We start from the raw sequence: 144,179 nt of genomic DNA, 5'->3' as shown, positions 1-144,179 counted from the left end.
CAGAGATCCACCCACCTCTGTCTCCTGAGTGCTGAGATTAACCATGTGCACTACCACTGCCTGGCAAACCCATATTATCTTCTTCCGGTATTCAGCATTGTATTCTGCAGAAATCAGCTGCTCAGTCACATACACCAAGGAGCCAGGTTTTAGCAACTCAAAAAATACATGAGGTATGCCCAGCACTGGAGGATTCATGGTGACTGGGTGGATAAACTTAGTAGAGGTGATAACTCTAACCTTTTGCTGTCTCAACATTCCGAATGGGGTGAATGTGTATAAAATATCCAAGAACAGTTTTCAAGAGTAAAAAGTCAGTTCATATGCAGTTTAGTTCACTACCACTTTTTGAATGAGGGTAGCTGAACAAGGCCAGCTGCCAGCCCTCCAAAATGGAACCAACCGTGATGAGCAGCGATTCCTTTTTACCAATTCTTTGTCAGCTTCACATCACGCATGCCAGTCCTGCTTATTTCCTTGTCTCCTAATAAGTGCTCTTTGCCCCTGAAACCTTCCCCCAAAAGAAACACACACACACACATACACACACACACACACACACACACACACACGCATGCATGCACAAAACAAAGTATAAAACGATAGACTTAAGCACAAGTCATATAGAATGATGGTTTCTATAGTTTGCTGTTAATGGGTCCCTGTATCAGCTGACTGATACAAGCCTGCCCCCTGCTGGAGCCAAGTAGAACTAACACTAGTTTCTTGGGAACGCAGTGAGCCTTGAGCTCTCCTTAAACACTCTGCTTAAACTTTAGATGTATAAGCACCCAGTAACTAACTGCTCACAACGAGTCCCGTTTTTAATAAGTGAAAGCTGATAAAAATTAACACAGAGGGCGACTTTAGAAAAATACGTTACAGCCGGGCAGTGGTGGCACACGCCTTTAACCCCAGCACTTGGGAGGCAAAGGCAGGAGGATTTCTGAGTTCAAGGCCAGCCTGGTTTACAGAGTGAGTTCCAGGACAGCCAGGGCTACACAGAGAAACCCTGCCTCGAAAAACAAAACAAAGAAAAAGAAGAAAGAGAGAGAGAGAGAGAGAGAGAGAGAGAGAGAGAGAGAGAGAGAGAGAGAGAGAAAGAAAGAAAGAAAGAAAGAAAGAAAGAAAGAAAGAAAGAAAGAAAGAAAGAAAGAAAGAAAGAAAGAAAGAAAATAAGTTACAAAGGATTTGCAGTTAGTAGAGCCAAGGAGACTTCAGCACAAGTCATAACCGGGCCACTCACTGTCCATGTCACTTGGAATGACTTGCTGAAGCTCTCCAACCCTTAGATTCCCTGTTTGTGGTGTGGGCCTGAGTATACAGACAATGCCTGAAGAACCAGGATACATGGAGGCATTTTTGTGGATAGGCTTGTCCACTGGTGGTGGTGCACGCCTTTAATCCCAGCACTCAGGAGGCAGAGGAATATCTTGAGTTAGAGGCCAGCCTGGTCTATAGTACAAAACGAGTTCCAGGGCTACACAGAGAAGCCTTATCTCAAAAAAACCTAAAACCAACCATCCAACCAAAACCGTGCAAAGTATATACTGTGGTGCCCAACATGAAATCACATATCAAGTGTGGCAATCTAGTGGTTTTTTTTGTAAAGCTATTAGGGAGAAAATGAAATAAGATTTCACAGTCCCCCTTCTCAGATTTATACACGCTAGGACCGGTCCAGTTTCCTCTCACCAGAGATCTGAGGTAGAATAAATAAATAAATAAATAACACGCCTGTCATCAGCACAGAAGAGACTGTGTGTACACATCTGGCAGCAGAGGACGGACCAGCTGCCCCCAGATATGCACACAGTGTGGCGCTCCAGGACTTTTAGAAACAGTTCTGAAGCTGTTTTCTTTAATCGGATCCTGATTGTCTGCAAGACCCTAATCTAAGGGCAGCTGCGGCAGCAGTAGCATTGTGTAGCTAGGTACCTTTCAGGGACTGCTGCATTTCCTCTTTCTGACGGCAGCCACGCGGGTCAGCCGCCACGCGGGTCAGCCGCCACGCGGGTCAGCCGCCACGCGGGTCAGCCGCCACGCGGGTCAGCCGCCACGCGGGTCAGCCGCCACGCGGGTCAGCCGCCACGCGGGTCAGCCGCCACGCGGGTCAGCCGCCACGCGGGTCAGCCGCCACGCGGGTCAGCCATCACTACCACTGTGCTGTGGATAAGGAGAGTGAGGCTCGGCATATGAATACAGCAGAAACCTGGAGACTGTGTGCCCGATACTCTCCTTTCTTGTTGACCAAACTCAACATCTAATCACCTGTCCATCCTCTCACAAGGGGTGATGACTTACATGCAGATTTGGGAAACCCCCAGAGGAGTTCAGTTCTCCTTGGCTTGGGTGGAGGAGAGTGGCCTTGTGTCTGATTGTTCTTAAGGGTAGTTTCCGGGTGCGGGGTGGGAGGGCAGGATGAATTCTCTGGGAACAGATCACCAGCTCCTGAAAGGAGAGGCAAGGGAAGAATTTTCCTCCCTCTCATCAGACCTCCTATCTGGAGGTGACTCGGAGCTGAGAAGCTAATGATGACACCAAGACATTGAAGAAGACAGAGAAGAGAAAGATGGTCAGGACCTGGGATCCTGAGGTTCAGGAACTATTGGGTTGTCGGCCCTGGAGAACCCCTGCCTTAGGCATTGAAGTAAATGAGGGTTACTCTTCTCGAGGCTGTGGTTTATGCTGCTTGTGTTCAAAGGCTTCTTAGCGGATATTCAGTAAAGGCCACACACCTAGGAAATGGTAAACTCAGACGTTAGTCTCCGAGTCTCCCCTCCTCGCTTCCACCCCCCAGGCCTGAAAATACAGATCGGGACACCTAAGCGGTTCATCCGGACCCTCAGTTGCTCAGGAGGGTCACCATGTGAAACAGGGAAGGGGTCAGAGGTCAGAGGTCAGGCAGGCTACCTCCAGGCAGCCCTGTTTCCTCTGCTGAGGCTCTTCAGGATGAAAAACCACATCTGTGTGGATTTCCTTCCCAGTCTTTCTGCACCTCCTCCTTCCAATACCACCAACCATTTTCCCCTCTGAGTTCCCAAGGGTTTGGAGTCTTACACGGCTTTGTTTTAGAGCTTTGCAGCATGGCTACACATGCATTTTCTTTATGCCAGTGTTGAGTGTTAGCAGTTCATCGCCGTGACAAAATACCTGATGGAGACAACATGGGGGGGGGGGCACTGGCTTTGTTCACAGTGTCAGGGGTTTCTGTTTCTCATAAAGGGCCGGCCCTGGTGGAACAGTTTAAATTATCACAGCTAGAAGACCCCAAGGGCGTGTCTCCAGTGACCTACTTCTTCCAACCTGACCTCACCTTCCATTGTCCCACCACCTCCCAGAAGTTTATTCAAAGTCTGGATACACAAAGGGGTTAAACCATTCATTAAGTCAGAGCCCTCGTGCTCTATGTCTCTGAACACACCATCAGACACATCCAAAGAGATCCTCTTCATCAGCCTAAGCATGCCTCGCCCGATCAACTTCACAATCAGGGTTAAATAGCATGAGCATGGGGGCCTTCCCAGCCAAAATAATGAAGGATTATATACGCTTTAAAACTGTAACAGAAAGTGTGTGTGTGTGTGTGTGTGTGTGTGTGTGTGTGTAGTGTGCATGAACTAAAAATCTAACCCAGAGCATTGCACACTGTAGATGTTAGGTTCAAAAGAAACTCAGAACAAATGGCTAACTGTAGTGCAAGCAGGACGCCAGGCTCACTCAGTTCCTGTAGATCCTCTCAGCTTTTCTCATCCTGCTCCCTACCCTAAATCTCCGCAGCCAGTCCATGGGGGCTTTGCCTTCCTTCCCCCAAGTTCTGATTCCTATATTACCTTGCCATTTCAACTGTGAGCCCTCTTGTCCTCTTGGTCCTCTCTCTCTCTCTCTCTCTCTCTCTCTCTCTCTCTCTCTCTCTCTCTTCTGTCCCTCTCTCCCTTACCGCTACTTTCCCTCCCTCGCTCTCTCTCTTTCTATCTCCTGTGAATACAATGTGAACCAACCAGAATTTGTTTAAGTTTTCAAGGCTAATTTTTTATTTACTTATTATTTATTTGTTTATTTATTTATTATTCTATATATTTACATTTCAAGTGTTATCCCCTTTCCCGGTTTCCCCTCTGCAAACCCCCATCCCATCCCCCCCTTACCGTATCTGTTCCTTACATTGAACCATTTTACTGCTCCCAAAACCTTCTATGTTGTCCCCGCTGGTGGGCACTGCCGATATGAGGCCACCCAGGCAGCCACTGCCCCAGAGTCGCCGCCCTCAGTGCCGCATTGACCACAGTATTCCAGCCCCCTGGGCAAGGAGAAGCGATGATGGACGGTGCTAACAACCAGGGTGCAGGAGAGCAAGGTAGACCAATAAGACAGATTATGTATGGGGTTACAGATCATGGTTCCACAGGGGCCCTCCTCTCCAAAGACAAGCTAGAGAGGATGGCAATGAAGAGGACAAAGATCAAGGAGATGAGACCCAGGGACAGCAGCCACTTCAATGTTGGTATCAATGCAAACGCCCAGATGACAGACCACAAAATGGCAAAGAAACAAAACCAGCTGATCCACTAGCTGAGAATTCATCCCGAGGCTGAGTTCACTCTGAAAGATGAGTAACCGGCCTCTTCTCACCTCCCCTTTTAAACTGAGGCTCCCCTATCCCAGATGTTGGCTGAGTCAACCTTATAAAGGCATTTAGGAAAAGTTAGATTTCCTGCTCCTGCCCCCCCCCACACCCCCAGAAAAAGTTCAAGGCTACGGTTTGCCTTAGCTGAGGCAGACTGCAGGTACCAGAACAGAACAAGATTGGAGGGTTAAAAAACAATTTACTTTGTACTCAGAATGGAACACTACAGGGTCTTTTTCAAAGGGATATAGCCCTTTGTGAATTGATCAATAAGGTGCTCAGTCTAAGCTGTACTGATATTGGGGGGGATCTGAGCACATTGATTAGAACATAGGTCAAAGACAGAACAGAGCAATGTTTTTGTAGGAACACACACACACACACACACAGGCTTTTGGCATTAGCACACAACAGCATACTCTGAAAGGCACATGGTCTGGTATTCTAGAGTCTTCCATATCAGTTTCCCAAAAGACCTGCAGAGTAGGCTCAAGCCCTACACTGGGGACAGGCTACCTCCTTCTGTGCCTTCTTACCTGAATCTCTAGCAGCAAGATGCCAAGTCTACCAGTGCCAACTCTCACTCCCAGAGTCGAAGTCACAGGTGTGTGACCTGCAGTTTCATTGATTCAGAAAGAGATCCACAGGGGCCAGCCTCCAACAACTGCTGCAAGGGATCTAGGGCAGGCAGATATGGCCACAGCGCCCTCTGTAGGAGGGGCCCATGTTAACTTCCAGCCAGTGTGACAGATAGTGATATCAGTCCCCAAATGGGAGAGCTTGGGTGTGTTATACATTCCCCAAACCGTGTACTAGAGAAATGGGTGGATAATTTTCTGAAAGGTGGTTTCGTTTGGGATATCCGCCCATGCCTACTGGAAGACGGGCCAGTGTTTGAGTGACTTCTCATGAGACTTCTCACACCCACTTCCACCTCAGGCAGGAAGAGGAGGCGGAAGGAAAGAGAAGGTTTGGGGGAACTCTTTAAGATAAAGAAAGAAGATTCAGATCTTTCACAGCTATAAGATTCTGTAATTTTTTCTTTTTTACCCATTGCGTTTCGGGAATCTAGTGTTTGATTCCAGTGAGGCCAGCCATACACCAAGGATATAATCAAAAGCATCCACTCTCTAAGCCACCTGAGCCAAGGAGTGCTGAATGTATATGGCCCGACCCCAGATGTTTCCACAGCTGTCTTCCTGTTTAGCTGGAAGCTGCCATTGCTAGATTCTTTCTGTTTTGTCAAAATAATTGTAGCTTGTTGTGATCTGAAAGGCAAACTTACAAATGACCCAGGACGATACTATCGATGAGTCTTGTCATATCGGGTGTAAATGGCTCACTCTTTTCTGGACAATCATCTTACCCTTTTTGTAGACTCCCTCAATCCTTTCTTCACTGGGTTAGTCCGTCACACTTGTGCAATCAGCGAAACACTCCACACTGAGGTATGGGCGCTGCTCCTTCAGTATCAGAGGAAGGCCCAGGTGACATTACCCAAAAACGTAAGGACTTAACTTTTCTGGACTTAAACTTGACTAGTGGGAAACAGAAGATAAGAAAGAACAGAACACCTGTATCCCTTCTTTCTTCCACCCAGGATATTTCTCCTCAAAACACTCCAGAGAAGTCACGTGTGTCAAAAGCAGATGTACAGCACCACTTCTTTCCCCGGGGATGCTGAGGTCAGAAATGTCTCCCACGGGCTCATGTGTTTGAGCCCTTCGCCCCAACTTAGTGACATTGTTTTGGGAAACTGTGGACCCTTTAGGACTGGCTGGCAAAGATGGTTACAGGTTACATCCCAGCCCCACCAACTTCTGGTTCTCTGTTTTCTAGTCAACTGAGATGTGAAAATATGCTACAAACACCAAGCCACCCCAGCCTGAGCACTGTAGCAGAATTTTCCTCAAATTAATTTAAATATTAATACAGCAAGAAGCCTGTGATTGGACAGGGGAAAGGGAGGCAGAGCTAAGTGCTATAGAGACAGAGACAGAGGAGACAGAGACAGAGACAGAGGAGACAGAGACAGAGACAGGAAGAGGAGGGAAGGAAGATGGAGGAGGAAGACGGTCCAGATTCTGCGTGGCTTTAAATAGCCACAGGTAGCTATGAACATCTTATAATGGATGGATAATTACAGGACAATTTGTCTTATCTAGATGGGCAATTTATATCAATATCAATTGGCTCTGAGTTCATTGTGTGGACGTTTTGTGGAGTGAGAATTTACTGATATAAATCTGACTTATAAATTACAAGCCTCTAGAGTTTTGATTTTACCGGGTTACTGGGATCTGGGACCGCTGACCGCAGGCGGGTGGATGGCTGGGAATGGGAGCAGAACCCGGAAGCAAGAGAACGCGGTCGGTCACTTCTGGGGCTAGGCGAGAGGCAGAGAGTAGCTGTGTACAGCACGGGATAGTGTCAATTCTTTTTTAATTTTTCCCATAACAGCGCGCTTTCTGTCCTCTGAAACTGCAAGCATAATGAACTGTGCCTCCATTAAGTTGCTCTTCCGCTAGGCATTTGTCACAGTAACAGAGGAAAAGGAAAGACAGGGGGTTAGAGCCGGCATGGCACATCATACACTTGCTACACAGGTTACGTTGTCCCGAATCCACCTGTACTTCTGTCACCCGCACCGTGCTATACGTGCCTCAAAAACTGTGTTCATAGTTTACTCTTTCCTCTTCCAGAAGAGTAATGCTGCAGTTGTCCCTCTGACAGCCTTTCAGATGCCCCAATAAACCACACCCTTCTTTCTGTGCAGGATCCTAGGCTCATAAAAGTTGGAGAAAAGAGAGACACTACGTACATATATGGCTAATAGCAACCTTTTCAAAAGCAAAGTTCCAAGAAATTGCCCATGATAAGAATTATACACACACACATACACACATACACATACACACATATACATATATGGTTATTACAGCCAAGGTTTACACCTCTGTCCTAGTAGGCTTTGCCACATGGTAGGTACCTGCTCAGATAAGACTAATACCAGTAGAAGGAGGGAGAATTCATGTTCTCCTACTAGCAGTGCAAAGCCAGTTGACACAAATATACACAAATATTCTTCCCAAGTTTCAAGTAAGTCATCCTACCCAAGAGAAGCCCAGGGTTATGGTAGTAATCTCCTCCCAGATGTAAGACAGAGGTAGAAAAGAATTCCCATTGTCTAGCAGATTTGCTCTTAGGAAACTTGATGTCATCACAAAAGTCTATGCTTTTCAGTGAATGAGAACTGTCAAGTGCAAAATAAGCTGTCCTTGTACCCAGTGAAGGAACCCTGTGTCATCTACAAGGAGACAACAGGGTCGTGAAGCCTTCAGAATGGTTCCTGAGGTGTCTCTGTCACATGGATGAAGGCTGAACACTTAGAACTGGCTACTGATGGACATTTGGATGGAACACAGCTTCCAGAAGCCAGGTGAATTGTACCACACCTGCAGTAAAGCTCCTTCCCTCAAGAGCATCCAGAGCAGAGGTTCGCAACCTTCCTAAGGCTGCAGCTCCTAACCCAGTACCTCATGTTGTGGTGGACCCCAAACAAAATCATTTTTGTGGCTACTTCATACTTTACCTTTGCTACTATTATAAATCATAATGTAAAATATCTGTGTTTTTCAAAGGTCTTTGGCCACCTCTGTAAAAGGGACATTTGATTCCCCCCAAAGAAGGTTATGACCCAGAGGTTGAAGAAACACTCATGTAGAGCATTCCCATGCACAAAATGATCCATACAGACCTCAGCAGAACCTTACAAAGCCCAGCTGACCACCACAGAGAATATTCATTGCAGCGGCCTGAAGAATTCATGGGATGTGGACTCGTAAGCCAAGACCGCGTACCAAAGGCAGACCTTTGTAAAATTGGGGACACGGAGAGAGGCGGTGGCTGGGCCACACTGGCAGCCAAACTAGGTGGGAAGGGGGCTGCAGAGAGGGTGGTGTGGGCAAGTCTGCACAGAGTAAGAAAGCAAAGATGGCTGTGGATGTAAGGAAACTGGAAGACGCTTCTGCCAAACAGATGTGACTACCAAGTTGCCGAGAACGGAAAAGAAACCATTAAAACTATGTTTTCTTTCATAAAGATCTAATAATTTGGGACAGCTTATTTGAATAAAGACCAATCTAAGATACAATAAGGGGTTGGGGGAGAAAGAAAAAAACCTATTTCTTGGGTTTTGAACATGGATATTCACAACTCCTGAAATCTCTTGGGATTCTCTTCTGTCAAACATAAACTCTTTTTCCTCAACGGTGCCTGCTGGCTCAGGTCTGCAATTTCAGTAATGAACAGAATCTCCCTCTAGGGGGAGCCACGCCTTTGTCGGTTTATTTAGAGTTAATCCGCTGGGCAGGTCAGGGACTGTCCCAAAGGACCATTCCTAGGAAAGCGGGTTGACCTTAAGTACAGAATTCTCGATCCTCTAGAGCAGTCCCCTGCCCCACCCCACCCCCGGCTGCCCTGAGGTTAGCCGGGGAAGGCTTGCAAAATTTTCTGAGTTCTGAAATGATTCTCTTTGTCTTTTCTTTGGTCGTTTTCTTCAGTCGTTTTCTCTCAAGGGCTGGCCACAGCTACATATACTTTCAAACTCCTTAAGGTTTGGGTCTTTCTCATTCTTTTTTTTTAATTATCAAATTCATTTTTTTTAATTTATTGATATATTAAAGCCCTACTCCATCCCATCACTTAGTTGACCTCCAAGCCAGCTTGTCGCTAAACACCAGCTGTGAGATTTACAGCTTGCCTGCCCCAGGGTTTTCCTGTTAAACTTACAAATTGTCCTTGAGCTTCCGTTTAAGTTTGTTTTTAATATAACTGTTCGAACGAAGGAAATGTAACCACCATCCTATGGTGGTGGAAGATGGGGCACTCGAAAAGGAGACTCCTTGGCCCCTTACGCCTTGAAGCCATTCAAGGAAGGTTGTCATTATCTAAATACAGAATCTTGGTCTTGGGTTTTCAGCCTCCAGAACTCTGAGAAACAAATTCCTGCTCTTTATAAATTACCCTTACTGAGTATTTTTGTTGCAAGTGCTCCTCCTGAGGACCCAAGTTCAATTCCCAGCACCTACATGGTAGCTTATAACCATCTGTAAATACAGTCCTGGGGAACCTGAGGCCTTCTTCTGGCCTCCGCGAATACTGTGTGCACATGATACACAGACATGCATGTTGGCAAAACACTTGCACACGTAAAATAAAAATAAATCTTTCAAGTAGGTACTACAGGGACACTGCAGCTCTCCGAAGATTCCTAGCTGTGGCTTGGGAGCCTGCATTGGCAGTGAAGCCTTGGACCCAGAAAACCCGGAAAGGCCAGGCCTTTTTATGACCTCAGCCTGTAAACGACTTTTCTCTGGCCTTCTGAAGATGGAAACCAACATTGTAGAACCCCTGGATGCTGACCCAGATGGGCCCCTGTGCCTCACATCTATAGCCTAAAGGCTCTCCCAACTCCAGGTTCAAGCCCTTGCAACTGGCTGGCATAGCTTCTCCCATGCTCTGTCTGCTGTCTCCTGCTTATCTAGTGACTGCTGACTAGAACAGGATCAGACAAACTAGCAAACTTCTCTGTTGTTCAGTGTGATAAGCTTTCTCCATGGAGTACTTGCCTTTAGCACCAGGAAAATCACTGAGATTTTCTATACAGCTTATCGATTCTTATATATACTCTTTTACATTTAACTTCTCTATTAAATCTATCATTTAATTTCTATCTCTTCTATGCTGACATACTAGTTTGATGGGGAAAATATTATTTTTTATTAAAATGCTACTTAGACCATTAATTCTCTATTAATTCCCTCATTTATCTGATAAATGTTTATTCAATAATTATTTTAGAATAGATTAAAGTAAATAAATGTGATTCTTATATTTTAACAATTGGTATTCTTGCCAGGTAGTGGTGGCACCCGCCTTTAATCCCAGCACTTGGAAGGCAGAGGCAGGTGGATTTCTGAGTTCGAGGCCAGCCTAGTCTACAGAGTGAGTTCCAGGACAGCCAGGGCTACACAGAGAAACCCTGTCTCGAAAAAAACAACAACAACAAAAAAAAACCAAAATAAAACAAACAAACAAAAAAACAATTGGTATTCTTTTTCCTTTCTTTATAATGTTTTCTTTGTACCTGTTTTTTTTTGCTAGAATTGATACTGTTCTAATTATAATAAATTGCCTTTAAATATTAAAAATGCTAACTTTCAGCATATTTGTGGGAATATAATTCCAAGAACAAAGTTAATGTTGTGGTTTTTGTGTTGCTTTGAGATAATACATTGTTCAAGAGGCACTGACCATGTCAGTTGAGTACTGGAATTTGTAAAACGAGAATTTGCCATAGCCAGCTGTTTCTGACAAGGAAAGGAGGAGTCTCTGTCACTGGTGCTTTGTGCCAAAAGGTTTGGGTGCTGCTTTGGGGAATGACGGGTGAACTATATCTGAAAGAACACATAAATAACCAGTTACTAAGCATGTTGAGCATTTAACGTCAGGTGGATGCCCAACAAGCAGTCAGCATATACCTTTAATCAATAGTAAATGACTGATGAGATCTAATGCACAATCCTAATGCAGCATTGGGTTTTTTTTTTTCCCAAGAGGAAGCACAACTTGTGGTTTCTAGGTGTCTCTTAAACCATAAGGTTAATATACAGGAGTGTGTCTCATTCAAGTGGAATAACATGACATTTCTTCAGGCTGATTTTACCATGTAGGCTCTCTCCTGCCAAAAGAGAACACATCGTAATGTCCCTGGCATCCCAAAAATACCGTTACTAGCTTGATACTGAAAATCACATCTCAGCTTATCAACCAAACAGAATACTTCCAGTATATCCTTTATACCTCAAATATTAGATTATAATTTATGTTATAAGGATATTATAGTCAATGAAGTATCCTCATAGGCTACAGAATGTCATTTGGTTTTCTTGCTTGCCTAGCTAGGTAAAGGAACGTCTGAATCTGTCATTGGAAGAAGCAGAGATTCATTCAGATTTAGCTATTGAAAATCACTTGTTTCTCTAAGCCTGATTGTGCTGACATTTTCATTCTGTATATTGAGATCTCATTTCCCCCCCCCCCCCCCCGTGCTGGTTGGTTCTGCATGTCAGTTTGACACAGCTTGAGTCATTATCGAGAAAGAATCCTCAATGTCTCCATGAAAGCCAGCTGTAAGACATTTTCTCACTTTGCAATCAATGGCAGAGGCCAGAGGTCATTGGGAGTAGGCCATCCCTGGGCTGTTGGCTCTATCAGAAAATAGACCGAACAAGCCATGTGAAACAAGTCAGCAAGCAATACCCTCTGCATCAGCTCCTACCCAAGTGTTCCAGGTCTGCTTGAGTTCCTGTCCCGACTTCCAGTCATCGACGGGCTGTGATCTGGGTGAAGTGTAAGCTGAACAAACCTTTTCCTCCCCAACTTGGTTTTTGGTCATGGTGTTTTCATCACAGCAATAGAAACCCTAACTAAGACACCCCTCAGTTTCTCAATTTGAATCCCATGGTGGAATTTCCTTCCCCGAGGAAAAGAAGAAAACTTGCCAGAATATGAATTCCTGAGCGCTGAGTGGCTGCACCTGCCTGACAGGTTCCATCAAGCTAACTTGTCTAATGTCACCACCAGATGTAGACATCAAACCTTTCATAAACAAATAGGATTTAGTGAGCTAAAGCAGTAATTAGTGGGGCTGCCATCTTGCACAGTCAATCAAACCAGCTTCTCTGCAAAATGTAGACCAATCTGTACTGTGGTTCAGCTGACTTTTTTTTCTGTGCTTTCAACTCCCTGGGAATCTGCTAGCTGTGTTTCCAGGAAAAAGAAAATAGAGTTTTAAAAAAAAACCTGTCATTAAAAAAGAACTTGTGAAAATAAATAGAGTTCTCTCAGCATGGTGAAACTGTATCCCCAGCAGCACCACCTGTGAAAGCAATCTTCTTTGTCACTGTGTAAAGGAAACTCTGAGTCCCCTGACATTATTAAATTGTTGCTGCCACACTGGTACAGTGGGAGAATCTCTTCAAACAGCTAAATAATAACCGTGTTTCTCATCCTACAAATGAAATTGTTTTTTTTTAATGGTTATTGCTTCAATTATCCACTCTCCTCTGGATCTGCTTGTAAAATGAAGGTGAGTGAGATGTCTCTTGGCATAACTTAGAGTTCTGTGAATGTTAGGGACTTTTTCAAGATGAGTACAGGAATTCAGCAGTTAAGAGACTCCTGAGAGGAAAAGGGAGCCTGGGGCAGAGCTAGCGGGAGAAGGGATAGGTAGATAATACTGAGAAATATAAGACTAGCTTCAAGTCAGCTAAGGTTTATGGTTCATACAGAACCTCACTGATCCAACTAAGGGCCAGGTGTGGGTCCAGCAACATTTCATTAATCCTTTATTTCCCTGCCTTAGTCTTTCTGCAGACAGAAGTCCTTTGGAGACTTTTCTACATAAGACATGTTAGTTAAAGATCCAGATACCTAACCTGTTCAGGCTTTGCCAGCATTGGGCCCAACTAAGATAGGTTCCATAGTTCCATAAATAGAGGGAGATGAGAGCTCTGAGTAAGTTTAGGAGCCAATAAACACATCTAGATCGAGCATTTACCACATGCAGAGCAGTAGGGAGACTTGAAGACTTGAGGTCAGCTTTATGAGGCTGAACTCACTTATTTGCATCACACTATGCTGCATTCACTGCCCCCAAATCACTGAAACTACAAATGAGGAAAGCCTGAGGCTTTGTAGAAAATACTGTCTGGGACTGCCTGGTTTTCACAGCCCCACTATTACAATTAAACACCTGTGAAACAGGTCCATTAGATTGGTTGTCTGGCTGTGTCTGGCAGTAGAGTCTCCTCCCAGTAGTCAGGGAAACAAGATGAGGCTACAATGAATCAAGAGGGGATTGGGTGTTTCCAGAAGACAGCAACTTACTTGCTTTTCCGAAGGTATGAGAGGAAGTAGAGATGGGTGGGTTGGAAGAGTTTTGGTTTTTATCTTGGTGCTTTTAAGGCTGAAAGATGTGAGCACAAGTTCAAGCTAAATGGAAGTTTCTCCAGGTAGAAATGTAATAGAATAAGTGGTAGAAATCACAGTAGTAAATGCATGTCTTAAATTACTATCAAAAACATTTCTCTGAGAACTTGACATAGTTGATCAGTTTACTTCACTCAAGAGTTTTATGCACTGGGCACGGTGGTACTTATCATCCCAGCACTTGGGAGGTAGAAGCAGGACAATCACAAAGTTGAGGCCAGTTTGCTCTACACAGGAGACCGTGTTGGGCAATAGCCTCATGTTCTGTCAGGAGGAATTGAGTCAGGCTATACTGAGCAATAGCCCCTAGCCATGGAGAATTGCTTGGCCCCAATGACCAATCCACTCAGCCTGCAGAAACAATACCCAGGGATTACAAACAACTCACCCTGCATCCAGTAAACCACAAAAGAATAACAGCAACTTCCTAGTAGCTATCTCCACGTGTGTATGTATATATACATGCTCCCAGCCCCACTAAGTGGATTCAGTTTTTGTCCCACAGAAAAGGTGAGGCCCCTCATTGCTTGGTAAAGCAATTTTAGCTTGTTGGGATTAAATCTGCCTGCCTCTCTGCCTTTGTTTCTTTATAGACTCCCTCCCATTCAAAATAATACAAAAAACTTCATGAGACAGCCCTAATACTATTCTGATTTTTCAGATGAGGAAAGTAAGGAAGAGATCATACAATGTCAAGTCCCAACATTGAAAACAGGACCCAGATTCTCAACAGCAATGCAACTGGCCTCTCTGGGGAAAGCTTTTGGGTAGAATGAGGTACACAAATAATGCAAGAGCGTTCTGAGGAACAGAAGACCAACATTTCTCTTTAGCAGAAGGCACTGAAGAGGGAAATAACAGAAAAGTACAGAGGAACAAGGGAGAGGAGCTGAGGTCATGCACCTTGGATAGTGAGGCTTGTATGAACTGTTGATGTGACCATTCCATGTCACAGTTAGGAGGAAGCGTTTTATTGTAGATAAAAAAGAGAGAATCACCAGAGGCAATTGAAAGAGTCCAGAGCAGAGAGAGAGAGAGAGAGAGAGAGAGAGAGAGAGATGACTGAACATGGCCGGCAGACTGGATCTGGCCATGACAGAAGAGGGGCAGAACAGATAAGTGAGGTAGGAAGAGAGAGGGTGGATGCAGACGCACTGAGGAGTGGAAGGGAGGAGACAGAGAAACAGAGAGAGGGGAAATGGAGACACCAAGCGAGGAAGGCAAAAATGGTGAGCTTACAGGGCTCTGAGGAGAATGGGTAGGTGGAATGCCCAGGAGTGAAGAAGTTTAGGGTAAGGGAGGAGGTGAGAAGACCTAGGAGGACCTTGGACTCTGAAATGTGTAACAGATGCTTGTGATGGTGACAGAGCCTTAGTAGAGATGAACCAGCTTCGCAAGTTCATAAGGAATGCTGGCCTTTGTTTAACTGCCAGAATTTAGGAAAACTGAGTTTTTGTTAGACCTGACAAGACTGTCTTAAGGTCCCTTAAGATCTAGAAAGTAATATAATAAGGACACATGCTCCATTATGTTCATAGCAGCCTTATTTATAATAGCCAGAAGCTGGAAAGAACTCAGATCTCCTTCAACAGAGGAATGGATGGAATACTACTCAACTATTAAAAACAATGAATTCATGAAATTCGTAGGCAAATGAATGGAACTAGAAAATATCATCCTGAGTGAGGTAACCCAATCACAAAAGAATACACACAGTATGCACTCACTGATAAGTAGATATTAGCCCAAAATCTCAGAATACCCAAGATACAATTCACAGACCACATGAAGCTCAAGAAAAAGAAAGACCAAAGTGTTGATACTTTGGATCATCTTAGAAGGGGAATTAAAATACCTATGGCTCACAGCCAACCAATGGACTGAGCACAGGGTCCCCAATGGAGGAGCTAGAGAAAGGACCCAAGGAGCTGAAAAGGTTTGTAGCCCCATAGGAGGAACAATAATATGTACCAACCAGTAACCACAGAGCTCCCAGGGACTAAACCACCAACCAAAGAGTACACATGGAGAGACCCATGGCTCCAGCTACATATGTAGCAAAAGATGGCCTTTTCAGACATCAGTGAGAGGAGAGACCATTGGTCCTGTGAAGGAAAAATGCCCCAGTGTAGGGGAATGCCAGGACAGGGAAGTGGGAGTGGGTGGGTTGGTAAGCAGGGGGAGAGGGGAAGGGATAGGGGGTTTTTGCAGGGGTAACAAGGGGATAACATTTGAAATGTAAATAAAGCAAATATTGAATGTAAAAAAGAAAGATCTGGGAGGTAAACTGTTGTCAGTACAGACACTCTCTGCTTGCTAGAGCAGCTGGTGTCTTCCAATTAATGTACCAGCTACAATTATGTAGGCAGATGTGTGAAGGGCTGAGAACAATTTACCAGTAAGTGTGAGTATTTAGTTCCTCTACTTGCAGATTCTGGCAAGCCTGTTCTGGTGTGAACTTTTGAAGAAATGGTCCCAGCTTTCTTTTGATATATCTCTGAGGCTGAATGGTGTGAACATATGTTGAAGCTAAGGAGAAGTGGGATCTATCCTGAGACTGAGCAGCTTGGAATCTGAAGCTTAGGGAGGTTGGCGGGGGCGGGGGTGGGGCGGTAGTCCAGAGTCAGTGAAGCAATGAACCCCAAAGGTCCATAGCGAAATGTGAAAGAGCAAATCACTGACTGGCCTAGACTGGGTGTGTTAGTCAGAGTTCACCAGAAGAATAGAACTTAAAGAATGACTCTACATATCTATATTTATATCAATATAGACAGTGCCTTAGGGTTTTACTGATGTGAAAAGGAAAGTCAGCATGACCAAGGCAACTCCTATAAAGACAGCATTGAATTGGGACAGGTTCAGAGGTTCCGTCCATTATCATCAAGGTAGGAGCATGGCAGCATCCAGGCAGGCATGGTGCAGAAGGAGCTGAGAGTTCTACATCTTCATCTGAAGGTTGCTAAGAGAAGACTGACTCTCACATGGTAAGGAGGAAGGTCTCACTACCCACTCCCACAGTGACACACTTCCTTCAACAAGGCTAGATCTCCTAAGAGTACTACTCCCTAGGCCACACATATTCAAACCACCATAGACATATTTAGATATAGACATATATAGATATGGATATGGATCTAGTTGACAGATATATAGATAATAAAGGGGATTTATTAGAATGGCTTACAGGCTCTGGACCAGCTAGTCCAACAATGGCTGTCTATTAACTGAAGGTCCAAGAATCCAGCCTTGTTTGGTTCACAAGGCTAGATGTCTCGGTTGGTCTTCAGTATGTGCTGGAATCACAAAGAAGCAGGCTGTAATGCCAGTGAGGAAATGGACTTGTGAGAGTGAGAGCAAGCTTCCTTCTTCCACATCCTTTATGCTGGAAGCAGGAGTAGCCCAGATTAAAGGCATGTCTTCCCTCCTCAAAGATCCTGTCTAGAAGTGGGTCTTCACACTTAAAATTATGTAATTAAATTAAAAAAAAAAACCCTCACAGCTGTAGTTAATTTCAGATGTGGTCAGGTTGGCAACCTAGCATATAGATATAGTCAAGATAACTGGGTTCAGCAAATGCTCACACTTCCTGCAGTCTCCAGTTTGGAGCCCCACCACATGTACTGCTCCTTAACAGACCATAAGTAATGGAAGATCTCGGAGAGTTGTGTTAGAGTTTCTATCATCATAACAAGTATTGAAGAAAATATTTTTTTTTCTTTTTGCTCTTTGAGACAAGATTTCTTTGTGTAGCCCTGACTGTCCTGGAACTCACTTTGTAGACCAGGCTGGCCTTGAACTCAGAGATCCACCTGCCTCTGCCTTCAGAGTGCTGGGATTAAAGGTGTACATGACCACTGCTTGGCTGAAGAAAACTCTTAAAAAGAAAAGGCTTTATTGGTTCGTGGTTCGTTGGTTCATCAGGTTCCGATTACTGATTAGTCAGTGCTGTTGTTTTTATGTAACTGAAGGATGAGTGAATCGAAAGAGGCAAAATATTTACCTCATGGGAAGAAGGAGGCAAATCCCCTTCAAGGGCACACTCCTGTGACCTAAAAGCCTCCAACTGAGCTCCTTCTCTCAAATCCACCACCTTCCCACTCACCCTGAGGACAACTCATTAACACGTGGACCTTTGGGAAGGCTTCAGAACAGTAGCTGGGGCTGTGGTGATTGACATCTATTTTGAGTTCTTTAAGGCACCAAATTATTTTGTGCATATATGTAAAATGTGAGGTGAGTGACCTGGTAAGTTCTGGGCCAGCATGGACAAAACAGTAGGACTCCCCTGTGGGGGTGGGGCACTGGAACCATGTTCCTGCACAGCCCTATGAACTCAGTGTTCATTAAGTTGACCGGAGGTGATGCGTGCTCATTAAATGTTTTAGAAGCACTGCTTTGTAGCCCGTCATGATCAACTTGGGGCTTTCTAATACCAAGAATATGCCATTTTAAGTTGTTCGTGAGTTGGCAGGAAATGACACTTAACCAACAACACCTTCGATGTTTCTCTGTCCCCCTTTGTGGCAGGTACAGTCTGTAACCACAAGACAGAGCACTCCACAAAGAATCTAACTCTACAAAGGAAGGCTTTTGCCTCATTAGCAACTACTCTAATCTGCAAATGTTCTTCCATTAACCTTGGCAACCTCAGAATTCACTTCCCTAACACTTCAAGAATATTTGGAGAGTCAAATTCAATTACATTCTTCTCATAGATAGATAGATAGATAGATAGATAGATAGATAGATAGGGCAAAGAAAAAATATTGTTCTTGATAGTTCAGAGTTGCCAAGAAGAGACCAAGCTTAGAGTAGAAGTAGAGAACATTTGGTTCAAGTTGGAACATTTTCAAAAGACTTTTGGGGTTGTTGAACAAATCTACCACCCACATAGGTATCTAATATGCTGTGGGTTGGCTTTTTATTGTATTTGTTTTCTGTGTTCTTGCAACTCTCTTGGCTTGAAGAGGGAGTGGCTACAGTCCAGATATAACTAAATACAGATCCCCAAGGCTTCCATAGCCATTCAGTGATGAAGCAAAGGCACTTCAGGGAAGAAGATAAAAACCAACAACATGTATTTGAGATATGAAAATAAAGCCCACAATTTTTCTGAGAAGTGGGTACTGTGGGAACAAGAATATCCCCCAGCCAGTATGAACCTAATTATATCCAGCCTCCGTTCTATATTTCATCCAGGCATCGTAAGCTGCCCCTCACCCCCTGAAAAAAAAGGTCACACATTGAAGAGTTAGTCACCAGCTTGGTGTGCTCCTGGAAGGTAGTGAAATAGTGGAGTCCTTAGGATAGGGGCCCGATGCATGTCCTTAAGGGGACACTGGGATTCTGGCTTCTTCCTTTCTTCTTGTTTCCTGATATCCATGAGATGAGCTGTGTTTGTTCTGTCACACTCTTCCCTGAATCACCACAGGCCCCAAACCAAGCCACCAAGTAAGTGTGGACTGAAACCTATAAAACTATGAGACAAAATAAACTTGTCCTCTTTACTCTTACTGCCTACAGACATTTTTTTCAGTTTCAGAAAGCTGACTAATACAGTCAATATTCATTAGAAATAAAACTGAAATTATATTTCATGAACCACTATAATAAATTTTAAAGTGCTAGGTAGCCATTACCTTTTGTTCACATAAAGTTTAAAGTTAAAAATTTTAGCCAAAACAATATGTACCTGTTACCATAAAATTAAATTTCAATTTATTCTTATCTGTTATCTGTACCTTATAAAGTTATATCTATTAATTAAGGAAAAACATACTGATATGTTATAAAACATATGATATTAAGGATATCATACAGAAATGTTTGCATTAATAGGTCCAAAATCTTTTCATTCATTCTCAGAATTTATGGACTTTGAGGCATTTACAGATGAGAACATTATCTGTTCATTTAAGTTGCAGCTGAATTTGTTAGAAGAGAAGGATCTTTCTGGGTAGTTTTATGAATAATTAACCTTCTAACTGAGCTCACTTGAGTCTACTTTTAATTAACTCAACAAAGATAGATGATCAGCATATCCTTCTAAAGCCAGTAACAAATCCATAGGGTTTTAAAATCAAATAAATAGATTCACAAAGTTTCTTCACAACAATGTAAACTCTGTTTTTATTGATAGCACTTTATAGGCTTTCTAACAGCCTCATGGAATGACTATTTTTATTTCTCACTTATAACTAAAGTACAGCTCACAGTTGCATGACCCCCCAATCTCAGACAACCTTTACAATCACCCAGCACAGTTCATATGTCCTCCACTTGAGCACATTGCTTAGAAACTCTGGTTTCTTCAGAGTAAAATATAGGACTTCCTAAAACCTGTGTCAGTTTGCCTGTGGTAGTCAACCAGTCAGAATACAGTTCAAACACACCAGAACATCTGAACCCCTCAATGTTCATCCCTTTATTCCCACTGGAAGATGGCAAGGACATCAGGAAGTGGATTATTCCAATGGCCGAGTGGCCAATGTCACTTTGTCAATGAACAAGACCTCAACTTTAGCGTGAAAAGTCCTTCAGAAATTTTCATCCTTCACTGAATCGCCTCTGGTTTCCTCTCCGTGCTATGCTATAGAGACACAGAATAGACAGACGATAAAGCTTAGGTGGAGTTTACGCTGTAGTGGAGAAGCCATATTTGGGTTTTTGTTTGTTGTATTTTTGTAGAGTCTGAGGTAGTCTAGACTGATCTTGAATTCACTATATATCCAAGAATGAACCTGAACTCCTGATCCTCCTGCCGTGATCTCCTGAGTGATGAGATTACATGCAGAGTCATCTGCTTATCCTCAGAAGCAGGGCCTAAAACAAGGACACGGGTTAGACACAGTTACAGCAATAAAACATGTAGCTACACCTAAACCTGCAACAACAGGCTTGTCTTAATGCACATGGAATTGACCAGCTCAAGCAAGGTCAAACTGGTGTGAAAAGCCATAGACTAGGAGAGTGGAAACTATTGTAAAGCTAGCTTGCCAACTATAAGCATATCCTATAAATTATAAACATCTGTCTAGAACCATTTTTTTCACTTAAAAAACCTATTCATTTCAATTATTTCTACTTTTAACGAACTTGCTTTGAAAGTTAGGTTGGCATTATGAGTTAAGCTACAGAAGATTATTATATTGTTTATTTTTTCTGGTCTATTAAAGTGTAAGTTTTATACATTCACCCTTTGAAGTGCTGGGTCCTGTGAACTTGATAAGAGAATACAAGGCATGTTCCTCTCGCCACAGTCACAATGACTATTGATTATTTCTAGTACCACAAGCCCTCAAAATGCCCCTTGTAGCTCATCCCTCTCTCTGGAAGACACTCACAAAATGTGTGTGTGTGTGTGTGTGTGTGTGTGTGTGAAGAGTGTTTTAAAGAAGTGAAGTGAGAATTTCTGATTTTTTTTGAAGATTCAGTTGTGTGTTCTGTGATGTTTTTCTGGAAACTGTTTTACGAGAGGATGTTTTGTTGAGAACAGACATGGGGTTTTTTTTTTTCCCGGAAGTTGCCTGGTAAAAGGGCAAATGATGTTTTGCTGGAGCAGACACTTGAGAGGACACATGATATTTGGAAAGAGTATAAAGACAAATCAATAGACAGTGGATGACACTCTTGTGTTGGTTCGTCTTGCTTTCTTCACTCTCTTGCATTGGTTCACCTTGCTTTCACCACTGATCATGGCTTATCGTGACTGAATAGCAAACGACCAGAGAATATTTTTTCCTGGCTGCTCCCTACCACTTCCAAGGACTTGTGCCAATTGGTGGAACCTCACAGTTCTTCTGGATGGAGCTGCTGCTACTGATTCATGTTTGGTGCTTGCTAGTGGAGTGGACTGCTGACAATGAAACTCAGAATAGCTACAAAGAACTATTTCTAAATAGATCCACAATCCTCCCCCATTTCCTTTTTTTTTTAAATTTTCTATATTCTTTGTTTACATTCTAAAAGCTTTCCCCTTCCCCAGTCCCCCCCCCCATATGTCCCATAAGTCCTCTTCTCTCCATCCATTCTCCTATCTTTGCCCCTCCCTTTTCTCTGTCCTGGTACTCCCCTACAATGCTGGATCAAGCCTTTCCAGGATCAGGGCCCTCTTCTTCCTTATTCATGGGAATCATTTGATATGCTAATTGTATTTTCAGTATTCAGAGCTTCAGGGCTAATTCATATCCACTTATCAATGATTGTATTCCGTGTGTATTCTTTTGTGATTGTGTTACCTCGCTTAGGATGATATTTTCCAGTTCCATCCATTTGCCTAAAAAAAAATCATGAATTCATTGTTTTTAATTGCTGAATAGTACTCCATTCTGTATATATACCACATTTTCTGTATCCATTCCTCCATTGAGGGATATCTGGGTTCTTTCCAGCTTCTGGCTATTATAAATAAGGCTGCTACAAACATAGTGGAGCATGTGTCCTTATTGCATGCTGGGGAATCCTCTGGGTATATGCCCAGGAGAGGTACAGCAGGGTCCTCTGGAAGTGTCATGTCCAGTTTTCTTAGGAACCACCAGACTGATTTCCAGAGTGGTTGTACCATCTTATAATCCCACCAGCAGGGAAGGAGTGTTCCTCTTTCTCCACATCCTCGCCAACACCTGCTGTCTCCTGAGTTTTTAATCTTAGCCATTCTGACTGGTGTGAGGTGAAATCTCAGGGTTGTTTTGATTTGCATTTCCCTAATGGCTAATGATGTTGAGCATTTCTTAAAGTGCTTCTCAGCCATCCGAATTTCTTCAGGCGAAAATTCTTTGTTTAGGCCTGTACCCCATTTTTTAATAGGGTTATTTGGTTCCCTGGGGTCTAACTTCTTGAGTTCTTTGTATATATTGGATATTAGCCCTCTATCGGATGTAGGGTTGGTGAAGATCTTTTCCCAATCTGTTGGTTGCTGTTTTGTCCTTTTGATGGTGTCCTTTGCCTTACAGAAACTTTGTAATTTAATGAGATACCATTTGTCAATTCTTGATCTTAGAGCATAAGCTATTGGTGCTCTGTTCAGAAACTTTTCCCCTGTGCCCATGTCCTCAAGGGTTTTCCCCAGTTTCTTTTCTATTAGTTTCAGTGTGTCTGGTTTTATGTGGAGGTCCTTGATCCACTTGGAGTTGAGCTTAGTACAACCTCCCCCATTTCTTATTAGCCTTTCTTTTCCCCTACCTCTACTAGGTGGTGGGCTATAAGGGAAGTTGAAGCATTAAAGAACCATAATTAAAGTAGGCTTGGAAAAATCTAAGCCTACAAAGAAGAGATCTCAATATGTGGTATTTTCTGTCTGGTTTTTTTAACTCATTATCATGTACTAAAATCCATCTATTACAGAAGGTCCTCGGGATCAATGAAATAAGACTCAGAAAAACAAACACCACCTTTCTTCCTTTTATCTGCAGGGTGTGTATACATGTATGTATGCATGTATGTGTGTGGGCATGTATGCATGTGTGCATGGGTGTACAAGAGAAAGAATAGGAGTGAATATGATCAAAGTACATGATATGCATGAATTAAAGTGTCATTACAAAATATACTATATGTTATATTACAAAATATACTATATGTTATAATAAAGATATACTTAAAAAAGTACAAAGCAAAATATACAAAAACTTTAAATGCCCTTCAGAACATATGCTGTTTGCCTACCATTAAGCATTAAGTTGCTTTGCTGTCCACTGGTTTTATTTCTCCTGTTCGGTTGTGAGTATATGCTTGCCAGAGGAGGGGCTAGCCTACAAGGAGTACCAGAGAGCTTTAAAAGTGATGGAAATATTCTGTATCTTGATTATAGTAGGATATTACACTCTCTGTCAGAATGAACTAGAAAATACTTTAAAAAAAAATTCTATCCTCTTTAGAAACCTAGAAAAGTGACTGAATGATAACTGTGAAGTCTCACAAGAAATTAGCTCCCATGCAACAGATTAAAATGCAGAGCTCCAAAAACTCATGAAGTTTGCGTAAGCCACACCTACATAACACACTTAAGCGCACGTGCCTTTCAGTCTGGCTGCCTGCCTCTCTTCAGAATGAGCCCCCACAAAGAAGAGGACCACCATGCATATTGCTTTGGTTTGGGTCATGATAAATGCTTTCACAGAAATCTATTAACTGGGGAGATTTTATTTTGAGAGTCCTTCTCTGCGTTAATTTCTTGAAGCTGCTGTAGAAAGTTATCACAAACTCAGTGGCTTCCAACAACCAATCAAAACTATTTCACAGTCTGGAAACCCAAAGTTGAAAATCAAGGTGTTGACAGGGCCCAGCCTCCTCCTCTAGGTTTTAGGAGACCATGGGTTCCTAAGTTCTTCCCTACAAGTGACACGTGGCTGGAGGTTGTGTTGTCCCATGTCCTTCCCCCTCTTCCCTCTGCATGTCCTCTGAATGATGCAAACCACTGAAACACATTTCAAATAGAGCTCCTTTACATCATCATAGCCGAAAAGACTTTGCCGACAAGGTCCTGTTCGTGGGTTCTGGGGATTAGAACATGTATATCTTTTCATGTGCCATCCTACAAGCCCACACTGGCTTCATGTGGCAGGCTGGCAACTCTCCGAGGGGCAACTAGCTAGAGGATCAGAAGGCTGACTTCAGCTGTTCTCCTCCCAGGACCACTGTCCCACATCACTAGCTCATCTGTCAACGTGCTATACTTCTCCTGTGTGTGCATCTATGTGTATGTTTGCTTGTGGGGGTGTATGTATGTATGCACACGTAGGGACCAGAGTTGTCACGAGAGCCTTTCTCGATCGCTCACCACTTTATATATTGAGGCACAGTCTCTCCGTCCAGACCAGAGCTCACTGACAATCTAGCCATCCAGCTTGTTTCTGAAATGCTGTCTCCACCTCCCCAGCACTGAGATTATAGTCAAACTGCTGCATCCTGGACTCTACAAAATGCTAAAGCAAGAACTTGATCCACTGACTTCTCTCTCCAGCCTCTGCTTGCATTTTTAAATCTAACAATGCAGAGTATTTTGAAGGAAGGAGCCCATGTGGGGAAGGATAGTGATGAATAACATTGTTGGGCAAATAACAGTACTGCTGAGTCATAGTAACAGTAATGCTGAGTCATAGTTCTGTGAAGTGAATGATAACTCTGAGAGTTAGCTTGGTTGAGTGGCTGTGATATTACCAGTGAGTAAGTAATAGCATTGTCACAGGGATGTGAGGCCCTTCCATTTTTTTAATGAAAAAATAAATGACAGGCACATAGAAAATATGAGTCAAAAGATAAGAAAGAACTGCCTACAAAAGAACACAGAAAATAGATTAGATCATTCTATATCAAAACAAACATAAGGCTAAGAGTATAATAGTTCAGTGGTAGACTACTTTTCTAGTCTATAAAATTTGGGTTTAATCTCTGTACCACAAAAAAAGTATTAATATAGCCATACGCAGAGGAAAAAAATAGTTCCTGCATTTATTTCCAAAATCAAATCTCTGTTAGTTAAAAAGAAAAGGGGGTTGTTATTACCAGTGACATACAAAAGCCAAGTGAATCGCTCACCATCCAGGCACTTGGAAGACTGATATGAGAATCCTGGCTTACTGCCAGTCAACCTGGGCACCTGAACAAGGCCCTGGTGTCGGGGAGAGACTCTCTCTAGGAAAACGAGGAAGGTACTCCTGAAAAGAGATTCCTGATGTTGACTTCTGACCTATACACACTCAAGTGCGCACACACACACACACATACACACACACACACACACACGCATGTGCACACACAGATATAAAGCCCGAATGACAAATGAAATATCTTCGTTTTATAAAAACACAAATGAACTGTACAGATGTTTTCCCCCTAGCAATAGATAGTGCTGTCGTTTGCAAATGAGAGCATGATCCCCCCCCCCCTCAGGTTTTCCACCCTAGAGGATGAATTTACTTGGCTGCTTCTCAAAGCATCTGGTGACTTGGCAGGTTTCATGCAAATGCGGTAACGCAGAGCCTTGTGACTGCAGGCTGTTTTGATTTAGTAGGCATAGATAGATATTTGAACCTTGACCTACAACCTTTCACCGCCCACCCCCAAAGTCACTGCAGGGAGCCAGAGACAAATGCAGCAGCAGTGCATCACTGCTCAGCGGGGCACGTGGCTGCAGCCTCCTGCTACAATATTTACATCCTGTTCCATTGAGATGGCCCGTCTCTGCTCACGTGACCCAAATGCAGTTCTCACTCCGCCACGAACAAACAGCCGGTGTGCAGTCTGCGCTGGCAGCTTTGCACATGCTCTGTCTGGCCCAGCGAATCTCACTCACTCATTGAGATTTCTATTGGTTTAAAGCGACCTTCCAGCCGCCGCTGCCGCCGAAGCTCTGGGATCTGCAGCATTTTCCTGGCCCAGATCCAAGGCAGGCACCCCGTGAAGGCTGCCTTATTTTAGGGGTTGGGATGTTTTGTCTGTCTGTTTGGGGGATGGGCACATAATACTCAACATGAGTATAGATGATGAATGGGGTTCTGGGAGTTACTCTTCCTCCCCTGCAGTTTTTATAGGAAGAGTGTTTTTATGGCTTTTCAAAGGTGGCCTTGAAGGGGTCCAGCAGATCTAACGCACACTTAATTCTACAATGGGAGCATCGGCCAATTATGCTGAAGCTGACTGACCACGTTGGCTGTAGTGTGTGAAATGGTGTTTTCTCCACGCTAGAGCCCCGAAGTGTTTTTTTATTTTTTTTATTTTTTTTTATTTTTTTTGCCGTTCTGGTGGTAAACGATGAGACAGGCTACAATGGATTTCAGCACTTCACCTGTGTTTGATCAGAACAAAGGTAATGTGATGTTATACTACGTCCGCTGGCAAAGGGATTTCCAGTTTGTAAGGAAAGGTGTGTGTGTGTGTGTGTGTGTGTGTGTGTGTGTGTGTGTGTGTAAAAATAAACCTGGTAAGAACTTGATATGCTTTTAGGAAGAGGAAAAAAAAAACAAGCTTACGGGCTTTCTGTCTTGCACTATATGTATTTCTAGTCCCATTCTTTAGCTTAGCTTGACGGCGTATCAGCTACTTTAGATAATATCATCTTTATGTTATATCATAAAGTATGCTGGAGAAAGTGATACCAGAATACATCCCAGGCCTCTTTCATCTGATAAACCTCATATTTCGTCACTTCAGCCATCACAAGCCACTGCGGATTCCCCTCCAAGAGAGAGATGACCTCAGAAAGGTCGTGCTGACGCCACACCTCATTCAGGACTGTGCAGTGACTTAATACTGTAATACTTAATTGCAGTGGCAGAGTGGGTTTTTTTTTTCCTTATCCTTCATTTGCATAAAGGAAGTCATCCTTCCACAGGCCAAGTAGACTGTGAAATTCATTCATCCCTGGCATCATCAGACATCCATCCCCGGCAGTGTGTGTGTGTGACTTTGCGTGTGCTGTGTGCCTCCACACATGTATTTGTCATCTATGTAATTATATCATTTTTCTATGTATGGTGGAGGGAAATTCCCATGCTTTAAATATAGCAGGCATTTCTAGAGCCTTTTTATGAAACATAAGGCATCTCACCCGCTCGCCACACTGCGATTCTTCAGCATCTCAAGAGCTTTGGATAGTTTCTTTCTTTTAGCCACAGCATGAAATGGTGGCTTGTGGAAGCCTCATTAGAAAAATCCATTTCTTCTTTCTTTTTCCCAATTGTCACTGCTTCGAGCCAAGGTTGCCTCCCCTGGATCTATATCTGGCTTCAAGGGCAAATGATGTTTGCTCAATAGATTTCTCAAATAATAACATAGATTTAGATTTCTGAGGCAGTTGCTAAATAGAGTCTTTTCCAAGGAGAGAAAGAGAGAGAAAGAGACAGAGAGAGAGAGAGACAGAGAGACAGAGAAAGAGAGAGAGAGAGAGAGAGAGAGAGAGAGAGAGAGAGAGAGAGAGAGAGCCTTGAGACTTGATTCACACTGAGTCTCTAGACCCGCACCACAGAAAGGGGGTTGCTGTAGTTCCCCCCTACCACCCCCCACCCCCATATGTTTTATTCCACTGATGGCAATCAGTGGAAGAGCTCTGTTTAGAATTCAGCTGCTAGTGCTGCTTGGGAAACAGTGTTTCCAAGCTGTGGAATCATAGATGACACGGTAATTATTTGGGGGATTAATCTGAGGAAGCAGGGACTAACTACAGAAGAAGAAGCCCTTTTAAACAAATGCATCCGTTCCAGCCTGCCACTGTCTATCTGGAGTGAACTCAGAATATAACTAAAGTGCTGGTTTAGAATATTTTTCTTGCAGCATCTTTTGTGGGAGCAATTCTTCCCATAATGTTAACTCTCTCCTAGCTATCTCTGCATTTCTCACTCCTTTCTCTCTGATGGAAACAGAGGCTACCACATTCGTAGCTCTGAACAGCAAATCAGCTCAGCTTTTTGACCTCGGCGTTGTATCTGATCTCGCTAGACCTTCATTTCCTTTGCAGTAAAATGTGGGAAAAGCTGTTCATTGCAAAGATACAACATGATACTTAAGCAGTTGCCACGTTGTTGAGGCTGGGTGTTTCTAAATCATGGCTGCTGCTGTTACTGGTGATCTTAGTACCACTTGATCTTCCCCTTGACCTCTAACTTAAACATAACCGTCTCACTGAGGAGGTTCAGTTGCTGTTGGGTGGATTAGATTGCATGCCTTCAGGCAGAACCCCAGGGGGCCACTCGGAGTAAATTCTGAGAGATAATTAACAGAAATGATACCTACATAGTTCTATTACCACTCCCCCAAGCCTTCCCCAACTTTAAAAGCATGGGAGAGCCTACTGAGTTTTAAGGTATGGGTGGATTTCAATATCATATCGTTTATCAAACTGTGCTTAAATGACGAGAAAAAAGTTGAGAAATTGAGCATGATCGCTTCCCAGCCTTTGACTTAAGATGACGGGAGAGTGTCTGTTCTTACCAGTTTAATATCTGATTTGACAGGGAGGTAAAATGAGAACTTGTGTCAGTTACTCCATACATCGACCTGGTATTGCAGTATCTCCAGGAACAGCACAGTCCAGGGGATCCGAGAGAGAGAGAGAGAGAGAGAGAGAGAGAGAGAGAGAGGGAGAGAGAGAGAGAGAGAGGGAGAGAGAGAGAGAGAGAGAGAGAGAGAGAGAGAGAGAGAGAGAGAGAGAGAGAGGGCTGAATGTGGAACCTAAACAAAAAAGGGGTCTACTATGAATGGAAGCCGACAGCACCAGATTCACATGCATATGTAGACAAGACACAATGTCTGGAAGCAGCTTCAATATATTTTGGAAACTTTCTCTAGGGAGAAGTAGACAAATGTGTACCAAGGACTGGGAGAATCAATGACCTTACTAGATGTGCTTACTGAGCAGAGACAAGAAGTTACTCACAGGATCATGAGTGACCCCCAAGCTGCCACACTACCCCAAAAACTCTCACCCCAATAGAGATGATAACTTTTCTATTACTGTATAGATGGAGTCCCCCTCTCAGAGAAACATCCACAGGCTGTATATCCTAGCACCCCCCACCAACACCCCAAGGTCACATGCAGTTAAGGTAGGATTGCGTACAAATGGCTGGAAGGTGTGGGAAGGAGTGGACAGGATCTAAGGGAGATTCCAGTGATCCTCCCCATCCCTCCTCTGAGGAGCGAATGAATCAACATGCATTGTCAACAGGCTCCATTTTGAGAGTCTCCTGCAAGTAACCACGGCTGCTCTGATGAAAACCGCAGCTGTGGGGCTCAGAGGATGTTGTTCTACAGCAGGCATTACCCAGTCCACTGGGTCTTGAACTTGGATGCGTAAGAAGTAGGCTGGGGGAGGGGGTTCCCGGGCATTGGAAATAGTGACGCTTGGCTTCTCCCTGTGGGGCATCGGATAAAGTGGGTATGGATATGGCTTGATCCCCAGGTCCAGGACGGTTCACTCTGAAGCAAGGGTTGCGAACACCTCAGCTCACCCCCTAACATTTCAGGGAGGATGACTGAGCAGCTCAAGGCAGCTCTTGTAATAATCACAATCTGCTCGTTACTGATAGAGAGGACCCAGACCTGGGTATTCTCTGTGCAGACAACAAAGAAAGCAATTGTAATTTCAATTCAATAAGCTTCTAAGCATTGGCCAGGACTCAGCTAGCTCATGGCTGAGAAAATGGGGGAAGGGGCATATGCAGGGCTCTAATGAGGTAAATCTCTATGACTGTAATTTTCTACAAAGTCTTGTCAAGCCTCCAGAGCTGCCTGACCCAATGGCTCTCTTTTGTCTTTGGTTTCTTTTCCCATGTGCTATACATGGTTTTGCATATCCACAAGGTCCCTGTGGGCTTCAAGACCAGGTTATCTGCCTGGCCCAGATTCTAGCATGCCTTGTAAACTCCAGAAAGAGAAATCTGGAGTCTGCAAGGCTCCCCATTTCTGTGTCTTGTGCTTTCTGCTCTCACCATAGCAACAACTCTGATCCCACGTGCTCCTCCTGGCTGTCTTCCCTCTCTAAGCCCACATGCAAGAAAGTGCTGTAGTAAAATTTACTACAGAACACAGAAGTTCCTGCTCAAAGCCGACGTGCTCTGTAACTGAGGAGATCTACCATTTTAAGCTCTGCCACAGCTTAAGCAAAGCAAAGCTCTGCTCAGAGAGAAAAACCAGAGGCAGGGCTGGTTTCCACGGCCTCCTTTGTCCCAGTCACTCCCTGTGTGGGTCAGAGTGAGGAGGGTCAGGTCTGCAGGAGTGCTGCTGGGAAGAGGAGCTGGGAAGGTTGAGTGCAGCCTGCGCAGCCACCTGGGGACTGCAGGCTCCTCACAGCCTGTGTTTCTTGCAGAAACCTTGCTGTGAGGATGGAAGGAAGGGCTGGTCTTCTGCTTGGGTTAGTACAGTTGACTAGTATCCATCTCAAACTCCTTCTGCTCCAGACAATGCAGGAGAAACACCTTATAATCTATGACTTAACCCTAATTTTTCAGATCTAAGGCAATTGTGTGTGTGTGTGTGTGTGTGTGTGTGTGTGTGTCTGTGTGCCTGTGTGTCATATAAAGCAATCACCATAGGTTGCAGGAGTTGGGACAAACACATATCTCTAGGGTTAAATGATAGAACTCTCAGGAATCAAATATGCTGGGTTTTGTTGTTGTTGTTGTTGTTGTTTTGGTTTGGTTTGGTTTTTTTTGTTTTTTGTTTTTGTTTTTGTTTTTTTTGTCAGTCTGACACAAGCTGGGGTCATCAGGTAGGAGGGAGCCTCAACGGAGAAAATGAACTCTCGCAGGTTGGCTTCTAGCTGATCTGTGGAGGAATTTTCTTACTTAACGATTGATGTGGAGAGTCACACATGTGGGCCTACTGTGAGCAGGGCCAGCCCTGGGCATGTGGTCCTGTATACGAAAACAGTACGCGCTTTTAATCCCAGCACTCAGGAGGCAGAGACAGGAGGATCTCTATGAGTTCAAGGCTAACCTTGTCTACAGAATGAATTCCAGGACAGCCAGGGCTACACAGAAGAGTCCTTTCTCAAAAAGAGGAGGGAGAAAAAGCAGTCTGAGAGAGGCCCAGAGAACAAAGCTCTAAGCAAGCTCCCCATGGCCTCTGGTTCAGTTCCCGCCTCAAGGTTCCTACCTGAAGCTCCTGCTCTGACTTCCCTTCATGGTGGGAATGAGCTGTCAGAGGATACGAACCTTCCAGCCTCAAGTTGCTTCCAATTATGGTATTCAGTAGAACACTGAAAAATCCTACTAGGACCTAAGGCAAAATTATAGCTTTTTTTTTTTTTTTTTTTTTTTTTTTTTTTTTTTAAGATACATCCTTACTCGAATTATATGGAAAGTTGGTGTGTAAGAGATAAGAGAGAGCATCTCTTTGGTGCCAGCTCTGAACAGGCACCGTGTGTAGATAACTCAGTGGGAGAACTGATGTCCCCTGAGCACTGCAGAGTCAGGCTCCTGTGCTAAAGGCTACACAGAGCAACTCACAGAGCTCTAGGATCAGCCTCTTTCTGTTTATTCCTTTCTATCAGCGCAATTCAGAAAGCTCATGACCTACCCCAGCATTACCACAAAGTGGGAGAGCAAAGCTAGAATCCCAAGTCTGTTTTTCTTCAAAGCCCATGTTCTTTTTGCCACAGTGTATTGTTTTATGGGGCAGCTATAAAATTTAACAAGAAAATTAAGACATCAGGGAAAAAGATAAAATCGGCAAGCTACTTTTTACAATCAAGTTACCCCGTGATATTTTAGATCAACACACAAATGGGCTGATTTTAACACTCAGCTTCTCGTCTAAAACGGGAATGCCGAACAGAGACTTACTTGCATTTTGCTGAAAAAGCAAAAGTTAAAATTTCTGGGCCATATCCAGATACCTGCAAAGGAAGAATAAGGAAATTTGAAAGGATCCATGGAAGACAGCAAGGGGAAGCAGGCAGAGGAAGGGCTGAAGAGGGTGCCTGACCCGGGTTTACCTGGTGGTTTCAGGCTGAAAGCCTGAATTTGAGGTTGGCTTTCTGATTGACCGTACAGGCGAAAGGAGAACACACCAAGCCGACAATCCACGGGTTAGAACCGATTCCCTAAGTTGATGCAAGGCCTTGTTCCTCTCTGGGCTAAGAAAGGAGATGGAGGAAAAGAAAGATGGAAGAAGAGTCTTTTTTGCCAAAGTTTTGGGGCATTTCAGACCAATCCTGGCTCCTCTCCTTTCTCTGTTCTGTGCCTCCCCCCCTTTCTTCCCATCAAACAGCTTGGGGGTCAGGTTACGAGAAACCGGTCCATTCCAGAGGATCAGTACCTCAGAAGACTGACTCCACCTCCAGTAACCCGAGCATTCTCCCTTCCCAGCACCTTTTATGGAGATGATCAGAAAGGAGCACCTGACTAGTATTAACCAAACAATTACCAGTCACACCTTAAGGAGGCTGGGCACAAGGGGAGTTTTGTAATTCTCCACTAATTCTCCACTAGGGGGCAGCTCTGTTTTTAGGGGCAGAGTGTGAGGATGGTATCCAGGGATTGAGGAAGCCCTCCCTGATTGGGTAGCCAAGTGGGTTGCGTCCCACAGTGTCGCCAGATCCATTTCAGGAGTCTAACCTTCTACTCAAGCAGGATGGAACTGGACCTCCACACAGTTCTCCATCTTCTCTGTTCACGAACTTCACTGCCTTGTGGGACCAACCGCATCTCTGTAAATTACCTCCTTCCCTGCAGTTTTCCCCTTTTGGGGCCACCATTTTGGCACCTAAAAAAGAGAAAACAATTAAACTTCTAGCTGTTGTTGTGATGAAACCAACATCTTACCCACCCACAGATATGGGCTAAGATGAGAAGACAAAGATCTGAGCACACTGAGGCTCAGGGTCCGTGCGGCATGTGACTGGGTTAGACGCCATCTTGCAGAAAGTTGTCAGGTGCTGAGTGTGCTCAGAATGCTCAGAAAGGCCGTGGGGCGGTTAGTGTCTGCTTACTCTGTTAGGTCCCCAATGATCTGCATCTCAGATTTTCTGATCTACCTTCTGAAGTCATGAGAGTTTCACCCACAGTTAACTCTCTGCTAATAGGTGTGTGTGCTTTCTAAGTGTCCTTCATTTGTTTGTTTGTGAAAACCAAGCCTAGTGCTTGGATATTAAAGAGCTTGTTCTGGGTCGTTGGTTATACTGGGGAAGGAGAAGGTATGTGTGCTCTGGGCAGGAAACATTTCTATTTCTAAATGTGCCTGAAACATAAAATATAGGCACATAATAAACAAGTGCTCTAATCATTTTTTAGCTTATTTGAAAATAACTGTGTGTGTGTGTGTGTGTGTGTGAAAGAGAGAGGGGGGGGAGACAGCCTGAGAGTGAGAGTGACCAGTGAGAGGGAGGCCAGAGACCATTTTAACCGGACTGACTGGCCATCGATGCGAAGCAATCCTCCTGTATCTGCCCCACATGGTAGATACACACAGTTCCCTACTTGACATTTTACACAGTTGCTGGGGCTCAAACTCTGGTCCTCAACACTCACACAGCAAGAATTCCTGCCCATGCTACTGTCTCCCCAACTCCCGAAGAGAAAATTTAATTTACAGAAATATAAGACTGAAAGATTCGAAGTTTCCACCCAGGTTACATTCATATAATGTAACATTTTAGCCCATTTTATTATTTGTTCTCTTCCTTCCATCCATGCTGCCTTCCCCCCACCATGTGTATGTGTGTGTGTGTGTGTGTGTGTGTGTGTATTCAGTCTATACTATGTACCCCAGTGTTATCTACTGACCCAATAAAGTATTTTATACTATTACCCACAATTCCAGTAAAGAATCCAGGCTAAGTTAAAGACATTCTGTTTAATTCTCCTGTCGCTTTTTTCCCTTTTCCCCTTTTTCTTTCTTTCTTTCTTTTTCTTTCTTTCTTTTTGTTGTTGTTGTTGTTGTTGTTGTCTTAGTCAGGGTTTTTATTCCTGCACAAACATCATGACCAAGAAGCAAATTGGGGAGGAACTTATTCTGCTTACACTTCCCCATACTGCTGTTCATCACTAAAGGAAGTCAGGACTGGAACTCAAGCAGATCAGGAAGCAGGAGCTGATGCAGAGGCCATGGAGGGATGCTTCTTACTAGCTTGCTTCCCCTGGCTTGCTCACCCTGCTCTCTTATAGAACCCAAGACTACCAGCCCAGGGATGGCACCACCCACAAGGGGCCCTCCCCCCTTGATCACTAATTGTGAAAATGCCCCACAGCTGGGTCTCATGGAGGCACTTCCCCAACTGAAACTCCTTTTCTCTGTGATAACTCCAGCCTGTGTCAAGTTGACATACAAAACCAGCCAGGGCATTTGTACAGATCTGTAGACTCTTTTGGTCTCTTATGACATTGAGATGTTTGAAATTAGAGGCTTCTTCATTTGTTAAAATTTGAGTTGCTCTTTTGTAGTTGTCTGAATCTTCCTCTTATAGCTCAAGTGAGAGTCTGTATTGTTCTCAAGTGGTGGGTGTCTCTCTCCTTATTACAGTATTGTTCAAATTCTTTATGGTGATCACCTGGGGGGAGGGGGTCACAGTAGTCCATGTCAATTGATACTCATGGGGCTAATTTTTTTTCCTATTTATGAAATTGATGACTAACTACTTTATTCAAAAATGAACAAACAAAGCCCAAAGAAATGCAAGAATAAGCAAAAGACAAAAGATGTAGCACCCCCTTACCTACTGAAAAGAAACATGTGTATGTTCTTCATAACCTCACCATAGCCCGTTCCCAGAGCTCCTCAGTTCCAAGATGGCTCCACCGCACTCATGGGTATCAGCTTCCAAAGACAAACAACCCAGCCAAGACTGTTAACCCAGATTAACTGTTACAAGAAGAGGTAGCACCTCAGTTCACATAGCAGGCACGGGGACAAGCTCTGCATTTCAATCCTCTCATGTCATCCTTGCCACAGTCTCTAAGATAGACTCTAGTTTTGGTCCACCCACGGTTGCAGGATTGCCGAAGGCAACAAGAGCGAGGCAGCCTCGTTGACTCAGTCGACTTGCTCCGGGTCTCTGCTCATACTACCCTTTGCCCCCAGATACAGCTTCTCTGCTCAGCAGTCCATCCCACCAGCCCTTTCTTGACATGCCATGCTCACTGGTGGTGAGACCACTGGATTTCTTGACAGAGCATGATCCTCCCTGTTGTCTGCTGCCCCTGGGCTGGGCTTCTCTCCGCAGGGAGATGGGTCAAGAACCCTGAGCTCATATTGGCAGCCCAAGCTCCTCCAGGGTGGGGTGGAACTGTCTCCATAGAAGCCTGGGCAGGAAAGAAAGGCCTCAGCCTCTTAACAAGAGAAAGAAGGAGGGGCCCAGAGAGTGCCCTGGAATGTGACCTGTGGAAGCCCCGTGGATAGCCGGAGGCTTTGCACCAACAGGTCTTGGCTTCCATCAAGAGGCTTCTGAGCCTTCCTCTCAGTCCCTTTGTTCTGTGTAGCAACAAGTTGACACTTCTGCAGAAGCAGGTTTGGAGGGCTGGGGCAGCTGTGAACAAAGGTCTATGAAATAACTTTTCAGCCTGGGTCCCTGGCAGGTTGGTTGTGGTGCCCTCACTTTCATTGCTGAGACCATGTCTTCCATCTTAGGCTTCACTACAGTGAATCCTAAGGGACAGCTATTTTTTTTTTTAACATCTTGGCTTTTTGAATCAGTGAGGGGGCATCTCAATCCACCTGAGTTGACACTTGTATTCTTTGCTTACTTATTATTATGTGGAAACATATTCCTAGTCTTTGGGCCATAAGCAGGTTGACCTGGTAGGGAACCACTGGGCATGAGATAGGTGCATAGAGATTGACTTTCTGATGGTCATAGAAGAAGGATGCTGTTTGAACACTTGGGCACCATCCAAGTCTCTCAGGTTTATACTGCTCTGGCAATCACTCCAGTTTTGTGGTGGATCCTTGTTATTCTAGTAACTATAGTTTTATAATGTTTGGGTATTTCATAGAAGAAATTTCCTTCAGTATCGATCTGTTTTCATTAAATTAGATATCCTTACCCACTCAGTTTCTTCTTTGTGTTTGTTTCTGTTTGGGGGGGAATGGTAGCACAGTCATGCCCTTTCTTCAAATAATAATGACACTTTTAGAGTTGAGAGTTAACTTCCACTCTAAACATATAACACCGCACCCTCCCTCTTTACATGTGAGTTTGAAGGACAGAGAGATTCTCAGTGATGGAAGTGCTGGGGACTCGGTGGTCATCAAAGCCACAGCAAATGCTCATGTTCAGAGGGTACCAAATCCTGTTTAATGTCTTGGCTCCCAGTTCTTCCCATTTTGTAAGCCATGCTTGCTGAGACTACAAAGGTGTGATACAAGAGTTGACTTAATTAACACACACAAAGTACCTGGAACTGTGCCTGGCCAACAGTAATTGCCTAGGAAGTGCTACTGTGGGCTATAGGAGGCTTACAAAGATAGTTACATCAATTCCCTTAAGATTTTTTTTTTTATCAAGATTTAATGAAGTAATACATGCAAAGCCCTTGAAACCATCCCAGCCTATAGCGTTGACTTGGAAAGTGCTGGTTGACTTAGAAAGACTATTACAAATGACTCATCTAAGCTCCTTTGTAAGCTGTCTCCATGAGTTCAAGTTGTCCTCTTCTTTGTAGTGGATTCATGACAGATCAACCCTTTTCAATTGAGGCAGGGCTACAAAACCACAGTAGAAGAAAAACCAATCTCCCTGCTGCTACATAGGATTCTTTTCTCAACCCAGTCCCTTTAGCCTATAATGGTGGGGAGAGGATGTTACTAACACATAGCCACAAATCAAAGTGTCTTCATGTCCTGTGCTGTATTCTTTTAGTAGCAATAGAATTTATTCTTGATTTTATCCAGTAGAATTTACAATGATGTGTTTACAAATTTAAATGGTCCATAAGTGCCTTCCCCTCCCTCTTCCTCCTCTCTCAGTGTTAAGAGTAAGCTTAGAAAATTCAATTTTTAAAGAGCATCACCCCTTTTCTATATGAATCTTCCATCTCTTGATTATTTGGCATCTCTCTTCACCTTTTAAGGAAATCCTCTCACACACTTGTAGAGCTTTGTGCCCCTGCTGCCTGCTTTACCACCTTCCCTTGTCGTGTGATCAATATCACTGCTGTGCTTCCAACTTTGGGTCGGCTGTGAAACGTATTTTTGCTGCTGGGAGTATACACTCTAACAGGATGATGTTTCTGAGCCACAAAGCTCGTACAATGGTAGAGTGTCAGGGATAGGCTGCCAAGGTTCAGAATGGAATGTGGGGATGTGGGGATGTGGAGATGTGTGACCTTTCTTTTGGTCCATCCTGAACCAAAGAAAGGTCAAAGTTCAATGGATCATATGGGGTCTTTGCATGCTGGTGAAAGGGCAATTGCAGACACAGTGACAGGGCGGTTATAGGTCATGAGGTCTATGGGTCAGAGGACAGAGCTGGTCCTAAGAACCTTCAGCATTAATTGGGTTTTTCCATTTACTACCCATGCAACTCTGGGCAAGCCACTTACTCTGAACCTGGGTTCCTTCACCCACAAAATTAAAGAAATTGCAGTCCCCACATCCCAAGGTGAGAATTAAATAATCGTATGAATAGAGTGCTTAGCACAGTGCCTGACCGATTACATAAAGGTTTCTCATAATTGCAAATATTACTGAGACAGCAGCAGCATGGCCCTCAAAGGTCCTGTGAGCCCAATAGTAGTGGTGGGCACCTTTGCTGTGACTCGGAGGTGTTCCATGGAAGTACTTGTGACGTAGTTTTCACTAACCCTAGCTTTGTGTTCTGATTTCTCCAAAAGTTCCCCCAAAAGTTTTAGAATTTGAAACTATGCAAGAAACAACAAAACTCCAAGAGCCTTTACTGTGGACCTTCCAGGAGAGTCTGTGGAATGTGAGTGTGGCAGACACCAGCTGCATCTCCAAACTCGTGCATGAATCACTGCAGAGACAACAGTTCTGGGAGGTCCCTGCTTTCCATGTCATGGTTCCATAGCCAGGGATATACACAGCTCCTCCTTGAAAATGCTGATGACTTAGTATCTAACCAGGCAGCCATACTGCAGGGAATGGAATTACCCAATAATTGACTAGTTGGGTAAAGTAGATTGCACAAAAGTAAATTTAAAAAAATCATGTTACTCAAATTTAAATGTTTACAAATAAGCCAGTAATAAAGTCCAACAAGAAGACCTGTCTAACCTCAAATGCAATGTTATACATTTTAATATAGTATGCATAGGGTTTTGACTATCTAAATGGTGAAAACCCTGTTCTTAAAATGAAGCAAAAACTGACAGAGCCAAGTGAGAACAGAAGTGGCAGAGGGGAGAGGAGAGCTGGAGCCTCGCTAAGGGGTGAAGGGTTAGCGTCCTTATGCACAGGAAGCTCCTCTAGACCTGGCCAGCTGATGCCTTGAAGTAGTGCGATGTGACATCACCCTGTTAGAGTTTATACTTACAATAACGAAAATACATAGCTATTTCATGAATGCCCACAAAGATGAAAAAGCTTTTAGGAACAATAAAAGAAGTTAACATTGAAAATTATAGAGTCCTTTTGCAGTAGTAGTAGCAGTTATGGGGGAGTTATTAATATACAGTTCCCTTGAGGCTGAGGCAAAACGAGTATTTAAATGTCTAATAATAAGTAAATGATCAAATTAGCTGTGCTAAGTTCAGCCAGTCACATTTTAGGCATACTTTAAAAGTAATATTTTGAAACCTCTTGCCATGGTAACTTGTTTATAATCAGATATTATATGGAAAAGGGCAAAACTCCAAACTATTTATATTAACATGGTTATACCTTTATAAATAACATATTATTTCCACATTATGATCAAAGCTGTTAGCTATTGTTTATTTCAATATTAAAATAATTCCAGGGTCAATATGATGGCTTAGTGGGTAAAACCCTTGCTGAAAAAGTCTGACAACCTGAGTCTGATCCAAGGGACCACAATGAAGGGACAGTCTGATCACCACACCGACACTCCCTTACTCACATATGCATATCACACACACACACACACACACACAAACGAGCTCAGAGAATTTTATTCTGCTTCTCAAATCCTGTCACAGTCTCTCAACACACAGAAGTAACACCATTTGAGAGAAATTTGAGATCTCTGGTACCAACTTAGCCAATGGCCCTGGCCCAATGACCAACAGGAGTCCAGACTTCAGCCACAAACATCGGGTCCCTATTCTAACCTCTGAAAGCCACACCAGCTTCAGAAAGTAGCACCTTCCGGAACTTACTTTCTCCTATTCCTTGCCCTGTTTGCTTCACAGCCTTTAGGACCTGTTAACCCCTTACTCTCTGGGAATGTTCCTTATCTTTTGTGTTGCCACTCAGAATACCTGGAAATAGGACTCCTGTCTCTTTTTTTTGGAGTTTAAGATGGAGAAAAAAACAGAGTTCATGGTCTCAATGGCAAGGGAAAATAGATTTAACAGATGCTTGTAACAGTCTGATACAGCTGGATCTCCACATCCAAGCTCATCTCCCACAAACACTCCTTCACCCTCCAAGACTTCATGCAGTGGGTAGAGATAAGGCATCCTAGGAAGGGCTGGGAATGAATGCAACCCCTCCAGGCCTATAAGTAAAATAAGTATCTTTAAGACACCAACTTTTGAAAAATTGTTTATTTGCTTTTACATGTATGAATATTTTAAATGCATATGTATCTGTGTACATACATATGTGTACATACATATGTGTAGGGGGCTCCTGGAGGCTAGAAAGGGCATCAGCTCTCCAAGACAGAGCAACAGATGGTTGTGAGCTGCCATGTAGACACTGGAAATCTATCTTGGGTCCTCTAAGAGGAGTCAGTACTCATAACCACTGCATCATCATATGCTGATATTTTCTTCTCATCCGGATTTTGCTATTTTTAAATGAAAAAGCAAAATACTGTAAAATGACAGTTCAAATCAAAATGTCCCAAGAATAGGACTCAGACATCAGGGTTTGTTTTGTTTTTTGTTTCTTTCTTTGTTGTTTTGTTTTTGTTGCAAATTCCCAGAACAATCCTAATGTGCAGCCAGGGTTGAAATCTAGGATGTCTTAACCCTGGTTTTACCAAATAGACTTAATGAGACACAATGACGCATCATAAATAATGCGGTGGATTTTCAGAAAGAGATTCGGATTAAGAAATGGTTTCCGACATCACCTTTTCAGGATCTTGTAATTGGATGCTGAGAGTTCTGGTGTGAAGTTTGAGCCAGCTTTGTTTAAACTATTTGTCCACCATGAGGGCTGAAGGCAGCTTCAACTCTTAAGATGCTAGGGGCACACCTTCCAAAGTTTCTTATAGGAGGAGCAACCTTCTTCCACCACTTTAGCTAGCTCTAGCCCAACGGTTATGAGCTGTAAGCCTTCACTTTTTATATCGACCCTGTAGTTAGTTGGCCTTTCCGACTTTATGGGTTCTTCTTTTCCCACCCTTTATCTCCACCCTCTTTTTTTTTTTTTCTGAATCTAGTTTCTTCTTGTTTTTTTCTTTGAGCATAACTACTTGAACAACCAACAGCCAGACCTATTGGGGCTCTATCATTTATTATATTCCCTCTGAAAAGTTCCCAGAATTTCAAATGTCACATAGTCACAAAAACTATCTGCAGCAGACAAAACCTCTGCTGGAGCGCAAGGCAAATCCAAGTCAGATGCCACTGGGTTTAAAACAAAACATATTTTTATAGTATTTCTGTGTTTTTTAAAGAAACCAAAATTACAGAAGTGTCACTACTTTTGCCTCTTCAGTTTTAAGCCATTAATTATGCTGGGGTTAGTCAGTAATTATAAACAGAGAAATTTTCAATGAACTAAGTGCTTTTTGGGTCAGTAGCCAGGTTTGCAGGAGACCTCTCCTGCTCAGATATAATTGTTGTAAGCTTTGATGGTAGCCACAGCTTTTCCTTTCCGGTGGAAATATAAACAAATCTGTATCCCTATTGTGAAACTTTCACTGACTTCCATTCTTATGTTAACACATCTTCTAGTATATAGGCTGATTTAATTCCACAGTATTTTCTATAACCCAGTGTCTCTCAGCTTCTATTTCAATCCCATTTATTTGCAACTTTAATTTTGGCCTCAGATCATTAACAGCTGTTTTCCAGAACACATATTTTCCAGGACTTCCAAACCCTCCTGTTATTTCTACTGGAGTGCCTTTTTCCTACATTCTTCAATGTAGGAAAACAGTAGCAGCTGAGCAATTCTATCACCTGTGTTAAATTGCACCTCTCTTTTTGTATTAGGCCATTATTTTCATTTCTCCTATGAGGTCTTCGTCTATAATTCTTGGATGCACAATGAATCCCTGGGAAGTCAATTCATTCCTTCCTAAGACTATCTCTACTGTCCCTGAGGGCGAAGGACCATAAACTCCAGTAGTTACGTATAACACTGAGTTTGGGGGGATAGAGTAAGATGTTTGTGGCCAAGTCTAGAGTGAAGCTGCCTGCTGTAGCATGCATCAGTCTCAATGCTGAGTGGAGGTTTTTTGGTCTGCTTGTCACTCAGGCTAGAATGGCTCCTATATTTTTGCTGTGGGGCCTGGAGCTAGGCCCCCAAGGCTGGTTCTCACTGGTAAGAAGTTACCTTGAATATCTCTTCTGGACCTACACTCACTGGTCCAATAGCAACTCTTGCCATATTGCCTGCACACCCCTGGAAGCCTAGCTTTGTTTCTAGTTTATATTTAGAAAACCATTGCCCATAGAGATGCCTTATTCATAATTTTGTTGCAAATATTTCCCATGATTAAAGTACCAGTTATTTTTAGATCTGAGATCTTTAGCAGTTTGGTCACAGTCTCTTTGCAGATGATTGTTATATTGAAACATATAGAAATATGTTGAGATATTTCATAGATTGAAAATATATTTTCAGATATTGTTGATATCTGAAAACTCTTACTATAGCTTGATGAGTATGATCCACGTTAGAACCAATACCAGTTGTATCTCTTATCCACTCGTCTACCTTTATCCACTGCTCTCACCTTTAAAGGTCTAATAACATTTTTATATTTGGTATTCAAAATTTCATATGCCAAGGTCTCTACCAACATCTGTCTTGCACCAGGGTCTGGTACAGCATTGTTCATTGCTGAGGTCAATCTTTGTAAAAACTCAGTGACAGCTCCTCCAGAGCCTTGTATAATCTCTGTAAACAAGGTGGACTTTTTCCCCGGGCTCCTCAGCTTTGTTCCAAGCTCTTAAAGCCACTAAAAACATTGTTCTATAGTAACATCAGCAAGTTGAATCTGTGCTTTTACATCAGAGTACTGCCCTTCACCCAACAACTGATCTTTTTCTTTATTCATTTACTTCACTCTATATCAATGTTCAATATTCATGGCTTCCCCCTCCCCCCACCATGTTAACCATTAAAACTGTGGACCAGCCTCTGGTATAGCTGTTACAAATACCTTCCAAGCTTGAGAAATGATTCTATTTTAAGTCACCCAGTTATTTAGAATTTGTCTCACAGAAGGTGAATGCATCCCATATGAAATCATGGCCTCTCTATCATTTCAATAGGATGTTATCCTGTCTCGTTGAAACGTCATTCCACACCTTTAGCAGGCATATGGGAAAGTTGATGGTGATGACCTTGTAACCCCTAGCTGCCCCTCCTCTCAAGCTGGTGGTTCTGTTCCTTCTAGATTAACCCCTTCTCTCAAAATGGGCTGTGTCATCAGCATGTCCTCTCACTTTTTCAGCTTCTCTCTGACCTGACCAACCTCCTGGCATAGTTTCTTTAACTCTTTCCTTCTACAGGAAAGCCCACTCTCCTCCCTCTCTTGCCAGGACTGAGCCTTTTTGTTCTCCTCTTCTCCAGTACTCCTCGATCCCCAGGTGCTTCCTCCTCCACCCACAACCTCTCTAGTTGCACAGACAGCTCTCAACCCTTTCAGAAACGAAAGAGCAGAGTGACCCCTTCTGTTTTCCCATTTCAGCCATTTTTTGTTTCCTAGGCCCCTCAATTCCTACCTGCAATATTTCCAACTGCTTCACCAGTCTTTCGGAACTTTTTTTGAAACAAAATATATGAAGAAAAGAAAAAAAAAAAACGTAAAAGAAAATCCCCTCTGGGAGCAATGTGCGGGATATCGAGTAGCGGCTGCAATAAACTTTTTGCTTGCTGCTTGAAAAAAAAAAATCCATTCCTTTATCCCCTGCAATTTCCTTTATGGCCTTTGAAATCAAATTTTCTACATTATTCTTTAACTTCAAACCCCGTGTTGATGTGCTGCTTGTAGCTGGCCTTTGCAACTTCATGGGTTCTTCTTTTTCTCACCCTTTATTCCCCCAGTTTCACCTCCTATATCACTAGATAGAAGAGAAAGAATAGAGGGGAGAGAGTCTATAAATCTGATTTCTCTCTTTTTGTTTCTTCTTTGAGCACAAGTACTAATAAGCCACAACTCCCCTGAATGACCACCAACCAACAATCTCCCCACTTCTCTACAGGCCCTAGCATTTATAGTCCCTCTGAAAAGTTACTAGAGTTCCAAATATCATACAATCACAGAAACTATCTGCTCCTGGCAAAAGCATGCCTCTGCTAGGGCAGGAGGCAAACACAGTCAGCTGCTGCGAGGCAGCCCCATATCCCCACACCGGTGATTAAAACAAAAACTGTTCTTATAATATTTCTGTGGGTTCTTTTTATAAAAGAAACGGAAACCTAAAATTTTCACTATACTACCCCTCTTCACTTTGCCAATTTGGAGAGAATATGCTAATAAAATCAGCAAACACCTAATCAATATATTAAACACTGCTCTTACTCATTGTCTTAGTCAGGGTTTCTATTCCTGCACAAACATCATGACCAAGAAGCAAGTTGGGGAGGAAAGGGTTTATTGAGCTTACACTTCCACACAGCTGTTCATCACCAAAGGAAGTCAGGACTGGAACTCAAGCAGGTCAGGAAGCAGGAGCTGATGCAGAGGACGTGGAGGGATGTTTCTTACTGGCTTGCTTCCCCAGGCTTGCTCAGCCTGCTCTCTTATAGAACCCAAGACTACCAGCCCAAGGATGGCACCACCCACAATGGGCCCTCCACCCTTGATCACTAATTGAGAAAATGCCCCACAGTTGGATTTCATGGAGGCACTTCCCCAACTGAAGCTCCTTTCTCTGTGATAACTCCAGCCTGTGTCAAGTTGACACACAAAACTAGCCAGTACACTCATAGTCTCTAAACTTTAGAGTTGTTTTTCTTCAATAAAAGAAAAGCCATTTAGCCCAAACAACTGTACATTGTTGCAAAGGACCTTCTAACAAGGTCCTACAGGGAACAATTATAGAACAGGTTAGGTTCTGTTCATTGCTTTTATGAAGCAAGTAAGTAGCCTAAGACAAGTAGCATAATAATTATCCCAAAGATGAAAAGCTATTGTATTTCAATTCCTTGTAGGCAGCTTTGATAGCTAATGGTCATTGTCAATTTGATGTGGTTCCAAATTATCTAAGAGACACAATTCTGCTTATCATATGATGATAAACTCAATCATATGATGAGGTGACTCAATATTTGGCTCCCCACAGATGTTAGGTAGGCATGTTGAGTATCAATCAGAAAAGGAAACATAGAGGTCAGCAGTCTACTCAACACCCATGTCTCCTCAAAAGGCATCACCAGGATATGCTTGATCAGAACCTCCTGAGATACAGGCTATGGTTAGAAAGCACTGGTTCACAGTGTAACTCCATCTCTGTCTGTGGTTCTTTAAAAATCTCTTTTCTGGTTTGCATCCACTAGAATTCATTGTGGACCTGCAGGAAACAACTATAAACTCTTTACCAGTATTTGAAAGCAGCTGTATGTTTACCAGCGTCTGCTCCTTTTTAGCTGAACTAAATCTATTTCTCCACATGCTTCTTATCCCTCCCAGAGCTCCCACAGAATGGTAAAAGCCTGACTCTATCACCTGCCACCCTGAGAAAATAAATAAGGCAAAGATAGTCATATAGTTGTTTCAGAATAACAAAAGGGGAGTTGACATAATGCTTACCTATATTTAGTTTTCAGAGCTAGCCAGGCTAACTCAATTCTTTATAAAATTAATATAAAATTTATACTTGCATAATTAACAAAGGATTAATGCATCAAGTGCTCAACAAGAATTCAGTGGGTAACCATTTGCATTCGAAATATACCCTAAATTGATCAATAAATTCAATTACCCCATCTTAAAGGTTCTATATGTAAAGCAAGCAAACAACAACAAAACCCCATATCTTTTAAAGAATCACTGGCCAAGCACACTGTGAATGCTTCCTGAGAGCATGCATTCTCAGCACAAGGGAGACTGAGGCAGGAAGCTCACTAATAATTCAAAGCCAGGGAGTTCCTGGAAAGCCTGGACTATTTACCAAGATCTTGTGTCAAACAGAAACAAAACCATCAAAACCTTAGGCATGGTGCAGCATGCCTGTAATCCAGGCACTCAGAAAAGAGGCAGGAGGATTGCTGTACATTTGACTCTTGTCTTCATAGTGAGTTCCAGGCCAGCCAGCGTTACGTAATAAGCAAGCCTCTTTTAAAAATTAAGTATTCATTTAATTAATCAACAAATAAATACCTCCCAAAATATTTTTTGAAAACAAAAGAAAAACGTATTTTCTAGAGAGGCATCTTTACTTGTTTCTGTGAGTTAAGAAAGCTCCAAACTGGCTCTCAATTATACTCAAGAACATTGGCATTTCCTGGCTCAGAACCCAGACACCATAAAGACTTTTCATCACCAGTGGGTGGCAATGTTGTCACAGGGAGCCATTATGGTGCTGTGAAGGCTGGTACCTCCTAAAAGGTGCAAAGGCCTTATTGTCTTACAAATAGGGCTTTCTAGGTTGCCTCAAGATGTAATTTCTCTACTGTCCCACAATACCCAACACTGAGTAAAGAGAGATACTTTTTACAGGAGAATGCCCTGTAAAAAGTATCTCTTTAAGTGATTTCACTGTCTAGTCATAATAGCCCAAGGCACTGGACTGTGTTCTTTTAAAGGACAGAGACTCTATACCTTTATGGCCTGGAGTTTGCCATGCATAGCAGATGCAGAGTCTATAGATGACTCGGTATATTTAAATTCTTCAGAGGCAATCAGTTCTATTCAAAAGAATAATCTAAGATCTACAGATCCCTCTGTAAATGCTCACAGTTAATTCAAATGCCATGAGTGGCCTCAGGAGTAATCTATCAGATGGCTTTACCTGTTGCCAACCTTTTTAGTCTATATATAAATCACGAAATATTTTCTTTGCATTAATTTTCCCACAGCATACATTTAATATTTAAAGATCAGAATTTTTAAAATGCAGTTCTTTAGTTCTTAGAATTTCAAAATGTCAACTTTGAATTGTTTCTTTACTTGTATTATTGAAGTATTTGTATAGCTCTGACCAAGTAGTCAAAAAGCAACTTAAAAGAAGGAAGGTTTACTTTGGCTCATGTAACAAAGGGTTTCGTCCATCCTGGTGGCAAGGTATGGCAGAGTGATTCACCTCATAGCAGTAAGGAAGAATCATAAAGAATCCGGAGGGGGCTGGGAGCAAGAGACCCCCGAGGATCCACTCTTCCACCACTTCCCTAGCTAGAACCTACCTCGTAATGAACCTCCCAAAGCAGCACCTCTTACTGGATACCAATCCCCCAGTACATGAACCTTTTAGGGAAGCACATTATATCTAAACCATAACGGTGGTCATCATACAAGGCTCTACTTTTTGAGTAATGAACTACTAATGTAAAGTTACTAAGCCACATCGCTCTCAACATTTAAGAGAAGATAAGCTTGGCTAACTTCAAAGAACATAAGCAGTGTCAATTCCTTAGAGAGCCTGAAAACCACAGTCGGGTCAGAACATGACCAAGGCATTCCATTTCCTTAGCCTGCTCTTCTGGTTCTTTCTCTATTCCATGCATGGAGACGCATAAAATGTTTTAGAATATTCAGCCAGTATTTCTTCCCATGGTTCTTCCCTTCATGTCCCCTCCCCCCCTCCCTGTGTGTGTGTGTGTGTGTGTGTGTGTGTGTGTGTTTTAGCATCTCTCTGCATGCAGTTGTGCATAGGTCTATCTGTTTAGATTTCATACACAGAGGCAAGAAGCATTTAAAACCTGCTCCCTGGGAAGAACAACAGAGATATGATGAACTCATGTTACTAAATAGTGATAGAAGATAGACAGATATATACATCCACGGAAAGCTACATGGAAGGAAAGAAGGGCATGTGCTGTCCAAGTATATAGAGCTATTGGATGATGTTAAGTGGATTTGTGACCTTCTGTTGAAAGAAACTTTCCTGCCCTCCTTTTAGATCCCAAAGGACCATCGGCCAGTCTTTTCTCTGTACCTGTGATATCTGCAACATCGTCTCTCATTTCTGCAGAAATTCTTTGTGGCAACTCCAAGGTTAGGACTAGGGACCCACACTCACCATGGTTTAGACTAAGCATTTCTAAGGAGCCTCTAGGAAAGAGTCTTCTAGTTCCTAATTGCTGGATTCCTAGCAGATTCTAAGCTGAATGAACCTAGAAATTCATTTTGATCAGCCATGTAGGATGCCCCTTCTCCCTTCTTCATGTTCACTTTGACTTCCTTCTTAGCATACTTCCTGAATGGTCTTCTAGCCAAGACTACACATCTTTAACAGGATGCTTGTTACCTCATGGTGTGACCTGGAACATGTCTGTCAAGCTCTAGTAACTCAAATGTCTTTCTCTGTCACTTCGTCACTGTTACTTCTGACTGCGTAGGAGTCCAGAACAATTTCATTGTAGCACTGTTTGCATAAAGGCCCATTGAAAGCAAGACTGTTCACAATAGAAAAAAAAGGAATAAAGTACTTAGAGATAAACGCAACCTAGAAGGCAAAAGACTTGCACACCCAAAGCTACAATGAGGTGCTGAAGCAAATTAAAAATGATGCTGACAAGCAAGCAGACATCTGGGGTTTCCTGAGCTACAAAGGTGTATTAAGATGTCACCGGTTCATAAAGAAGTAGAATCTCTGACAAAAACTCAATGGCATTTCTATAGAAACAGGAAATTTCATTCTAAAAAATTTTTATGGAATCTCAATGGACTTCCAGACATTTCAGACAGTTTTACAAATGGAAAAACAAAATTAGAGAAATGCCTCACCTCTCCTTGTTTTACAAATTATAAAGCTGAATAATCAAAAAGTGTGCTACTGGTATGAAGGCATTAGTCTTACAGATGAATGGAGTAGAACTGGAAATTCAAAGATGATTCCATATATCTATGACTAGGTAGGTTTTAAGAAAGGTGACAGCCATGTATGGTGGTACACACCTTTAATCTCAGCACTCAGGAGGCAGAAGCAGGCAGATTTCTATGAATTTGATGCCAGCCTGGTCTACAAAGGAAGTTCCAGACCAGTAAGCGCTGCATAGAGAAACCCTGTGTTGAAAAAATAAATACAAATAAAATTAAATTAAGAAGAATGCTAAAGGCCAAGTGGTGGTGGCACACACCTTTAATCCCAGCACTTGGGAGGCAGAGGCAGGCGGATTTCTGATTTCGAGGCCAGCCTGGCCTACAGAGTGAGTTGCAGGACAGCCAGGGCTATACAGAGAAACCCTGTCTCGAAACAAAACAAAACAAAACAAAACCCAAAAAAAACAAAAAAGAAGAACACTAAAATCACTCAATGATGGGCTTCAAAATACAGTGCTTAAGACACAAGATAATAGCAGGAAAGATTTTAAACTCTCACCTTACAGCATTATCAAAGACCCAATCATAATGTGTAGAACCATAAAACTTTTAAAGGGGCCCAAAGAAAGAACATCTAGCAATGGATCTGGCAAGATTTCCTGGACATGATGCCAATAGTACAGGCAACAAAAGAGAAATATAGACAATTTTTTTGTGAGACACTATTAACTGCAAACAGGAAAGCCATACAGTAGTAGCAGTTTGTACATCCAACACTGGATACAGGTGTTAATATCAGTAACAAAGTTCTTCATATGTCCGCAAAGGTCAAGACCACAAAACAAAGACCTTATTCCAAAGTGAAGAAAAGAATTTTAATAACCATTCTTCCAAAGATAAAGGGACAGCCAATGGCACATGAGAAATATGTTCAACATTGGCAATCATTAGGGATCTATAGTTTAAAACCATGACTAAATACTCAGCCACTTTATGCTCAAAGGGATGTCTGTTATAAAAGATAACATACTTTCACACACAATAAGTAAGTGCGATGATGATGTGGGGAATTAGAACCTGTGTGCAGATGTAGTATAGAATGGTATACCTGCCCTGAAAAACAGTTTCTTAGTAGGGGTTTCTATTGTTGTGATAGAAAATACCATGACCAAAACCAACTTGAAGAAAGGGTTATTTTATTGTACAATTTTTGTTACAACCCATCACTGACAGAACTCAGGGCAAGAATCTAGAGGCAAGAACTGAAAGGAAGACCATAGGGGAATAGTTCTTATTTCATGTTCTCCATGGCTTACTCCACCTACTTTCTTATACCACATAAGACCACTTGCACAGGGATGGCACCACCCACAGTGGGCTGGGCCCTCCAACATCAATCATAAATTAAGAAAATGCCCTATAGACTTGCCTATAAGCAGATTTTATGGAGGCATTTTCTCAATTGAGATTCCAACTTTTCCAAATGACTCTATTTTGGGTCAAGTTGACCAAAAAAAAAAAAAAAAAAAAAAAAAAGAATCAACACACGGAGTATAGTTGATCATGAAAACTGAACGTAAAAACAATACAATCGCATTATTCAGCAATTTTACTTTTAAGGCTCTACCCAAAAGAGTTGAGAGCAGGCGACCAAAGCAATTTGTGCCCTCATATTCACTGAGGCTTTACGCATAATAGCCAAAAGGAAGAGAAGAAAAAGAACAACCAAGTGGCCATCCAGAGATGAATAGAGAAACAAAGATGGGTAGTTCATATATAGAAAAGAATATCTCTCAACATTCACAAGGAAAATTGGATCCATGATCCTCCATGTATGAGGCAACATTATGCTGCGTGAAATAATCTAGTCACAAAGAGAGAAATAGTGCTGATTCCACACACATAAAAAAATCTAGAGTCCGATTCACAGACACAAAAAGTACAGTCCTGCTTTCCAGGGGCTGAGCGGAGAAAATAGGGGTTACAATGAAATTGTTACAGTTTTAGAAGATGGAAAGGGCTTGGAGATGGGTGGTGGTGGTGGTGGAGGTGGTGGTGGTGGTGGTGGTGGTGGTGGTGGTGGTGGTGGTAGTGGAGGTGGTTGTGTAATACTATGAATGCCTTAAGGCCAGAGAACTGTAAGTTAAAAATGGTTAAAGCAGTAAGTTATAAGTTGTGTATGCAAACTCGACTAACTAGACCACTATCCTGACTTCATGGAATTAGCTCCAGAACCAACCAGCCTGCTCTCTTAAACCACTCAGGATACACAAATGAAGTTCACGACACCTCATTGTAGCCTCTCTCCTCTTTCTCTTCCCAGCCTCCTCCAGTCACATTCAACACACAGGTTTGGCATCTCAGTGTGACCCTGACCTATGCAGAACGGAAGGGCCCCATCACTCCCTCCACATGGTACTAATCGGTTATCAGCTAGAGTTTCCTCCTAGAGGATTAGTTCACTAATTCCTATGGAGCCAATATCCATTTAATACCTTACGTTCCTTGCAAATGCGCCACTGCTAAAACTGCCCTTGCTTAGAACTCTCCCACAGACTAAAAAGGAAAACTAGAACGTATCTACAAGGTAATACAAAGTGAGAAGCCATAAAATAAACACATGAATGAATAAGAAGGCTTGTGCAAATATTCCAGAGATACGGCTGGCCTGAGGTGTGACGATTGGGGGTTTAAATGGTGTCTGTCAGAAGTTCTCGGTTCTTTCCTTCCCTGGCTCTGCTCTGCTCCATTTTCATTCTTCTGAAGGAGCTTTCTATTCAGAAGCTGACAGCAAGCTTCCCAGTTCATGGGCAGTGGGACAGAGTGGGGGAGGGGCAGGGGAAGGGGAGAAGGAGGTCAGGGGCAGAGGGCAGAGGGAGGGGGAGACGGAGGGAGAGCAGTGCTCTTCAGTCCCAGCTGGAGTGTATTTGCTTTCTAATCGGTCCACAGCCCTGAATATGTCACCTCAGCCACAATGATGCAAATTCTTAATAGCTCTGTTCCAGGTCACATATTCCGCCTCTGGGTCAGAATAAATTAGTCGAATAAACCAAAGCTGCTGTTTGCTTGAAAGGGGAGCACTGATGACACCCCAGAGTGTTCAGAGCAGAGCTAGCATCAGGGCGAGGGGACCCTGAGCACCAGAAAGGACAGCTTCAGCCATCTTTCAGTGGGCCCCACGGGTATTTGCACATAAATGTGATATGCAAATCCTTCTGGCAAAATAATTTTGGGATCCTAATTCTAGGAGGCAGTGCAGCTCTACATTGTGGTGAAGGTGCTGTGTGTATCAGTCATGAACGGAACGTGAACATGTTATTATGTAGCATGCAGTCTATAAAACTGCATGTTGAATCTGGTGTGATAGCATACACTGCGGTCTTAGCACAGGGGGAAGAGAGGTAGGCAGATCACCTACGAATTTGAGACCAGTCTGATCTACATTGTGAGTTCCAGGTCAGCAAGGGCTACACAGTGATACCCTATCTCAAATAAAAAACAAACAAACAAACAAAACAAGCAAATAAGCAAGCAAACAAAAACCCAAAACAGCTCCATAGTTCTCTTGTCACCATTAGCAGTTTCCTGACCCGATCAGGCTCCATCCAAGGGGCCACTACCAGCATCTTCGAATGTACACATATAATTAGAAAGTAGGTCCATCTTTTAACTTGGGACCCTAATTTCCACACTCAGAGACACTGGGAGTCATCTTAACAAAATGTCCTGACTATGTGAAGATTTGTAACAAAATTTAAGCGATATATGGCTTCATTAGTAGCCTTCATCCACAAGAGCCCCATTTAAAATATATACCTGGGACATGTAATAAGTTAAAATTTTTAAGTGGAGCAGTATAAGTAGCAAGCCCTAAAACATGCTTACTAAATGCCTAGCTGCTATTAAGCACACAGGATTAATATAAACTCAGTGGCACTCGACCCAAGGGAGAGAGAGCTTCTAAAGGAGACAGTTGTCAGTGTTGCCAAGATCTCCTCCACTTTACAGATGGGGAAACTAAGCCAGGTGTGGGTGACTGGCCACACAGCTGTTTAGTCCAAGTCTGGCTTGTACCCAAGGTATCTGGTTCCAAAGTCATCAAACCAATCGCACACAAGTGGTGTTTGTCCCAGACACCCCTCGCTTGCCCTTCAAATGAGCAGAGGACCCTGCTTCAAAATACAGCACACATGTGGACGAGTTAGAAAGCAGGCACTCACTCTACAAAACAGTGTTGTCGTAAGTAAGCCGCCCCCAATAACGTTGGACCGGCTAGCTGGTTAAAAATCATTAGTGGTTTCTCAGAAATACTGGAACAGAGAAACCAAACCAAAGCTTTAGGATTCGTGCCAGCTAAAGCTCAAAGAACCAAAGGGCCAATGGTCCTAGTGGCCACATGAGGAGAAAAATACAACTTTAAAACTGTTGAGATAGTCTCTTTCTGAACATCAGTTGCACTCAGAGAAAACAAGCCTGGGAAACACTCTGACAGAGGGGCTTGGCACGGCCTCCCTCGGGGCATGCCGAGAGAGCTTGCTTCTTACCTGTCTCAGTGCATTCCTGCAGTCACCTGACCACAATCTGTTGTCACCCTTGGCAGTAAAATCTGTTGGATCAATTCTTCACAAAGACACAGTAAACAGTTGGTTCCCTCATTCAAAGCAGTTTTTATACAACCTTAGTTCTAGAAGTAGCATCTGTACAAACCCAGGTGGTTGAAAATGAACGGGCTTTAATGGATGGGGGGAAATGTGCAAAACGAGGCACAAGAAGCAAATATAAATGCAGTAGATGAACACCAAGGAAAAGCTACCGCTTAACTTTCGATTGTAGGACAGCAGTGGTGGACAGGTTATGTGGGGTCCACGTGAGAGCTAGTTCTGTATAGGAAATGCTCCTGGTGGGAAGGAGGCAGCTACTGCTAGATGCTGTGTAGGGGAAGAGAGCTCCACCTTCTCCCCTCCCAGTCTTCAGTGCCTTCCATGTACAACAGCAGGATAAAGGCATCTGGAGATAATGGTCAAGAAAGACCAAGGTGCGGAGCATCTCTGGAAGAGAAAGATGGGGGAGAAGCATAATGCCGCTCCCAAAGATGGATGAACTGAGGTACTAAGAAGACAAGAAGACAGTGATGGGTCCGTGGGTGTAGCTCAGTTGGTAGAGGGCTTCCCTAGAAAGTACATGCTTTCAATGCCCAACAATTGCAGAAAACCAGGCATAGCAGCCCACATCTGCAAATGCCAACACTCTAGGGCTGGGTGTAAGAGAATCAGAAATTCAAGGTCAGCCTCAGCTATATAAAAAAATTAAGGCCAACCTGGGCTACACAGGACCCTGGCTCTAAACAAGAAACAAGCAAAAGAGAAGGCATAAAGTATGCTTCAGATCTTGAAGAATAGATTGAAACCAAGAAGCTGGCCTTCTTCCCTTGCTGGTCTCTCTAATTCTGGGAAACCTTGAATGCCCAGAGTTATAACATGTCAAAGGGTGTCCAGTCCTAAGGCTCCTTGACAGCACACAGTGGTGTTACAATTGACCTAGAGTGGCCCACTTTTCTTCAGAAGTTTCCAGGGAGTGTGTGACTAACCAAGCTGACTCAGCCTCTACCTGGATTCACTGGGGATGGAGGTTTAGTGACTTGTTTGTGTGGGTGACAATCCGGTCTGTGGTATCCTTTGAGTGAACTTACTCTGCACACTAACAGCATGTCTGGTTCATGCAGGTGACTCATCTGAAGAAGTCGACCTGACCATGGTGTATCAGGCAGCATCGAATGGAGATGTCAACTCTCTGACTGCCGTGATTCGGGAGGACCCGTCCATCCTGGAATGTTGTGACAGTGAGGGTGAGTTGTTTGTGCATTTTTAAAATCTAGGATGAAGTGCTTTATTTATTCTTTCAGAGATGGTCTTTTGAGATGAGCAACACAGATGAAATCCTTTTCGGCTGACCACAAGATACTGCAGGCCCCTTGTCGGTGCCTCTGCAGAATCCTTTGGCATTTCTCAGCATAATGACATTGGACACAGAACTTCAGCACCTTTTACTTATTATTCATTTATTAGATTTCACTTATTGTCCTGGCTGGTTCTGTGCGTCAACTTAACACAAGCTGGAGTTATCACAGAGAAAGGAGCTTCAGTTGAGGAAATGCCTCCATGAGATCCAGCTGTAAGGCATTTTCTCAGTGATCCAGGGAGGAGGGCCCCTTGTGGGTGGGGCCATCCCTAGGTTGGTAGTCTTGGGTTCTATAAGAAAGCAAGCTGAGCAGGGCAGAGGAAGCAAATCAGTAAGTAACATCCCTCCGTGGCCTCTGCATCAATCAGCTCCTGCTTCCTGACCTGCTTGAGTTCCAGTCCTGACTTCCTTTGGTGATGAACAGCAGTGTGGAAGTGTAAGCTGAATAAACCCTTTCCTCCCCAACTTTGCTGCTTGGTCATGATGTTTTGTGCAGGAATAGAAACCCTAACTAAGATACTTATTATTATGAAGTGGGTTGTTTCCAGTATTTTTGTAGAATGGTCAAGTAGGTGTGTGTGTGTGTGTGTGTTGTGAAAAGCAGAAGTCAACCTCAGGTGTCATTCCTAAGGTATCATCCATTTTATTTTTTGAGACAGGATTTCTCACTGGAATTTGAAACTCACCCAGTGAGTTAAAGTAGCTAGCCAGTGAATTTCAAGAATCTGCCTGTCTCCATCTCCTTGGGGGTCAATATTACAAGTAAAAAACATGATGCCTGACTTTCTTATGTGTATTCTGGGGACCCTACTCAGGTCCTCATGATTACACAGCAAGCACTTTGGGGACTGAGCCCTCTCTTTGACCACCGGTAGTTATAACAAGTATCTAGAAAGAGCAGAATTGGACGTTGGAAAAATGTGTCATTGTCCTTCAGGGAGCCAAGAATTTGGCTTTTGGGACAACATCATGGTTGCATATCTACCTCTATTCTTTCTAAATACAACTAAGAACTCTGGATATGATGATTAGAATAACTCTGGAAACCAAGAGAAGAGCTAAGTCCTGAGACCCAAGGATGGGCGTGGTGGTGAGTTCTCTAGATTGCCCTTTTGCCCTGTATATCCCAGAGTTGGGGCTGAAGGAGCGGGCAACACAGAATGCCAACAGACATGAGCAAAAGAAAAGTCTCTGAAAACCTGCATTCTGTAGGCAAAATGCCAAGACTGATCACAGGAAAGCACTGATGGGACTTTCTACACTACAGAATGGCTTCACAAGAGGGAACACTTCCACCATTGGTCCAACACCTCCATCATCTGTATGAGTTCTCGATTCAGAAGCTTAGAGGAAGAAGAGCAAAATATCTCAAAATGCACAGGGGGCAGGCAGAGAAAACAAGAAAAGATAAAATTGAAAGCAAAAGCAATAGCAAAAAAAAAAAAACAAAAAAAAACAAAGAAACAAGGAATAACCTGTAGCAACACTGACAAGAAAAACTAACTGAAGGAGATACAGATTCCTACTCTTGACAAAAAAAAAAAAAAAAACGAGGACATAACTACAGATCCTATAGAAATGCTGCAAACAACGTCACACATGTTAATTTGAAAATTTAGATTAAATGGATTAATTGCTCAAAATAAACTTGGAGGAGAGGAGGTTAGATTCTGTTGGTACCTGCTGTATCTATACATAAAAATACCACAGTAAACACCAGGAATAAGCATAATTAATGGTTGTTAACAGCTCTAGTATGAAACAAATTGAATTCCTATAACTATTTAGGAAATTCAAACTTAAAAATTCTTAAAGAGGACTACCTTCAGTCATTGATGGTCTTATCAAGTTCTACTACTTAATTTTTGTTTAGAATTCTTTTATATGTTTGAGTGTTTTGCCTGAATTTTGTCTGTGCACCCTGTGCATGTTTGGTGGCCCAGGTCAGAAGAAGGTGTCAGATCTTGCAGAACTAGAGGTACAGATGGTTGTAAGCCACCATCTGGATGCTGGGAACCAAACGCAGGTCCTTTGGAAGAGCAACAGATGTTCTTAATCGCTGAACCATTTCTCTGACCGATTTACAACATTTTAAAGAATAATCAGCATTAATTTCATATGATTTCTTTCAAAACAAGAAAATACTTCTTAGCTATATGAACTAAAATTATAATATTGTTTTATCAATAATAATACTTGATAAAAATCATAAACTAGCTAGTCAAAGAAGAAAAAAATCCTATCAGTTGGCACAGAAGCATTTCACAGAATTCAATACACATCCATAATTTTAAATCTCAGAAAACAGAAACAGAGCTTTCTCAATGTGACAGAGAACAAAACCAGGTACAATGATATGAGCCTATAGTTCAGTGATATGAGCCTATAGTTCAGTGATATGAGCCTATAGTTCTAGCCACTTGGGAGTCATGAGTTCAAGACTATGACAGACAAACCCCATCTCTGATTTTCTTTTCTAAGATTATCTACAGTATTATTCAGTTGTTAAAGGCTGAAACTTTTGACTCTGAAATCAGGAACAGAGGAGGAATGCCCACTCTCGGCACCTAATCTCAATGCAGTATCAATTCAAAAGGATAGAACAGAAGGCAAGAAAAGGAAATGCACTTGTCTAAGAGAACAGCAGAAATGTCTGCTTCCCACACAACTGAACTGCCACTATAGGCAGTGTGAATTCAGAGATCACAGGTACAAGATGGGGGCATAAACCTAATCCAAATGGAATAGAGACAAAATGGACAGGCAAACATATCAATATGAAAGAAAATATGGAAGCCTGTCCCTGTGTGCAGCCAGCTTGTCAGCTCGTATTTATTAAATACCTTGGTCCTCCCCACCAATGTACAGTGTCCCCTCAGTTATACAGCGAGCTCCATGCAAGTCTGAGCGCTTCCTGAACTCCCCTTTCTAAACTGTTGGGCTATTTCTTGTTTTAGTTGTCATAACTTTATAATAAACCTTGTCTGTTAATAAGGTAATTTTTTGTTCTTTGTTCTCTAAAGAAATATATATAGAAGCTATAATCTCAAGATCAATTTAAACTAGTCAGAGAGAACATGTAATGTTACAAAATTACTATGTAAAACGAATTTCTCAGATTTACAAACTGTTTCAATTTCCTGTTCATTATGTCCTTTCTTTCCCCTCTAATGGTTGTACTTATCTCTACATTTATTTAACTCTTAATATTTATTTATTTGTTTATTTTTGGTTTTTCAAGACAAGGTTTCTGTGTAGCCCTGGCTATCCTGGAACTCACACTGTAAACCAGCCTGGCTTTGAACTTAGGGATCGGCCTGCCTCTGTTTTCCTCAGAAGCGCCTGCACCACCAAAAGGCTTGGAACTACTTAATAGGAAGGGAGATAGGGAGGAAGAAAGGGACGGGAGAAAGGAAGGAAGTAGGGAGGATGGAAAAAGGAAGAGACAAAGGAAGATAAGGAGAGGAGACGGAAGGGAGGGGAAGAATCTCCTGTTGTAAGAATCACTTCTTTGCTGCTTCAGTATTAAAAAGAAGGGATGCTGGGTTGCCAGCGGCCATGCTCAGGGAGAACGGCAGTGCAGAGATCCATCCATTCTCAGGGATCTCTGTGGACCATAGCTGGGTTCATCCAGAGGAGAATCACATGCTCAACGTGTGTCGCCAGCGCAACAGAATCTAAGGACATGCCCATTCAGCAAGGGGTCAGAGCCAAGCTTAGCCTCTTGGTCTGAAGGATTGTGACACTCCTTGCTTGTTCCAACAGCTCCTCAAAGTTAAACAAAATGTGTCTATTCATCTCTATTTGTACGACAGGGATCCTATTGAGCATTCGTGTAGCCCAAAGCGAGGCTACCACGCAGCTTCACCATCCGCTGCCTCCAAGCGTGTGCTGCTGGTTACCTGGGAGTCAGAGCTGATCCAGGCTCTGCACCTACTTCAGTTTTGTCAGTCTGGATGAACTTACCTGGCAGATCTGGAGTTATTCACATCTCCGAGGCAACAATAGACAGTTTTGGTCACCTGCCCAAAGTGCTTTAATCCACCAACTACTACAGACAACTGAGCATGCGCAGAGGGGAGACTCACAGACAGCTGTGGGGAGGGAGCTGAAAGACCTAGCTTATGTAAACAGAAACGGTCACCCTTGGCTCTCTTCAGCCCCACAAAATCCAGCAGCTGGATTTTCACTACAGAATGAATGGACGGACCAACGGCTTGCTCATAAATCTCGAAAGCTAAACGTTTGTTAAGCTGTTGAAATGTCTCATTCCAGGATGTACGCCCTTGATGCACGCGGTGTCCGGACGTCAAGTGGACACAGTGAAATTGCTGCTAAAGATGGGCGCCAACATTAACACACAGGATGCATATGGCCGCACCAGTTTATGCCTGGCAACCTACCTGGTACGAATCTCTGTTCCTTGATGGGGCTACAGAACAAGGGAACTAACGGTGTCATGTGGATTCTACACATAGAATGGTGCCCATGGTCTGATACAGTAGGTCAGCAAGATTAGGACTTTAGACTTTACACATTATCTCAAGGCTTGTATGGATTGTAAGTACATTTATTATTTATTTAGTTATTTATTTAGTTATTTATTTATTTATTTAAGACAAAGTTTCTCCATGCAGCCCTGACTGTCCTGGAACTCACTCTGTAACTCACAAGTTAACATCCAGGGAAAATGTTATTTTCTATCTCACCATCAGAATGTCACTTGGTGGAAATGTCTGGCCCTTGTTTGTATTTCTAACAAGTCTGCCATAAATAACCCCCAGAGGGTGGTAACAATATGAAGATTCAGTTAGCATCTGCTGGGTGCAGTTAGATGGGAAATTAGCTGAGTGGAAGCTCTAGCCTACGGAATGTGAGACGTGATGAGAATTGGGAAGGGGGAGGGGACGAAGGCATGGGGACACGGACATTGGAGACATGGACATCAGGGACACGGATGTCGGAGACACGGATGTCAGGGTTGTGGGCATCAGGGACACGGGCGTCGGGGATATGGGTATTAGGGATGAGGTTATCCGGGACATTGGCATCAGTGACTAGGGCGTCAGGGATGTACCAGGATCACAGGGCAAAGTAAAGCGAAGAATTTGCTTGGTTCATAGCTAGCGCGCACGTGAAAAACTGAGAAACTGTAATATCATCCCTCACAGTAGGGATTTCAGTTTGGTATTGCCCAACGTTAAAGCAAAGCGTGGTTAAGACTCGCAGAAAATCCTCTAGCCCTCTCCTCTCAGATGCTCTCTGTGGTCCTTCTGGAAGCTCCCCAACCGGCTTAAATCCATGAGAAACAAGGCCTGCCTGCCGTGTGGGGGACAGTTTATTGCTTTCCTTCTTTTCCAGAAACACGGCCCGGCCCCTACCCTCTCACATCTGTTGCCTCTTGGGTTCATTGCTGCTGCCAGTTGATAGTCACAGATTTCTCCCAAGATTCGCCCCTTCAGCCCCGCTGAAATAAAACACTTCCCTTCCCCAAACACGCCACCCCTTCCTGCCACACAATTCAGAGTTTGCAATGATGCATTGCTCAATTCCCACAGAGATTTTCTTCAGAGGTCGCTTTAAGTTTTTTTTTCCTTTGCAAACTGTTTCTAGGACCCACAAACGATTTTTTTGAAATGTGGTCCACAGGCCTCTTAGATCAATATCACTTAGAGGTCTTATTTGAAAGGCAGGTTCTGAGGTACGCTAAGTCTTCCTTAGTTAGAAACTCCTTAGATAGCTTGGGGACAGAGGAGGATGGGAGCCCACAGGTTGAACTAACCTTCCTGGCACATTTGCTGTCTACTTGAGTTTGAAGACCTCTGCTCCGTATTTGTAAGCTGAGTGAGCTCTGTATCTCAGTCATGTCCCTTGTAACACCTCCTTCATAGCTGCTCTTGATACAAACCTTTTGTGTCTGAGAAAACAAAACAAAACAAAGACAGGCAAAATTTCGAATTACTGGCCAGAGAAAAGGGGTAAGATGGCTTCTAAGGTTGACTGACATTGGATTCTTTAATACAGTAGAAACGAATTATATGTCTTTAAAAGACTCTAAACTCTAAAAGTCAAATTTTGAAAGGACCAGAAAGAAGTGCCCCACTAAATATCAGTTATGCAGGGCAACTCAGAATGTAGAAAGATACCATCTTTGCAGGCAGCTCTTGCCATTCTAAAGAGCTGTGTGAGGGAAATTGTAACAATACACAGGGCGGGGTGGCCTGCTTCACTGTGCCTGGCCTCTGTGTGAGTCCCCAAGGCTCACTGGGAAGAGGATCATTCTGGGGGAAGCCTTGAAATCCAGCGATGTCTAGATATGACCATTAAAAGAAACTCGGCAAAAGAGACAATTAAAACTGAGTCTCAACTCAGGGTACAAATAAATTTGTAGACATGGGACCTTGGGCAAATCACTTCACCTTTTTGAACCTCAATCCGTATTTTTTAAGGTGTGGTTAAAAACAATAACCTAAGCTTATCACACCTGAAGGAAAAGGCGGAGCCAGCTAGCAGGTAGTCAGTAGGTAGGACACTCATTTGTTGCTTCGGAAGGGTGTCAAGCGTTTCAAATGTCTTCATTGGTTTTTAAATTTCCTTTCTGAAGAAAAGAAAAAAAAAAAAGAATGAAGAAAACCACATCCACACATTGAGTTCCAGGAAACATTGCAAAATATTTTAGATTTCAAAGCTTTCTCCACCAAAAGATCTGCTTTTTCAAACACTGTATGAGTCTAGTGCTTGGGCAATTCTGAAGTTTGTCAAAAGTGCCTTGCTGTCAGATCCCCCGACTCTTTTTTTTCAAGCAGAGAGTTTGATGATTTGGATATTAGCAACTAGAAACAGATTTAACACATTGGTAAACTGTGAGTCAATACTGACAATGTCTCTAAATATTTTCTTCTACTTAAGACAGATATTGCTGGTCAATTCTACAGAGCTTTACTTGGTATGATAGCCTATGCCATTTGTTTAGTTTTGATTTTTAGTACAGGGTCTCATGTAGTTTAGGCTGGCCTCCAAGTCACTATGTAGCAAAGGATGACCCTTAGTTCCTGACTCTCTTTGTTGTTAACCTCCCAAATTCTGGGGTTCTAGGTCTGCATGCCCATGCCTGCTTTGGTCCAGGAATGTTGATGTGCTCTTGCTTGACAGATTTTTGTCTAGGCTCTTCAAAACCACAAGGTTCTCTTCCTATGCTTATTTTCTTACTTGAACAAGATTATTAACCCTTGGGAGTTGGGTGCTTCCAATATTGTCATACTAAGAAAGAGAATCTTCAGTCATCTCATCCTATAGGGGCATCTTAAGGCTTGACTACATACAAATAGAGGAAAGGAGAAACTGCTTTTGGATAAAAGGTTCTCACATCACTCTTCTCAGTGAGAAGTTCAGCTATTTTGTTGTCTGTTTATAAGTAGGCAAGAAGCACAAGGGTTATAGATTAAGGTAGGAGACCTTCTGTTTAGGAATGAGAACCAAACTTGGTTATGAGTAGTGGTAGATCAGCTGAAGACATATAAACTAAGAAAGCAGTATAACTCTGGGAAGGGCCAGCCTCAGGTTACTCCTGTCCTTTAACATAAGATAGCAGGAAAAATGACCCAGTCATAAATGCTAGCCAGCAAGGTGACATATAAGTTTCAGTTGGTACAATTAAGAGACAGGGAATTCACTCAGCTTCCCAAGAAATACATAGGCTGGTAAAAGCTTCCAGTGGGTTTCCATCCCATGGAGAACACTAGCTATGCCTTCCTGTTAAAAACTCAGGATGTTAGAATTAGAGTCTCAGCTACTGGGAGGGTGTATGGATTACATATCTAAGCACAACAAAGCTGACTCAAGGAAGCAGCATGCTCTCCTTATTAGAAAAAGAACATCAAATAATAAAAATGAAGACCTACATATTAGACACAGGGGTATTTCTGGGACACAGAAGTAGCATTGAAATCTACTTTTAGATTAGAAGTAGGTGTTTTTATACAAATAAGACAGTTGATATATATGAACTGGAGCTTCAGCCACATGCTGAGAGGCCAGAGCAGGTGACCCCTGCCTGTCACATGCTATCTTTGGTCTGTGGGAACTAGAGCAGCACATGTGTGAAGCAGCTGAATCCCTGTGAGCAGTCCAGGACAGGAAGGGAGAGTCAGGAGAACAGGGCCTGCATGGGTCTGCATTTGAAAAGGCAACAATCATACAAAGATCTGGGAACTCGAAGCTCAGCCCTTGTCTGCACGGGTGTCTGAGTTGGAACTGGAGTCCTTAATGGTTTCAACTTAAACATGATTTTAGCCAAACCAAAGAAGTGGTGAAAGAAAGAAAGAAAGAAAGAAAGAAAGAAAGAAAGAAAGAAAGAAAGAAAGAAAGAAAGAAAGAAAGAAAGAAAGAAAGAAGGAAGGAAGGAAGGAAGGAAGGAAGGAAGGAAGGAAGGAAGGAAGGAAGGAAGGAAGGAAGGAAGGAAGGAAGGAAGGAAGGAAGACAAAAACAAGCAGAACGAAATGGAAAAGATCTATAGAAAGCATGCTGACCTGTGTTATGTATGGCTGTGCTATATAACGATGCCACTGCTACTGCCTTTCAGGGCTGGCTTGAAGGCTGTGTGAGTCTGCTCAGGAACGGGGCCAAGCACAACATCCCAGACAAAAATGGCCGCCTGCCACTGCACGCCGCCACTGCAGAGCCTGATGTGAGGTAAGCAGTTCATAGCAGGCCAGATGGAAAAGGCCTTGCAGGAGAAGGGCATGGAGCTACTCCCTCTGTGGCTGATAAAAAATGAGACTTACCCATTTTCTGCAGATAGGACCACACTAGAGTAACCTTAAACTCCAACCTTACTTCCCTATTTCAATAAAACCCCTTTCAAAACTCATAGCCTTTTAATTAAGGAGAAAGGCTATTTTTTATCACTGGAATTCATAAATTCATTCATTCATTCATTCATTCATTCTAATAGTCATAGTCAATTATTAACTCAATTAACTATTACTGGACCTTTATTATGAACCAGGCAGAGTTCTAGTCCCTAACCACACCGCAGTCACCAAGACTTTAGTCACTGATGTCCCAGAGCCAACACTGTCAAAGGAATCAAGTGACTCACTAGTAAACAAAGGAACAAGATATTTTCCAATAATGACAAGTGTTTGGTAGAAAACCAAACAAGCTAAAGCTGCCTGACGTGTCAATAAGGTTAATATCCAAATGGAGTTTACAGACAGAGTCTAGGAGTTGAAGAGGCACAGGAGATTGACAAGGAAGTCCAAGGGGTTAGAGGCAGATCCAGGAGGGTGTGCAAGGAGCCCATGTGAAGAGATTCTCTTAAAGAAAAATCGATGCTTGAGGAGCTCGCAGTTTGGTAAGATAATTGAGAAACAAGGGGAAAACTTCTCCCAGCCCAACCGAGTTCCTTGTTCCTCACTGGTCAGACTGGCCTCTGTCTCCATCATTTTGAAAGTTCCTACAGCAGCTGGTGACAATATTTCCTACTAACTACAAATGGCACTGTTGCCCCTTGGCTTTTCCTTCACACTCTGTTGCACACAACATGCCTTTCATATTGCCAGGCTCTGGCCCTGATCAGCAGCCTCAGCCAGTGATGATACCTCATCCTCAGCACTCAGGGTCAGAATGAAGACCCGAAGCTCCGTGGAGCTGAAAGGGTTAAACCATCCTCTTGGCGGGGGTGTGGGGGTGTGGCGGGGGAATAACAGGATTTCTTCAGTCATTTTTATAGAAAGCAAAAGGCTCAGGAAATTCCAGGTCTATCCCTGAGGCTTGCTGCTAGTTACCTTGGACCATATCCAAAAATAACAGAATTTACTCAAAGCTCTGAGCAAGCCCCGGCCATTAACTCTCAGTAAACATCATAGGTAAACGAATGGTCTGTTTTCAGAAAAGGAAAGGGGGAGGGTGGAGAAGGAAGGAGAGGGAGAGGAAAGGAAGGGAGGAAAAGACTTTATTTTAGACAGCTTGTACTAATGTTTAGTCATAAAAGTATAAAAGTTTCTGCAGGAGTGGCCTTGAGAAAATAAGTTTAAAAACATTCCCTGTGAGAATTATTCTGCCCTGGTTGCCGAACTTTAGTGACTTTATCTGCCTCTTGAGTAATTTTTAAGAGCTATGTATTCTGAAAGATAAATGCCCACTTAAGTTGTGGTAATTATAGTTATTGCAGCAAATAAAACCAAAGTTTGAGTACTTCACACTCGAGTTTTACTTCCCAGTCCACAGGTCAGTGTTGCTAGGTGGCTGCTAGCGTTCCTCCACATGGTGATTCAGGGGTCCAGTCACCTCTCCTCTTACAATGCTTGGCATCCTGAAAGACCACAGAATGCCCCTCACTTGACCTGGCAATGGGCGAAGAGATGCCTTGCTCATTCTTGCAAAGCTTCAGGCAGATGTTGCTGATCATGTCTGTTCTTCTTCCATTAAAAAGGACCGGTCCTTTGCACACACTTGAATAGAATGAACCTCAGGAAATAAGATCCGGGAGGGCAATCTCTCTGCCTCTGGAGATCCCAATCCATGAATTGGGAACTCAGATTTAGATGAAAAGATCTCTCTGCCATCTACACCTGAAGTGTCAGTTAAGTCTTCTCAGTCAAAATTACATTCAAGATTCAGCCATTGAAAAAATTTGTTGAAAACCCATTCAAGTGTATGTCCTCTCCCATAAACTTTTTTGTTTGGTTGTTTGGTTGGTTGGTTTTGGTTTTTTGAAGACAGTTTTTCTCTGTGTAGCTCTGGCTGTTCTAGAACTCTGTCTATAGACTAGGCTAGCCTCCAACTCAGAGATTCACCTGACTCGAGACACACACACACACACACACACACACACAGATCCATAGGTAGTAGATAGCACTATCTGTAAAGACTCTAAGATCTATCGCACAAAGGTAGAACGTTGAAAGCAACGAGTTGAGGCTTCTTCTTCTCTGGATACCTGATGACCCAGCCAACATCCTCTGATGAGTTTAATCCAGAAAAATAAGCCTCCTTCTATGTGTTAAAGATACAGTTTCTTTTTGTAAATGGATAGTTGATTCTGAATGGTAGAATCTTGCTTAACAGTGCTACTCAACTAATGAAATCCAAAGCTGGGATTATGTATTTTGAAAGCAATATTTTGTGTTGGTGAGTCTTCTTCAAAATGGATTGGGTCAAAGCCCTACTGACGCATAGACAGCAAATAAAGTAGCTGAATTCCCTGCAGACGCTCTGGGAAGCAGCTTATTCTAAAGGCTTCCTCCTGAGAATAAATTGATCAAAATGAGATACTTAGAGGCTATTTTACTGAGAAATTTTATGGCAGAATAACATCTGCATTGGGTGTTGAAGCAGAAACTTACCGAGTCACAGAGTCGGGCTGTAGCCACCTGTTTGTTTGTGCATCAGCATACACTTAGCATTGCGTTCTGAGGAAAGAGGCCTTGTCTGACTTTGTAGGCATCTTCCAACATTGCAACTGCACTGGAGAAGTAGAGTCTCTTTCATTAAGGCATGTGAGCCTAGTTTCTGAAATGGACACGACCTTTAAAATAAAAGCATTCATTCATTTATTTATTTATTTTCTGTGTGTGTGTGTTTGTGTGTCTACACTGTAGCTCACATGGTGAGTCAGGGGGTAACTTTCAGAAGTTCTCCCCTTCATCCATGTGAGTTCTCAGGATCAAACTTAGGTCGTCTGGCTTGGAAGGAAACATCTTTACCCATCTCACCAGGCTATACATAGGTATAACCTTAGACAGGCATAGCAAGTGCTTAGGTCTGAATTAAATCAACAGCAAATAATAGTGGTGATGAAGACGAGGAAAATCATGTTGATGAGGAGAGTGATATTGTTATAAGCAGGCTCTGAGCACAATTCGTAGAGTGTTCTCAGTTCTGACCCATTTAATGTGCCATATACAAAGTCACACCTGTATCCTTACCTCACAGATGAGGAACTGTGACAAATGGACGGTAACAACTGACATGCATGAGGAACACCTGCCTGATGGGTCTGCGACCCTCCCGAGAGCCACCACTGCGGGTCTTGCAGAGTTTATTGTAATGATCATATTTTATCGACAGGCCCTCGGCCTGTGCTGCCAGGCCTTATGAGAAACAGCCTTACAAAATTTACTGGCTCACAATCAGATCATATTTTATTCATTACAACATCTTCAAAAATCCTATATGAGAAACCACAGAAAAAAATTTTTTTGCTAAGGGAAGGTTAGCTCTCCTTCTCCAGAGAAAACAGTTGGAATTTGTATTATAGGAACTCTGTGGTTTATGATCCTGTGCCTGATTTTCTGTGCTTAGAAAGTTCAAAGCTCGGTTTGAAACCTGCCTGTGACACACACAGGTCTGTAGATCTTTTCTTCCCATCTTCTGCCCCTGTTTTTTTTTTTTTTTTTTTTTTTTTTTTTTTTTTTTTTTATGTAACCAAATGCCACCTAAGATCCCTGTTGGGTTAAGGTCAAGAGTGCCTAGGAGTCACACTAAATTTGAATCTGGCCGCATCTAACCAATCCTTTGTCTTAGACAAGTTAATATGTCAAGGCAGATACGTTTCTTTTCTAGAAAGTAAAGAGAGGCAGAATTAGAGGGAAATATATTAGCCACAGTACTGACCATGGTACCTGGTACATTGTGTTCAGAAAGCATTAAGGCTGAGTGTGATTGTAGACAGACACGACTAGCACAGGCTAGCGTTAAAGAATAGGATCCCCTTATTACCGCCCCACTAGTTCCCACCTTGACACTCACAGCTCTGCAGAAGATGCATGCAAACAAAGAGCTATTTGTGCACATCGCCCTGTAGCAGCATGCAATACCCCCCCCCCCCCCGCCGCAATATCCTGCAAAGGATGCTGGGATAGAAACATTCACTCCCGTTTGGGTAGACTCAAGGAAACAGACTGCTTTGGGACTGCATAATTGAACTCAGGCTATTCGGTTCCACCAGAAACTCCCTGTGCAACTTGTGAGCGCAGGTCGATCTGTATTTTCTTCACATTAGTAAGCAGCAAGAACAGCCACATGCCCAGAGAGATCTTGTGAAAAGCTGTTTACACTGGCTTAAAAATCTGCTGACCCTTAGGTTTCCAAACAGCAAGCTCCTCCCAGGCGACACCCACTGGAGGCTATTAACAGGAAAGCCTCAGCCTGAAGCTACTTTTAAGCAGTCCAGAGGACGCTTCCATTCTGCCTTTAGCCTACGGAGAGACCCAGGTTCTCTGATTGGCTTGGCTTCACATCCTCAGCTAAGGCCCAGGAGGCAGTGGGGATTGGAGCAGACACAGGGATATGCGATTTATACATTAGCCCGATGAACGCAGAGTGCCTGCTCGGAGCTCTTAGCATCTCAACAGGCCCACACTTTCTCCCTTTCAGTGCCCTTGGCTGGGGAAAAGAGGGTGCAGCATCCTTAGGACAAAGTCTCAAAGACACAGAGCTGTGTTTGTACAGCCATGTAGGCGCTTGCACTGAAAAGCAAGAAACAATTTCCTCTGGAAGAATCCACCAGTCTCTGAAGGACTGCTTCATGGTCTCCATGGTAATGGGCAGCTTTTTTTTTTCCTTTTCTTTTTCATCTTCCCCCTTCTCCCCCTGCTGCCGCATCGCCAGCATTTCTGCATCTTCTCATCACCACAGGGTTTCCTGGATCCCTGCCTTGGCTTCCTATAAGTTACTAATGCTGTAACCTGGTGTGGAGAGTCCATTACAGCACACGCTTGCATCCAGATGGCATTAGGGACAGGAAGGAGAGATGGCTGGCTTGTGGGGAACATCTCTATTCATTGCCATCCCTGAGCTGTAGGGCTGGGAGCCTACAGGGTCAGTAAGCTGCTTCTATGATGCCTTTAGCTGATTTGTGCTGCCACCTGAATCACCTGAGAGTGATCAGAGAAGACCCATAAAAGACAAGATCTGGCAAGGTTTTTGTTTGTTTGTTTGTTTGTTTGTTTGTTTGTTTGTTTGTTAAATATAGAAAAGTCAGGGGTGGGCACTTGACAGTGATCCTCACTGCTTCATAAGCATTGACTCACTTAAAGTTATAGCAAATCTTGAAGCTTTAGAAGGTATCCTCTTCATTGTGCATATGGAAATGCAAACCAGAGAGCCTGAATCTCTCTGTAGGCTAAAGGCAGGATGCAGTGTACATATGAGGCCCGGAGAATGTTATAACTTGTCCAAGCCCCCTGGATAGTTGGGAGGAAGCATGGATCCTAACAGCAGTCCTCTGTCTCTCATTATTTAGTCATGGCCCTGGGTGAGGGAAGGCACCTGCTGGGGACCCCTGTTCGATGTCCTGGTACCTGATATGTAGTAGCCTGGAACTGCCCTGAGATCTGAGGGCAGTTTGAACAGGTTCCAGTAGGGAGGGCTGAGGAAATGTTTCTGGCCACCACAGCCTCAGGCTGGAACTCTAGGAGAACAAGACTGAGGCCAGCAAGTGTTCCAGAGCTGAGGCAGATAGAGAGCAAGCCAGATGACCTCCACAGCACAGAACAGCAAGGGGTCAGCAGGCTTCACAGAGAATATCTAGTTTCCAGTTCAGGCTGAAGCGTAGGAATGCTATGTGGTGGCTTTAGCCAGCAGTGTGGTGAGTTTCAGGGAGAAGAGAAGGAGATGGAGTTTCAGGGAGAACAGAAAGAGATGCCAACCTATAGCACCTACGAGTGCAAAGCTAGCCAGAGGTGCATGGCAAGATACTAGAAAACAAACAACAAAACACTCCCAAATAAACACACACACACACACACACACAAAAACCAAACAACCAAGGAACTTACATTCTTCAAAAAAGCAGAAAATTTTTATCACCCCTTAATCTAAAGAGGACAAGGAATTATTGCTAGAGAGATAGAGATAGGGAGAGATGGGGGCAGAGGGAGAGAGAGAGAAAGAAGGGAGAGAGAGAGAGAGAGAGAGAGAGAGAGAGAGAGAGAGAGAGAGAGCTCTCTTCATCTGGATATCTGTGTCCAGCTTTGAAGACCAATAAGTCTAGAAGATTTCAAAATTAAATAGTTAAAGAGCACAGGCTGGCCCGTCAGAGAGAGAAGTCAGGGGGTTCCGAACGGTATCAACCAAGGAAAATCCAGTGAAACTAGCAAGAGATGGTGGCGCTCTCTATTCACCTAGCACAGTGACACATGCCTGTTAGCCTAAGCTGAGGGAGAAGAACCACAGCTTTGATGCCAGCCTGTGCTACCTAGGAGTTCAGAGCCAGCTGGGGTACATGGCAAGATACTAAAAATAATAATAATAATAATAATAATAATAATAATAATAATAAAATCTAAAAAAAATAAAGTACATCAGAAAATTTTTCCCATCCCTTAATCTAAAGGGGTCAAGGAATTATTGCCAGAAGCTAATCTGATTTGCCCCTCCTCCTGAGATGCTCCCACTCACTAAACAACCAAATCCTAGGTGTGGAATCTTGGTTAATGTCATCCTCGAAGGTCAACCCCAGAGCCAGGGCTTGCAGAGAGAAGGAATGTGAGAGGCCTGTGGGGAAAGGCATTCATGCCACAGCTTTGGGGGCCACTCAGGCTGTGGCCTGGGCTCTTTCTCTGATTACTCCTATTCCAGTCTTCACCGAGTCTCACTTTCCTGGGAGCCATGTTTCTCCACTGGATCCACAAAGGAAAACCTGTCGGAGTCCAGAGGAGTCGTTCAACCTGGGCTAGCTGTGAGCCTAACACTGGCCCTAGCTCAGCGATTCTCAACCTGTGGGACGTCACCGCTTTGGGATTGCATATCAAATATGCTGCATTTCAAATAAGTGCATTGTGATTCATAGCAGAAGTATATTTACAGTTATGAAGTAGCAACAAAAATAATTGTATGGATGGGGTCAGTACAACATGAGGAACTGTATTAAAGGGTCGCAGCGTTAGGAAGGGTGAGAACCAGTCATTGCCTTAGCTCTTGATTCCCACTTCTGCACCTACTGAAAACCAAAGGGACCCTAAAGATTAAACATGACCCCTAGAGAGAGAGAGAGAGAGAGAGAGAGAGAGGAAACAGTCACCAGTTCAGTCTCACTCCCACCCATAAAGCAATCAGAATGGGAAATATACCCAAAGGCAAAAATTATAGAAAGTGTCACCCCAATTCAATTATTTTTATAATGACTACCTATCAGATAAAGGAATGAGTCTGGAATTCAGAAAGCATAAAAGAGACGCTCTGCTCACAGTTTTAGCCCACTCCGACAAATTTCTGTGCAAGGAATTCTCTGCCTGCTACAGCCATTGGGCCCTTCACTCCACTGCTGGTGTGCATGGGAAGGTCACTACAGCAATGAGGCAGGAATTTAGCTTCAGCAGCAGCTTAGATTCCCCGAAGACAGTGGAAAATCTCTCTCAGGCCTCTCCAGCCATCTCACACCAATAGCAAATAAGGATGAGCTCATCCCTATCCAGACTTTCCCTGCACTGTGTCTGGTACAAGGCAGTGTGCAGGGTCCAGCGTTCTTTCCCTCTCTTGTTGGTAGTAATTTAATGCTAGGGTTTGAGATGTCATCTAATCTGAGTGAGTGAAAACTGGAGGGAAGGACCGGGAAGATGGCTTTCAAAAGCACAGAGACCCGAGTGTAGATCCTAGGATGCATGGACAGTCACAGCGACTTAAATCTACATCCCAGCATTGGGGATGAGGAGGCAGGGACAAGAGAGGCTCTGGGGATCACTGACAAGGGCAGCCTGGACAATCAGTGAACACCAGGCTCAGTATGAGACCCTGTCGGGAAAAAAATAAAATAAAATAAAAACAGATGAACAGCAACTAAAGGAGACACCTGATATCCACCCCTGAACACACACACTCACACACACACACACACACACACACACATATGCACACAAGTATATACATACATATTCCATACATATACATACATACATACCACACATGCACACATGTACACCTACTCACACACTGGCACACACACATGCATATGCACACACTACACATGCACATACACATGTACATAAGTACACATACATACATATACACATGCACACATGCACACACACATACACCACACATTCATACATGCATACACCATACACACACATACCACACATGCACACACATACACACATACACATGATGTACCCATACACACACCCCACACATATATACATGTACACTTGTGCACACACATACACCATAAATTCATACATACATACACCACACACACACACATATGCACACATGCATGGACATAAATATGTACATACATAGGAACACATGAACACAGAGAACATACACAGAAAGAAGAAAAGTGGAATGGAGAATAAAACTAAACAGATTTCTTTTTCAGTGAATTCTTATACAGATCATTTGGGCCTCTCTGCCTGCACTTTCTTAAACCCTGGTTCACTAACTAACCAGCACCTTCTCAGTGGTTTCCAAACAGGGCTGTTTACCAGATTGGCCTGAAAAGGTGCTTTTCCACTGTAACACCTAGGCTTCTCCAAGACCCATTGAGTCAGTCCTGCTGTTTGTGATTTTTAAAATCTCCCTGGTGGTTCACAGATGGGGCCGAAGGCTCAAGAATCTAGGATTAATGTTTCTGGAAATACCTTGTTTGTCTTTTGGACATGTTCTACATGCGTTAGGCATATTATCTCAATCATTGAGCTGTCCCCTCACTGAGCTGTGAGACCAGGACATATTGCCCCCAAAGACAGGAAGCTTAGTCAGAAAGACAGTAAACAACTTGGCTCAGAGCACAGAGTTTGGCAGGACTGACATGTGAACCCAGACAGTCTGGCTCCAGAGCCTGGCCCAAGAACCAGTGCCTCCAACCGCCTCTATCTCATGGAGGGAGTGCTGACCTCAGACAACCAAGTTCAGGGCACTGAAACTGAACTTGAGAATCACTGGCTGTTGTTGCTCGCTCGCTGAGTCCTGCCATCGGCTGCTCAGATGTCCCTGATTTACCAGCACGCAGACGTGTAGATGCAAGCACTGCATATGCTTATGCAAAGGCAAAAAAAGCCAGGCAGCACAAAGCACATGACTGTGACCACTGAGGTACTACATGGGTGACAGAGCGTGAGGCTGAAGGCTCCATGTCTTGCCTCGCACTACAATGGGGAGAGGCTGGAGAAGACAGACGTGCTCCTGTTTCCCATGCACCTTGTCTTGGATAGTTGGAAGGGCCTCGTTTTATCTGGAGGCCTCCATCTCCATCCCTGGCCTTGTGCCTTAACACCCGTTTTAAGCACCCATGGCTGACTGGGCTGTTGATCCACTCTGTTCTTCCCAACAGGCTCCTCACAGTTCTGCTGCAGCAATCCAGCCTCGGTGAGATCAACCATCAGGACACAGAGGTGAGCAGGCTGTTCCCCAGCCACGTTCTGCATGTGAGGACGGAAGACATCCTTTGCACACCCCTCTTAGCGGCCAAGTTTCTCTGCTCCTCCCCTCAGGCAAAGCTCTGGCTTGTTGGGTGTGAGCAGCCAAGAAAAGGTACCACCGAGACCTATTCTTGCGTTGAGTTCTTAGGCGATAATTATGTGACTGCAGTTTTGTTATTTCCCTCTGGGCATTCCCTCTCCTGTCTTCTAGAGTCACCTCCAAACATAAATAACAGGCAACGACTTCAGATGTGTTTTTTCTGAGTTAGGAGGACAGACAGAATAGTTCCAGATCAGCATTGCTAGTCCCTGATAATCATGACTGTTGCTTCCTTCACATTGCTAAGTCAGCCTTGCAGGAGGCTTCCAAATCATCATCTTTGAACAGAGGTCCAGGTTAGACCCTTCAGCACTGCCCCCGAGCAGCTAAGGGGTTTCTTATAGTTATTTATTATAGCTATGTCAAGTTTTACAAGGACAAGTGCTGATTTTCATCAGCCAATAGGTTTCTATTACAAGCATCCCAAATTCAGCTGAAAAATCTGGGCTCTTGGTGTGCTTTCTATATAAACACATGCTTGGCTAGGATACTCTTCAGTATGAAGGGTTTGGTAATATCGAGAAAAGTCTAGTGTAGTCTAAAGACATGCATACACAAGAATCACACTACACTGTCTTTGCTAGACCCAGCTGGTCGTAGACACTGAGTTAGGAGTCTGGACCTCAAAGCTTCCTCCTGGTTTACATCTCTGCCCCCAGATGTCTTGAGCCTCTCATCAAAGGCCTCCCACTGACCATCCTGATGGCCACACCCAAAAGCCCCTGTCTACAACTTGGGTTTGAGGTTGAGCATCTCCCTGATCTGTGGGTCACACACTGTGTACACTTCACAAATCATCAGTGACCCAAAGGGAAACCTCAGAGGACAGAACTGCACCTTTTTAGACTTCTGCTTTAAAAAGGAGAATCAGAGTCGAGATGGGTGCACTCATCAGTCTGTGCCCACGTGTGAAGCAGAGCGCTGCGTCTGCACATTGGGAGCATCTGAACCCTAAGTAAGCTACCAACCACTTCCCCTACCTCAGCCCCAGCCTCACCCCAAACATGGGTCTTATTTAGGCAGCTGGTGAGTCAGCCATTCATACTTTAAATCCAGACTCCACTTGCAGACCTGCAACTCTGGCTGCTTTGAAACTGAACCAGTAGTGTCCCAAGTAAATCATAGTTCCCCATCCCCCTATTTCACCCATGGAAGCCGAGGTGAATGCAAATCTTTAAAAGATCTCTGGTTCTTCCTCAGGCAAAGTGATCTCTGTTTTAAAAAACAAAACAAACAAACAAACAAAAACTGAGGGGCATAGTGGTGCATACCTTTAATCTCAGGATAACTCAGGAGTCAGAGGCAGGAGAATCTCTGTGAGTTTGAGATCAACCTGGTCTCTATACAAACTTCAGGACAGCCACAACTACATAGAGAGACTCCCTCAAAACAACAACAAAAATTCCTTTTGCTATCACAGCTGTGTTTTGACCAACCGAATTCTAAGGTCAGAAAACAGCAGTCTTAAAGGTGATATGTTCCTCTTAAACAGATGTCTCAGCAGGTCTGCATTCAACCGAAAGCTCCCTCTAATTAGCTTTCCTGTTGTAGAAACAGGAGTGTAGCCTGTGGGCTGTGATTTGCTTGGCAATTAGGATGTCCACACAGAATTTGTCTTTCGAATTAGCTTGGTTTATTCACACCCTTATAATACTATGCTACAGACATCTCCCCAAGCAAGGAACCATTGGCTGGGCAGGAAATACTGCAGGAGGATGTGACTGGGGATTTTTCTAAGGTGAGGACACTTCAAGGACTTTGCCAGCTCAACCTACCTCCGCAGTAAAGTCCTTCATTGTGGGGGGCTGGCAGGATAGCACTGCTGGAGGTTTTAGAAGGTCTTGGCCAGTGGCTAGTGCTAACAGTTGGGCAGACATGAGTGAGCTCAGCAACAGTGCCAGAAGTTCAAAGGTCACACACAAAGGAGTCAGGACCACACACAGAGGCCGTCTCAGGTCCTCTGATGATGGGTGTCATCAACACAGAGGCTATAGAAGCCCTGCCTTGGGTGCTGGCCTGTACTGGCTAGTTTTGTGTGTCAACTTGACACAGGCTGGAGTTATCACAGAAAAAGAAGCTTCAGTTGGGGAAGTGCCTCCATGAGATCCAGCTGTGGGGCATTTTCTCAGTTAGTGATCAAGTGGGGAGGGCCCCTTATGGGTGGTACCACCTTTGGGCTGGTGCTCTTGGGTTCTATAAGAGAGCAGGCTGAGCAAGCCAGGGGAAGCAAGCCAGTAAGAAACATCGCTCCATGGCCTCTGCATCAGCTCCTGCTTCCTGACCTGCTGAGTTCCAGTCCTGACTTCCTTTAGTGATGAACAGCAATGTGGAAGTGTAAGCTCAATAAACCAAGCACATTGCTGACTAAGGCAGGGCCAGTAAGATCCTAGAGATCATTTCTAAAGTTCCAATTTGTATTTCATTTCACTAGGTGGTGGCTTTGGGTTATCAGAGTTCACAGCTTGGGGCTAGTTCACTAACACATCAATTTGCCACTTTGTGGTGCTGTGTGGCTGGTCCATTAACACATTAGAACTTGCTCCTATTTCTTACCAGAGCTTCTTGATGACAGGCTTACAGGCTTATTCTAAGTCACACAAAGTGGTTTTTATGTTATGCATATTGGTTCCACTAATGTATTCAAATCTGTGGTTTTTGTACTGTGTGCATCTATATGAATACATGTAAATTTAATATATGGTCAGCTCTCTGTATTTATGGGGAACTAGTCCTAAGCTCTCTCTAGGATACTGAGAATCAGAAGTTCGAGTGTCATCTATAAAACTGTAGTTTTTGTCGGTGACTTTTCTCAGACCTGAAATCTTGAGAGTGAGGACAATAAATCCCTAAGGCATCGAAAGCAATGTGTAATGGTTGTTAGACTGCATCATTTAATGACAAGAAAGAATTCTGTGCATGATTAAGACAGTTCTGATCTTCACAAGTATTTTCAATCCTCATTTGGTTGAATCCATGGATGTGAAGGCCACAGATGGGAAGAGTCATGAAAAGAGGAAAGGAGGGAAAAACAATTTCTGAAAAAGTTCTAAAACTAGAATGTGATGCTCGTATATCATGAAAATGGGTATCGTTTCCGAGATTGTCCTATGTGAGGTCATGACATGAAATGATTCTTCTGGGGTCCAGATTTTATATACTCATATTTTCTTTCTATTCAGTAACTTCAATGCTACACGTAATATTAGAAAGCCCCTCCCTCACTAATTCCAGCCAACCACGTGGGCCTCGAAGTAATCATTTTACCTACCCCCTGTATTCATAGAAACCAGACTACCACACAGAAGGTATCACACCCTGTGTGTTGTTCTTTGAGTTTACTTTTTCAGTTCTCGTGGGATGTTCATGGGTAGAAATCTGGCCCCCACTAGGAAAACACTTCAATCCATTCATCTCTTCCCCTGTGAATGGATACTCAGGTTGCCTCTAGTTTTCCAACCATCATAACGCTAATCTAAAAAAAAAACCAGTCTTATGCAAGTCTCCTTGAGTCCCTTACGGAAGAATGTCTCCAGAAAAATAATGTCTGGGAAATAGCACGTTCATTTTTAGTTTAATATATACTGCCTACTTGTTTCTCAAAACACCGATTGATGCGCCTCTGCCAATAGGCTAAGTAGCCTCTCTCCAAGGGCTGTTGAGCTATACTTAATTTTCATTCCTCACTTGAGACTGCATCTTCTCTGCATTTGTCACTCTTCGTGTATCTTCTTTCATGATCTGCCTCTCTGCAGTCCCTTTCCATTCATCTCCAGGGGCGCTGGTTGTTTTCTTGTTGTTTTATATATTCTGAATTCTGCTCCTTTGTCTTGGCTAGGTTTAAAATATATTTTCAGTTTGCTGAACTATTCACAGTGCCGTATTCACAAACTTGTGAATCCGATTTATTAAGATGATTGGTTTTTCCTGTGTCTGATTTTGATTTGGCTTCTTCTTCTTCTTCTTCTTCTTCTTCTTCTTCTTCTTCTTCTTCTTCTTCTTCTTCTTCCTCCTCCTCCTCCTCCTTCTCCTTCTCCTTCTCCTTCTCCTCCTTCTCCTTCTTCTTCTTCTTCCTTCTTCTCCTTCTCCTTCTTCAAGAATGTCTATTTACCCTCAGAAACTTAATTACAAAGAACTAAAAATTTTCTCTGTGTAGTTTGTCTGTGGTTTCATTTCTCAACTCTTTGTTCTACTCCAGTGACCAGCTTTTGTTTTCTTGTTTCATTCTTACTATGCTGTTTGATTGCAAGTTGACTTCTTTAGGAGCTATCCACACTGAAGAGGCTCATGGCGGGAAAGGCCAGATGGGTCAGATGTCCTTTGCATAGGTAGTCTAAGGCACTCAGAAAGATCAATGGAGGCTTGTCTAGTTCATAGAGGGAACTATCAAGTTGCTGGCTGTCTGGAATCTAGCCTGTCCTGCTCTCAGCTTTCATAGGAAAAGCACGCCCTCAGGAGGGGCTGTGGGCCATTGGCATCTGGGTTAGAATTCTTAGTGCATCGGCGGAGAGATGTGCCAGCATGCCTGGTATTTAGGATGCAGTATTGATCTTATGCATGATTTTATGTTAGTACATTTTTTAGGAGCAGCCTCATAATCCAAATACCAGTTATAACAGTACTCTGAGAAAATAAATTCAACTCGCAAAAGCAGATGTGAAGTTCTGGACATGGTCCATGGCACCGGTCCCACCCTCTGCATTCCTAGTCCGTAACTCTAGCCAGTGCGCTCCCAAAAGTGAAATCAGAAGAAATAGTCCCTGACTCTAGACATCTGGCTTGATGGTTAACAGAAGGCAAATGTTAGAGCATCTAAATACCCCAAACCTTTACACTAAAACTGATCATATTTTAAAGTAGAGAAAAGTCACTGCTGCTTAAGAGCCCTCAAGTCCCTCTGTCTTGGATCCCCAAATTCCTTAAGTTTCTGAGGACAATGTCTCTTTCACCTTTGTACTCCCTGACCCTATCTCAATAACTTACACATAGTAGATATCAAAAAGTGTGTGTGTATGTCTGTGTGTGTGTGTGTGTGTGTGTGTTTTACTGAAGAGATGACTCAGCAATTAAGAGGACTTGATTGTACCACTCTTTCAGGAATCTCAAGTTTGGTTCCCATGTCAGGGTAATTCACAATCACCTATAAATCCAGTGTCAGGGGACTGAAATTCCACAGGCACTGACTGGTATGCAGATTTCTCTCTTACACACACAACACACACACACTTTAAAATAAATAAATATTTTCAAAACTGGCACATATATACAAATATTTTATCTTAATTGATATGATAAATTCAAAACTCAGATATCCGCCTGCCTCTGCCTCCCAGAGTGCTGGGATTATAGGCATGCGCCACCAATGCCTGGCTCTACCCTTATTTCTACCCAACGGATATAGCTGCTACTCTAGTCAGTTGTCATTCAAGGAAAACAATCTTCCAGGAACATGTTGGGCATTGAATGACTTAGCCTTCCCTGCCTGTGTAGTATGTGTTGAGTTCCTACTGTGTCTACTTAGCATAGACTTTCTGCATTTTCTAGTTTGCAGAAATTTGTAATAAAGGCATTTTTGTTATATTGAAAAAAAAAAGATAGGGAATCAATTTACTGACCTTATGTGTAGGAGTTTGGTTTTATGTTTTAGTTTGGTTTGGTTTGGTTTTTGTTTCTTCCAAATAGAAGTGAAATAAAATAGAGAACATCATGCATTTCTAATCTTTTTTTCCCCTTGAGGGATACTTTATAACTTTTTGGGGATTACCCACATTTCGCTGGGAGGTTAATGTTGTGTGAATTTTTGTTAGATCTCAAAGCTAACTGTGGTGCCTATTGATGCATCAAAGTAGGCTCTGGTTAGCTCTCCCTCAGTACCTGAGGCTCCTCCCAGCACCTCTTGCCCCTCCCCCCACCTCTTCTTCCCAGGGGCAGGGTTTTCCCTTCCCTGCCCCCAGCTCCTCTTTCCTGTATAACCTCGGCCATTTTGGACACCCAGCCTTCTGGCCTCTTGGTTGGTCTCCTAGCATGCTCCTGCCTTTTACCCACCAGCTCTCCAATCTTCCTCTATCTCAGTCCCCTCCCCCATCCTCTCATGGCCTAGTTTGTATACAGTAAAGCTTCCCAGTTCTTGTCTAGGAACAGTCCAGTCTTGTCCTCATTTTTTTAAATCAGCTTTTAAATGTCAACAAGGGAGAAGCTGAACTTCCATGCAGTTCTAGACCCTTCGAGGTACAGAGGTGTTCTGCGGATCTCTCAAATCCCTGCTATTGTTCTGCACACCTAGGACAAGGCCGTGCTTCACATGGTTACATCAACATTACTCTGTGTCCTTCAGTGTTAAGGAGAGGTGGTGAGATTGCTTCACACGAATCCAATTTGTGGTTCAGAAAAAAAAAGATAGCAATGGTTGTCAGAGAGGGAGATCTGAGATTCTTTTACTATCTGACAGCTAAGCAGAAGTTGAAATAGAACATCCTGGGCTCAGGACACAGAGTTACTCATCCGTACAAGAGTGTCATTTCACAATGGCCTTCCTGTGCACCACCAGCAACAACCGGCTCTGAGTCCTACGAGAACCTCAAGACACACCCTATGTCAAAAAAAAAAAAAAAAAAAAAAAAAAAAAAACGCATTCTGGAGAGCTTAAATTCCTAAATTAATGTGAATTATCCTTCTGGTCTTTGAACTGATGTTTATTTTTCATAAGAATAGAGTTCCACTGTCACCAAGGCCATCTGGGGACTTCTGTGCACCATGTCTATGATTTTTCATTTTTTCACCTCCTGAGTGTTTCCGAGGTCCAATTAAACCCTCAGTGGAGTCAAGAATACAGACAGTGGTAAACTCGGATGAGGGTCGCCATCTCACATCAAACAGGTTCCATACTTCCTGTGTCCAAGAGATCCTTGATACGCTGGAATTCACTGCTTCTAGAAAACATATCCTGAACGCCTGCTGTGTGCCCAGTCACAGGCAGCTTATGCGGTTACATTTACACATTTCCATTGTGATGTCTACCACTGCTTAGCACAGACCAGCTTCCTAGCCTGAATGAAGCCTGCCTGTATATAGTCCCCAGAGTCTTCACCAGCACAGCCTGACTGCCTGCAGTCTCCCCGGAAACTGACGAAAGGAGGAAGCAGTTGTAGAAAAATGTTCCTCTAGGATAGCTTGCACAATACCTGTGGCTGCCCAGCTGCCTGAATGACTTACCCAGCTTCCCCATGAGCTTCTGAAAGCTTTAAATGCTACGAGGAGGAGTTATTTTTATTTCTCATTAGCTCAGCTTGGGGGAAAGAAAAAAAACAGCAATAGGAAATTTCTCTTGACTGAAAGTTTACAAATGTTTACAATGTTCAGGGAAGTTAAAGCGAGTCATCGTTGGTGGCCAAAAAGAGTTATTTCTAGCCAGAAATAATTGTCCACGCCTTTAATCCCAACACTCAGTTTAAAAGGGGAAAGGAGAAGAGGTTTAGTTGCTATTTCTCAGAGTGAACGCTGCTGGGGATGAAGGTTTGGCAATGCCTAACTGCTTTTCTAACCAACGAAAACAGTAAAAATTACATTTAAAATATTAACTTTAGCCAGGCAATAGTGGCAAACACCCCCTAATCCCAGCATTTGGGAGGTAGAGGCAGGTTGGAGGTCAGCCTGGTCTACAGAGTGACTTCTAGGATAGCCAGGGCTACACAGAGAAACCCTGTCTCAAAAACAACAACAACAGCAGCAGAGGAGTTATTTCTAAAGGGTTACTAACTATACTTTTTAGAAGAAACCTAGAGACAAATAGCACAGCTATTTGTACACAACCTGTACCCTAGTGAGAATCACCACTGAATAAAGTGACAAGTCTTGAGTCAGTTAAGGTCACACGCGCACGCGCGCACACACACACACCCCCCACAATTTCTCAGCACCCGAGTTCCCTTCCAAGCATAGAAATCTACCAATATGATGAAGATAATTTTTCTCCAGAACCACAGACACATGGATTTGAATTCCAGCCTTACCAAATATTCAGCCAGTGTCTTAGGCAAATTGCTTAACCTGTCTATTTCAGCCTCTTCACTTTAAAAAGGATTCTAAAACTCCTATCCTTGGGGGTCACTGTAAAAATTCAATAAGATGATACATGCAGATTTCTTGGTGCCAAATAGGTGCACGAAGGTAACATTTGGGTTGGTCAGATAGCTAAGCAGGAAAAGGTGCTTGCCAGCCAGCCAGGCAACCTGAGTTCTATCCAGGAAAGTGAGAACCAAAAGCTGCAAGCTGTCCTCTGACAAACACACATACAAAATAAACTATAAATGTTTTTAAAACATAGTAACATTCTTATTGTCTGTACTCCTTTACCAAAACATGCAGGAGTTGCCCTTAGATGTTTTATTGTTTTAAAAGAATAATGTTTACAATGTAGCAAGTCCAAGTGGGACACAATTGCTAGCCTTGCATAACTGCAGTTTAATTTACAACCTCGTTTTCATAGTGAATTGCAACATGCTTAAATCACAGTTCTATAGACATTGCTATCTATTGCACATTTCCTCCTCCCCCCCCCCCTGTGTGTGTGTATGTGTGTGTGCGTGCGTGCGCGCTCAGTCTAGAGGTCAATATTGGATGTCTTTCTCAGTTGCACTCCACCTTAGTTTTTGAGATTGAATATCTCTGTGAACCTGAGGCTCACCAGTTCGGCTAGACTGACTGACCAGCAAGCCCTGGGATCCTCCTCCATCCATCTCTTCAATATTGGGGTTACAAATGTGTGTTGCTAGGCCTGGCTTCTTAACAAGGCTGTGGGAGAGCCAAACTCAGGTTCTCCTGCTTTTGAATCAAGCACAAACTGAGCCGTCTCCTCAGTTAATAGTAGTTCTAAGAAGGAGCTCTTTTGGAAACACTCACCAAAAAATTCTAAAGTGTGGATTAATTAAGTTGGTAACAGCAATCGTTAAACAAGTTCGTCTTGTATGGAGAGTTCATTCTACAGCTTCTCTTCTTATGTGTATATAAAAATGCAAAGCTGGGACTGAGAAAGTGGCTCAGCTGTCCACATCCTTCTGCTCAGTCTTAAGGTCCTAAGTTTGGGACCACCTCAAAAGCCAAGCACAATGTGAACCTAGAACTACGGAAACGGAGATAGGTTTCTGTCTCTACCAGCAAGCCCAGGCAATTCAGTGAGCTCCATCTTCAATGGTTTCAAAGATTAGGTAGGGAACAACCCAGAAAATACTGGACATCAACCTCTGGCTTCTGCATCAACCTCTGGCTTCTGCATCAACATATACTCACATGCACACATGTGCACGTGAGCACATGTATGAACATATACCACAAAAGTGAAAATACAAATTGACACAAGGCGAAACCAAACTGTACAAAAATCAAGAAATGTAGTCAAGAACAGTTAGAAGACATACACTCACTTAATAACTAGTATTCCCTTAGCAATGGTCCCAACCCTGCTCAGAGCTTTCAGGATTAAGACAGGCAGACAAGAGCCCAGCCATCGTGAAGCCAGTGACTGAAACAGGATCTCACCAAGAAGTAGTAACCAATGTGAAATAAAATAAAAAGAATTCAGTTCCCTCATACTTAGAATTTTAATCCCAGTGGCTTGACTGAAAATGAAGAAGATCCATAAAAACTCGAGGCATGACTCTGCATTCCAAGAGAAAATGCAGCAGTTGTACCAAGTAGTCAAGCCCCAGCGTCTCTAGGTCAATATTCCTTCCCAGATGTCAAATCAATTTGTCAAACAGCCCCAAGACCAGCTCTAGAGGCTCGGTATTAGAGGACACTTGAAACCCAAACCTGCAAACTCGCCATAAATTACAGATTTAAAATACAAAACTGAGCCGGGCAATGGTGGTGCACGCCTTTAATCCTAGCACTTGGGTGGCAGAGGCAGACAAATTTCTGAGTTCGGAGGCCAGCCTGGTCTACAGAGTGAGTTCCAGGACAGCCAGGGCTACACAGAGAAACCCTGTCTCAAAAAAATCTTGAAACAAAACAAAACAAAAGAAAACAAAACAAAACAAAAGTCCGAAACTGGTTGAGGAGATTTAGCATCCTAAGCCCAGCGCTCCACAATCCTTATACCCTGGGCTTACTTTTGCTATCACTCTGCTTGAGCTGTAGTGGTAAATCTCCGACCCAATTACACGATTAAGGAAATTGAGCACTTCATTGGGGCTATTTCTTCTTCTAGAGGACAATGGCAGAGGCCAGGGTTCTCTAGCTGCTCTGGTGACACAAAATAGCCATGTCCTGGCACACGAAAATACACATTGGTTCCCATCACGGTGGTAATGCTACAGGGTGAGGTGGATCTGACCTCTGATGACCTCTCTTCAGTTAGGGTCTCGGGCTTTGCAGTTGTGTGGTCCCATCCTCATCTACAGCCCTGTCCTCTACACCCAGTGAGATGAGAAGCGGAAGCCGGTGTGGAGAAAGGTGTGTTCTCTAGACCAGGCCTCCAGGGAGTCTGTGTGCCTCCTGTCCATTTTCCAATGGTTGGAACTCAGTTGCATGGCTGGCCCAGGTGTAGAGAGCTTAGAACGTGGTCTGATTGTGTGTCTTGGGAGAAGAAGCAATATCTTGGGAACATGGGGAGAGATTTCCCATAGCCTTTACACCAGAAGGTGGTTTGGAGCATGAAGTAAGGCGATGGCTGTAAGAACTCTTACAAATTCCTGGATCAATAAATACTCTGGGGTGACTAGATCAAGGATTGTCTCCTGTACTCAGCTCATCCTGTGCAGCAGAACAGACCTATTACCTGTCTTCATGCTGTCTGCAGGAATAACTGTAAAAGAAGAACTCCATAGCTCCTCTGTCCCTTGGCCTTTTCTCGGGAATCCTAAACTCAGTTCACTTTGAATGTCTTCATGTGGGTGAAAGGAGTGATCAGGGAGAGACCATCTCCCCTGTCATACTCCCAAATACCACTGTTTCTTGACACTACCCTTGCCCAGCATAAAATCACTCGCCATTAGGCCATCCATCCCGTAAGTACGTGGCCTGCAGTTCTCAGAGAGGCTGAGCTGCATCGGATAGACTCAGCGAGCCCCACTCTCCCAGGGGATTCCTCACAACAGTGTAAATCAGATCATTCCGACATCCACTTGAAATCCACCACTTTGTTTCCTCTGATAGGAAATAAAATCCAGATGATTTATGCAGGACTGGTATGCCTACGGGCCTCCCAAGATCAGCCTGTCTTGGATTTCATCTCTTCTCTTCTCTTCTCTAGTTCATTCATTCATTCATTCATTCATTTATTCATTCACAGCATACGGTCTCTGTTCTAGTCACTGGGACCTCAGCAGGCACACAGTGTGCAGGACTTGTTGGGGGGTTATACCACTCCAAGATGTCTGTCTCCTGGTGCATATCCTCAGCTGTGTGGCTTGGTGCTGGTGTCTGTCTTCCTTCAAGTCATCTCACAGAAGCCTGTTTTAGAAAGTCCTTGCTCCCTTGGTTATATTCTGTGACCACTGCCGATCAGGAAAATCCCTGACTCCTCCATGTGCACATGTGCAGTCATTGTCCGTCTTCCTTTATTTGACCCCAGCCCAACCCCCATGAGGGCAGGCATCCTGATTCTTACACTCAAGTTCGTATCCTCAACACCTATTAACTTGGCAGAAAGCTAATCATCAATTATCCCTTGAGCAAACGGTTCAATGGATGAACAGTAACAAAGAAACAGCAGTGGGTGTGCTTTCCAAAGATTGTGTCTTGTTTCCTCTTAGGAGCCTGTGGTCATTTCTGTCCCTCTGGTCATTATATTTCAGGGAATGACGCCACTCCACTGGGCAGCTTTCCACAACCGGCCTCAACACACCCAGATGCTGTTGAAGAAGGGGGCAGACCCCACCCTTGTGGACAAGGACTTTAAAACAGCTCTCCACTGGGCAGTCCAGGTGAGAAAGCAGCTCATCTAAAGTCTCAGCTTTAAATGGTATAAAGTCATGGTAACTAATTTCTGAACAGGTCAACCATGAAAGGGGGAACTATTCCACATGCTCGTCCTGGTATTTATCTGAAATTAATATGATAGATCAATGAGAACCATCTTTGCTCCTTTATACTACTTCTATATCCAGAAAGGCAATAGCAAGGTGCGCACACGCGCACACACATACAAACACATACACACATAGACACACATGCATATATACACACCCATATGCATACATATATACACATACATATACACATACACACACATGGATACATACATACCCATACATATACACACACATATACATACACACATAACACACATACATACATACACACATAACACACATACACATATAACACACATACATATACACATAACACGCATACATACATACACACATAACACACATACACATATAACACACATACATACACACATAACACACATACATACATATACACATAACACACATAGACACACATACATACATACACACACATAACACACATAGACACACATACACATACATACATACACACATATATAGACACACACACACACACACCCCTGTAATGTTCTCCCTTACATACAATGCTTAACCACTGACTTCTAGAAACCCTCAGAGGATTACCAGGCAAATTCCTTCAGTCTTTGGACCAGAGCTCACCATTCCAAGCCTCCACAGGCAAGCTACTGCAGATGACCCTGTCTTTTGTACAGAACATCAGAAGACAATGAGTCACACTCCTGCATCACTGTCACGGGAGTTGAGCCACCTCTGTCCACGTGGCCACAAAAAGTAGATTGGGCCTGTGAATTATACAGTCCAAAGAAAGTCAAAACAGACTGAAAGAGTGAAAGCAGCTAAAAGCTCTAAAGTCTATCCCATTGCCAAGGGACAGGATGGCTTGCTAACTAGTGAGAAGTGTCGCACTTGCTCCCCACCTCAAGGAGAGTTATTGGGCACTTCCTTCAGCAGCCTTGGCTTCTGATGCCTATGCACACTTCCCCGCCATTGGCCCAACAGGGTAGCCTCTCAGAACCCTGCCAGCCTCGTGAGTCATCTCTGCTACCCAGATACAGTTTCACTTGGTGTTTTCACGTTGGCAGGGTGGCACCTGTGAGTTTCAGGACTCACATGTGTGCCTGAGGTAAGGGGAAAACAAGCGATTTGGAAACTGCTCTGGTTCTGTGCCTCTAAACTTGGCTTCAGTCACAGGGCACTGGACCCAGCCCTGGGCAACATTACAAAGTGAGCAGGGCTTGTTTTTGTCATGCCCACCTGCCCTGGTGTACACCAAATACTTTCATTATCTAATCAGATGCCCGGGCCCCACCCCCCAGCCACCTCTGCTTGGGGCCCTTAGAAGTTGCCTCTGACTAGTTAGGGGTCACCGCTGTAGCAATACTCCCAAGGAATCTGGTTCAGCACCCAAGCAATTTCCTGTGCATGTTGGTTCTGAGCTTAGGTGAAAACAATATCTGAGAATTAAGTGTTTCTACATATTTACCCTCCATACACTTGTACTCCAATTCCTGCCTCTGGGCTGTGTGTCCTTTGGGAAAATCTCCCCCTGGGTAATTCTGACAGGCATGCATTGTTGCATTGTGTGCCCCAGTTCCTCCATCCCAGCCTGTAAAGGAACTTTAACCCAGCAATATGGCCTCTATGACAAGGGATCACATCCAAAGATAAGATCCAGCAGGAATGCAGACACACCACACACCTTTAATCCTTCGGCTGAAATTGCACACCTTTAATCCCAAACAAGGACGGTCTAATTGAGAGGCAGACAAAGTTACAAATCAGAGAAAGATTTGACAGAATGAGTCAGAGATAGGATACACCCAACTCTCGTGAGAATGGGAGAGAGAGGCTACTTAAGGGCAGTAGGGGAGAGAGTCAGCCCAGTTGAGTTCATTGCAGAGCAGAACAGTTCACAGAGCTCATAGGCAGTCCTTTCTGAGCACAGCAATTCAGTCAGAAGCCCAGAGTAGCCAGTTTGAATCAGTCATCTTGGAGAGGAGTTCGAGCCAGAACGGCTGAGTTGAACCAGCCAGCCAGAGTTCACAAGGAACCAGAAAGAGTGATTTGTTCAGCAGTAAGTCTCAGAGGCTGAAACATTCCAGGTCTAGGTGAGTAGGTAGAGGCTGGATGCTGAAGCCTTCCAGGTCTCGGCGGGCAGAGGATTAGATTGTATGTCTAGAAGCTTCCAGGCCTAGACGTAGGGATGTTTAGAAGTGTTCTGGGCTCTGCCATGTATCCATAAAGCTCGGGTCTGGCTCTCATCTCTCCAATTCATCTGAGGAAACAAAAGTGACATTTACATCTGCACCAGCCACAGGTCAGCACCTGAATTAGCCCTTGCAATGGGATGAACCCTGCAGCAGGCCTTGCCCCAAGGCAGAATCCTGGACTCCATCCTACACCTTTGGAGTCTGGGTCTCTGGAGATGAAGCCTCTGCTCCCATCCTCCAGGTGGTGATCTGGCTAAAGCCAGAGCAACACACTCAGTTTCCATGACTGTCTAGACTTTCGCTAAGGAGAGAGCCACTCATACCTGTGTGGCTCACTGGGTAATAATCTCTAACTCTTACAGAGACTGGATTGTCATATTTGAGGATTCTACTCTCTAAATCAGCAGTTCTTAACCTGTGGCTTGTGAGAGTGTGCCTTTTACAGAGGTTGCCTAAGATCAACGGAAAAGACAGATGCTGACATTAAGGTTTATAACAGTGGCAAAACCTGATCATATCAGTTATGAAGTAGCAATGAAAATGATTTTATGGTTGGGGCTCACTCCAGCATGAGGCAGTGTATTGAAGGGTCGCAGCATTAAGAAGGCTGACAACCTCTGCTGTCAGTGATCTTGCTGTAAATGATAGCACTCCCAACCTGCCATGACTATTAGGCTCATCTAAAGAGAATTGCTGTCGTAGAAAAACTCATGTTAATGGACACCCATATCTTATCAACTTTCATCTTCAGCGAGTGCACTTTGTACACAGCAAATGCCTCATGTATTGATCAATGTTTCATTGATTAATATTCTTTTTCTGGAGCATCTATGAAGATCTGTCACTGGAAGTAAAATGAATAACAAAAAGGTTCCTTTTGGCACCCCACAGTGGTCCCCAATATTCTGTGTTCAGGCGGTGTGTGCTTGCACTTATTTTTCTGAGGAAAGAGTCTGCAGCCTTCTTCAATTTCTCAATGACAGTTGGTTAACTATGTCAACATAAAGAATCCTGACTCTGGAGGACAGGTGTTCCCACTCCACATGGTTAGTATTGACAGTAAATTCCCAGGGTGTGTATTCTGTCCTTTATGCTGCAAAGACAAGGAGTAACAGTGGAAATCCTTGCTACATTGGTACTCTGTAATCTTGTCCCTTGTTGTACAGGCCCAGCACTGAACTGTTTAGAAAGAGCTTCTGCAGGAACGTCTGCTTCCCATCATCCTTTATTGCCTTGCTCAGCGTCCTGCCTTTCTCTTGGGCTGTACAGTGATATCATATTTGAAACTACAATGCTTAGAAATGATTAAGCCTTGGTATTTGGCCCAGATATCCAACGCAGTAAAGATCTGAAGCATCAAGCCCACAAACTAATTTCATATGCTACAATGGTCGTTGCCTCTTTCCTATTCTCCTGTCTGTCTAGAGGATATCACTGTGTGTGACTGTAGCTGGGCTAACAGGAGCATGTTACTTGCTGTTTTCATTAAGGTTTTATTGCTGTGAAGAGACAGCATGACCACCACAATTCTTACAAAGGAAAACATTTAAGTGGGGCTGGCTACAGTTTCAGAGGTTCAGGCAACTGTCATCATGGCAGGAAGCCTGGCAGCATCCAGGCAGACATGGTGCTGGGGCAGCACTGAGAGTTCTACATCTTGATCCTCAGGTAGCAAGGAAAGACTGAATTGAGTTTCTGAGACCTCAAAGCCCATCCCCATAGTGACACACTTCCTGTAGCAAGGCCACACCTCCTAATAGTGCCATTCCCCATGGGCCAAGCCTTCAAACACATGAGTCTACTGGGGCCATTCTTATTCAAAGCAGAATACTTGCTGTCTGTGACAATCTTACAAAGTGTTATTCCAGACCTGCAGGGCCATGTTCCCTGTGATGACGTTAGCTCATTGGATGTCTTTGGATTCTCCCTTCTCCAGCCAAGCACAAAGGGGAGTAAAACAGACTAAAATCTATGAAAAAGTGAGGCCAAATAACTTCTTCCTCTAAGTTGCTTTTCTGAGGTATTTGTCACAAGGAAAAAATTCAACTCACACAATGCATATGAGTCTATGTCCAGGACATCTGCTCTATTCTCAGGGCCTATTTGTCTGTTCCTTTGCTGAAACCATGCTGTCTTGACAACTGTGGATAATAGAAAGTCTTCAAATGGCATAATGGTCCTTCAACTTTATTCTTCTTTCTCAACGCCAGGTTGTTGTTTCTTGATATTTTGCTTCTTTGTGTAATCTTCAGGGTCAGTTGATTAATATTTATTGGGCATATATTGAGTCTGAAGATCAAGTTGAAAGGAAAAGGCATCTTGATGACAGGTTTTCCCAAACAAGATCGTGGAATAACTTTCTTTGATTAAAGAATTTCCTGCAAAACTAGAGTTAGTTGTAGACAGTTTTGAGGCACCAAGAGGGTGCAGAGGACCACCAGGCCCTCTGAAGGAGCAATCAGTGCTCATATCTGCCAAGCCATGTTTCCAGGCTGACATTGTGTTTTTATCTTAGCCTGGTTTATTTTCCTATAACAGAAGCACTGACACTTGGTCAATTCAAAGAAAAGGATGTTTATTTAGCTCATAGTATGAGTGTGTACTCTTATATGAGTGTGTACCAGTATACATAGACAGGCATACACTACTCATATTCTCTCTCTCTCTCTCTCTCTCTCACTCACTCTCTCTCTCTCCATCTCTTACACTCTCTCCCTCCCTCTCCCTGCTTTTTCTTACCTCACTTCAAACACACACACACACACACACACACACAACTTTATATTAGAAGTTGAATTTCACGTTTTATAAAAGACAAACCATGTACAAAACAGTAGTTTCTAATTTCAAATCCTATATATAGATTCCTATATTGCCAATATATAGAAAAATAATCTTGTCTTTTGTGTAAAATATGTCTTACATCCTGAAAACTTGTTATAATTGCTACTTAGTTTTGGGGCTTTGGGTTGCATCTGTCTTTCCAAATATGCTACCTGGATAATCAATCACATACCACACAAGTGTCAGTTATAGCTCTTCCTTCCAAGGCATCCTGTTTTCTCTCCATTCTCCTGTCTTGCTACAGTAGTTAGGACTCTGGCCCCTAAAAGAGCTAACTGAGAGCATTCAGATTCTAACAGGTCAGAGGCATTGGGCTCTTTTCTCTCTCTGGTTAGCCTGGAGCCAGTTCTCAGACACTCACTCTACAGACTCACTGTCTCTGTTCCAGTCTAACTTGTCTGGCTCCAGCTTTAGCATGTCATAAGCACACGGGCCTTTAAGACGACGTGACGAAGGAGACGTTAGCTCAGACACTAAAACGTTGGCCTCCATTTGTACACTCACTAGCACATGAGGAGTGGTGTTTATGTCCCCTCATTCAGGGCAGGAAGAGTATCAGAATCCCCTGTAAAAGAGCGGCACCATACAACATATCCTGCATCTAATTATTAGCCCTGTTGCTACGACAAAGGCAACTGAAGGATGAAAGGGTTACTTGTGGCTTTAAGTTTGAGGGGATGCAGTGCATCATGGGAGGAAGCATGGGAACAGGAGCTGGAGGCAGCTGATCACCCTGCGTCCACAGTCAGGAAGCAGTTGAAGTTCAGGTCTCAGCTCCTTTTCTTCTTGTTATACAGTCTAGGGACACTAGTACATGACAAAGTGCTGCTCACATTCAGGATAAGTCCACCATCCGTTTATACAGCAGAACCTTCATAAACATGCCCAGAGATGTGTTTCCATGGCGATTTGATGATTCTAATACAGTTGAGTTGATAATGGAAATTAACCATTACAGGTCCCTAGACATATGCTGATAATCAACTGGCCTTACAGCCTCCTACAGAACCTCCTTCAAAGGACACTGTCTTAGTTACTCTTCTATTACTGTGATGAAATACCATGGTCAAGGCAATTCTTATAAAAGAAAATATTTAATGGGGTGGGGGGAGGGCTTGCTTGCCATTTCACAGGGTTAGCCCATGGTCACCATGGATGGGAGCACGACAGCAGGCAGGCAGGGAGGCAGGCACGCTTGGTCCTGGAGTAGTTGCTAAGAGCTTACATCCTGATTCATAGGCAGCAGGCAGAGAGAGAGAGAGACAGAGACAGAGACAGAGACAGCAGAGAAATGGAAAAAGATAGAGGCTGAGACACTAGACCAGGCTTGGGCTTTTGAAACCTCAAAACCCACCCCCAGTGACACACCTCCTCCAACAAGGCCACACCTCTTATCTTTCCAAAACATTTCCACCAACTAGGGACCAAGCATTCAAAATAGGAGCCTATAGGGGCCATTCTCCTTCAAACCATGACAGACATCTAAAATAAAATGGGTCCTCAGTCCCTAATAATTTTGTTTTTTTTCATATATATGAATATTTTTATCGATTACTTCAGCTTTTTCCTTGGCAAGCCTTCTTCTGAGTCGGGCTCTTCTCCAGTGTGCTCTCCTCACAAGAGGTAAATAGAAAACAGCTGGACTGCAACAGTGTTCAGAGGACAGGAAGGTAGTTCATGGGTCATTACCCACCAGCAAAAGCAAAGCAAATAAATGCAACAAAACAATCCACAACCACAGTGTAGCTTCCTGATGCAGAATCCAAAAACGTAAGAACAGGCTCTATGTGCGATGGTTACCCCCTGACTCTATGTGCGATGGTTACCCCCTGGCTCTATGTGTGATGGTTACCCCCTGACTCTATGTGCGATGGTTATCCCCTGGCTCTATGTGTGATGGTTACCCCCTGGCTCTATGTACGATGGTTACCCCCTGACTTAATCACCTCCCCACTGGATGTAGACTCCTTCTCTGTTGCTCCAATGGCCCCAGCTAGGTATTCCTACTTCTCTCTTAGTGTGACTTGGTCTCTATGACCTCACTCATCCCCACTGTCTGAGCCTCCCTTTGGCTGATACCATCCAGAGTATTAGCTAGGAATGCTGTGTGTCACCAAGAGACTATCATCCCTGGTCGTGGCTTATATATCAGTGCCTCTGGGGCTCTCTAAATTCTCAGGAGGGTCACACTAGAAACATCCCTAGAAGAGACTTCAAAATTCTTAATGATAAATTTAGTTCTCAGTTGTCAAGACTCATCTTAAGTACTTATGTGACAGTTCTGATCAGCAGTTCTCACTTTGACTTCCTCATTGTGAACCCACAGGATCCTTTCCTCAAAGATGAAAGCGTACAATCTCTACAGAGTCAATCCCGGCTCAGCTAGTCCTTAGCTGTGATCCAGAGCAGATTCCTTAGTCCCTCTAGACTCTGTTCTCTGGCCTCTCCAGTGTGCCAGTCCTACCTACCAGTAGTAGGTAACTGCCTCCTGGGATCCGTGTCAGGAGTGGTGGAGAGAAGGACTAAGCAATAAACATTCTCTCCAGGCACACAGCTATCACCATTATTTCTGAGGAAAGCTCATAAAACAAAGCAAAATACAAATAATAACGTTATATGTGAAATCCAGGGACAAGCAAAGGAATTATCTGGAAAAGCCACAACAAAAGGCATGAAGAAAGAAGTGCAGAGCTAGGTGAGATGTCTGGTCCGATCTTATTTGGAGGGTGGTCTATGGTATTCCAGCCTCCAAGACACATGGGACAAGTTGGTCAGACTTTTACAAGAGGCAGACGCAGATGCCCTAGGCTGTAGCCACTGCCTAGTGACTGCTCCCAAGGGTCAGGCAAGGCGAAGGAGCAGAGGTGAGGGGCCTCCTGTGTTTTCCTCTGTCCTTAACGCTCTCTCCAATACAAAGAGGGGAAGCCAGGACAGGGGAGTTTGCCCTTTGAATCACCTTGGCAACCTGAATTGCTTTTCTCTTCCAGGAAACTATAAACAAAACAAATTCCCCATACTGGCACTTTTGCCCAGTTTCCTTTTCTTGGAGTTAGCACTTTCCAAGAAAAAAAGTCTCTTGATTGTTTCAACTGTGTCCCAGACCCCTCAAAATGCATGTCATGTGAAAGATTCTAGAAAAATTGATAAAAGGCCCCTGTGTGATTAAAGAGGCAGGCCTATAGTGCCAGGCAGGCACATACCAGGTTAGAGCCAAGTCCTGTGGAATGAAGGTGGATGGAGAGAGGGAAAGGAAGTGGGAAGAGGGCACCTAAGAGGAAGAGACCACTTTGTAGGCAGGGTCGCACCTATGTGACCAAGGTCCAAGAGGGTACCAGAGATACTGTTCTATGGTTACCACCTTGAAATCTGCGAGTTTTGTAAGAGAAGTCAGGTTAGGCAATGAAGCCTGCACACACACAATTCTCACCCCCAAACTCCTGTGTCAGGAGCCCTCTCCTGCCCAGCCTGTGCCAGTGCCCTCTCCTCTGGCAGGGGCCTTTCCCTGTCCTACGGGAAGGAATACCTCAGCATGTGCCCTGTTACAAGGTAGATCTTGGGCATCTGAGAGGATTTGGAGGTGTGGTGGGAGTCTCCTTCGCAAAGTGTAACTAAAACTCCCCATGCCAGGCTGAGGAACAAAACTTCTGCATCTCTGTATCGTTGCTTGTTGTTGTGTTACTATTGAATTTAAGTGAACAAATGTCCTCAAGGCAGCCGTGTCTGCCAAAATGAGGAAGTCAAGCTAGCAGATGTAAGGAGCAGTTTGTTGTCTAGGTGACCCACCTGTCAGGCTAGCTCTGATGTCAGCTGATGTTTGTGGTCAAGTCTATCATCCGTTCACTAGGCACGGAAGACGTTAGCCCATGCTGGAGACTCCTGGCAGAGAATTAAGATAAATGGAAATTTGTCAAAGAAATAAAGGACAGATCCTAGGAGGCCCCACTGTTTGTGATTAGATTTCTATCCTGGTCCTAAAAGAGTAAATGAAAAATCAAGGAATCACCACATTTACCCTCCATCTCACTATAGCCAAGATACCTGAACTGCTGAGAAGCCAGGAGAGAGGGGGCGGTGGAAGAAAGATCAGAGTCAAATTCTCCACAGATCAAGCCACAAGTTCATGGAGCACATTCCTTTTATATCCTTCATCCTTCCAAACCTGTATCTGCCATCACAAGACTGTAAACTTAAAACATTAAACATTACATGGGTTTTGTGGGCAAATTTTCTGGAGGATAATTTATGTAGTTCTAAAGTGTGAACTTTAGACATAGTCATCATGTTGGATAGTCAAAGGGTTGGCCATGCCTACGAGTACTTGACAAGCTGGTATATATTAAGCAGATGGGTCTCTTAGGCCTCATTCTCTGTGGAGAGAAATTTTTGAAGTGACCAATCTGTTTTTTCTCCTTTGTTTCTGATTTTTTTCCTTCAGCCATCCTCTGTCTTTTAAAGGCTCTCTCTCTCTCTCTTTGAGTTTGCCTAATCTTTTTTTTTTGCCTAATCTTTGACATCCCACAAGAGCACCTCCCCCTGATCTCTCTCTCTCTCTCTCTCTCTCTCTCTCTCTCTCTCTCTCTCCTCTTTCTCACCATGTAGACAGGAACATGCACAGGGTTGTTCGTGATGGGTTTTCTCTGACTCCTTTTGCAGAGTGGAAATAGAATTCTGTGCTCCATCATTCTGAGCCATCGACAGGGCCCGTCCATTATCAACTACGACGACGAGAGTGGGAAGACGTGTGTCCACATCGCAGCAGCTTCGGGTTTCGGAGACATCATCAACGATCTGGCAAAGGTCCCCGAGTGTAACCTGCAGGCTCTGGATGTGGATGACAGGTATCTATGGCAACTCAGGAAATGTTGGGAACTACCAGTCATCTTCTCCTAATGTTAATCTTAAAATAAAGATGTTGAAGGCGCTATCCTTTCCGACTATATCCTTACTGCTGGTAATACATGTGCTTGTGACAACACGCCTTGCTCTATTTTAGTAAGAGGAGGAAAAAAACCATTGTTATGGAGAGGAGACTACAGCGCTGTCAGATTTTCCACTTTTCACTGAACACAAACAGTGTTCTCAGAAAGCTTTCTGTTGAGCTATGGGCCTCTGTTCTTAATGACGTTCATATTTTCTTCTCTCCTGAGTTATATTGTAATGGCCACAATTTCTTTTTTTTTATTAGATATATTTTTTATTTACATTTCAAATGATTTCCCCTTTTCTGGTCCCCCACTCCCTGAAAGTCACATAAGCTCCCTTCCCTCCCCCTATTCTCCCACCCACTCCTTCCCACTTCCCTGTTCTGGTTTTGCCTTATACTACTACACTGAGTCTTTCCAGAACCAGGGGCCACTCCTCCGTTCTTCTTGTATCTCATTTGATGTGTGGATTATGTTTTGGGTATTCCAGTTTTCTAGGTTAACAATCACTTATTAGTGAGTGCATACCATGATTCACCTTTTGAGTCTGGGTTACCTCACTTAGTATGATGTTCTCCAGCTCCATCCATTTGCCTAAGAATTTCATGAATTCATTGTTTCTAATGGCTGAATAGTACTCCATTGTGTAGATATACCACATTTTTTGCATCAATTCTTCTGTTGAGGGATACCTGGGTTCTTTCCAGCTTCTGGCTATTATAAATAGGGCTGCTATGAACATAGTGGAGCATGTATCCTTATTACATGCGGGGAATCCTCTGGGTATATGCCCAGGAGTGGTATAGCAGGATCTTTCGGAAGTGACATGCCCAGTTTTCTGAGGAACTGCCAGACTGATTTCCTGAGTGGTTGTATCAATTTGCAACCTCACCAGCAGTGGAGGAGTGTTCCTCTTTCTCCACATCCTCGCCAACACCTGCTGTCTCCTGAATTTTTAATCTTAGCCATTCTGACTGGTGTAAGGTGAAATCTCAGGGTTGTTTTGATTTACATTTCCCTGATGACTAATGAAGTTGAGCATTTTTTAAGATGTTTCTCCACCATCCGAAGTTCTTCAGGTGAGAAGTCTTTGTTTAACTCTGTACCCCATTTGTTAATAGGGTTATTTGGTTTTCTGGGGTCTAACTTCTTGAGTTCTTTATATATATTGGATATTAGCCCTCTATCTGATGTAGGATTCGTGAAGATCTTTTCCCAATTTGTTGGTTGCTGATTTGTCCTTTTGATGGTGTCCTTTGCTTTACAGAAACTGTAATTTTATGAGGTCCCATTTGTCAATTCTTGATCTTAGAGCATACACTATTGGTATTCTGTTCAGGAACTTTCTGCCTGTACCTATGTCCTCAAGGGTCTTCCCCAGTTTCTTTTCTATTAACTTCAGAGTGTCTGGCTTTATGTGGAGGCCCTTGATCCATTTGGAGTTGAGCTTAGTACAAGGAGACAAGGATGGATCAATTCGCATTCTCCTGCATGCTGACCTCCAGTTGAACCAGCACCATTTGTTGAAAAGGCTATCTTTTTTCCATTAGATGTTTTCAGCCCCTTTGTCAAGGATCAAGTGGCCATAGGTGTGTGGGTTCATTTCTGGATCTTCAATCCTGTTCCATTGATCCGCCTGCCTGTCACTATACCAATACCATGCAGTTTTTAACACTATTGCTTGGTAGTATTGCTTGAGGTCAGGGATACTGATTCCCCCAAAATTTCTTTTGTTGTTGAGAATAGTTTTAACTATCTTGCGATGGCCACAATTACTTATCCAGAGCATTAGAGGTATTATAATTCAGAACCATGAACCTTACTAATGAAGTTTTTTTTTTTCCTCAGTCATAGATGATGACTGGAAAAGGACTCTGGGTCTGGAAAACGATTTGTCACAGGGCACATTTGTAACCCAGTGAAGGATTGCACCAGCATGTTGTAAAGATACTGCTCATCATCTATTATGACTTGGTTACTAGCTTTTGTCTAGTTTAGGCACTGAGCCCACAGAAACATAAGAAAAAATAAAACAATAAGCAAAACTATTGAAAACACATGTAAGAATTACAAGCTATCTGAGGATGTATTCAGCATTTTCTTTTAAAGTATGAAGTGAGTATATCCTAATCTTTGACATCCCACAAGAGCACACACCCCCCATATCATGAATTCTGTTTGTGTGGGGGTTGGGGGAGGGGACACTCATGTTCATGTTGGGAAGCCAGAATTGGTTAACCTGATGATTTTTATTAAAGTTGAAGTCTACTTTTTCCTAAGAGCAAGTGTGGATCCTGAGGAGGTAAGAAAGGGGGTGGGAGGGTGGTGTCAGTAAGACAGGGTTAATCATAAGAGAGCCTTAAAGAGAAAAGAATATGTTTTTAGCATCTGGAGATGAAGAGAAGTTTGTCTACTTCAAAAGTTGCTAGAACTAGCTCAGAGCAGACTCCTCCCGTTTTGTGGAACCACAGCCATTATCCTGGGCCTCAGGGAAGAAAGCAAGCCTAGAGAGGAAGATCACAATGGATTAGGTGGGGCAAGAGGGGAAGTCCAGTGCCCAGGAGGCTCCAAGCCACCCAGGAGGCTCCAAGCCACAGGAAAAACTCCATCTCGTCTTCTCATGTTGAGCATGAGACTGTCTATCCCACGAAACCACACGTTTCTGTTAATAGTTGACCTGCTCAAAAATCACCACAAGCTTAAGGCGTCTCTCGACCTCTCTTTCCTTCTTTTCCTCTTCATTTTCTTTTCTAGCAAAAGATTTTCCAAATAAATAAATAAACAATAAATAAATAAATAAATAAATAAATAAATAAATAAATAAATAAAAGACTTTGTGGGAAGACGGAGGAGAAAAATAAAATTTCAATAAAACATGGGTAGGGAGAGAAAGAAGAGAGAGAAAAAATTTGGAGCACTCATCTGCCTGTATATATTAAGGCATATCAGAAAGTAGGCAATGGTGGTACACCCTGAAACCGTAGCCTTTGGGAGGCTGAAGTAGGAGATTCACAAGCTGGAGGCCAGCATGGGCTATAGCATGAGACTGTCTCAGAAACATCCCATTAAAAGTGGCCATCAGGATGGCTCAGAAGATAAAGGCGCTTGTTGCTAGGTCCGATAAACTTAGCTCTATTCTACATAATGGAAGGAAGGAATAGAGTCCCACGGAATTGTTCGCTGAACTCCATCCAAGTGCCATGGTATACAAGCATACGCGAACATACCCACACCCAATAAATAAATGTAGGGGCAAGCTAAGCCACATAATACATGATCTTTTAAGTATGATAGTGTTCACCAAAGATTAATGCCTTTTCACAAATACCATAGAAGTAGTCCACATGGTTTAAATGCCCTAAATGTCATCAGTCTATAAAGTCATAACTCACTTCAATAAACAATGTGTTGATCTTCAGGGAGGACAGCCTTTTATCAGATTCTCCTCCCGGCATATTTCTGGGAATTCTCCATGGGTGTTCACAGGCATCACAAATCAACCCTCAGCTACTCAGAGCTAGAGCAACCCTGCACCCTCCCATCCATCACCCCTCACCACCCAGAGACCACCACATCACCCACTGCGGGTCTCTGCTCAGTTGCCTTAAATCATGGGTCCTGACTTTTCACTCCTCACTGGAATGGCTGAGGCCAGCCTGCTGTCCCTGCAGGGCAATCGATCCTGCAGCCTCAAGACAGGAAAGGAACTGTAGCTCTGACAGCTTAGAACCAGTGTCACAGATTTGCCAGAGGTTCTCATTGTGTGACTTGGGGGTTTTCGATCTGTTCTTGTTTCTCCACAGCCCTTCCATGATGGCCAGAAGGATTAAAACAGTTGGTCTTAGCAAATGTAAGGCAGGATTTATTTCACAAGCCTTCAAAATGAATACATATTGGTAAGCCTGACTAGAATATTCAGCCCTCTACCAACTGAATTTATTGACAATTTTTCCTCTAAATGGAGAGAGTAATCTGTGTAATCTCATCTCATAAAATATTGTCTAAAGAACTCTCTTAAGTAGAATGGAGCAAATTCTACTTGTCATATTCGGATGCAGTGTGATGTATCACTGTATTGATGAGGCGTTGCCCTCTAAGGCAGCAGTTCTCAACCTGCTTTGAGGTTACATATCAAATATCCAGTATATCAGATATTTACATTACAATCCATAACAGTAGCAAAACAGTTATGAAGTCGTAACAAAAATAATTTTATGGTGGGGGGAGCACCTTAACATGAAGAACTGTATTAAAGGTTCACAGCATTAGGCAGGCTGAGAACCACTACTCCAAGATGTTGTAAAGTGCAGAGGAATAGTCAACAGAGAACACAATTGAAGTGTGTGGGACCAAGGGCCACACTATGTACTGGGATACTCAGGTCCGAGGCCCTTCTCTGACCACTTCCAGGTGCTCCCATGCCTGAGGGTTGCTTGGCCCTCTCCACCATTCCCAGAACCCTGGCCTGTCTGCCATGGCCACACCCTTCCTTGCTGTCCCAAGACTGCCTTCTTTCCTGATTGAGAGACAAGAAGCTTGATCATTCTCTGCAAGGGAGACCTCATTCATAGTCATGACAGCTCTTTGCCGTCCTAATCCCAGTCCCCAGAGGAAAAAATCCAGAGCCTGACAGTGTGACATTATATCATCCAAAATATGGCCTATCCAATCTTGACTAAAACTATAGTAGATTCAAGTGCCTAGTTCCTTTCCACAGTGTTTTCCAAAAGCCTAATGGCCAAGGCTACTCATCACCTCTGATCTGATAGAAATTTCCAAGCAACTGCAAGTCTACAAGTCCAAAACCACATGAGCACAGAACAACCTATAGCTATAGCTACAGAAGAAGCATACAGTTAATACGGTTGAAGAGATACAACACTCTCACTGTAAACCAACCCCACTCAGAGGTTAACTCTCGATATATGTCAGCTTAGCCACAGAGCCACAAAACTTCTGCTTTAAATGAAAGGTTCTGATGCACCCTGGAAGGCTTAAAGACCCCCTGGACCAAGGTATCAAATAAATTGTCCAAATTCTTATGTCTTAGAAAAGTCACAGTACACTGTTACCCAGAGTTGTTTTGTCCATAGGCTAATAAAGAGGGTCGTAACATCAAAGCATCCTTTCAGCAACTGTTTGCCTGAGACCCTACAGAGCTTAGGTGTTGGGTGGGGTATGTGCCGTAAGAACAGACAACACAGTAAGTGAAACGCTCTCATTTTCTTCTTCCATGCAGTGTAAAGTACATCCAAGGAAAAGAGTGGAATATTCACCATATAAAGTATGAGTGCTTTGTTGCAACCAAGATTTTTAAAACTAATAACAATTATATTATCTATAGTTTAATCCTTTTTTTCTTCAGCATGGAATTTAACCTGGGCCTTCAGTATGCTAGGCAAACACACGCTGACGCTGGACTATCAAGCCAGCCCTATAATTTCCCATGCTTATCATCTAAGTAGACTAGTGGAAAATTTAACCTCCATCTATTTGGGGTTGATGATAGAATTTTCACAATACCAACATATATAAGAATAGAGGCGAGAGATGACCCTCTTGATACATGTCTTTGTCCTTTCAGATCTGACGAGGCTTCATGCCATTCTCTGGGCATGGTGAGCATGGTGAGCATGGGCTGCAGGGGGTCCCATTGGCTAGATACATCACTCTGGCAGCCCCTCCCTCCCACTAGCTCCACTAAAGAAGCTGAGACCTGGGACCTATTGTTTAGCCCAGAAGGTCTTTATACTCTCTCTCATCCACCTCAGTTTTTAATGGTACTGGTGTTCAAATCCAGTGCCTTGCACATGGTACACAATACTCTACTATACAATCACGCTATGTTCTCAGCATATTGTCACCCTTATGTCATCTCTGAGAGATGGGGGAGCCCAACTTCCTGTATACGAGCAGGTATATGATCTGCCTTTGCTTCAGATCTGCTTGCAGTTTTGAGCCTGGCTTTTGGAAGCAGGAAAACTGCTCATCATGTTTACCCTGCCACACCTCTCCCCAAAGATTAAGTACAAAGCCAACCATACCTTTAAATAGAGGACAGAAGAAAAGTGGAAAATACACCAGTCACATTAACCAGGAAGTGGTAGTGCACTTGGGAGGAAGAGGTTAATCTTTGAGTTTAATCTTTGAATTCAAGGCCAGCCTGGCCCACAGCATGAGCTGCAGGATGGTCAGTGCTACACACAGAGAAACTGTATCTTAAAAAATAAAAAAAGCCAGAGAGACAGAGAGAGAGAGAGAGAGAGAGAGAGAGAGAGAGAGAGAGAGAGAGAGAGAGAGAGAAGAAGAAAAAGAAGGAGGAGGAGGAGGAGGAGGAGGAGGAGGAAGAAGAAGAAGAAGAAGAAGAAGAAGAAGAAGAAGAAGAAGAAGAAGAAGAAGAAGAAGAAGAAGAAGAAGAAGAAGATGATATAATCACACTAATAAATGATAATGAGAAAAATGGGCCACATATTAGAAAAGTATATACCATGCATACCTAGAGATAGGAATTTACTATGTAACCTTGGCTGGACCCAAACTTCCAATCACGGCGCCTTGGCTTCCTGGTTGCTGAAATTATAAGGGTGAGCACCATGACAAAACACATTTCTTATTTTTAATCTAAATCTAGGAAAAATTGCTGGTTTTCTTTTTAATCTATATCAAAAAAAAATCCCGTTGTTTGGTTTTAATTTTTAACTTACATAGATTGTGCACACACACAAACAAATGTCAGAACAGCCCCATTAACCTCAATGCTGCCTTGTTATTAGCAGCACACACTCCCATCCTAAGCCCTGACAACTATAGATTAGTTCTCTCTATAGTTTGTTCCTTTTGGAATGTCATATACATGTGACTGTAGGTTAATTGCACCTTAGCCACCATGCTGTGATACGAAGTATTTCAGATTTCTGAATTGTTGATATTTGGGAAGACTTTCATAAATATGATGAGACATCTTAAAATGAAACCAAGTCTAGGCACAAAATGCATCGAGGCACATAGCCTGAAGGCATCTAAAGGGCGTTTGACCTTCAGCTCTGACTTGCCATACAGGGTCAGATATAGAATTTTCCCCTTTTGACATCCAACATGTCAGTGCTCGGAGCACTTCAGATCTCAGGTCTTTAAAAGAGAGAAAGGTCACTTTTGAAATTGGCTCATGTCACTTAGCAGAATGCACTTGGGGCTCATCTCAACTGTCTCAGATTGGTAGCCTGTTGGGTCTGTCATTGGGTCATATTCCACAGTATAGAGGAACCTCAATTTGTTTATCCACTGGCCCATGGAAGGATGGTGACTTGCTTCCAGTTTGGGGAAGTTATGGTGCAGTTGCTATAAACACTTGAGAACCAAATTTTCATTTCTCTACCTAGGTATCAAGAAGTGGGGCTTTCGGGGTGGCATATTCAGGATATATTAAGCCTGTAAAACTTCTGCTAAGATTGTAGGCAAGTTCCATGTCTTCTAAATTTTAACTACTATCAATTATTATGAAGTTTTGTCACAGTTTTGCCTTAAACATACAGGTGGTATCTCTTTGCCATTTAAATCTGCATTTCCCTAATGATAATTCTGTTGTTGTTGAGCCAGGGTCTCTGTAGGGCAGATTGGCCTGGAACTCAACTATGTAGCCCAGGCTGGCCTCAAACTCGCAGAAATCCTTCTTCTTCCCTTCCTGGATGTTGGGACTCCAGATGTATGCTACCACGCTGCCTTGACAAAGTGTTTTTGAGCCTGGGGTATTTCTTCTTGAGTGTCTCACCACTCACACATCTTTTCTGGTGAAATGTCTTTTCTGATCTGCCATTCTTCAAGAGAGTTTGTTTTCTTGTCATTCAGCTCTGAAAGCTGATATGCATTCTAATTATAAGCCTTTTGTTGCACTCGTGATTTGTAAAAATTTCCTCCTGTTGTCTGAATTGTCTTTAGTTTATTAAGAAAACACTGGTTTTACAATTTAAAAAAAAAACAGTTAAGCATTGGTGATTATTTGTCTTCTGGTTTAAAAAAGTACTTTCTAAATATGAAAGTGATAAAATGAAATGTAATTAAATGTGAATGTTTTCCATTTTTATAGAAAAATCACTAAAAACAAGATTGAATAACAAAACGTTTGAAATTTGATCAGTATCTTTAATATGTAAATACTACCACTTAAATTACTAAGAAAAACATTAATACCCTAATAGAAAAATAGAAACTGTCTATAGTATGGCACATGTCAATAATACCAGCATTAGGAAGGCTGAGGCAGGAGGATTATATATTGAAGGCTAGTTCATGCTATACAGTTCGAATCTACCTTTAAAAAAAAAAAGCAAAAATAAGCAAAAGGCATTAAGAGTGACTTCAGTGAGGAAATTAAAATGGCAAATTCAGCCTTCCTAGTAAAGAAACACATAGGAAAACAACATCCAAGTATCATTTTGCCAACCAAATTAACAAAGATTTTAAAGATGGTGACAGATTTCGGCGTTGAAGGAGTCCAAGGCATACTCAAGCTGTAAGAGGGTAAACTGTGTCAGCATTCCTAGAAGGCAGTTGGCACTGGATAAAGAGCCTTAAAACTACTCATACTTCCTCTTCTAGGACCTTCTCAGGAAACGCAGAGATGGGAAAGGCAGAGAGACCGCACCAAGGTGGAGGGAAGCCTCTCGCACACACCCTCTCCTCCCTATCCTGGGTCCATACGCTCTGTTTCATACTACAGATAGCAGGGGGATTGCCCTCCTTCTGCCTGGCTCTGGCTGGAAGCCAGCCGTGGCTAAGCAGCCTGGAAGGCTCTGACTCAGCCCCTCGTGTTTCTTCTCTGTCGTTCCTCCAGGACACCCCTGCACTGGGCTGCAGCTGCTGGAAAGGCAGAATGTGTCCAGTCACTGCTGGACTTGGGCATGGACAGCAACCTAAGGGACATTAACGAGAGCACACCCCTGGCCTATGCTTTGTACTGTGGTCACACGGCCTGTGTCAGGCTCCTCTCCCGAGAAGGCCGGTGAGTGTATCCAGTGTCTTCCTCTCAAAGATTTATAACATTAAAGTTTTTTTATAAATCACCAACATGTAAACCCAGCAATAATAATAGTGTGTGTGTGTGGCTGTGTGTATCTGTGTAACAGAGAGAGAGACAGAGAGAGAGAGAGAGAGAGAGAGAGAGAGAGAGAGAGAGAGAGAGGTGAAAGTCAGAGAGTAGGTTTCAGTGTGTGAGTTCCAAAGCTAAATAAAACTCATGTCATCAGGCTTGGTGACAGACATTTTTATCCACCAAGCCATCAAACTGGCTGCAGTAATTTAATAGTATGAGAATTACATAAGCAGCATTATTAATTATTCAAGTAATTATGTACACTTGCTGTCATCTAAGGTAGAGTGAAATGGTCTCCATTGTGTGCAGCATGACGACAGTAACAACAGGCTTGAATCCATCAGCTGTGGTTCCAAGAACTCACATCTCCCCTTCCTCTCCCTTTCTTCCAGCTTTTGCCTTAAATCGCTCTTTCCGGGATCATTTTACACTCTCAAAACTTTCCGAAGATGCCAAAGGGCTTGTAAAATCTGAGTTACGCCTATCACCATTATGGTGTCAAAATATTTAACTGAGAACATTTTAATAAATTAGTTGTTTTGCTATTTGTTTAAGTGTTAATAAATTTGTGATTGCTACGTGTCAGAACAAAAACCACATGTTTATTAAAACCAATATTGCAGTTGTAATCCTGGGATTCTGGAATCTAAAGCAGGGGAATCATGAGTTTGGGGCCAGTGTGAGCTACCTATGTAAAGAGACACCACCAATAAATGAATGGATAAACAAATGACTTAATTTCAGTTAATGCTGCTAAACATTAAAGACAGAAAATTAGTAAGAGCATCCCTGTTTTATGTTCTTGGCATATTAATTACATTTATGACAACTAAACCAACTTTGATTGACGTTTGTGCTGTGGTACAAAAAATTTCATCTGGCCAAAGCCCAACACCAATAAAAAGAGACATTAATGCCACCAAATTTTCCGTCCTCTTGTCACACCCGGACCAATTACTATTCAGCCTACAGGTCTGTGTCCCTCTGAGCTTTGTTCATGCACATCTGTGCAAGCTTTCAACATTAGAATTCTGACTCCTATAGTGTGTGGGGGAGGGGCGGCTGGGCTCAAACCTCAAGGCAAGATAATGTCGTCATCGCATCTACTGGGTTACCGTCCAAGAACAAATTCAGTTTAAGCACTGCTCCTACACACAGAGCGTGTCATCTGTCAGGTGCTGTGCCCAGGCACACAATGTGCCATTGCAGAATGAGACGATAAAGCTGAGGCACAGCTGCCTCAACGAAATGTTCAATCAGCAGCGTGCGTGCAAAAGGACAACAACAACAACAAAAATTAACAATAAATAAAATAAAAAGAAACTATGAAAAAAAATGAAAACAATAGATAAAAAAATTTAGTCAGCTTTTTCCTTTTCTCGGCTGCTTACATGATAGCACTAGTAGGCTATGCCCACTAAGAATTCTACGTGTTGTTTCATCCTTCATATATTATGTTATGTGACTAGCTGAGTCTCCGTTCTGGGTAGTCATTTATTTGACCATGTGACTTCCAGGGTGAAAGGGAGATAAAACAATATATTAACAATGTTAAAATAGAAATGGCTGTGTGAGTGTGTGTGTGTGTGTGTGTGTGTGTGTGTACATTTATCCATTGTCTGCATCCAAATTTAGTGCTGGTATGTTTCAAACAAGCTAGAGCACCTCACTCTGGAGAGTAGTACTGTAGCCTCCCTCTCGGCAGCTGCGCAGGGGTCCAGCACTCAGGTCCAGCTTCACGGCCGATCCCTATTGCAGAAAGCCTTGGCTTGACTGTGGTCTCAAGAGAGAATAGCCCAGACTTTGCAAAGGACTAAAGCAGAGCAGCGCCTCAGGGAAACTCAGCCTGAGCCAGCCTCCAGGCTGCAGCTGCTGCCCTTTCACATTTGAGTTTGCTTGGGAGTTGAGCCTTGCTCACATCTGCCACGCCCAACCTCTGGCACACACAACTTCCTCTTCCCCTGGAGCGCGAGGTCTTCTCTGCCTGTTTCCTCTAGCAGAGTATTTTTCAGAACCATATTTAGGGTTTTTTTTTTTAAGATGTGAAAAACAAACAGCTTAAAACAGGCAAGACTCTAAGGTACGTCATGCTGATACCGGTGGAATGCTGGGAACTCTCTCTCTCTCAGGAGAAGTAGAAAACCACAGTCACGTCTGCAGCTTCCCGCCTCTTCTTGCCATGCGAGGCCTGAACTCATACCTCATGTCAATCCTGAAATTTGCCAGAGAAAAACCAATTCCTCTATTTTGGGCCAAATTTGAAGCAAGCTTTATTAAATATTAAATACCAACCAAAAGATGGACTTTGATCAGGACCACTCCCTGGAATTTCCAGCTGAGTGGCCGTGAAACAAATCTTACAGGGATTTATAAAGAGAAACTTATAATCTACCGCAGGAGGCATTTGTTCTATTCCAAAAACTACAACTCCCAACATTCCAGGATGTTACCTGGTCCCGGGCAAGTGGAGCTTACCGGTTAATTCTGGGTGTTACACTTACACTTCATCTCTAAATCATATGCCACCGTGGACTGTCACAACAAGCTATTTTCAGCTGTATCAATTGACAGCTGAAAACAGATTGTCATGGGTTAACTAAAAAAATGTAGCCTCTGGAGGCTGAGGAGATGGTTCTGTCAGTAAATGCTTGTGCAACAAAGATGAAGACCTGAGTCTGATCCCCCAACAACCCTGTAAAAAGCCAGGCGTAGCTCACAGCAGTAATCCCAGCACTGGGGAAATGGAGACAAGGGTTGTCTGTGGTTTGCTGACCAGCTAATCTAGCTGAATATGCAGGCTTCAGAGTCAGTGAGAGGTCCTGTCTCTAATTAATTAATTAAAGTTGAGCCGGAGACATGGTTCAGCAGGTAAAGGGACTTGCCGGGCAAGCTTATACTAGAGTTCCAGCCTTGAAGGCCACACAAAGGTCAAAGGAGCGAGCCAGATTCACAAAGCTGTCCTCTGACCTCCACAGACTCTGACCTCCACAGACACACACACACACACACACACACACACACCGGCATGCACCCACACTTAACATGCATCATCCACTCAGATGTCAGCATGAAAACACAACTCTCACCTCAAAAGGGATCAGAGAGGGGTTTTTCTGGAGCTGTGTGTAAGTGGCCATGGGCTGGAAACAGATTTAGCTCACCTCAAAGTCTGTGTTCCAAGATGAAGTTTTCATAGGAACAGAAGAAAGAAAGTTGCAAATCAAGACAAATACATTGATGGCAACATTTGGTAGGCAGGTTAGAGGGGAGCAGGGGAGTTTCTGTTAAGGGCCTCAGGTACTTTCTAACATTCTCAGCCCTTTGGTTGATTGCTCTTACCACATGATTGATGTGGCGGTCACTATCAGAGGAGAGGAACCAATGGCTACTTAAAAGGGTTAAAAATGTCCTGAGATAATTTGGCTCTGGACTCGTAACATTGCAAGCCGGAGATGGGGGGGAGAGGCAGAGTGCAGCTTCTCCCAAGAGAACTCTTATTCACACATATGATTATAAATGTCAAAGATTAAATAAATAGGTAAGGTTGACAGACACAGAGGAAGACTCGGCCGCCACATCAACCTCTAACCTCCAACTGTAGAGAAAGGAGAAAGAGAGGAGAGGGAGGCAGAGGAGGGGGTTGAGAACAGAGTTGGGGTGAAGTGACTGAAGTTCCTTCCGTGCATTATAGCCCTACATTATATACATTTATACTGCTGTCAGAAAAAGAAAAGAAAGAGGGGGTGGTGTACGACCCCAGCCCCTGAGAGATGTGGGTAGCACATGCCTCTGAGCACAGACCTCAGGAGCCTGAAGCAAACAGATTACAAATTTGGGGCTACATTATGTGGGGTCCCCATCTCAGAGACAGAGGAGGAGAGAGAGGGGCGGTGTGCTGAGGTACCGTCTCTGCAAGGAGTTATCAGAAGATGGGAGTGCTTGTGCAAAACCTTGACTTGAAGACCACGGGCATCTGTGCATGAGCCCCGACTAGCTGATGGAGCAGATGGAATGGGGCTGGGGGTGTCATGTCTTGTTCTTCCCCCCATTTCCTGGCCTCAAGTGGCATTCCTGTTCTTTTCTGTTCCTCTAGAGCAGAGCCTGCTAGGTCTCCGCCCTCCCAGAACAGTCAGCCCCCAAAGAAGGAAGGACGATTCAGCATGCTCAACCAAATCTTCGGCAAAAACAAGAAAGAGGAGCAGAAAGCCCATCAGAAGGACCAGAGCAGGGCCAGACCTAAGGAGGAGGACACCTCGGAAGTCAATGACATCATCACCACCTTTGACAGCGTCGTGGATACCAACTGCCAAGGTCAGCCTGGTGACCAGGTGGACATGGTTGTCTTTAAGAAGAGGACCTCCGAGAATTCAAAGTATCTCTTGCCAGAAAAGAAATCCCTGGCCCGGAAGGGGCTCCCACCAATCAGAACACAGAGTCTCCCACCCATCACCCTGGGCAGTAACTTCCTGACAGCCTCTCATGGGACGACGACGACGTCCCATGCTGGCCTGAGCTCTGGTCCTCAGCATACTGCCCAGCGTTCTCAGAAAAGTCGAAGTGAGCAGGACTTATTAAATAATAGGACTGGCTGCCAGGTGTCGCTAGATAATCCCTGGAAGGGTGACACTAGGCAGGTGTTCTCCTGCAAGGCTTGGACTGTGTCTTCTTCCGATAAGTTACTAGACAGGCTGTTCGCTGGCCAGCCTGGTCACCAGGAGCTTTCTGGGCCACCACATCTTCCTCATCTACACAACCCCTCACCAGGTAATGGCCTTCCTTTTCTCTCCCTCAGTAGAGTTAAGCTGGTAACTGCCAGGTGAGCGGCCTCCAGGCAAGGGCGATCAAATGGGAAGCACAGCCACTTTTAATTTTGTTCTAGTTTGAAGATTTCTGGGAAGTAAAAACTCTCAGCTTTTCTACCCCGAATGGGCTGAGGTAAAAGAGTGTTGGCAGCTCCTCTAAAAGGCCTTCTTCCCTGGAGTTGCGTGGCTCTCTCATTGCCGAGACACTAATCTGCTTGTACGGTTAGTTAATCATGTCTTTTAAATCATCATTCAGTCCCCACTCAAGATCCACCACACCAAACCTTTGTTGAAGTAAAGGGCCTTACCTGTGTAGAAAGGCGACAGTTTGGACGTTTATGGATTGTGTCCCCCCACACACCAAAGGCTTGCGCGGCTGTTCTCCCTCCCTCCTTGCCTGGTCCACAGCTACCAGTGCGTTCAGTGTCAGCTCGTGCTTCCAGATATGTTTTATACATCTGTGTGCACGGCTATGGTTTTTTGTTTTTTTTAACTTTTGGTTTTTCGAGACAGGGTTTCTCTGTATAGCCCTGGCTGTCCTGGAACTCACTCTGTAGACCAGGCTGGCCTCGAACTCAGAAATCCACCTGCCTCTGCCTCCCAAGTGCTGGGATTAAAGGCGCACACCACTATTGCCCAGCAACATCTATGTTTATGAGCGTGAAATCTCTCTCTCTCTCTCTCTCTTTCTCCCTCTCCCTCTCCCTCTCTCTCTCTCTCTCTCTCTCTCTCTCTCTCTCTCTCTCTCTCTCTCTCTCTTGTCCTCTCCCACTGCACTGCTACTGACAGTTTCCAGGAATTTCAGCTTCTTTGTGTGACTATTTTTGCTCTCAAAATCAAGTAACTTTGTCCTGGCCTTTAAAAATGATTTCTACAAATAAACATGTAATACACACACACATACACACACACACACACACACACACACACATATATATATATATATCCTTGTAATAATTATCATACTAAAGAACTTAAGAGTTTGTTGCTCATAACATTAATCCCAGTACTCAGAAGCCAGAAGTGGGTGAATCTCAAGGAGTGCACCAAGGCTAGCTTGATTTACATAGTGAGATCCTGGCCAGCCTGGTCTACATAGTAAGGCTCTTTCTAAAAAAAATTAATGTAAAAAACTTACATTTTATATTCATATAAATATTATTCATATATATTAATATTCCCCCAATTATACATAATACACATAGCATGTAATTTACTTTGCCATTCACTTTTTGAGAGGGTTGACATAGAACTTACTACGTAGCTGAAGATAATCTTGACTCCTCTCCAGCCTTCACCCTTCAAGTGCTGGATTATAAGCTTACGCCATCTTGCCCAGCTCTTACTTTTAACTTTAAAAAAAAAATGATTTATAAGGGATTCTGAGGCTGTACAACTTCCCAACTCGGCTTACTCACACCTTGGTTTTTTGTTTAGATAAATCAGTTGCCAATATTTAAAACTTAACATTTTACATTAAAAAAAAAAATCTAAAGATTCTAGCTTCTCTTGGGAAATTGAAGCCAACATTCTCACATGACAATAACTAATTATCCCTGAGTAACCAGTATGCTTGTGGGTGGCACTGTTCCCAGCCTTATGCAGAATTACTTGGACTTGAGCTTTGTACGAGAGGATAAGAATGGATCAATTTTCATTCTTCTACACACTGACCGCTAGTTGAACCAACACCATTTATTGAAAATGCTGTCTTTTTTCCACTGGATGGTTTTAGCTCCTTTGTCAAAGATCAAGTGACCATAGGTGTGTGGGTTCATTTCCAGGTCTTCAATTCTGTTCCATTGATCTACTTGCCTGTCAGTGAACCAGTATCATGCAGTTTTTAATCACAATTGTTCTGTAGTACAGCTTGAGGTCAGGGATGGTGATTCTGCCAGAAGTTCTTTTATTGTTGAGAATAGTTTTAGCTATCCTTGTTTTTTTGTTATTCCAGATGAATTTGAGAATTGCTCTTTCTAGCTCTATGAAGAATTGAGTTGAGATTTTGATGGGATTTGGCAAGCTGACTTTTTACTATATTAATCCTGCCAATCCATGAGCATGAGAGACCTTTCCATCTTCTGGGATCTTCTTTGATTTCTTTCTTCAGAGACTTGAAGTTCTTGTCATACAGATCTTTCACTTGTTTAGTTAGAGTCACACCAGGGTATTTTATATTGTTTGTGACTATTGTGAAGGGAGTTGTTTCTCTAATTTCTTTCTCAGCTTCTGTCTAAGTTTGAAAAAGGAAAAACCAATTTTTTTTTTCTTTTTTGAAGTATGGAGGGTGATATTTCTCTTTGGATGTGGAACTTCTTATTTTTTAACTCATGTGTATGCATATGCATGCAGATGCTCTGTAGGTCAAGGGACAGTTTTGAATGCCATCCTCAGGAACAACATCCACCTGTCAGAGACAGGGTCTCTCATTGACCTGGGGTTAACCAGTTAACTTAGACCAGCTGGCGTGAACACTAGGGATTCTCCTGACTCTACCTCTCTAGTGCTGAGGTCACAAGATTACAACAGTATATCCAGCAATTATGTATGCTTTCAGGGAAACACAGATCCTTGTATGTGAAAGACACTTTACCAGCTGAGCCACTCCTTGTGGTGGTTTGAATAAGAATGATGCCTGTGGGCTCACATGTTTGAAAATTTGTCATCAGGGAATAGCAAGCACTATTAGGAGGTGTGGCCTTATTGGAGGAAGTGTGTCACTGGGGTTGGGCTTTGAGATTTCAGAAGCTCAAGCCAGGCCCAGTGTAACTCTGTCTTCCTGCTGCCTTTGGACCCAGATGTAGAACTCTCGGCTCTGGGTGTAGCTCCATGTCTGCCTGCATACTGCCATGCTTCCCACATGACAATAATGGACTGAACCACTGAAACTGTAAGCCAGATCCAACTAAATGTTTTCCTTTCTAAGAGTTGCCATGGTCACGGCAATCAAACCCTAACTAAGACAACCCTCCACCCCCAACCATTCTATTTTATACCCAGCATGTTGGGTGCGCCTTTGTCATTGACTTATTTGATACATGAAGCTTTTAAAGAAGAGTGTGGCTCCTTCTCATGTACATAAATATGCATGTAAATCTTTCAACACAGGATAATTATGGATGTCGTGCGCTTGAAGGCTATTTGTTGATATCAGAGATAAACCTCTCAAGATTTTGCTTACCCTATAGAGCACTGAAATTTTTGGCCTGGATGATGTTGCTGCCAAAGTGTAGAGAGGGAGCACATAGTTCTACCACCTTTGACAGTTTGGTGGCTGCTGGAGGCTTCAATCACACCTTCCTTTTGGAGTTAGTGTTGGCCTGGCCATGTTTATAATGCTTCCTTTAGAGGACCCTTTGAAAACTTGGAAGTCTTATTCTTTTCTTGTCTATTTAATATAAGTGAGGTTTGGGTTCTGCTGCCTAGAACAGGAAGCCAGAGCAGTTGCACCCTGACTCAAACACAGAGAAAGGACTACCTTAACTGCTGTCAAAGTGATGCTTCTATCTTTACGAAATTGCTAGAATCAGTATATGTGTATATATATATATATATATATATATATATGTGTGTGTGTGTGTGTGTGTGTGTGTGTGTGTGTGTATATACATATATATATAATTGGCTTGTTGGCAACAGGACCAAGCAAGGAGGCAGGGACCCAAATCTCAGACCACCTACCCCTGGCCAGAGTTTGAGAGTATTATCGGGTATAGATGCTGGTGATCTAGGAGTGAGAAAAAAGGTGATTGAAGGTGAGGTGACCAGTTGGCAAATCATCAACCTCACAATTCTTCAAAGACATTTTCAGAATGACATCATGAGCATGATCTAAGGGTGGAATGTTGCCTTCTTACTTCACAGGGTCCCTCACCAGACAACTGCACCAGCCCAAGTGAATTGTTGATAAATTCAATAAAATCACCTAAAGCCTGTGAAAAAATGCTCTAAGCAAATGTTAGTCATCATAACCTATACATCGGAGACGTTATCTAAGCCATGCCAGGGCAGAATAACAACACACGGCTCAGCCGTGTGACCACCCAAACTGGTGATCTTTGTTTTCATTTGTTTTTGAGACACAGTCTCTTTCTGTATCCCTGGGATTTTCCGTGTAGACCGGAGATTCCTTGAACTTAAGACAATCTTCCTGTCTCAGCCTTTCATGTCCTGGGATTTTATGCATGAGCGACTCTACCCCAACACAAAACGGATGCTTTTTAAGGTCAATTAGAAGCAAATAAATAGTTGGGTGTGGTGAGCACTGGAGGGGGCAGGGTCAAAGCAGGAGAATCAGGAGTTTGGTGCCAGCCTTGGCTATATAGTGAATTTAAGGTCATCTTCAGCCAGACTCTAAACCAATCAAAAAAGAACTGGCGCTGGGTGGAATCATGGGACTTAATAAGAAACAAAATACAAGAGGGCAGACTAGAGTATCTAAGCCGAGGCCAGCTGTATCCGTTGGTGATCATCAAGGGAGGATGCTGTTGTCCCACAGAGCATTCGAGGCTTCAGTCGTATTATTTTGATTTGGGCTTCAGTAGATGCATATTTATAATTCTAAGGCCTCCTTTCATGAAACTCACCTACCAAGCTCTCAGCCTTACTCTCACGTGCAATAAGTCTGAAGTAGGCATTTCCAAGGCTTTCGGTGAATATGAGATTGCCAGAGACACAGTTCCTTCCATATGCATGCCCTCATCCTGGTCTCTAGCTTTCTCTCTTTGGGTCACTTCACAGTCTAAGCTGATGGAGCAAGAGGAGGGAAGGGGGTGGGAGGATGCTCCCCATCTCAATCTCCTCCCTCTTAGAAGTTCTGCTTGCATCTCACTGGCTAGAACTTGGATCACAGGCTCCTGCTACCTGTCTGCAAAGAGGACTGAGAACTGCAGTATTTATAGCTGGGTACCGTGTTCTGACCTCCAACGAGATTTCTTCTTCTAAGGGAGAAGAAAGAGAGTAGATATTGGGTAGAAAATTAGTAGACTCCGCCTGCTAATTTCAACATTTGAATAACGGAACATTTAATGCAATCGCTTTGGGATTTGCTTAGTCCCCAGAGAAGTGATGAGTGATGAGTGAATCCTTGGCCTGAAGAACAGTGAAGAGGAGACATCAAAGTCACCAAGGGATTCGGGAGAAATGAACAGTACCTGTAGCCAAAATTTCGTATTGTTTTGTTTTAACCAGTACTTACTAGAGCTAGTTATAGCAAGGAGCCGTTCAAGAAAACTGAGTAACCAAAGCATGAATCTCCTAAATCTCTTAAAGCCAAAAATGAACTTTGAGGGAGACAGATTATGCTACTAGATGGTTAAACAACTGAATTTGGGGGTCTCTGGAATGTAAGCAAGCACTCCTACCCCCAGCCCCAGCATAACCTTTGGGGTGGGATTTAACTTTATGGATAGATGTGGAAAGAGGGAGTCACAGCTCCAAGTACCCACTCCCTTGAATCCCATCCCACCTCCTAAGTTTCTATCACATCTTGATAGTGTGTCATATTATGAACTCCCACGGACTAGCCAGTCCCCAAAAGCCCCATCACTGCACATTGCTTCATGGAGAGCCAAGTCTTCAGCACATGAAACGACCTTTGAAGGTCATTTCAATCCCCAAGCCGTGATAGTTCTCATCTGAATTGTTGCAGAAGAAAACGCCTAATTCATGGGTTGTGGATAGCTATTAGGATTAGATGAGCTGAAGGCTGGGGAGATGGATCAGTGCTTGACAGGAGAGTGTGAGCGCATGAGTTTGGACCCCTAGAAACCGTGTAAATACTAGGTGGGTATGGCGGCCTTGGGAGATAAACAGGAAACCCCAAGAGTAAGTTGCCTAGGAAAATTAGTCATATCAGCTAGCTCTGGGCTTGATTGCAAGACCTGCCTCAAAGTATAAGGTAAAAGAATGATCAAGTATGATTATTGACAGTAACTTTGGGCTATCACATGCACATGCTTACAGATGTCCATATACATGCAAAATATGCATAACTAACACCACACACACTTACACACAAACACACTCACACTACACATACTTGCATACACTACAAACTCACACATATACACATATTCTCACACACTACACACAAGTACACACACACCCTCACACAAATTTACATTATACCACACACACACGGACACAACATAACACCACACATATAACATATAACAAACTTACACTATACCACACACACACACTGACACAACATCACACATCCGCACTCATATAACACCACGCACACTCACACACACTATACATACATTCTCACACATACTATACTACACACACACACATTCACACACACTATACAAACATTCTCAAACATACTACACTATACACACACCCACATACCACATATACACAATCACATACACTACACACACACACTCTCTCAAACAAACTACAAATATACTCATACAACACCACATACACTCATATAATACCACACACACATACACATACTACACACACTTACACATATTACATACACACATTCATACATCACTACACATACACACTCACATGAACTACACATAAAACTCACACAACACCACACACGCACACACACTCATACACACACTACATACACATTATACACACTCACACACAACCACACACATATACACACACAGGAACAGACTGAATTGTTATGGACAAAGTAAAACTGACTAGCAGATGCTACTACACATATGCGCTGCTGTAGTTGTTGCTGTTGTTTTGTTTGGGTCTGGTTGGTTGGGTTCTGGTTTTGGTCTGAATGTTATTCATTTGCTCCTTGTTTTTTGAGACAAAGCCTCACTCTGCAGCTCAGGCCTTAAACTCACAGTAATCCCCCTGCCTTAGCCTACCAAGTGTTGGGAATATAGGAGTAAGACACCATACCTGCCTTTCATTAGTCCCTGAGTTTAGCACTACAACTTAAAGGCAAGCTGCTAGTGACCTTTATTTTAAAAATAATAAGGTTTTTGGTTTGTTTTTTGTTTTTCAAGACAGGGTTTCTCTGTAGAGCCCTGGCTACTCAACTCTGTGAACCAGGCTGACCTTGAACCCAGAAATCCACCTGCCTGTGCCTCCTAAGTGCTGGGATTGAAGGTGTGTGCCAGCAGTGCTCGGCAAATAATGAGGTTTAAGCCAGGTGTGGCTGCACGCCTAGAGTATAGGCATGGCTACACAGGAAAGGAATGCTTCATAATAATATAGCATAGGTCACATGGTGAAACCTAGGAAGAGAGGAAAGAGAGGAAAGCAGGAGAGGAAGAAAGGAAGGGAAGGAGGGAGGGAGGGAGGGAGGGAGGGAGGGAGGGAGGAAGGAAGGAAGGAAGGAAGGAAGGAAGGAAGGAAGGAAGGAAACTGGGTCTGATAGCTCATGCCTGTAATCCCAACGCTTAGGAGGAGGCATGAGGATGAGGGGGGTTCAAGATCATCCTTGACTACATAGCATGTCACAGGTTGCCCTGGGCTAAGAGAACTTGTCTCACTCTCCCTCTAACTGTCCCCAAAAAGAGAAGAAAGGGAAGAGACGGAGCAGTGTGTCCAGTTCAAGTCTTCCTCCTGCTCCCCTCCGTTGCTGAGGGCTGTGTCTTCAGGCACCTCGCCTGCTGACTTCAAGGTAGTCTCATCCAGGCATGGCACTGAGAGAAGAGGAGGATGTGAGAACTAGGAACCCAGTGGGTCCCCATGGCAACCCTGCCTCCTTCAACTCCCTCCATAGACAGGGCCCAGTGCTGCGGCCGTCATCCCAGAATCGGAGTGAGGGCTGTGCTAGCATCCTCTCCTTCCATTATCCCTTCAGCCATGGCTGGGACAAAATCTCTCAGTCTAGGCTTTCCCAGCTTTTCTATCTTGAGTTTAACAAATGTATGCGAAGTTCCCTCTGCTTGAAAGACCTAGAGGGCTCTATCCGATGACCTCTGAGAGACAAAGTAAGAAATGCGGGTTTTCTATTACATACAGTATCAGGAGACCATCAAGACATGGGGGTTGTGACGTGTCTGTCTCACAAGGCCCCTTCTGGTCATAATTCACATTGCCTAGAGAAAAGTTAAATGATTTGCTCAAAGATATTCCAGTCCGTTGGTGACGTATTTAGAGCTTGAACCCAGCACTCCTACACAGGGATATGCTCTTAAGTACTGACACTGAATCTATTCGCATACTTATCAATTCTCTACAAATTTTCTTAACAATTATGTTGCCCCGAAATGAAAATATTTCCCTAGCTTCTGAACTTTACTTTTGTGGATATTTTAACACCATTGGATATGTTGTTTTTAGAACTACTGAGTCCTTTTGCTTATTTGGTTGGTTGGTTGGTTGGTTGGTTGGTTGGTTGGTTGGTTGGTTGGTTGATTGGTTTGTTGGTTGGTTTGATTTTGAGACACTGAGTCTTTTGCCTTAGACTCAAATGGACTGGGCCAGTGAGATGGCTCAGAAGGTATAGGAGCTTGCCTCCAAGCCTGGTGACCTGATTTCAGTCCCTGGAACCCACAAGGCAGAAGGAAAGAACCCACTTCCACAGGCTGTCCCTGACCTCCACACCCATGCTCTGACCCAAGTACACATACACATATAAATATACACATGCATACATATATACATACACACACATATAAATTTTGCTTAAAAATCAAGAGGGTTCACTAAAGTGGCTGAAGTTGTTATTTTAGGTGGGTTGAAATTTCAGGAAACTTCCAGGTTTTTATGGCAAACCTTGGTGTGGTGAAGCAAGCGATTGCTCATCTCTGTGAGGCTGGCTTTCGTTGAATGACCGCCTTTACCTCGTTGGGGTCTCTCTTCTCTCCGGCCTGGGTTCAGCCACACTCACAGGAGCTGCGGGTGCAGCTGACTGAGTTCCGGGCAGCTGCTGTCCAGTGCTTGCTCAGCAGCCCCAGCATGCAGCTGGGGTTTATTGAGACCTGTCAGTGGGTGGCGTGAATGACGATGATGAGCACTTAGCCTAATGAGTTGGAATTTGGAGTGCCTCAACTTAATTCATTGCCAGCAGAAAAAAAAAAAATGGGACAGAACGGGCAGTGATGTTTTCTGCCATCCTGGTTATTTACAAGTGGTCACAAGAAAAGTAAAAAAAGCAAAAAGAAAAATTTTAAAGCAGCTCACTTCCTTGTTTCCCTTAAGAGACAGCTTTTTTTCTCCAGAATTTTCTAGATAATTCCAGCAACAATGCACTCTTCCGGTTAGAACCGTTGACCCCTGGGTTTAAACATATTAGCAGCTTTTCCAGAACAAAGGCCAAATTCCTAATCTGGGTAAGCACAGACCTCACGGAGTGGGCTAGCCTGTGTCTCACCGGGAGTAGTGGATCTCAAATCCCTGCCACTGTGCTCAAAAGGGGCACAGTGACACAAACCCCAAAGGCTTAGCGAGGCCAGCCTGAGCTACATAGGAGACCCTTTCTCCAAAAAAAAAAAGTCCAGATCAAAACACATCTTCTGTTGGAAGGTCACAGAAACACCTTTAAATAGTGGCCTCTCATTACTGAGCGCTTCCCGTCAGTTATACTGGAAGAGCGTATTCCCGTTTCCCACTTTATAGATGAAGCTCTTCAGACTTAGACTCTGAGAAGTGACCTCACCTGCCTGAGGTCTTAGAGCTAAGGGGGCAAGCACACGAGCAAGGCCTCAGGACCCCAGCTCTTCCACGGAGCCTGGACCTGAAATGCCCTCCAAACCATGATCAGACACACAAAGGAAATCCTGCAAGCCCTCCTTCCACTGAGGTAACCTCACAGAGAGTGTTGCAGCATTCCCTGAGAGACATCAGGATCCTGTGTAAACTCTTAGCCCCTGTAAGCACCAGACTAGGTCTGAAATGCACGAGTTTCCAAACAGGTCATTGCTGGCTTTGTTATTTTATTGTCCCACAAGGAGTGTATTTCCTGAGGGTGCCTGAGACACTAATAACAGCTTTGGGCTACGCTCAGCTCCATTCTGTCCCTCAGAACAGAGCAGAAGGCCAGCACGGGCCCTTTCAGATCACTGTCCACTCTCTCATCCAAACAATGGTTCTTCAATGCCTAGGGAGATCAAAAGTGAGTTTTAAGGTCAGGCACAGCTAGCCAGAAGTTCCTACCCTAGTTCCTGTCCTTTCCCAGAGACCTTGAACATGTTTAGAATTTCTCTAGACCACAGGGTCTAATAGTTATCAAGACGTGAGGAGATCATGCCCGCCACAGCACGCCCAGTCCCTGACAACAGTGAGTGCCTAATAAACAGCATCTATAATTAACACTACCTAGTAATGAAGTTCTCTTCGAGCGTGACCCCATTTGGGGTTTAATATAATTCAACCTCAGTATGTTTCCTCTCTGCGGAATGGACACTGGAGTTATTTTACTTTCAAGGTTAAAAGAACGAAATACAAGGGCAACCTCAGAAGCAAACCTTCGCTCAGTCGTTGTCATAGGGCATTGCTTAGGTGACCAGCGTTGCATAGAGTTCCCCTGGAGTCACTTAGGTAGACAGCGTCCTGCCTCCTGCCCCTGCCCCGCCCCCACCCCCTTATTCTAAGGATTGCTTTGTCCAAATAAACAAAGCCTGAACTCTGAACTCTGCTGTAGTCAGCTTCCTTATCAGACCACTTGGCAAACGATAAAATTATTTGTGTATGATCATAGTGGTGCAGTTTTGTTGTTTTGTGCTAAGGTCGACTAAGTTGCGTACTTTGTCCTGAAAACTAAAGGCTGACCTTGTATTCTCCAATTTAGTCTTCAGGACAATTGGAAAGACAGATATAATTATTTTCACCATTTTGCATATAGGAAATTGGGGCTCAGAGCAGTTATGTCAGTTTGAGCATGATCACCCACCTAGCCAGAACATGGTGAAGCAGGAAAAAAAGCCACTTCCTGTCTGATGTCAAAGATGGAATTCTTGTTCGCCATTCTACTCTATTAATATTTAAAATGGGCTTAAGTAACTTTTTAGCGGACATAGTTTTTTATTTTGTTTTCTGTGTACGAGTGCTTTGCTTTCATGAACGCCTGTGTACCACATGTGTGCCTGATGGCCAAGAAGGCCAGAAGAAGAGGGTATTGAAGCCCCTGGAACTGGAGTTATAGCCAGTTGTGAACCACACCATGTGGGCGCTGGCAACTGAACCTGGGTCTTCTGGAAGAGCAGCCAGTGCTCTGAACTGTTGAACCATCTCTGCAGCATCTACCTTTTTTCTGAGTGTTTTGTCTGAGTGTTTGTCTACAAGCATGTGTATCCCATGTGTACTGTGCCCAAAGAGGCTGGACCTAGAGTTAAAACAGTTGGGAACAGCGATTTAATACTTGTAATGGATAAGCCATATCTCCAGCCTCCCCACCCACCCCTTTAAGAGTAACTTGTATTTCCTTTGGCTTTCAGATATCTGGGAAATCCATCTCTTGTGCTGAATTTTTAACAAAAGCCTTCAGAAATCAGTGATTGTTTATTTCTGTGGTGCAAATAGTGCTACTACTCAATGGCCACAGACAAAGCACCAGGGTGTCTGTAAAATCTCAGTAAAGCCCCCAGCAATGTAACCACCCTCTCTGAAGAGTAGGTCCACACGCACACATATGCCAGCACAGTAAAGCTCACCACTGCAAAAAAGCCATTTCTTGGCCAGGTGTGGTAGCATAATGCCTTTAATCCTAGCATTTGGGAGGCAGGGGCAGGTGGATCTCTGTGAGGTCAGCCTGATCTACATAGTGAGTTCCAGGACAGCCAGGACTACAACATAAGAGAGACTGTCTCAAAAAAAAAAAAATATATATATATATATATATATATATATATATATATATATATATATATATGCCAATTCCCACATGCGTTCCTCAGTTTCTTTGTAGGTCAGCCATTTTTAATCCTGACTGCACATTTGTATAATTTGTGAGCTGCTGAGAATCTGATGCTCCACCTGGAAAGATTCTAGTGTGATCCACTTGGGTTGTGGCCAAGACAGTGGTAACTTCACCTAAACTCACCTCATCGTCTATGGAGCAGGGATTGAGAAACTCTCTGCCAGGAAAAAAAGATACCCTAGCTATCACTCACACTCAGCAGAGATGTCAAGACAGGAGGTGACAACCGGAATCCATGTGACTGGGATTTGCCAACTTCAAAATTTAGAAGTTTAGCCCTCAGACGTGACTAACTGTGCTTGTTTATGACATTTTATTTAAATTAGTTCAATTGAAAAATGACTTCTGTATATGGTCAGACAGCTCACTTGAGAAGGGTGCTGACTGTTCAGTGGGTAAGGGTGCTGATGGCTCAGTGGGTAGGGTGCTGACTGTTCAGTGGGTAAGGGTGCTGACCACTCAGTGGGTAAGAATGCTTTGTTATCAAGTCTTTTAACTTGAGTGCTAGCCTCAGGATCCGTGTGACAGAAAGATCACTTAACACATAAAATAACTGCGGGTGAAGCCAGAGGCCAAGCATAGTAGGGAGTAGCTTGTTGTGTTTTATAATAAAGAAAAAGAAACCAGGGATATGTTTGGTGGAGGCTCAGTATGGTGTGGGGGAAAGGGGGTGCCTCTTCGGCCTGTGCTGAGGCATCCCTTCCCTTGAGATACCAGCCATACAGCACCCAGTATAGTACGAAATGGAGTTTATTTAGGGTATAGGGGTGGGGAGTTGAGGGGAGGGGAGAGAGAGAGAGAGAGAGAGAGAGAGAGAGAGAGAGAGAGAGAATGTGTGTAGTGGCCAGACATGAACACGTGAAGGGTGGGGTGGGGGGAGAAGGGACAGAGAGGGGAGAGAAAAGCAAAAGAGTGAGGGGGAACAAGCAGCCCCTTTTATAGGTAACTGTGGGGCGGAGCCTAGAAGGAACGCTAACACTGCCCAAGACACTAGTGTTCAAAAGGCTAACTACACGTTCACACATCAGTGCATGCACACACACACACCCCTAAAATTTAAAAAAATGTAAAACAAAAAACCCACCTCTCCCCTTAGGAACATTCTCTGTGGGTGTGTAAATTTAATAAAATATGTTTGGTTTGGTTTTGTTTTCTAACACCTTCTGGTGCCTTTTCACTTAAACCGGGAGTAGTGTATAACAGAGTGTGTCTATTATGACTGCCATCGTATCTGTTACTCGACTTTATAATTTGCTTTCGGCCAAGTCTTGAGTGCTTAACAGGTATCTATTTGTTCCCAGGACAAGCTCTTCAGCATCTCTCCCCAAACAGACCTAAAATCAGGGATCTCCCCTTCATTCGGAACAGCCTTGCACCTCTGCCGGACCAGAAATGTAAGTACTGGAGCCCCTTCCTAGGTCTCTCCGCAAGCCATAGCCCGTCTAGACAAGATAATTCGTGGTTCGCTTTCTTTCTATTTTTCAAAAGACCATCAGGTGCCAATACTTATGCACAGAGGAAAATCCCTAAAAGGACCTTGAGGTTGGTAATGCCTACTTAAAGAAAGAAAGAAAGAAAGAAAGAAAGAAAGAAAGAAAGAAAGAAGGAAGGAAGGAAGGAAGGAAGGAAGGAAGGAAGGAAGGAAGGAAGGAAGGAAGGAAGGAAGGAAGGAAGGAAGGAAGGAGGAAGGAAGGAAGGAAGGAAGATCTCCCCCTTCAGGGAATTTTGTTTGAGATACAAACACAATAGCAGGAGTTTATTTGGCTGTGTGTTATCTAATGTCTTTAAGCAGGTACTTTAAGCTGGATGTGTTGGGGCATGGCTTTAATTCCAGCCCTCAGGAGGATGAGAAGTTCAAGTCCAGTCTCAGCTGTATAATGATGGGCTTTGAGGGCCGCCTGTGCGACATGAACCAAGTCTCAAAAGGGGGGGCGGGACAGAGGCAGGGCTCTGAAGATGATTGATTCCCTTACTGTGAGGGATGCAGCCCAAATGTTCCTAGGCCAAAGGGAAGTATTTGATTGGTTGGGTTTGGTTTGGTTCTGTTTTGTTTGAGATACGGTCTCACTGTGTGCCAGTCCAATCTGACCTTAAATTCTCAATTCTCGGGCTTCAGCCTCTCAAATGTAGGACTACCCGACTATCCAGCATGCACGGTTCTTTCGCTCTCTTTAATTGGCTTTATTTATTTATGTCACGCTATTTTATGTAAAACTCTCATAATGTAAAACATATTCTCTTAGACCAAAAGCCTTCAAACTGAATGAGCCCAAAGATCACCTGCTATGTTTATTATAGGGGCCCTAAACACCTAGAAATTATGAGTTCATATATCCTTATATCCATATTAGGAGGTAGGTTTTATCACTACACAGGCAGGAAAACTAAGTTCAGAAAGGCCTTTTCCAGCATCACTTGGGTAGCATATAGAACATCCAGGAGCAAAGCCAGAGGCTAAGCATGGTGGTCAAGAGGCTGGAGCAAGAAGACAGAGACTGTGAGGCCAGCCTATGCTACATAGCTAGATCAAGTACAGCCTAGGCTATATAGTTACTGTCTAACAAAAGAAAAACTCTAAAGGAGAGAGAATCAGCTGCCTCATGAAACAAACAACATTTGCTAGATGCCAATTTAGATTCTTCTTTGTATACAATCCTACCCTGTTTAACACACACACACACACACACACACACACACACACACAGCCTCTGCATTCAGCTGCGAGTTAGATCATTTTGGAACTGGCCTAACAATTTCAGACAAGTTCCTAAACCTTGTCCTATGTGACTGCTCCAGTAACGTCAGCATGATGAGACTATCAGGGGATTAAATGAGACAACATACTTACATGCCTAAGACACTTGCCATGTTTATTTACACAGAGTAACTAGGCAAGGTGCCCTTTCTACCCCAGGCTAGACTTTGAATGGAGCCAGCAATGCCAGGTCATTTTTCATAGTGATGTGAACCTACAGCTGGAGCCATTTGTCCAGAGGAGGAGTTAGAAGTGGGAAGCCAGGCTCCTCCTGGACAGGCTGACCCCTGCCTTTACTGACTTGTACACGGTGAGAGGTCTGAGTGGTGCGGACTTTTCACACTGGGGGAAACTCAAGCCAGCACTCTCCTTTTTATCGGCTTGGACTTGAGTGTGGCCTGGAGAAGACAGAGAGGTTTTCACAGTTAAATTCCAGGAGACAAGACAAAGATACCTAATCGATTTTGCTGAGTGCAGAAGAAATAGAGCAAGTCGAGCTCTTCCCAAAAGAAACCTGAGAGCCTTTGGGGGTTTGCATGAGAGCAAACCTCTCCAGGCTTGTTGAGAGGCCTGTGCTAACTTGATCATCCACAGCTGCTCCACCCCAGATACCGCACGGTGGATCAAAGCGGCTGCAATCTTGTGTTTGCGCATTTTTCAAATCCCTGATGTTGACATGTTGTAAGCCTGGTTAGACATGAACACACAGCTTTTCTCCTTAGTCCAACTGCCACCAACACGGGCTTCTTAGGATGTGCTTCCACTCCTTGAGAAACCATAGGGTTCTCCCGAACCATCCCATAGGAGGCTCTGGGAGAAGTGAATCTCGAAATGTCTCTCATTCTACCCCCTTCTCCAATCCAGTTCTATCTGGAGAACCCCTGAGAACCAACCGGGTGCTTCCGGCGATTCCAAGCCAGAGAGGACATGAGCCACCAGCTGAGGAGAGCAAGTCGTGCCCCAGTCCCACCCATGAAGAAAACTAACTGCAGGTCGTTCTCTGTGGAAATATAGAAGATATATATTTTTCAACCTTCCAAGGGTGAGATTACTCTAGTTTATATGAGCAAAGTCTTAATTTAGTAAGCTGCGTTCTACTACAAGCCATTCACGGTTTTATAATTCGAGGTTCCTTATTTCTAATAAATACACTTCCTAAATACTCACTTAGAATCTTCAGGCGTGCAAACATCACCAAGTCTATGAGTTTCTGTGCCCCCTTCCCCCTACACACTGTAATTCAGAAACAAAATACACTCCTGGAGGAGGATTTAGGTATGTTTTATTTATGTTTGTGCCATGTTTGCTGTTTGGTCTGGTTCTTTTTTTTTTTTTTTTTTTTTTCTTATTTGGTGATTTCATGTATTTTTTTTAAGTGTATGCTTTGCTGAATAAAAAGAAAATAAGAAGAATAAAAGCAAATCCTAAGACTTGTTTTTCCAAATTTATTTCCATTCGACCTCACCCCAACAAAGCTTAATTAAAATACAGTCCTAAATTCCTAGGTCAGTCGTGGTGTATGACTTTGAAATGCTCAAGCTTCTACAAAATATTTTCTGATATTGTCAGCTCTTGGCTAAAACCCAGATCACTTGGCAGTGTTTAGTCTCTTCTTTGTTATTTAATTCTTTCCACCTTCCGTTGTTTTCAGAAAGTCTGATGGCCCCAGTAAATAAAAAAGGTCATGGGAGTTGGCAAGATGGGCTTCCTGGTCAATAGGATAGAATTTCTCGCTCTTTCCTCGAGTTAAGAATTCTCTTCTTTTGTATTTCAAAACAGTGCTTTCTGCCTTAAAGCCTTCTCAGATTTGAGATTTAGCCAAGTCCTGGAAGATGCCCTCCTTCACTGGGAAGATGACATGCTATTTATATTGGCATTGCCTTGCACCCTTGCCTCCAGTCACATTAAGGTGACACTCTGCACTACCACCAGGTTTGCAGGTTTTGGAGATGTGTCAAATGGAACATTCACTATTTTATATCAGGGTCTATTCTTTAGTTGGAAGAGAGATGACCTAGAACCTTCTTCTGGTGGCACCATCCAGGACACAGTGAAGACACTCAAACACTTCGTTTATTTTCCAGAAGGGAGGAGAGATGGAGAGGGAGAGTGGTCGAGAGCAGCCGCGGTAAGGAGCGGTCAGAATCCAATCCTCCTGATGCCAGTTGTTCTTGAGGCCGAGGAGAGAAAACACACACTCAGCCTTCAACACTGAGCAGAGCTGAGGAAAAATCCAGTCCTACAGTGCACAGAGGAACCCTTAAGGTGCAGCCTCTGAAGCATCTTCTTTCTGTGTTGCTTGGTTTAGGGGAAGTATTTTCTGTCTTTAAAGCATCAGATGGTTAGATTGTTGAGTGTTTCATCAGGCTACTCTAGAATCCATTTTCACCCACTAGTAAATGTGTTGCCCTAGACCAGCCAGACAAGACATGTTCCTGCTTCAGCTGTAAGCGTCCCCCAATAGCCCTTTGGTCAATGCATGTTGGCCCTCAGCCACAAGCCATATCCCATGCCCGCTGGCAGAATTGGCTAGCGGTGGTATAGATGCCATCGCAATTTGGTTTCTGAGGTGATCAAAGCAGAGGAAATGAACGGTGAGTCATCATTTCCTCTCACATTTACTTTACCAAATCAAGTTGTGTAAATGCTACTAATTTTAAGTGGGGAGGAATACAGAAATTCAATCTATTTGTATTTTCAGAAAAGAGGGAATTACAATATTTATAAGTTCACCATAAAAATGACCACACTAACCAAACAGAGAGGGCCCCTGATTGAGTTAATAGACAAAAGCATATTTTAAACACAGTCAGTTATGGATAAAGCCATAGCTAACTATGAGTTACACCTGAGTTGACATGGGTGCACATATACAGATTTCTCCAGTGTTGGGTCTTTTGTTTCAATTAGGCATGGGGATTTTTGATAGCCGTGAAGACACACTATGCCTCTCCCAAGAGAGAAAACATCCTTCTGCCATGAGGTAAAGTTGCTTATGGGCACAGACTGCTCATTAGCTAGTATTTAAATGAAAAAAGTGGATCTTCAAGCACTATAGTTTACATTTCACATGGTTTTCAAAGGATCCTATGTTAAAGACTTCATCTCAAACTTGGCGCTGTCAGAAATTGGTAGAATCCAAAAGGAGTGGAGATTAACAAAGTCTTCTGGCCACTGGGGACCTTGAAGGGATCCTGGATGGGCCTTCTTCTTCTTCTTCTTCTTCTTCTTCTTCTTCTTCTTCTTCTTCTTCTTCTTCTTCTTCTTCTTCTTCTTCTTCTTCTTCTTCTTCTTCTTCTTCTTCTTCGTATTTCCCAGCCTGGACACGCACTCCCTGGCATGGTGTGCTGCCTCCTATGGACCAAAGAGGAACAGGGGTAACTGACCAGGAACCACAAGTCAAAATAAGACTTTCCTCTTAGAGCCAAGTACTCACGTATGCCAATACAGTCATGGAAAGCTCACCAACACGCGAAGGATTCACGGAGGTTGGTGTTCTATGAGGGAGTAGAGTGCCTGCCTTCGGCATATCAGGCCACATAATCAAGCCTCAGCACTTGGGGTGATGCTGAAGATCAGCAATGAGTGCTTTTTCAAAGTTTCAAAGAATCTATTCCTCTAAACCAAGTATTTGTTGTTTTACCACGTACCCCTCCCCTCATCACTGGGCCTGTATCATTTGCTTATATGTGTAAACAAATTCTTTCATTTGACTTACTCCATGAACACGTAAGATGGCCCCGTCATTCTCCATCTCCCTCTTACAGACAAATAATTTGAGGCTGAAAAAAGAAGTTAAATAACTTGCCCCACATCATGTAGCTAAGAAATGGCAGAGCCAGGCTTAGCAAATAGGTTTCATTTGTTTCAAGGCCCAGATACAGAATGCCCAAACTATCGTTTTCCTGGTCCACAAACTCGCATTTCACAGTGGCGTATGTCCTTCCTGACTTCATGCAGTCTGTCTATCTAACAGGCAAAGCAGAGCTACTGCCACTATTTCAGGAAGTGCACAGCAAGCCAGGACTTTGTGTCAGACCATCAGGGCTGGAGGGAAGTCATAACTATTTATTTTCTCTGTATTTCTTAGTTCCCTGTGGAAATCACCTGGCTTAACGGGGGTGTCACTTCTCCCATTAAATACACAACTCCATTGTTCTCATCTCCTTGGAATGAAGCCAGTATAAACAGATCTAGGTGGCTCCAGATTAGTTATTTCAACTCTGCTAAAACATAGCTTGATGCTCAGTGTGACTTCAGAAAAGCTCACTAAGTAATAGATTAGAAATGGCATGCCTTCCAGGAAGACAAACATAATCATTAATTTTCCTTTGGCCTCTATTCTTTGAAATTAACCCACGCTTGTCTCCCAGCAAATGCTTCCTGGCACTTTGAAGGTGGTCTTGAAAACAGCTCTTTGGGCTCCTTGACAACAACTCCTTGGAGACACAATTGGTGTGAGTAAGTAAGCACCAAATGTGACCTTAGCATCAAATGTAATCCCCAAGTGAACTTATTTTTTAAAAAGAACATGATAACAACCTTTGCATATAGACAAATAGTCTCTCAGTGTGTTCAAAAGGGGGAAATCACATTTAAAATCAAGTAACTAAATTAGAATTGTGTATTTCCTAGACATTAACATGGAATATTAGTTAGTACTGATAGGTGAGGACTCAGCAAACTTTGTAGCTTAGTGGTAGAGGGTTGGCCTGGTGAATGACAAGAGGACACACCAACTCCAAGGCATGGTTGAGATGGTTTTAATTGTGGATATGAAAGAAAGAACACCCAGAGGCATCTGGGAGAGTTCAGAGCAGGTAAAGAACGGACTAATCATGACCAGTAGACAGAACTGGGATGAGGGAGAGGCAGAGCGTGTTAAGACTAAGAGAACAGCAAGAGAGCCAAGAAGAAAAAGAAAGGGGAAGAGGGTGAGAGAGAAGGAGAGGGTTAAGGAGGAGGGAGGGAGAGAAAAAAAAGGCAGAGGAAGAGACAGACAGACAGAGCACACAAAGGAAATAGAGGACCAAGAAGACAAGAGGGCTCACAGTTGAAATGGCAAGGTAATAAAGGGGGAAGGAAAGTGAAGTCCCCCATGGACAGGTGGGGAGGTTTAGGAGGAATAGGAGGAGAAGAGCTGAGAGGATCTACAGGAATTGAGTGAGCCTGGAGTCCTGCTCGCACTACAGCTAGCCATTTGTTCCAAGTTCCTTTTGGATCTAATACCTAGCATGTGCAAGGCTCTGGGTTAGATTCCTAGTGCACACACATACACACACACACACACACACACACACACACACACCATAGCCTCTCAAAGTAGGTGTCTTTCATCTTGACTTCTATTCTAACTTCTTTTTGTTTTCTTGGGTGATTTACCGGGTTCCAGAACATCTTCAGAAGTCAAATCTGGGCACTTAGTTGGGTAAATTGTATGAAAAACTAGAGTTTCCAGTCAGCGGGTCATAATGCACACAGCTGTGGCTAGGAAGATAAAAGGAGTTTTCACACAGATGTATGAAAACAGGAAATGAGTTGCTGATCGTTTAATCCCTAGTCTGAAATGTTATTAATGGTGAAATACCTTATCGTTGCCAGCAGTCTACAGGCTACAAGAAAGCCATCCAGTCAGCTCAGGAGGATGGGGTAGAATCAGTTGATAGTGAAGGTAGAAAGCTGAAGGCTGAGCATAAGATAGGAAGGTAGATGCTGGGCAGAGTAATTGACCCCACAAGAATGGTGGACGCAGGCATGACAGACAACCAACATCCCTGATGCACTGACAGCGGATCACCTGAGTCTGAAGAGTGAATGTGTAACTGGTGTTTTCAAGCCAAAAACCTGGGTTCTAGTGGCACAAACCAGCAAGGGTTGGCCACCCGTTCTGATGTACCAGTTAAAGATACAAGTAATGGTGGTGAGCAAAGAAGGGGATAGAGATAAAGGGGCCCAGAGATGCCCACGTCCATCCATCTCAAGGGTATTCTCATGAGCTCTGGGTTCAAATAAGAGACAGAATTGAAGGAAGGGCAAGAGGAATGGACAATCTATTCAAGGTGAGGTCTCCTTGGATATTATCTCAGATCAAATTCTGCAAAGTGGCTCAAACAAGGACAGCCATAGTGCTTGAGGGAGCCAGGTGAAGACATCCTTGTTGCCTGAGTAGACAAGGGTTCTCAGGATGATTATTTTCGCTCCAGAGAACTGCCTGGCCCTCATTAATAACTGCTATCATCTTGCAGGTTGTCTGTCCTTTAAAGCTTTAGTTTTCTTTGACATCAACATAATGGGTTTATGAGAGTGGGTGAGGTAAGTTAGGCTGACACTCCTTGAGTGGCACTCCTTGAGTAGCACTCCTTGAGTGAGCCTTATCTTCCTCCTACATTAGTTCCCCTGTGGGCCTGAGTTAGAACTCAATGTTTCTTGGCAAAAACAGCTCCAATCAGTAGAAAGAATAAAAGGAATCATTTCAATTCTTTCTATTTATGTGGCATAAAAGTACTCCCGAAAGGCTCTTAAGGTAGCCAAGTCTACACATCGAATACTTAGACAATGATAATAGACAGATACATTATAAGGAAGAAATCAAGTGCAGAGACTTGTCCTGTCCAATGATCAAGGCACGGGCAGAGATCCACTTTCCTCAAGTAACATTTCATGCCTCCCACCCCAACAAACACTAGATTCTCCTTTTGCCCAGACCCCATGTGGCACTGGAGAACATTCAGACAGAGGAACTCATGGTGAAAGGAAGATCTAAAGTCCATGTTCTCAAAGAGTGTTCCCTTCCCAACTCCAGCAAATAAAAGCAATCAAAAAGTAATCATATATATGTATATATATATATATATATATATATATATATATATATATATACAGAAAGAGAGAGAGGCACAATGAGAAAGGGCAGAATAGGCAAATACCATGATTCTTCCAAGAAGTCCCCACTTTGTTTCCAAGTATTCTTTTCTATTCTATTCTATTCTATTCTATTCTATTCTATTCTATTCTATTCTACTCTATTCTACCTACCCATTCACATGAACACACATTCTCTGGCCATTGTTGGCCAATTCTAGGCATTGTCATAGAAATCATGAACTCTCACGGTGCTAGTGGACCAGAAACTAACTTTAGAAATGTATTACAGTAAGATGGAAATGAAGCTAGCTTGCAGGGTCTACAAAAGTGGCTTATAAATAAATGTATTCAAATCAATCTGGCCCAGAGGATCAGATACACTGAATATCGACCACACATAGATATTCAGGAAAAGGAGAAACAAGATTCACCTCAGATATAGGCTCCCAGAACTGAGGAGACGGATGGCATGTGCCACGGCATCTCTAGAGGACCTGAGTTCAGATCCCCAGACTCTCCATAGAAGCCAGGACACAGTGTCTTTAATCCCCGTGTTCCCACAGCGACTTGGAATGTGCAAATGAACAGTCTCTGGAGCTGGAAGACCAACTACACTCTCTTCACACTGGCAAGTTACAAAGACCAACACTTGAGGTGGTCTCTTGACCTTTCTTGCACTCCATGGAATATGCCCAGTGGCACTCTCATACATGTGCATGTACACATACTTCCACACATAAAGATAGCAAAATTGTGTGTGGAGGGGAGGTGTCACAGATCTAGGAGACAGAAACACATCTGCTCTGGGTTCCATCAAGGTTCAAGAGGTGGCAGAAATCCAGTGACACCCATGGGCCTTATATTTACAGTAAGCTTTATACAGCAGAAGAGCTGGGCAGACATCTACCCTCTCTGCTATTAGAATCTGCTTTCCTATTGATAACCTCGGAAACATATTACTATGTTTCATCTGGGCTGCTCTTAGTTCTAGTTGGCCAACGCCAGGGCCATGATTTCTTGACTCCTAGCCCATGGTGGCTTTCCCTTCATCCCTTTCTTCCCCCTCTCATTCTTCTCAAATTCCAAGCCTGGGAATCCTAAATCTGGCCTATGTCTTTTCTGCCCAGTGATTGACTCTTGGCATCTTTATTCACTAATCAGAAATAACTTGGGAGCAAGATCACATAGCAATCACTTGGGTCTATGAATAGACTCTCTTGTCTCTGGGACAACTCTTGGGGGCCTGTGCTTAGCATTACAGTTCACCGCAAAAGACCAAACCTCAACAGGCTGTATTTGAAAACACTGTAGCTGCTAAAAAGAAGAGCCAAGTTTCAGAAAGTCTTTAAGAGAACAAGAGTAAGTAAGAGTCACAGTCAACCAGCACTTGGTCTTATAGAGAAGCCCCTAGATCGAGCATCTGAGACATATGAGACGGCAAATTCCAGAAAATCTGAAGACCAGCCCTTACCTATTCTAGGGTGCTGAACAAGGTTTGGGAGAAAGAGAGCTTGCAAATCAAAAAAATGCAAGCACTCTCCCCTCCCTTACATCTCTAGCCCCTGAGGGTATCTTGCACTTCCAAAGATAGGCTTTGGAGCTCTCATATGCAAGCACAGCCTGTATGCTGTGCTGCGTGCCACAGTTCATATTCAAGAGTAGAGATCTGAATTTCCACAAAATCCGTTCCATTAGTAGAGTAAGAAATGAAGGAAGTAAGATTATTATTATGTTTTTTAACATGAAGTGTTTGTTGGAGCCAATGCTTGAGCTTACGAGAGTTAATTTTTAAGTCCTGTGCTGAAGAATTTTTATGAACTTGCTGTTCATTGGCGGCTTGAAATTAGTCATGGTGGAAACATTTGAACTATGAAGTTTGTTTAGATAGTCCTAGATAAAAACATCTCTTGGAAATCGTTCAGGTTTATAAGCACTCTAAATTAAATTTTAAAAGATGGCAACAGACTCTCTCTACCTAGCCCTGGTTGGCAACAGACTCTCTCTACCTAGCCCTGGTGTCTCCAAACTCACTGATCAGCCTAGCCTCGAACTCTTATTTTTGGTTGTAAGCCTAGCCTTTAATAGCTGAGCCATCTCTCCAGCTCGATAGCCTCAAACTCAAGAGATCCACCTGCCTCAGCTTTCCAAGTGCCTGGATTAAAGATATGTACCTATATGCCTGGCTTTTAAAGACAAAATGTAAGGAATTCCCTCTGGTCTCCCTGATGACAATTGATTTTGAAGCAAATAATGATAGCATGTTTAGGTTTTTCTGTGTTAAGTAAAAACACTTCATCAGATGCAATTTAATTCAGGGCTTAGTGGAAACTGTACAATACTTGGATGTGTGAATCAGCACTACCCCCAAGAAAGAGACTCCCCCTGAAGGTTTGTCATGAGCCGAACACACTTTAATGAGAATTCCCCAGAGGACCGCTGTTTCTCTCTGTTACCCTGTGAGCCTAGTAACAGCTGCAGCTCAGTTCAGTCTGGTTTTCCTTTTCAAGGTAGGTAGCCTGGCTTTGATGTAGGTGGCACTTCCATGGCTCGCCTTAGTAGTATCACCCCCATATGCTAGCATTAGCCTCCAGGAAGTGAATATATGCGCCCCTCCTCAACTCCTCTTGTATCAAAGAAATACACAGCGAATCCAGACAAGCACCCAAGATAGGAAGGAATTATATATTATGTTTTCCTTGAAGCCTGTTTTTCCAGAATAAAGAGAATTGCTATGGTTTGGATATGACTTAAGTGTATCCCTAGGATGAGCCGGGGAAGAAGGATACTCTCTTTAAAGGTAGGGCTTTGGGACATGACTGGACTAGATAAGATCATCAGGATGGATGTTCCTGTGGATGAGTTGTGGTGGCATTGTAACAAGAAGGGAAGAGGGGCAAAGAGGACACACACACACACACACACATACACTCACACACATGCATGCAGACATGTATGTCCACACCCCTTGTCTTCTGGTCCTGGTCTGACCCAGAACTTCCAGTGAAAGGTCACCAAGCAATGTGACTCCTCTACCTTGGACATGGAGAGCTGAGGACCAAAATGAACTGCTTCACATGCTCACCCGGTCTGTGTCTGTGCTGTTGGTGACAGAGAATGGCCTCATTCAGAGAAACAAAGGTTATACATATATCCAGGCAAGATATAGATCCTTCCTATTCTGTATCCACACAAGTGGATATAAACAGGTTTGGATTATTGGTTAGGAACTGGTATAGCCAGTCACTCTAGCATGGTACCAACACCCAGACATCACCAGGTAGGAAGGAAGGTGGCAGAGATCCTAAGTCCAAGATGTAGAAAGCTTGTTTCTCGAGACAGTGTCTCACTCTGTAGCCTAGGCTATCACAGAACTTGTTTCTCTAGTCTACCAAATGCAGGGATTGCAGCAAGTACGACCACACACAACAAGATCTGGAATTTGTCTCTTTTTTTTATTACCTGTGTCTCTGGACTTGGCTGAACTTGTTTATGCTAAAAACACAGATGATTCTGATGCATTTGTACTTTTACTCATTCAACAAATATTTACTGACTGCTCAGCTCTGGAGGAAATAAAAAAGAGTGCCCAGACTAGGAATAGAACCAGTTGATAAGGGTGAGTAGTAATGGACTTTCTTTTTTTTTTTTTTCTTTTTTTTTTTATTCGATATAATTTATTTACATTTCAAATGATTTCCCCTTTTCTAGCCCCCCCACTCCCCGAAAGTCCCGCAAGCCCCCTTCTCTTCCCCTGTCCTCCCACCCACCCCTTCCCGCTTCCCCGTTCTGGTTTTGCTGAATACTGTTTCACTGAGTCTTTCCAGAACCAGGGGCCACTCCTCCTTTCTTCTTGTACCTCATTTGATGTGTGGATTATGTTTTGGGTATTCCAGTTTTCTAGGTTAATATCCACTTATTAGTGAGTGCATACCATGATTCACCTTTTGAGTCTGGGTTACCTCACTTAGTATGATATTCTCTAGCTCCATCCATTTGCCTAAGAATTTCATGAATTCATTGTTTCTAATGGCTGAATAGTACTCCATTGTGTAGATATACCACATTTAGTAATGGACTTTCTTAAACTTACTAGAGAAAAAAAAGTTACTAAATTATTAATTTTTCTCTGCATTTCATTTTGTGATTAAAGACCAATAAAATTACGTTTAATAAAACCAAGTATCGAGTATCAAAACTGCTTCTCTGCTTTTATTCTCCAGGTCACAGCCACAGAACCCTTTTGTAAGACTATATCTGGGCACGCTGGCATGCATCTTGAATTCCAGCACTTGTGAGGCAAAGATGAAAGGCTCAGGGTTCATGGTGATCCTTGGCTACCTAGAGAAATGGAGGCCAGTCTATGTGACATGGGGCCTGTCCAAGAAAACAAAACAAGGAACGTAATTTGGGATTGATGGCACATGGTAGTAATTCCAGATCTCTGGAAGCTGAAACAGGAGCATTAAGAGTTTGAGGCTAGTCTGGGCTACATAGCAAGTTCTGATCTGTCAGTCGGACTTACATAGCAAGACTCTAGCCTAGCATAATGGTCATCAGAGAGGCTTCATCCAGCAACTGATGGAAACAGATACAGAGACCCATAGCCAAACATTAAGTGGAGTTTAGTGGATCCAATCAAAGAAGGGGAAAAAGGGATTGTAGGAGCTAAAGGTGGCAAGGACTCCTGAAGAATCAATAAACCTGGGCTCACAGGGGCTCACAGAGGCTGCGCTGACAATCAGGGAGCCTGACTGGGACTGACGTGCACCCTTTGCTTACATGTTGTGGTTGCGTAGCCTGGTGTTCTTGTGGGACTCCTCACAGTGGGAGCAGGGGCTGTCTCTGACCATTTTGCTTGCTTTTGTAGCCCCTGTTTTGTTACTGGATTGCTTCATCCAGCCTTAACCTGAGGGGAGGTGCATAGTCAGTCTTACTGCAACTTGATATGCTATGTTCTGTTAACATCCCTGGGAGGCCTGTCCATTTCTGAAGGGAAGCTGAGGAGGAGTGGATGAGAATTGGGGGACAGACAGGGGACGAGGGAAGGGTCGAGATGCAATATATGAGAGAAGGGCTAACTTTTTTAAGTTAAATAAATAAATAAATAAAAACCCCTCTGGGTATAAGTAAGTCTCAATACAAACTGAATCGATAGTCCAAGCAGCTGAAACTGCACAATGTCCCTCTTGAGGATTCTGAAGTCCAGAGAAGGAGTCTTTGGGCTGTTGTTACATGGTCGGAATGCACTCGAATCCAGTATGTTCTTACAAGTGTCACCTTAGTGTCAGGGACCAAAGCTTTCCTAATGTCAGCATCACTTTTTTAACCCCTTGGGTCAGCACACCATCAGCTCTCCATCCTCAGGACTACAGAAAAGGAGACCTAAGCCTTGAGGCTATAGGCATGTGACAGCATAAGAGGATTCTGAGAACCTGTCTCTTCACCAGCTGCCCCCCATCTGGTCGGGGCCCTTTATTCTCTGTCCTTGAGGATTAGCATCTCAGGAGACCATCAAGATGTACAGACTTAGCAGTACTTAGCCCAAGACAAAGGCCCCAGATTCCTCATCCTGCTGGCTTGTGAGTTAGTTTCTCTCTGTTCCCTCATACTTTTTTCTTTTTTTGAGATGGGGCCTCTTTCTCTCTCTCTCTCTCTCTCTCTCTCTCTCTCTCTCTCTCTCTCTCTCTCTCTCTCTCTCTCTCTCTCTCTCTCTCTCTCTCGCCCTGGCTGTTCTGGAACTCAGCTATGTAGACCAGGCTGGCCTGGAACTCACAGAGATCCACTTGCCTCTGCCTCCTGAGTTCTGGGATTAAAAAAGTGTGTCACCACGCCCCATTCTCACTCAACCCTTTTAACACAGTTTTTAAGAAGCAAAACAGTATGGTTTTTGAGTTCCTGTTTTTCCTAACCACTTTTTTTTTTTTATCCTGGGGTTATCTGGACAGGGAAGCCTAGAAGATCTGTCTTCTGTCATCTTTGTACATAGTTCCCTGAGAACAAAGTGTCAGGAGTGGCCACCGCACAGCCAAATGTATGCACAAAGTCAGAGAGCACGGGGTACAGTGTCTCCTACTGTGATTTCAACATGGAGGTGGTTCTCATGACACAAACTCAGAACGACACGTTCTAGAAGCTTCTCTGGCTTGTGTCATCTTCAGCGTTTGAAACTTGACACTGCAGAGCACTTGAAATTAAAAACTAACTTTATAAAACTTTGCTTTCTGTGACTTTAAAATGTCACCCACATGAACGTATGAGGAAGAGCCTGTCTTGCATCAAGGATATTCTGGGGAATGTGTCTTCTCGACAGCACTGAAAGAGAAAAATAACATGAGGGGAGAAGAACGTCCATTTAGCTCCTAAATGGTAGGCCTTCCACTGTTGCTAGGCATCCTCTAAGATGCAAAGGAAAATACTCATCAATGATACCATTAGAAGGAGGGGGCTGTGCTGCAGAAGAAACTCTTCTGGCTTCCATAAACCCGGTCCCTTATTTTCTCATTGGCCAGTGCCCATCTCTTACTTCAATTCCTTTTCCATAAAGATCACCGACACATGAACGGCTCTGAATACCCACGTGCATACTGCTCCAGGTGGCAGAGTGACTGTAGGGAATCCAGGAGGCTGCCTGTCACAGGATGCCAGCCCAAATCCTCCAGGCGGTGTTTATACAGACGAGATCATTGTAAATGCTGTTAACTATGTCAACGCAAGGGACGGTGGCCCTCTCAGTCCTGGAACAGGTCACACCCAGACACCAGATACTGGGCAAAAAGGCGATTTAATACCCAGAAGGGGTAGGGCTGGGGAGGGTGGGGGAGGGTCTGCAAAGGCACACAGCAAGCCACCACTGCTGCTGCTGCCGCCGCCGCCGCCGCCGCCGCCACCACCACTGCAGCAGCAGCAGCAGCAAGCGCAAAAAGCAAGCAAGCAGGGAGCAAGCGTCTTTTGCAGAAATGAGTCTGTGCTTGGGTAGGTTGGTAAATCCTGATTGGACACATTAGCTAAGTAGTGTATTTTGATTGTTGGACCTCGGTGTTTTATCTCAGGAATGATTCCATGGCCAAATAAGGGACTGGACCTTGGGGGCTAGCTCTTGGAATGCATCTAACAGCTTTTAGCAAGAGGGTAGAAAAGGAGACCAGTAAAAGGAAAAACCTGTCAAAGCCATGTTTGCTACGTCAGGCCTGCTAGAGCCCTTTACTCAGGTTCTGTCTGACAGTTATGAGATCTGTTGGCCATTTCGCCCTGTCTGGATCCCAGAGACTCCATAAAACCCCATTCCCAAATGAGTTTGCTGCCTCTAATGGCCCTGAGTCCCTCGGGTTGTGTGTCCTCTGAGCTTGATACAATCTAAGGGAAGAAATGGAAACTCGACTTAATTTAGAGAGATTCTTGAACTGTGCTATAAAGACGGGATTTCATTAAGTTTTCAGAGGGCATTTGATGGAGAAGGAACCGGGTGCCACAGAGAGGGGCGGAAACAAAAGGGACTTTTACAGCCAGACTCTGCGTGATAAAGGAGAGAAATGAAAGTCGTGAGCAGAAACAATTATAATTGGATCAGACACTGAAGGAAAGGCCATCCAGAGACTGTCCCACCTGGGGATCCATCCCATCTACAGTTACCGAACCCAGACGCTATTGCTGATGCCAACAAGCGCTTGCTGACAGGAGCCTGATAGAGCTGTCTCCTGAGAGGCTCTGCCAGTACCCGACAAATACACCACCAGAGGTGGGTGCTTGTAGCCATCCATTGGACTAAGCTCAGGGTCCCCCGTGGAGGAGCTAAAGAAAGGACCCAAGCAGCTGAAGGGGTTCGCAGCGCCACAGGAGGAACAACGATATGAACCACCCAGTGTCCCCAGCGCTCCCTGGGACTAAGCCACCAACCAAAGAGTACACATGGAGGGATTTGCCCACTTTTATGCGTGTCCTCAATGTGAGCTGCTTTTGGTTGCGAGCTCATCCTGCCTCTTGGTGACCTCTTTCTTCCCTTACCTCTTTCCTTCCTTGTCGTGGTCCCTACCTGAGACCCCCTTCTTGATCTCAAATCGCACCTTCCTCTCTCTCTCCGGTCCAGTCACAGGCTCTAACCTCTTTTTGTCCAATCAGAGATCATTAGGGAGCATTCTTTACAGCACATTGGTCAATATAACGCCCATGTCCAGACTGCAGTTGATCTTGAGGCACTCAGCATCTGAATACACAGTACACAAGACCAACCCCAACTGGAACTGGAACTAAAATTGGTCAGGGGACATGGGTTTAGACTGACCTCCTTTACTAAGCCCCACACGGAGTCACCAAAGCTAAGGTTCCACATTCCCAAGAAAGGTAACATCCAAATCAAGACACAAGCCAGCTTCAGGTGGCAAAGACAAGGCTGATTTCCACCCTTACAAGGAGAGAAACTTTGAAACAACTTTTTCTTTTCTATTTCTGCTTTCCTGGGCCTTTAATTTTCTACCAAGTTTCTTTGCTCTTGTCTTCAGAACCTATTCAGAATTCATTTCATTGTAGAGCAAAGTGCTGTGCAGTCCTCAAGTCACAAGAAATGCTAGCGAAGATCTTTAAGTGTATAGTAATTTTGTCTTTAGACATAGCAGACTTGGTCTCTTACATCAGACCTGGGCTAAGTGTTTCACATTCATTACAAACAGTTAATATTCACAAGGTGTTTCAAATGTGTGGCCACTCTTCTAACATTAGTACACACATCAGTCACTGTGTTTAATCCTGGTTCAACAACTGGGTCCACAACACCATGCTGCTGTTTTGTGTGATTTATAAGTTTCCCAAGCAGGGAAGAAATGATGGCAGGATTCTAGCCCAAGCAGTCTGGCTTTGACCTTGACCTCTAACCTCTGCATAACCGTTTCCTCAGAGTACCTGACCAATGTCAAGAATGCCAGTACTTGCGTCCTTAAAGCTTCTTTTCCCTTGAGGTGTGGAGGAAGGGCCTCTCTTGACCCTGGGAGGGAGATAAATACGGGGTGATTCTGCATGTGAGTCGTGTAATGTGCCCGTCTTCCCTGGATCTGCTCATAAGGATAAGTACGCTCTCTCTGTTCCCTCTCTAGAAGGTCAAGTGCAGAGGCTAGTGATGGGCTCTGAGGCTCATGAAGATGGGGAACTAGCAGACAGGAGCTGGCTCAGTTCTCTTGCCAAAGCTTCAGTTAACCTTTAGTATTTTCAAGAACTAACGTGTGAAGAAGCGTCAAATGGCCGAGGTAGGAGAGTCATTTCAACAGGTATGACTCAACCTCACTCTCTGATCAGTGTGATGACTGGGTCAGTAATGATTCTATCAGGCGACTCTCATCAGTGTGCTTTCAATACAACATGTTATGAATAAGCGTGAGGACTCCTTGTAACGTTTAAGTATAAAGAAGAATTTCAGTGGGAGCTGGAGAGATGGCTCAGCATTTGGCAACACGCTGTTCTTCCAGAGTTCCCAGCACCCAAGTCGGGTGCCTCACCAAGGCCTGTAACTCTAGCTGCCGAGAGATCGGACTTCTTTAGCCTCTGTCAGCACCTACACTCAGGCACTCTCCCACTCTCTTTCACACACACACACACACACACACACACAATTTAAAATAAAAATAAATATTTAAAAAGAAGAATACAAAACAAAATCAAGGTTAGTAGTTTTTACTACTTTAACCTGGCTAATGAGGATGCACCTCGCTGTGGAGGGCTGAGGAGGCCTTCTCCGCAGAGCTAGTGCAAAAGCGATTTGTTGATACTGTCATCTTGAAACTGAGTTAGGGGATCCCCAAGACCAAAGTGGATATCCTCATATGCTGGTTATCTCTGTCCTGAGGCTCCCAGTTGCAGAAATATTGGTGAGACTAGACTCCAGGGTTTTGACAATGAGGAGCTTTCTCAAGGCCAAGACCCATAAACTTCCTATGCTCGGGGTTGGTTTAACTCTCAAGTCCCCAGGCCACCAACTGCAGACAAATGAAGTCAATTTCTCCTGCTACGCTACAGAGGGTCAAGACTGCTGGAAGAGGGAGAACAATAGGGTGTGGTTCATCTGTGGAATGAATACTCCCCAAACTCCCCGGGGAGACAGGGCCCTTCTCAGCTCTCACCATTCACTGTAATGCACATTGTCATTAGCTTCTGAAGAGCATGGCAGAGGCAGTTTGATAATATTCAATAGGGAACTTAAAAGGGAAAAAAGAGAGAGATGTAAACGGAGTGTGGCCATTGTTTATTTCTCTGATTTCCTGCCTTAAAGATGCTAGAAAGAACATTCTGGATTTATCTGTGTCATATGAGTAGGAAGGGGGAAAAGTCCCACAGGTGTAGAGTCTTGGCCCTAGGAAAACATTTTAGAAGTCTGTAAACAAACTATCTGAACCAATCTGGAACCAGATGGTCTCTAAATGTGAATTAAATGATCCTGTCTAAAATAAGGGCAATTTAAAAATTCTCTGTATTGAGCGTCCCAGGCTTGGCTTCTGGTCAAGTCCTGAAGTTGTTTAGGCTGCCAGGCCGACAGTTTAATTAGGGAAAAGAAGGTAATATAACCTTCCTGGTAAGCTCTGCGAGAAGCAAGCAGTTACTCACTTCCTGTCCCGAGAGCTGCCCAGCAGCAGAGGTGCTCTGGGTGTTTTCAGATAGTCTGATGTCCATCTTGTAAGACAGAGATGATTTTAGTATATTTCATGAGTAGCTATCAGAACATAAAACCATAGAGCAGAAGTGCGCAGAGTACCTAGAGTGCCTGTGGAACTTCCTTTTCCTACTTCTCATTTGTACAGTGAATATGTCTTTAAATATCCTAGCAACTGTGAAAGTCCCTAATTATGCAAACAGATTCAGTACATTATATACAACCTGGCGCAGCTACATAAAAGTAGTATATAAAGAATCAAGCTGCGCGTGCGCACGCGGACACACACACACACACACACACACACACACAAAACCAACAGCAACCAAATATTCCTAAAGGTTTACAGGATCTTCTTTTTTTTCTTCTTTTTCTCTTCTTCCTCCTTGTTTTTGTTGTTCTTTGCCTGTCTGTTTTGCCTTAGCAGAAAGTGAAAATGAAAGCTGTTTTAGGATTACTAGAAGGAACTTGAAGTAAAAATTTAAATGGATACAAATCCGATGCAGATTTTGTTGTTCAAATTTTGTTTGTTTTGTGTTGGTTTTAGTGCTGGGACTTGAACCCAAGGCCTTACACATGCTTTGAGTGAACATCGTGATCAAAAGCAACTTGGAAAGGGCACGGCTTATTTGGCTTACACTTCTGTATCATTGTCCATCATTAAGGGAAGCCAGCTCAAGCACAGCAGGAGCCTGGAGCTGATATGGGAGCACTAAAGAGGGGTGCTGTTGCTGGCTTACTCCCCATAGCTTGCTCAGCTTGCCTTCTTATAGAACCCAGGACTACCCACAAAGGGCTGGCCTCTCTGCCAGCAAACACTATTTTCTTTTTCTTTCTTTCTGTCTTTCTGTCTTTCTTTCTTTCTTTCTTTTTTGTTTTTTGTTTTGTTTGTTTTGTTTGTTTTGTTTGTTTTGTTTTGTTTTGATTTGTTTTGTTTTGTTTTCAAGACAGGGTTTCTCTGTGTAGCCCTGGCTGTCCTGGAACTCACTCTGTAGACCAGGCTGGCCTCAAACTCCGAAATCTGCCTGCCTCTGCCTCCCAGAGTGCTGGGATTACAGGCATGTGCCACCACCACCCGGCTAGGGTGGGCATTTTCTTAATTGAGAGTCCATGCCCCGCTCCCATGGCCTCGGATGACTTTAGCTTGTGTCAAGTTGACATAAAACACCCAGCACAAAAGTTATTTTAATCTTGTCCTCTCTCTATAATAAACTCACTGTATAGACTATTTTTCCAAGATACAGATAAAATCTTAAGTAGATTCCATTGCCTTTTTAGGTCTCCAAACATTGTCTCATGAAAATCTTGGACTTGTTTGGGACCACGGCTCTAGTTCGGGTGTGGGGTGGTGCTTACGCAGCATGCACAAGGCCTTGGGTTCAATTTCTAGCAACATACACAGACTTCGAACAAAGCAGCTTAGAGCCAAGATTCTGAGATCCCAATCTTCCTCCCATCTAAAGTTCTAGCTTAGCCTGCTTTGGTGTTTGAAGACGTCCAGGGGGAGGGCTGAGGGCTTTTTGGCTTCTTTTCTCTTGAATCAACTTTCTTTCCAATTTGAAAAGTTCTGGACTTCTCAGGAGCACCAGGAAGAACTGATGAGGAAGACAGGACACGGTAGAACAGCCTCTTTCTCTGGTGAGACACGGTTTAAATCATCAGGCTCTACCTCTCTTGCTAGGGAATGACTCCTCCTCTGGGTGGTGGCCTATGTCTCCAGTCAGCCTTCCATTCTAAACCCACCCCTCTGTTCAAGGCCTTTCTCTTGGGCAAAATCAGTTTCAAAGATGCTGCCAGTTCCTACTGACTCCCCTGAGACATACACTTTATTTACTCATGAATGGTCTTACTTTGAAATCTCTCTCATGGGTAGAGGTTGTGGGGAGCATCCTTGTTGTGTCTTCATGGACTTATACTTAAGAGGGTAAGCCTTCAGCCACTGGCCTTAGTCCGACACATTCTCTCCATTAGTAAGTTTTCCCTCCTGCCAATCTCACATGGGTAATAGAGAGCCTAGACAAGGTAACGGGCTAATTCCATCAAAACTGGGTCATGTCTTTCAACACCTTTACACAGGAGCTGTAGCAAACTCACTTTTCTATGAAGGGATGTTTGACACTACTCCTCTGTCCTTATTAAATCCACAAACTGCTGAGCCTCTGATCTTGGAGAAACTTCAATGTCTCAAGGGTCATTTGTCTTCAGTTATAGCCAGGGTTTCATGAGAAACATCTCTTTGGTTCTGATTATATTTAAGGAGTACTGGATTCAGTTGGTTTTATTCTAATTCAAACATTTGTAGGAAAAAAATATGCTCTATAATCTAATTCTGAGTCTTACTGATTTTAACAAATGAGGGGTTTTTTAAAGAAGAAAATATAAATAGGATGTAGTAAAACACACACACACACACACACACACACACACACACACACACACATATATATATATATATATATATATATATATATATATATATATATAAAGTCAGAAAATGAATTGTGTTTACTGGGCTCTCAGTTCATCCTTCTGGGTAGTCTGGCAGCAAACTGACCTTATTGTCACATTCGTTCTTTGGTCTACACGGTGGTTTAAGGAAGCAATTGATAGTACAATTTCCTGTCTATGAAGACAGAAATGGAATGACTTCATCCAAGAAACATGCTGTCTGTAAACTGATCTGTGTGTGACAAGTGTATGTCACAATACCCGGGATAGAGACTGTGACAGTCAGGTATGTAAGACACTCATTATTTACAGCCGTCCTCAAATAGGTTCAAGATACCAAGTATGTAAATATGTTTTCTCCAGGGAACCATTGAGAATTCCACTAAGTCACAAATAACGGCTTCACTGTGTCCCACAATGACCTCCTTTGGTTCAAGACTGCATTCCTAAAAGCAACCCAAAAGTCAGCTTTCTCGTTTATTGTTTAACTGATTGTTACAGATAGAAAACAAGCAACTCAGTGCAACAAGTTAAAAACAGTTCTTGAACAACTCCACTGTTAACAGGCACTATTCTGCCATCAACATTTCCAGAAATGTAGTGAATGACCGGAGGCCAGTGGCCAATATATGTCAAATACAACCAGGAAATCCATCATCCTGAAGCTACTATTGCTCAAAGTCAATGCTTAGTGTCTGCGGTGTTTATGTACCAGACTCTAGACCAGTGAGTGATTCTCAACTTGTGGGTCGTGACACAAGGGTTACATATCAGATATTTACCAAAGGTCCAGACTGATGACCTCATCATTGACACTGAACTGAAGGGAAAATGTGAAAATGACTTTATTTAAATGTTTCAGTGTAGGAAAACAGAAAATGGTTTCGATGTCGCCCCCTCCCTTTGGAAAATAGCTTGGCCTGTAGCAGGTGCTCGGGGACTTTGGTCCTAGCAATGAGATGGGCACGAGAACAAAGCCTTGGT

The 144,179-nt window shown here is 43.5% G+C and overlaps 1 protein-coding gene across 1 annotated transcript; it reads left to right on the top strand.

Moving 5' to 3' along the window:
• The first annotated feature begins 26,421 nt into the window (after nt 1-26,421).
• On the top strand, nt 26,422-124,573 carry Ankrd55 (ankyrin repeat domain 55). Its single transcript, XM_052159996.1, has 11 exons — nt 26,422-26,486; nt 54,085-54,207; nt 58,596-58,726; nt 62,902-63,011; nt 72,598-72,658; nt 84,575-84,703; nt 94,483-94,667; nt 103,582-103,749; nt 107,933-108,603; nt 121,800-121,892; nt 124,118-124,573. Exons 1-11 carry the CDS (start codon nt 26,432-26,434, stop codon nt 124,237-124,239), a joined length of 1,848 nt encoding a protein of 615 aa, XP_052015956.1. The 5' UTR covers nt 26,422-26,431; the 3' UTR covers nt 124,240-124,573.
• The last annotated feature ends 19,606 nt before the right edge of the window (nt 124,574-144,179 follow it).

Source organism: Apodemus sylvaticus, chromosome 16, assembly GCF_947179515.1.
Source record: "Apodemus sylvaticus chromosome 16, mApoSyl1.1, whole genome shotgun sequence".
In the NCBI taxonomy this organism is placed as follows: domain Eukaryota; kingdom Metazoa; phylum Chordata; class Mammalia; order Rodentia; family Muridae; genus Apodemus; species Apodemus sylvaticus.
This window is presented reverse-complemented; position numbering and strand designations above follow the sequence as displayed.

What these genes read in the sequence shown, in the direction of transcription:
- Ankrd55 (XM_052159996.1), top strand. Translation starts at nt 26,432, where the DNA reads ATGAGACAGGCTACAATGGATTTCAGCACTTCACCTGTGTTTGATCAG. An exon ending in TCAACCATCAGGACACAGAG is followed by an intron (nt 72,659 to 84,574) that starts GTGAGCAGGCTG and finishes ATTATATTTCAG; the next exon opens with GGAATGACGCCACTCCACTG. An exon ending in CTCCTCTCCCGAGAAGGCCG is followed by an intron (nt 103,750 to 107,932) that starts GTGAGTGTATCC and finishes CTGTTCCTCTAG; the next exon opens with AGCAGAGCCTGCTAGGTCTC.